The sequence below is a fragment of the Sinohyriopsis cumingii genome, chromosome 4 (genome assembly GCF_028554795.1).
Source record: "Sinohyriopsis cumingii isolate HCF-2022 chromosome 4, ASM2855479v2, whole genome shotgun sequence".
NCBI classification, from domain to species: Eukaryota; Metazoa; Mollusca; class Bivalvia; order Unionida; family Unionidae; genus Sinohyriopsis; species Sinohyriopsis cumingii.
The window spans coordinates 108,456,104-108,558,232 of record NC_142964.1 but is presented as its reverse complement, the minus strand read 5'-3'; the positions used below and the strand labels follow the sequence as shown (position 1 = coordinate 108,558,232).

The 102,129-nt window shown below is 36.7% G+C and overlaps 1 protein-coding gene and 1 long non-coding RNA gene across 2 annotated transcripts; both read left to right on the top strand.

Annotated features, from left to right (window-relative positions):
* Positions 1–13,119: 13,119 nt before the first annotated feature.
* LOC149801853 (dual oxidase 1-like) lies at positions 13,120–98,544 on the top strand. The gene is made up of 20 exons (XM_089956225.1): positions 13,120–13,532; positions 14,046–14,167; positions 24,879–24,993; positions 48,127–48,295; positions 50,695–50,915; positions 54,052–54,237; positions 54,566–54,788; positions 56,992–57,085; positions 78,334–78,515; positions 79,203–79,287; positions 79,817–80,070; positions 80,529–80,759; positions 81,273–81,366; positions 82,136–82,185; positions 84,539–84,820; positions 88,233–88,462; positions 93,631–93,789; positions 94,366–94,518; positions 95,251–95,379; positions 96,177–98,544. The coding sequence occupies exons 5-20, from the start codon at positions 50,844–50,846 to the stop codon at positions 96,297–96,299; spliced, it is 2,547 nt and encodes an 848-aa protein (XP_089812351.1). The 5' UTR covers positions 13,120–13,532; positions 14,046–14,167; positions 24,879–24,993; positions 48,127–48,295; positions 50,695–50,843; the 3' UTR covers positions 96,300–98,544.
* On the top strand, positions 32,707–37,914 carry LOC149801854 (uncharacterized). The gene is made up of 5 exons (XR_016420727.1): positions 32,707–35,340; positions 36,193–36,389; positions 36,890–37,047; positions 37,243–37,349; positions 37,802–37,914. It is a non-coding gene; the product is annotated as an uncharacterized LOC149801854 (long non-coding RNA).
* Positions 98,545–102,129: the final 3,585 nt, after the last annotated feature.

Sequence of the window (102,129 nt, the reverse complement as noted above, 5' to 3'; positions counted from 1 at the left end):
CAAACAAATCTTTTGAGATGAGCATAAAATACAATTATTTCTTTTCCTCCATACATTTACGATGCTCTCAAAGGACCCACATATTTAGGTAAAAGTATGACCGTTACCAGGCGTTACCGAGTTGAAAATATGCCGAGTAAACTTACGAATTACGCCACGTACAATGTATAAACAACACTTGGCAACTTTTAATGATAAAAGATGGTGTTTTTATTTATTTACTTATTTATTTAGTTATCAGAACTCTTTCAGAATAACAATGTAACTGCCGATTATACAGCTCGCCTCTAAGAAGATTTTCGTAGTTTCCAACTGCCATGCATAAAATAAGTTTATGCCAAAGTGATCGTGACCTACAAAATGTTGGCCATTGTCACAGGGCATAAAATTCATAAAACAATAAAGAACATTCCTTTTTGTTCTACCAAAGCAGCGGAACCATAATGAGTTGATAAAACACAAGGATATTTGTTGTTATTTTGCAAACCATTGCTAATAAAATCAGCTTCAGAAACTATTATTATTGTCCGCCCTAGAGGAAAGATTTTACAAGGTGGAAATCACTGACTGTCAGTATCCCTGGAATGACAACCAGTATGACAACTATAACTAGTTTGTGCATCAGTAAATAATCTTGAGTAGCCACTGCACCTGAAATGCGTGCAGTCCATTCATCGAATACCTCCTATTAATTCATTGTATAATACACATTTTACTTACTAAGAATACCCTATCACAGTATAAATGTTTAGTCATAAATCGGGAAAGTTTACAACTGTATATGCATATTTATTTCTATTTTAACCGTACTGTCATAAAGGTACTTCTGTGGAGGCTAGTGTGTATATGTCATGATGAAAGCTTATGTCATTAATAGTTTTCTTTCTTTGCTCTTTACAAAAGATCAAAATAATAAGACTTTCGTTCATCTTTTGTTAGATTTCATATTTTCTTGAGAATTTTTAAAAAAATGTATCTGGAAAGTAAACATAAAAAATACGATAATTTAAAAATTGAAATTTGGGTCTCCATCTAAAGAATTTATATATTCTTAGTTACTACTCAGTAATTTTTAATTATTCATACATGATTGTAAGATAAATTAGTTTTACAATGTAAAAGTGCGAGTTTGCTCCATTTACAGAAGGGTTTACTTGCTATTCTCTTTGTATAATTCTCCAAGCTTTAAACTACAGATACAGAACATTACATAAGACAGCGAATTTCAGTCTTAACCTAAAGCTCGAGGCTGGAGAAGAGGTCACTAAATTACCGTTTCCATAGTTACACACTGGTCAGATAGAGCAGTCTCCCGCAGGTATCATTCCCTATAGATGAATTAGAGGCCAAGTAAACTGCCTTCATTTCATGAGCTATACTAGTGTAGTATAGATGAAATAAGTTTTAAATTGCAAAAGTTGTCTCTTTTGTAACCAAAGTGCAAATCAATAAAGAAATATAATGACATGTAAAATTACATGAACAGCAATGAAGGATCTTTTCACGAGAGTCGCAAAAGATTGAAACTATTTAACGAATTTCATAAATTTCATTTTAAATAATCTTAAATGTAAGATTATGTTATGTGTATCACATGACAGAAATGATATTCAATAAAAAGCATAAAAATAGGTTACATAATTGACTTTAAATTACATTCGTCGTTACACCTTCAATTCATATGTCGTCATGCCGGCATTTGCTGAGTTATTGGGTGTTATTAAACGTATCATATAGTTACGTATGATACTGGAAAATATCATATGGGTATATTAATCTTAAGAGGAGCAACATTGGCTCAGTGGTTAGCGTCTCAGACCTGCGACCGAAAGGATGCAGGTTCAACCCCTGCCATCGGATCAAATCCTCGACCTTATTGGAAAATAATGAGATAACAAGTACATTCTACAAAGACATGGAACCTATTACCTCCACTGAAACGTACGAAATGATCATCTAAATTTGCAACAAGTGATCAGGAGAAGTGCGACCTGTTGAACTCGGAAGTTTGATATGTTACACGTTTAAAAAATTATGATAAACAGTTACCGCATTTTGAAGTTAGAAATGAAACTTTTATTTCTGCCATCATTATATATAAACAAGAAATTATAGATGTAGTAACTAGTCTTGACCTAAACAAAACCGCTGGAACCAATCCAATAAGTAATAAACTTGTACAAGTATAGTTGAAGAAATGTATGTTCCATTGAAAATACATTTAAATAAATCACTCCCAGCCAGCGTGTTCCTAACACAGTGCAAGCTAGCGTATGACATACCGATGTATAAGAAAGGAGATAAAACACTACCGTCTAAATGCAGACTAATTGTTGACTTCAGCTAAATTATATACACTATTCATAAGTCCAACCTTAGAATATACTTCTGGAGTCTGGGATAATTGTTCTATTGAAGATTCGGAAAGATCAGAATAAAGGGGGGAAAATCAGATGGAAGATGCACGGATCGTTCCAGATCTATACCCATTAATTCTTCTAGATAGTCTCTTTATGCGGAAACTGCTTGGTTTGCACAACGAAGGAAAAGGAAGAGATTATGCATTATGTATTCGATTATAAATACTCAAGTACCTAACTATTTAAACGAACTTCTTCCACAAAGGAGATATGAGGCATCTAATTATCGTCTACGTTACTCTCAAAGTATCACACCAATCTCAACCAAACTTTATATTTTCACACGACCTTTTACCATATACGATTCGTCTTTAGAACTCTCTGCCTGATGATATCCGAAATCCTCCAAATCTTTCTATTTTTAAGAAACGTTTCTCTAATTTAACTAACGGGTCATCACACAAGCAGAAAGACATCTTATTGTAGGTGAGTAGTCACGTCACTTTTCAATGATAAATCTAGACTTAACCAAGAAGTGTATTGAAAGGTAGAGCGAAAGAGCTGGGATCTTTGGCATTAGGTAAGGGGCAATAGACAAAGTGTTCAACTTCTTCATTATCGTAAGCACATGCACACGTGAAAGAGTTAACTAAATTCACCATGTAAAGGTCGGATTTCAGGAGACTACCTGCTTGTCTAAGTTTAGTATGTAGGATATTAAGGTGACATTTGTCAGTAGCGTAATTTTAGCGTGATGACCCGTTCGTTGAATTAGAAAAACGTTTCTTAAAAACAGAAAGATTTGGAGGATGAGAAACCTATAAACTGATATCAAATGTGTTAACATCGGTGGTTCTTTACAATTGGCATGACTTATTTGGTTATATACAAACCATCAAAAAACGGCAAGGGTAGAAGCGGGTAGCAAAGATATGAAGATCGGTAAGTCGCAAGCAATACCGAGACAAAAAGGCAACTTTCAAGGTAGCATTTTCATACATTTATATTGACACGGGTCGTTTTAGACTAATGAGAAACCAATAACTGGATATCAAATAGGTCCAAATCTTTGTAGCTTTTTTTACGATTAACATGACATATTTAGCCTTATAGAAAACGATCATGTTGCAAGGATATAGGCGCACGGACAGAGAAATGAAGATGTACTTAATAAGATACATACACATAATTTTTACTGTTTTATTGCTTAAGTATATGCTTCATATCACTAGTATCAGCATCGAGGTATGTGATACCATCGCAAAACAGCAATACTAGAGGCACGTAACAAGGATATGAAGATTGGTAATGGTAAAGTCGCAAAGGATACTGGGTAAAATATATAAACTTTTCTAGGTTGCATTTTCACACATTTCTGTAGGCATAGATCAATTTAGACTGATGAGAAACCTACCAAATAATACCAGATTTGTCAAAATCTGTGTGTGCTTACGATTGGTATGACTTATTCGACTCTAAGATAAACGTTCGTGTTGTAAAGATCTAGGAGCACTAACATTCAAATGATTATCATCGAATTATATGGTACCATCTCAAAGCGGCAAGGGTAGAGGCACGTAGGTAGAATATAGAACATGATGATCCGTTGATGATCCGTAATATCGCAAGCGACACCAAGTAAAAAATATCAACTTTTTTACTTGCATTTTCACACATTTATATATTTCACAGATCAATTTAGACTGATGAGAAACCTATCAATTGATATCAAATTCGTCTAAATCGCGTTTTTAAAAAATTACTAATGTTATAACTTATTTGCCTATATGGAAAACGCTCATTGAGGAAGACATTGAGCGGACATACAGACACACAAAGATGTACTTTATAAGATGCATACACATATTATATATTGTTGTATAGCTTTCCTTATATGTTTGAGATCTATAATATTAAAATTGAAATATGTGGTACCGTGGCAAACTGCAATGGTAGAGGCACGTATCAAGGATATGAAGATCGTTAAAGTCGCAACCGATATCGAGTCAAAAATACAAACTATTTTATTTTCATTTTCACACATTTCTGTTGGCACAGATCGATTTAGACTGACGAGAAACCTAACAATTGATATCAAATTTTGCTAAATCGGTGTTTATTACTATTGTAATGACTTATTCACCTGTTTGTTAAACGATCGTATAGAAGACATTAGGAGAAAAGACAGACAAATGAAGACGTACTTAATAAGATACACACACATATTATTTACTGTTGTACAGCTTTAATTATATTCTTCAAATTTATAGTATTAGCATCGAAATATGTGGTACAATCGCAAAACGGCAATGGTAGTTTCACGTACCAAGGATATGAAGATCGGTAATGTCGCACCCGATATTCAGTAAAAAGAACAATCTTTTTTATTTTGCATTTTCACACATGTCTATTGGCAGAGATCGACTTAGAATCATGAGAAACGTATCAATTGATATCAAACTTGTCAACATCGTTGGTTGTTTGCGATTGGTATGACTTATTCGCCTATATGGAAAATATTCGGTTAGGAAGGCACTAAACGCAAGGACGTACAAATGAAGACGTACTTCATAAGACGCATACACATTATTTACCGTTGAACAGCTTTTATTATATGTGTCAGGTTTATAGAATTAGCATCGAAAAAATGTGATACGATCGCAAAACGGGAATGGCAGATGGACGTAGCAAGGATACGATGATCGGTAACGTTGCAAGCGATACTGAGTGAAAAATACCAACTTTTCTATTTTGCATTTTCACCCATTTATATTGGCACAGATCTATTTAGACTGATAAAAATTTATCAACTGATATCAAACGTGTCAAAATCGTTCTTTGCGATTGGTATGACTTATTCGCCCATATGGAAAACTTTCGTATAGGTCAGATGTAGGCACACGGAAAGACAGATAAAGACGTGCTTAATAAGATACATACACATATTTTATAATTATGTACAGCTTTAATTATATGCTTCAGATCTATAGTATTAGCGTGGAAGTATGTGCTACCATCGCAGAACGGGAACGGTATATGAACGTAGCAAGGATATGAAGATCAGTAAAGTCGAACCCAATATTCAGTAAAAAGTACACTTTTTTGTATTCTGCATGTTCACACATGTCTGTTGGCACAGATCGAGTTAGACAGATGAGAAACCTATATATTAATATGAAATTTGTCAAAATCGGTGTTTATTTACTATTGGTATGACTTATTCGTGTATATCGAAACCGTTCGTAGAGGAAGGCATTGGGCGCACGAACATACATTATGAAGACGTACTTAATAAGAAGATACATAAACATATTATTTACTGTTGTACAGCTTTAATTATATGCTTCAAATCTATAGTATTAGCATCCAAGTAGGTGCTACCATCCCTAAACGGGAAGAATGGAAGCATCAAGGATACGAAGATCGGTAAAGTCGCAAGCGACAATGAGTCACAAATAGCAACTTTTTTATTATTCATTTTCACACATTTTTTTAATTATTTTTTTTTTTGTTTTTTGTTGCACAGATCGATTTAAACTGATGAGAAACCTATAAATTGATATCATATATGTCGAAATCGGTGGTTGTTTACGATTGGTACAACTTATTTACCTATATGGAACATGTTCGTGTAGGAAGGCATTTTGGCGCACGGAAAGACAAATGAAGACGTATTTAATAAGATATATAAACATGTTATGCTGTTGTTTAGTTTTAATTTTATGCTTCAAATCAGTAGTCAGCATCGAAGTATGTTGTAAACTCCCCCTCCCCTTAGTATGCACCTGCAAGCACACTTTGTCAAATGCTAAAAGGCACTAACTTTCTTGAAAATTATAATAATCAAAAAAAATTCCGGATTCGTATATTATAACGTTATAATGCGCTTTCATTTTCCGTCAGGTGGGTCTCCAGGTCGAGTTGTTATGAACAACAGGAAACAGTATCGTACATTCTTTGCTAAGCGATCGCTCAGGTGGTGCAGTGTCTGTACAGAGCGTCCGCCTTGGATGCGAGAGGTCGCGGATTCAAACCCCTGCCGAATCACACTAAAGACATAAAAATGGTACTAGCAGCTGCCTCTTTTGGCGCCCATCATTAAGATATTGGTGTGAGGATAATGTGATTGGGTGGGACAAAATGCTGTATGTTTGTGGCATGATGCCACATTGCTAGACATCATTATAAACTGTCACAATGCAGACATGGTAGCGATATGATTGCATTTTTTTTTAAAGCTACGTTAAAAATTACACACACACACACACACACACACACACTTTGCTTAGTTATTTGCTATTTGAAGAGATGGAATATTGTTCATATTTCAACCGCTTTTTATTAATGATCATCGATGTGACCAACATATACGATAATAATGCTCCCGATGATGATGATGATGGTTGTTGTTCTGATTTCTGTATTACTACTGCTCCATGGGTATATTATATATCGAACTTGAAAACAGAAGCACTACCAGCAATAAAGCAGCTTTGAAAACAAATCGCACTTAATCGATATCAATATATATTGACATCAAAATGAACGTCAAATGCTCTGTTCAACTGTATCGAAATGAACTATTACATGCTGGTTTTTTTTTCTTTTTTTTTTTGGGGACAGTTTTAGACCGAAAAAAGTAGTACTTCAAGGCTCTGTCTATGGTATAAATATGTTCATGTACACTTTTCCATTGTAACTTTAAGTGTATAGACTGCAAATACGATGAAGCACAAATCGAGGACGTCGAGTGTTAGCATTGGAACAATGTTACTACTTCGGTCGAGAAGGATAACGACCTATATATGTATTCCTGCCCACTACCATGTAGGATGTATCAAACTGTATATTACTCAAGCGCTCTTTGTCGAGCGTGCTGGTGTGTGTGTACAAAAAAAAAATGGAATATAATAACTTTAACTGAAATATATACAATTAAATTCTATATAAAAGTGATGCGGCACCTGGGAGTAAAGCAAAAATGGAAGAAACAAATTTCCGGATCGCTACTATCAACAGCAATGGGATAGACAAAGCGAAAGCAGACAAAGTAGCCAAAGAAACAAACTTTGATGTAATAATGATACAAGAAACACACTATAGAATTAAGCCAGAGTTCAAAATTTTAGTAGAAGACAAACTTAACGCAATAAAGATATGGAACAATTTTGCAAATAATGATATTAGAGTTGGTTGCAACAATAATATTTTTAAAAAGCTGGGAAAGGTTTGAGGAGGGGGGAATTTTTTAAGGGACGGTTGCTACGTGTTAAAATGTTTAATTGGCATATTATAAATGTGTACATGCCAGCTAATAGAAATAAGAAACTAATTTTAAAGAAAACTTATACACCTACCTACAACAATATTCGATGGAAAATCTAATCATAGGGGGAGATTTCAACTGGGTAACTATAAATTAAACCAGTCTAGCAGGATTGATAAATTTTACGGAAATTTTTATGATCCATTAATATATATTAATACTGCAATAACCAACCAAAAGCTATCAGACCATTTCATGCTCACTATTGACCTAAAAATGAAAAAAATAGAAAAATGTGGGTCAGGACTATGGAAACTAAATAATAAGATTTTAAATGACAATGAATATGTCGAAATAATAATTAAAAAAAGAAATTGAAACCGTCAAAAATGAAGAAAATATTAATATAATAATTGATTGGGATGTTTTAAAAAACAAAATAAAAGGAATAAATATTCAGTACTCAAATAGAGGGCGGAAAAACCCCAGAAAAAAAAGACAAACACGAACTCAAATTAGAACTAAGCAAAACAACAAACGACGATGGAGAAAGAAGAAAAAAAACGATTGACAGACAAAATTAAAATCGTTGAAGAAGACGAAAATCAGGGGAGAATAATAAGGGCGGGAAAATTTACAGAGATCTACAACGAGGCAAAAAACATATATAAGCGAGAAGAATTTAGAAAAGGGGGTGATACAATTTTAAACAATATCAAAATAAACAATGTAACCCATACTGTAAAAGAAGATATCCTAAATAATATTTCCAAATATTATAAAGAACTATACACCACACACCACACAGAACATATACTTCAGCACAATCGACAGCTACTTAAAAAATGTCGACTGTGAGATGACATCAGCAGTACATAGAGACCAATGTGATGATGTCATCTCAGATGAAGAAATCACAAAAAGTATATCAACACTCACAAGAGTCACCAGGGAAAGATGGACTCATCGTGGAATTCTACCAAAAGTTCCACGGTGAACTGACGCCGATCTTAAACGCTTTGTATAATAATATAGTTTTAAGTAAAAATAAAATGACTAAATCTATGAGGGAGGGAGTTATCACAATTATATACAAAGGGAAAGGGAATAGAGACGAGATTAAAAACTGGAGGCCTATATCACTTTTAAACACGGACTATAAGATTTTAAGTAGGATTTTAACAAATACAGTAAAGGGTAGGATAAACAAGATAATTAATGTAAATCAAACTTGTGGGGGAGGGATATACAAAACAATATTTTAAACATTAAAACTATAATTAACTACATAAATGAAACTGGTATGATGAGTGCTATGGTACTCTTCGACCAGGAGAAAGCTTTCGACTGATTTGAACAAAACTGTATAAAGAATGTTTTTAAAAAATTTGGTTTCGGACCCAATTTCCAAAATGGACCAAAATCCTACACACTGGGATAATTAAACGGGAAATGCACGAAAGAATTTGAAATACAACGATCAGTGATACAAGGATGTCCACTATCAATGCTAGAATACGTAATGGCAATATAAATCCTACGTCACACGATAAGAAACAACCCAGATATGCAAGCAGGGGCGTATTAACCATTAAGCAGACTAAGCACGTGCATAGGACACCAGGGCCAAAGGGGGCACCACAAAGTTGAGAAAAGGGTGAAAAGAAAGAAAGAAAAAAGAATGAAGATTTGTAAAAAAAAAACTGATACAACTAGTGCAAATTGATCATGATGTTCTGTTTCTTGATCATGGTACACCCTAGGGTTATCTTCTCAGGTGTACGTGGAAAAGAGGGGGGCACCAAGATTTGTCAGTGCTTAGGGCACCAGTGAGCCTTAATCCGCCCCTGATTATACAAGGCATACAAATACCAAACCTAAAAAAGAATTAAAAAATGCTCTAACATGCATATGATTGCAACATCTTTATAAGAGAGGGGAAATGCTATAAGCGTCGGGTTCCAAAATAAACCACAACAAGCACGAAATCTTAAAAATAGTTAACTGGAGGGGCAACCACCCTGGATTATCGCCCCCCCCCCCCACACGCACACTTACTGAGAGACACTGTAAAGGCTCTAGGGGTTTACTTTGGTAATAAAAAAAAGAAGCTGTAGAAAATTATGAACATATTATCAATAAAATAAGAGAAAATGTGAAAATCTGGCCATGGCGCCATTACCTATCATGGAGCGGGCCCAAGTGGCCAAGACTTATTTATACTCAAATATTAACTACATAATTAAATCCATAGATATGGATAATACAATTTTAAACAAAACAGACAACGAAATAATAGATTATATATGGAATCATAAAATGCATCATGTAAAAAAAGAGACATTATATAGGGCCAAAAGTAGAGGGGGCTTGGGGTTGCCGAGCCCTCTACTACTATAATTAACTAACATAATCAATATATTAAAAAAAAAATGCACTCAGACCCGGCTACAGCGTGAGAAGCACCGTACATCTACTGGTTCGGCTTCACCTTGAGAAACCGACCAGAGATATACAAAAATAACAAATTAATATAAAAAAATCGAAGTGCCACGCAAACATATGAGAACTAATTTTAAAATATAGAGACAAAACAGATTTATGCAAAATTTAATAAGTAAAAGTCACGCTTGGATTAGGGAGGAGGTAACCAAAAATATAAAATGTAGAGTAGAGCAGGACAACTGAGGGGGTAAATTGGACAAAAAATTGAAAAAATTGGGGAAAATAAGATCTGTCAAAACACAAAGTATAATTTTTAAATACCTGCACAACACCTGGCTAACAGGCGAAGAAACAATCAAACATCGTATGCTGAGGATAATGCCGAAATGCCCTTTATGTAAAACAGCGAACTTCACCAAACTACATACGATTGTCCAATGTGATAAAACTAAACATAATAGGATAAAGTTAATAATGAAAATTTGCAAAAAATATAAGATAACAAAAATAACATTTTATTCATAGATTTAGACTACGAAAACAAAATCGTTCTAAAATGTATAGACTATATAGTAACTACGATGATATCCTGTGGACAGGTGATAAAGATTTTTAAATAAGATACGTGGTAAAAATAAGAATATTAACCACAACAAGAACTCAATACGTCTTACGACGAATAGATACTTACCGTCAGGTTGATATAACGCAATTGATGTTGGAATTGGGGGAGAGAGGGGGAGGGAGGAATAGGTATTACAGACCGAAGGGTCGCGTAGCGCAATTGCGAGCTGATGCCATACCCATACCCCCTCCTCGCACCCCACAACAGCCATATTTCAAAGAAAATTTCAAATTCTATTTCAAATATTTCAAAGAAACCCATATAACTTTTTTTTTAAAAAGAGAAAAGGGAAGAAAGGAAGAAAGAAAAAAATAAAAGAATTTTGTAATTTAATTTTTTTTCTTCTTTCTCTGAAAGAAAATTCTAAAGACATATATAGGAATGGATACAGGGAAAATATAAGGGGGAAGTAAATGGCGATGACATCATGGGGCTAAGTCACAGGGCTCAGTGAAGTGCATAGGCCCATCATGAGTCTTTGAAAACACCCAATGTAGAACATAAACAGACAAAATAAAGACACAAATACATACTGTATAACACTTAGTTTAAAACCCTACTAACTTCTCCCGCACTGCATGGTTGACCACTATAGAATAATGTGGTCTCATAAATACGTTTGGATCTTTCAATAAAGCATAATCAGATAAACTAAATAAAGGAGGCCTAACGCGACCCAGGAAAAACACATAGAGAATAAAGAAGCGTGAACCTTGGATCGAGCGTAACCTACCTATCAACATCTTTAAAGACTATTATGAGGAACGAAACATATTATCACTCGAATAATAAAACAGGAAATTATTTTTTTTAAACAAAATCTAAATAGTACACCATTCCATCGTCAAAATTAGAAAACCATAAAACAAATTAAAAGATACAATATAACATCATAATGGAAGAAATACAACTGGGAAAGATATTTGATCTATACTTGCTGTCTCAAACATAAAGAAAATATAGCATACACACAATATAACACCATTACATATAGCAAACACTGAGACCTAGGCGACATATAGCAAAGGTTACAAAACATTTCAAGGGAATGAACTTCGAGCAAGGTGAGGGAAACCAGACTCGGACGAACAACCCTTTAGATAACACTATGGAAACATAAATACCCCATCAAAAATTCTAAAAACTAAATTTTTTATATAAAATTAATTTTGTTTTAATAAAACGTAGAACACATCTGAGGGGGAAATACACAAATATAAAATACTTTTTATTTTTTTTTGGAAATGGGGGCATCTGTCCGTTGCCCCCCCCCACTCCCAAAAAAGTGTGTGTGTGTGTGTGTGTGTGTTATTATACCCATTACATTACTTGCAAAATATATATGGTGCTGACATTTTCGGCAAGAGGGAGACCTACCGATATTCTGCATATAATTATTTTAATGTTTTTCAGAGCGAGAGTATTGGGGCCTGATCTGTTCAATATATTTCTCAACTGATACAGCAGGTATAATCAGAGGCGTAGCTGGGGGGGGGGGGAAGGGGAGCACATATGTCCCCGGGCGCCAAGGTACAGGGGCGCCAAAATGAGGCTTACAACGTTACATTATAATAAGTAAACAAGGGTAATATTCAAAAATGTGATTAAACGGGGAGGGGGCTGGGGCGCCAATTTTATAGTTCGTCCCCGGGCGCAAAATATCATAGCTACGCCTCTGGGTATAATAGAGACCCCCCCCCCCCCCCCCCCGAGTTTGCCACAGAGCGCTCGTGTAATATACGGTTTAATACAAAATACATGATTGTGGGCAGGAATATACAAATTTTGGTCGATATACATGATCGTTGGTATCTATTCAAACGAGGGCCATGAAATACATTAGCAAATTCCTACAGTATTTTAAGGCAGGCGATTACGAATTATTTAAACCACGTTTTTCATCTGTCACAGATTTTATAATCATTTTGAAGTGGCTGCTTTATCTCGAGGAAAACGAGCGGTAAGTGTTATACAAAACAAAATCTTAATAGCAATTTGATCACTTTTGCGTCATTTGACAGTAAGAATAGTAATAAATAGAGGATAATTTCTTTTCCTACGTTAGGCCTAATACCTGGTATGTTTTTTAGTGTGGTACACACACAAAAAACAACCCCAAAACAACACTAACAACATTTTAAAAAACCCACAAAAACGAGTGCCGTGCCGAAGCCACGGGCTAAAATGCTTTATTATTATTTTTTTTTATTTATAGCATCAATCACAAATTGAAATATATACAGTATTAGCGTTGGAAAAGAAAGTTTTCTTTTTGTTATATTTTTTTTTCTCACCCTAGCGAAACAATTTCTGCAAATGACCTTAATAAAGAAAAATAATAAATTAACCTAAACCACTTTGAATGTCGACCGTATCTTTTATTTACACGGCATCATGCGCGGAAGAAAATACCAACTGAACCGGGATTTGAGACAGCAGATGAATTGAAGTTGATTCATTGAACATCATTAGCAATTGTACAATCAAACAGATGCAACAATGAAAAGTGGAACTATGAAAATTCGAGAATGTTAGATTTGCGAAGGATTTATTCCGAATCATTGTCTGCTAATAGAGAATTCATGTCAGTTGCTGTGTCGGCGATGCCCACACAGCGCGCCGTCCAAATGTGAAGTTGCGTTTTGCTGACAGACATAACACTGTGCCATAATTTATCTGATGGCATGTAAAGAAGCTGCTTAAATTATAGTATTTAAAAGTTTCTTCATTTTGTAAGAGCTCAAGAAATTAATTCTGGTTTGAAAGACAAGATGACGGTAAAACTCAGAAGACGTAGCTGTACAGTACCGTTGGTGTTGGAGACATCATAATAAAGGTAACTGCGTTAACTTCGCTTTTTGTTTGGTAATTTGTTGGATATTATCTTTTGCTGATCTTCTTTGAGCTTGGAGTAAATTTTACATTCTGAACATTTTTATTTGCACTTATCTGCTTAATATGTATTGCTGGGATATCATATAGAATATGAAGTCAGTATAATGGTACTATATTTTACATATTTGAATGATAAAAGACTAGTAAATGATATAATGATAAACTACAAAATAAATAATTTGCCCATTATCCCAAATATGTTAATTAAAACAAACATTGAATGTAAATTCAGATATAATGAGCAGTTGTAAGAAGTAAGAAATAACATTTTATCCATTGAACCTGTTATGTGTTATCATCATCAGTTTTAAAATAAACACATGGAGACAAGTTTGCTTAAATTCTAAAATTAACACACACACACACACACACACACACACACATATGGTATTTTAATCTAATACAGAAATGGTGACATTGATATATGCAGACCAATAGTTTTTTTCTTCTACAGATATAAATTAAAAAGCCTAATTCTGAGAGTTTCACCTACAACATTCATGATGGGAAAGGGCCACTAATTAAGAGCTGACATATGTGGAAGAAAAATACCATCCATGTTGAAAAGGGCTAGAGGTAATGTGAGAAAACATAATTTATCAATCTTATTTAACATTATTGTTGATATTTTATCTCAACTGGTCAAAAGGCTAAGTGGGTTTATGTAATGGTCCAGAGTGTGTTATTTATTTCACATCCCCTTCTGTCTTTCAACAGTAAGAAATTAGCTACTTTGGAGTCCATAGTTCTGATCAATTTGTTTATATAAAACTTGGTTTTGGGCTTAAATCAACATCTTGGATAAATCTAATAATGAGCAAAATCCAAGTATATACATGTGATCATGTATAAGATTAGTTGAGTTTTTTAACCAGCCTAAAAGCCATACTTCCACAATATAGGCTAAAATCATTAAGTTGTCCTTGAAGTTTGATGAGTGTTAACCATTAATAATAATAAGGTGATCTTTCATCTGAGTATGTTACCACCGCATGCAATATTTATACATGTAGTGCAGTTTTTACTAAATTTAGAATACATGCTTATATAAATGAGATCTAGATTGAAGAAGTGAAGATGCATACAAATACATGAGGTTATAACCACTACTGCTGATTCAAGTTTGATCATGCTTGGCCATTGGGCTTATAGAGTCAAGTTTCACAATGATGCTTATTATGAGTGTGATAAAGGTATGGTAGTGAAGTGACCTTGCATCTGATTGGCAGAGTTTCTTATGATTTGCACAACAGTGTTTATGATCCAATTTAGATCTGACTTGTTTAATTATTTGCTTGTATGTCTGAGGCTATAAGCAAAATCGATGCATATAATGTGGTGGTTCTACATCTCACTAGCCATTCTTGCTACTGCTCTTAAAACTATTTCTCATTAATTTTATCAGACTTTGTGAATAGATTTATCTCATCAAGATATAGCAAAAGAGCAATTTTGTAAAAAAAATATTCATTCATATTAAACTCAAATTCTGCATCTGATTGGTTGACCTTGCAAATACTATAAGGGCTCTATTTCTGACAAAAAGATTATTTTGATCTAATGTAGCAGAAATGCTTATATGATCAAAACATTGAACATATTTGATGACAAATAAGAAATAGTTTTTCATGCAAATTTGATAAACATTGATAAATCGGTTCATATCATTAAAAGCTTGGAAGAGTTTGATTACATGCGAGACCATCACATATTAATCATTCTTTATTTAGAGAATTATTTTTGTCAGGATTTAGTAAAATATGTAAAATCAATATGGACTGGTTTTGTTATGTACAGCAACACTAGTTGTTTACTGAGTACTGAGGGAATTGGAGTAAGGCAAGGGTACATTGCAGTAGGTAACCTGGTTGACTTGATAACAGGATTTTAACACAAACATTTTTATCAGGAGTCTAGCATACTAACCATTGATTCACTGCAGATCCTGCCCCCATTAGTTACCTTTTAATACATAAAGCATTTGGGTTTTTTATGTCACAAATCCCATAGGGATTAAAATTAACATCATAGGTCTCACTGGATAGTTTCGTATTTTGACATCCCTCTAATTTTTAAGGTAGAAGGCATGAACCTAATTATCACAAGCCTAGCATTTATAAATTTACACATAAGCTAAATCTATAATGTGGTTCAGATTTACTTTGAGTTAGGCATGGAAATAGGTTGGCTTGTTGGTGACTGCCTGTCACAGTTAGATGAGCATTGGAGATCATATGCGTAACTTAGTCTGCAAATGAGCTGCCGACTTTTATTTGTGTCTGCTACAGAGGTAAATATAAAAAAATCTTGATGGTAGAGGGGTGATGAAAAGTATGCTAATTTGTTATAGTACTAGTGAACTTTATTCATGCATAAGGCACATACTGATTCTTTTAGTTGCCTTGTCACAGAAAAATATTGAAAATAGCTATTTCTAGTAAAAAATGAATGTAAAATGTACCTGCATCCTTTGACCCTACCAGAACCAAACTAAAAGCTCAAATTTGTGCAGCTGCTTTTGCTCATCACAAACATAATTGGGAGTATAACTGCTAACCCTACCCTCTAGCACACATTTCATTCATTCATTGGATTAAAGTCGCGTGCACCTTTCGGTATGTGCGACTGTTTAGTTTGTACACGTTTGTGTACTTTTTGAATTTAGCGATTAACTTATACAATGCCCCCAAGCAAGCAAGCCGAAGCCCAGGTGCCCCAAAAGGTCCCGCCCAGGCTCTCATCGCTGCAACCTTCTCCATCGTTGTACTCCGTTGGTGGTCTGTTTCTGCATCCTGCATCTCCTTCCTCTCTCATTTCAGGCAGTAACCGAAGCACACCAGCAGCAGTATTATTAAATTTTCGTTGCAATCAATGCCCAGTTCCCTATATTTATTGGGCTATTCCTGTACTATCTTGCCAAACATGTGATTGTCACATACGCTTCAGATATTCCTGAGTTGTGAATTTTCCTATCTTTTGTAAGGTCTATTAAATTTTGTGTACTTTGCATACTTGAATTTTCCAAAAATTTTTTCACATCTAGTAGGCTTTTAGTAGCCCTTTATTTTGTTTTAGAGATCTCAATTTGTTTAAGTATTTCGTACGTGTGGCTTTAAACCAATCAGTGTGTTTCAGGGCCAGTAAGTTGTTGGTCAAAAGAGGGCTTTCGTGGGTCAGAATGAAAGCCCTATGTGGTAAAATTTGTTTGTAAAAAAGATAAAAAAAAAAAAAAGAAAAGAAAAAAAAGGTGGGTAGGGAGTGTGTATGCTATATTTGTGTGATGGCTATAGACATTTTTGTTCGTTTTTCTGCTTTTCCCACATATCCCGACAACACACATTCACGCTCACTTTCTCATTCACACTTATAAGTAGATGTGGGGGGGGGGTGGCCTTATTTCTTTTGTTTGATTTCGGGAAGGCAATTCTTTTCATACTGGGGGGTGGGGGTGGTTTGATTATTTGAGGCATACTCTTTTCATTGTTTCTGCCTTCATTCCCCAAGGTCTGCAAGTGTCCTGTTCTTTCTTCTTTTACTGCCTTAGGACGTTTAACTTCATTCTGTGCCTTTTCCTGCTCTTCTTTATTTCAGCTCTTTCTGCCTTATCCCGTGTCCGTTTCTGTTTTGGTCTTCTCGTCCTTTTGATACTGCCATGTTCGCCGTGAGATGTTTTCTTCGAGGGAGGTGGTTTGATTGCCTTTGTTTCCCTTCGCTTTGACCACTTGGCTATTTACCTGTTATTTTTGTTTAGCTTAGCTATTTGTGATTTATTTTAATGTATATTTTTTTTATTTTTATTTTTTTATATTTTTTTAATTTTTTTTTGATCCTACGGGACCTAGCATGCCGTTATAATTCCGAAACAGTGATTTTGTAATATTTTGTCCTTATCTGGTTTTTATTGTTCGGGTTATGATCGGCTGTGCCAGTCTGTGAACCCACGATACCGAGCCGGCCGTCACAATTCCCAAACAGTGATTTGTAATATTTTGACTGGTCTTTGATTTACTTTTTAATATTTTTTTTTGTTTTTTTTTTCCTTTTTTTCTTTTTTTTTTTGTTTTTTTTTTGAACCTATGGGGCCTAGCATGCCGTTATAATTCCAAAACAGTGATTTTGTAATATTCGTCCTTATCTGGTTTTTATTGTTCGGGTTATGAGCGGCGGTGTCAGTCTGTGAACCCACTAGCCCGAGCCGGCCGTCACAATTCCCAAACAGTGATTTGTAATATTTTGATTGGTTTTTTTCTTTTTTGGTTCGATCTTTTAGGTTTATTGGTTTTAATTTCTTTACATGGTCTCTCTTTATACCCAACCCTTCATTCAGTTTAGATTTGTCCCCTTTTGCCTATTTTGTTAATGAATGTCATGATGTTATTATAGGTCATTCCTATGTTATTGTTTTTTGCCACAAGTAACTCCGGGTATGTCCACTGTTCTCCTATTTGTTCCTGTTGAGATTTTAGTTCGGCCCTTTCCTGGTTGTATTTGGGGCATATATTTATTAAGTGTGCGTTTGTTTCTGGAGTTGGGCAGTAGGGGCAGTTTTCGGTTGGTCCCCTTTTTATGTGTTTCCCTGCGCATCCTGCCAATAGTGTTTTACCTGTTCTTATTCTATTTATTATTGTTATATCGTATGGATTTTTGAAGGTCGGACTTTCGACTTTTCTACTTACTTTTTTCATCATCGTGTGTATTAGACTGTTTGCATCCGATATTTCCCATAGCTCTTGCCACATGTCATTGATCTTGTCCCGGATAATGTTATTGATTTCAGTGACGCTGTATGCTATATTTTGGGCTTTTGGTTCGTTTGTGGCGCTTTTTGCTTCTGCATCTGCTTTGTCATTGCCTGGGATTATGGATGTGAGAGGGTATCCATACGAATTCAACGTGTTTGTTGTTTTTTTCAATCTCTTTAAGTAGCGATCTTGCATGATTAATCATATTAGGTCTGCTCTTGGATTGGTCCGTTGCTAACGATTGTAGTACACTGTAAGAGTCGCTTAGAATGACTGCCTTAGTTGTGGGGTATGTTTTTACGTATGTTAATGCCATTAGTATTGCCATGAATTCTACCGTGTATATAGCGCATTGGTCTGGGAGTCTTTTTCCAACGGCGACATCTAATTTTGGGATCACTATCCCTGCTGCAGTTTTATTTGGATTTTTGGTTTTTGATCCATCTGTGAAGATTTGCGTGTATGTCTCGTATTTGTTGTCAATGTACGTTAGTATTGATGCTCTTAGTCCTATCGGGTCATTTTGTTTTTGTCCTAGTTTATGTAAGCTAAGATCTATTTGTGGTGTGGGACAGGTCCACGGGGGGTCTGGGTAGTACCTTATTTTTTCTGGGTTGATATTTGCGATTTGAAATTTCCTTTTTAATTCTATAATTATTTTCCCACTAGGTATTTTTTTATTTTTTCCTTTTGTATCGAATGGTTTGTCGCATGCTAAGAGGGCTTGTAGCGTGAGGTGGTTGGGTTGGTGTATTGATATTCGAGTCGAGTATCGCAGCATCAATTCCTTCCGCCTTAGGTCTAGCGGGGGTTCTCCTACTATTATTAAGATATCTTGTGTGGGGGTACCATTTAGGATGCCGGTGCATACCCTTAGCGCTTTTGATTGGACTGTGTCTAGTTTCTTTAGTAACGTGGCGTTCGCCGCTCCATATACCTGGCAACTGTAGTCCAATTTTGCTCTTATAAGTGCTCTATATAGGGTAACGAGTGTTTTTTGATCAACCCCCCAATTCACCCCTCTGAGGTTTCTGTGGAGGTTGATGTCTCGTTTGCACTTCGTTACGAGTTCTTGGATATGAGCTGCCCACATGAGTTCGTGGTCGAATACCATACCTAGGAGTGTCGCTTGTTTTTCGAATTTGATGGGTACCCCCTTTAGGGTTAAGTTTGGAGTGGGTGGGGGGTGGCCACCTCCCGGATTGAAAACTATGCCTACTGTTTTTAGAGGTGACAATTTAAATCCCCATTTATCTGTCCAATTTCCTATATCGTTTAGTCCTTTTTGTAAATGCTTGGTCGTTTCTCTGCTGGCCGGGTTGCCAGTTTTCCATACGGCGCTGTCATCGGCGAATTGGGATAAGTCAAGGTGGTTGGGTTTTACCGCTGTTTCCAGGTCGTTTATCATTATATTAAATAAAGTTGGGCTGATTACGCTTCATTGTGGCATGCCATTTTCCAGTTTGTATTGTTCGGAGTAGTCTTGTCCTAGTCTGACTTGTATCTTTCTATCGGTTAGGAAGTTAGCAATAAATTTGTATATATTGCCAGTTATTCCGTATGGTTTAAGTTTACTTATCAGTCCCTTAGTCCACATTAGATCATATGCTTTTTCCATGTCTAAGAAGATGGCTGTAACATATCTGGATTTTTAAAATTTTTCTCTAGATGCTAATTTGACAGTGGTTTCTAGTCTCATGAGTTGGTCTATTGTGCTTCGGTAGTTGCGAAACCCGCTCTGTGTATTAGCTAGTAGTCCTTTGCTTTCTAAATGGTATTTCAGCCTGTTGTTTACCATAGTTTCCATTATTTTACATATATTGTCTGTTAGTGATATGGGCCTGTATGATTTTATATCGCTTGAGGGTTTTCCAGGCTTAAGAATCGGGACCACTACTGCCTTTTTCCATCTTATAGGTATGGTACCGGTTTCCCATATTTTATTAATGAGGTTAAGTGCAATTGTGACAAGTTTTTTGGGTAGGTTCTTGTACATTTCATACCCCAAAGTATCCTCCCCGGGGGATATGGTCTTTTTGCCGGCGAGGGCCTTTCTCCATTCGGCTTCTGTAAACGGAAGGTTTAGTGGGCCGTCATTATTTCCTGCTTCCTTTATGTTGTCAGAGTTGCTTTCCTCAAATTGCCTTTTATGATTTTTAAACTTATCCTCTAAGTTGGTATTGCTGCACATGTTGGCGAAATAGTTTGCGAATAATTCTGCCTTATGTTTGTTGTTTTGTCCAGGTATGTTGGGGGTTATTGATTTAGTTTTGCCTCTCATTTTTTTAATTCTCTGCCACACCTCCTTCGATTTTGTGTTAATATCTAGTTTTGAGCAGAATTCTCTCCATGAGTTTTGTTTAGCTATCATAATAGTTTGTTTGGCAGTTTTTTCCTTTTCCTTGCAGTAGTTAAAGTCCCTATTATTTTTAGTTCTTTTGAATTTGTTTAGAGCTCTTTTTTTCTCTTTAATTGCTATTTTACATTCATTATTCCACCAGGGCACCGTGGGTTTGGGTGCTACTCCTTTAGTTTTAGGAATTGTTTCTTGGGCCATTGTGTTAATGGTTTCTATTAATTTGTCATTAAAGGTGTCAATGTCCCGGTGATATATGGTTTCTGGGTCGATTGAGTCACCTATCTGTTTGAACCTAATCCAGTTGGCCTGTTCGTATTTCCATCTTGGTGTGAAGGACGCTTTATTTTGAGGTATTCTAATTTGTATTTCTATATTTATAAGGTAATGGTCACTTCCCATAGGGTCGCTTTCATCAACTTGCCAATCAGAAATGCCTGCTAATCTTGGTGTGCATAGAGATAGGTCTATTGCTGATGTGTGGCCTGTTCTGTCATCTATCCGGGTGTGCATTCCGTTGTTTAGAAAAACTAAGTTGCATTTTTGTGCCCATTTTTCTACAATTTTTCCTTTAATGTCTGTCTTTTGACTCCCCCATAGTTCATTGTGCGCATTGAAGTCCCCGCATATTACCACCCATTCTCCACAGTCTTTAATCATTTTGATTGTTTTGTCTGCACTTAAATTGCGCTGCTCATTTGTTTCATAGATGTTAACGATTAGTACCTGCTTAGTTTGAGCGGTTATTTTGACTATCTGTATTTCGAAGTCATTGGGCGGTCTACTATCTGTTAATTTATGCATTTCTGATGTAATTCCATCTCTAACAAAGGTTGCTAACCCCCCTCCTCTTGCTGTGGGGGATCGATGCTTTAGGTATTTGGTGTTGTAGCCTATGATGTTTGGGATACGTGAGGTATCATTTAGGTGGGTTTCCTGTATGCATATAACATCTGGTTTTCTTTCCTGTTCAAGTATTTTGTTATTTAGTTGGTCAGCGTGGGCCCTAAGGCCGCGTGCATTCCATTGCCATATTTTGATTTCTGCTCTGGAATCCATCTCTAGTGCAAAAAGTCTTAATAGTTTGTTTAATTTACTGTTGTTTTCGTTTTATGCGTGTTTCCTACCAGTGAGGGTGCTACCTATTTATTTTGTTTTTGGTATCCTGATTTTTGTTTTGGCCTGCTTATAGTTTACCCCATGGGAGATCATATATTCGACTATTAGGGCTTCTCTAAGAGCCCTGGGGCATTCTGCGTGGTTTGGTTTGTGGTTACCACTACAGTTAGCACAGTGCTGATTGGTGGCGCTACATGTTTTCCGGTCTGGGTGGTGAAGACCACATTGATTGCGCCGGAATAGGTTTCCGCAACTCTTAGAGTAATGCCCCCAATTTTTGCAGTTGCCACAGAACCGTGGTTTGTTTTTGAAAGCAAAAATTTTTTAGCCTCGAGTTTTTCGGCTATTTTGATAGTTTCTGGGGTGGCGCCCTTAAAAAAGAGTACCACTGCAGTGCTATCCTTTCCCCTTCTTGTTTTTAGGCGGATTGCTTTCTCTACTTCCTGTCCTTTACTCCTTATGTAGTCTACTATTTCATTGGTTTTATTTTGAGTTGATACGTATATGACTCCTTTGTTGTGTGTTTTTGGGGGGTTTGGGTCTATGTGTTGTTTTGTTCTGTTGTGTCTAGTGACCTGAACATTTATTTGGCCTATTCTTTCAATTTCCATATATTTGGCAATCTGTTGTTCAGTGGTGCATTTGATTATCAGCAAGTCGTCTCTAGTGCTTTTAAGCGTGAATTCTCCTTGGTGATGTTTGTTCAATTGCCATGCTATGGTTTTAAAGGCTAACTTCGTTATTTTGGAATTTACTCCCTTGATGAAGAGAGTCAGTTCAGTGGGGTGTTTCTTGTTTTGGATATTTTGCAGACTGGTCTTTTTTCCCCTGGTGTTTGTCTCTTTAGCTGACTTTGTTTCCATAACCGGCTTGCTGGGTCTTGTATTCTGACAGTTAGTGTGTTCCTTATTCTTTCTAACTGGTATTTGGGATTTGGTTTTCCTATTATTCTTACCTTTTGTTGAGTCGTGTGTGACTGCTTTATTTGTGGTAGGGTGAGGGCGTTCTGTTTCATCTAGTAGGTTCTCAGTTTGAGTCCCCTGGCTGCTAGTGTTTTTAACCAGCGTGGTCTGGGTTGTTTTTGTGCTTGTTGAGTATTGTTCCTCAGTTTGGGTACTCATGTCGGATGTAGTTTTGCGGTTACTCGGTAGATTGTCCACATTCTCGTTTACGCTTGGTGACAGGTAGAGTCTACTCATCGAGTCAGTTGGGGTCGAGTTGAAAATTGGCGTTAAGAACTGTATCTGTCGTTTTTCTCTTAGGGGGGATGAGACTGCTTCGGAGTAAGTTTGCCTTAGTTTATCTACCTTTAGGTTGACCAGGCAGCTGAGATAACTATTTGATGATGTGACATTAATTTTGTTGTTATCCATCTTGAGTTTCTTTATTTGATGTAAGGTATATATGATGGGATATTTCTTTAGTTTTAATCCTGGGTTTGTTTTGATTTCTTGCAATTTATTTGAGTTTAATTCTAGCTTAAAGCTATCTATCTTAACTATACTTTATTCTACTTAGTACTATGAAAAAGCAACAGCTGTAAGGGGATATGCAAATAGCTTTTATTCTGATTTGTGTAATTAATTATTATATTACTATTATCCAATTTAAACTTATTGAAAATTATTTTCTAGCCAAATGGTCAAAGTAAAAGGTTTTACTTACCCCGATCCAATTTTCTTTTTAAGATCTTTAGAGTTTTTAAATACAGCCTTCTAATTATACAAGTTTCATTACATTGGTCAATAATTAATCACATGTGATGACACTTGTAACTAATCAAACCACAGCAACTGAGAGCAGACTAAGCACTGATATTTATATGGTACAGTGGCAATATACAGTCTGTCTGCCACAACACATGAAACAAACTGGACAAATCTGAAAGCCTTGAATTTGACTTTATTTATCTGTATGGTAGAACAGAACCTGAGTTGAAAAGCTTTTAAAGAAAGACCTTGATATCAAACCTAATAATAACTGCAGGAGTTATATTATGGATAATTAACCATTCTCTCAGTTTCAAACGGGCATTCCATCCCATGGGGTTCTAAATGTAAACCAAGTGTAACTGATATCCTAATGAACTGTAAAGACCATAGCAGCACAACAGCTGGGGGACCAGGTATGTCCAGATCCAGAAATCATAGACCAGTTTCAAACTGATGATGAACCACATAAAAATTACACATCTGCTAGAACTTATGTTATGAAGATAACTTAAATTGCATTATTATTAATCCTCCTCCTCACATTCATCATAATTGAGATGCATCATATATGTTTTATTGTAAAATAGTTTATGCAACATAATTCAGTGAAGACCTTTGCTGCCAATTTACCAGTGAACCATTTGTTTCAATGAACATATTTTATGTTGTAACAAGGAGCATCATTTAAACATTATGATACACTTATCATACCTGTATATGAAATCTTAATACTAACACTTATACTTGCAATACTACTACTAATAAAAACACCTGCATTGATAATTTGATTATGTTCAATTGGACTTGTATCAAAATGATCACCAGCTGTATGAAAAGACATATTTAATATATAGATATTGGATGGAATACTAGTTACCACAATTGAATAGTCATATGATAAATGATATATTATTTTAAACAATTTATATTTGCAGTGAAACATACTTTTACATTATTTTCACTTAAATTTCATTTATAGAGCAGTATACTCTGCATTCATTAAATTACTGAAATGGTTAATAATACAACAACAAATACTGCAACTTCCAGAATCACAAAAATCAAAAGATATAAACAAAAACTTCCCTACATGTATCAACAGTTGTCACTTAATAGACAGAACTCTGAAGATTTAGAATAGGATGTTAACAAATTAGGTATTCAAGTTAAAAAGAAAAAAATACCAAGTAAGCTTACTACCAAAAAATCAAACAATAACAGTGAATTTTAGTACATTCCCAGGAAACAGAATATATGATTTTTCTTAACTTGATCTGATACATCTTAAATCTATAGAAAATGATTCATATTGTATGACTAAAATATTATGTAAACAAAAATTCCATCACTTTTTTCAGATGCAACATGCATACCCCAACCCATCCTTCTTGATCATAAAGTATACCAGCATTCCACTATAAGATGGGGAGCTGTAGTGGCTCAGTGGTTAGCTTTCTGGACCTGTGAAATAAGGTAGGTTCAAATTCTACCATCAGACCAACCTGGGTTAGCTACCATGGTGTGTCCTTGGGCAAGGCACTATACTTAAAGTGCCTTGGCACTTTAAATAACTTACTTGTGTTGGTTTACCATAAAAGGCCAAACCAAACACAAAAAAACAACAACTTTAAAATATGAGTTTTGTCAATACTAAGTAATTGAAAATCATACTGAAGAAATGTTTTTGTTAATACAGATTAATGGATCTAAAAAATCTCTTTCTTCTGCAGGAGTTTAAAATGTTAAATTAAAAAGGTCATGGTACACATTGCTTTGTTCGTACACATCAGGCTCCGTAACCCATATCCAACTAAAAATTTTAGTAGAGTCTGAATAAAACATATTTTAATCTGGATGATAATATTCTTTCTCCATTCATATATTACACCACCAAGATTGATCCAAATAAGATTACATTTTACTATAACACTGAGGATGAGTATGCCTCTTAACAACTGACAAATGTGGAGAGAATGGAGTTAAACTGAACTTTGATTTCTTTTCAACCATAGCACAAGATGATCATTTATTATGAAAAAACCTGAATAAAGTTGGAGTTCATAACCATGACAGTCTTGATACAATATAAATTCAATATATTATTGTTGTCTTGAGGTATAGTTCTGTATATTACAATCTCACACAAGATCAGGGTATATTTTAGTACCATACAGTTAATTCGGGATTGTATTAATACCTATTCTGGTGAATGAACATTAAATAAGATTTACTATTTTGGAACCAGTTGCAATAAAGTTTACTAAACAAGAGAAAATATGACTTTACTATAATATCTAAAATGTAAAATCTGCAAACAGAATACTTGCTTGACTTTACACTTCAACTATATCATAATATTTATTTGAAATGAATTTATACAAATGGCATTAAATTGGGTTTCAGGCTGGTAATGACAATGGTAGTAGTGAATAGGGACGGTCTAGGGACTAGGGAACTTCCATGTTAAAAAGGGTATATCCACTCTGGGGACTATGTAATTTAACATGGGAGAAAAAAAAAAAATATCCATTCTAGGGACAAGGGGAATTTAACATGGGAGAAAGAAAAAATATTCACTCTAGGGACAAGGGAAATTGAACATGGGGAATAAATCGTGGGACTGTCTTGGGACTAGGGGAAATGGAACAGGGTCGGGACCCTATTTTAATAAGGTCCCGACCTGATGGGTTTATGAAAATGGAACAGGCGAAAATTGAAACAGGGAGGGGTCTCTATTTTTTTATTATTTTTTTAAACAAAAAAATAAAAAAAGGGGTAGGCAATTGAAAGTCAGGATCTTTTCGAGAGATAGGAATGGCCCTGAAAAGGGCATTTGGTTTTATGTTAATATACCCTTAACATAAAGGGCATCTGTGACATCTTCTTCTTGACCTTAGGCTGCGCCTGACTGCAGGACCATAGATTAAGACTCTTTTGAGGCATCCTTGATGCTCCACATAAGATTCTTCGCATCCACAGGCTGGTGTCTGTCCTGTGGATAACTGTCCAGTTGGATCGGACATACATTGATATGTCCGTCCGGAACATCATCGAAGACACAAGCGTTGAAGATTGTACATCGGTCCACATGTTGGGGTGCTGAGTAACAGGTGAAGGAATGCAGTGAACAGTACTTATTTATAGGGGGAGGAAGGATTGAAACGGATTGAGTTTGATGACCAATCCAAACACGCGTTACAAAATTCAGTCAGCCCACGTCCAATCCGAAGAGAGCAGTCTGTGACGTCACATAGTCTATATAGATTCGCTAGCGCCTGTGCGTAGTCAATCTAAGCGACAGTTTTTCAACATGACGGAAACTCAGAAAACGATCAGTTTGGGTGCACTGATGGTGGAGACTACCCAAGGGAACCCAGACTTACTTTCAGAAGAGGTGAATTGGGATTTTGTGGATTTTTTTACCTTGCAAGAATTTGTTCCTGAACCTTCGTCACCTTCTCCTTCATTACTGCACATGGAAAATTTTAGACAGAGACAGAAAGAAGAATTGGAGAAATTTATACAACAGCAAAAGGAAGCGGAACAAGCTTTTCTCCTACAGCAACAGCAGCAAGAAGAAGAGGTAAGAAAAAAACAACAAGAAGACGCAGCAGCAAAGAAACAAGGGTGTCAAAATCAAACGGTCACGGTACTGTTAGACATTTTAGTTAAGAAGTCTGAAACAAATGTATCAGACTTCTTTATTACGGCCGAAGAGAATACGACCTTCCCAAGCTAAACACTCCAACCCTGTGACTACGCCTACTGCACCATCCTTAGTGATTTCAACGAAATCATCATCAACAGTACGCAGTCCAGAAGTAGGCCTTGGCCATGGCAAAGGCTTAAGACAGTTAAAGTTGATTGTTTAAACTCACCCCTTACACCAAAAAAGGCCCTTTTCAGGGCCATCCACGTCTCTCGAAAAGAGATAGACTTTCAATTGCCAATAACTAAAAAAAAACATTTTACCCAATAGTACCTGTCTGTGTGTGAGTGTGCCTGAGTGTAGGTTCTTATTTTAAAATCAAAACCCAAAGACACTTACCTTTTATAATTAATTTATTCTTTTATAAATATTTACAATTCACAATTCACAACAGAGCACTTTAAAAAGTTCATAGACTTATTCTGTCTCATTGTTCACTCTCTGTTTTTTTAATTTCTTCACCATCATAGTCTTTTCCTCCTCTTCCTCCTCACTTTCTTCCCTTCTTTTCTTCTCCTGTTTCTTTTTCTTCACCTGTCTGTTTTCTTCCTCTTCTTCTTCCTCTTCCTCTGAAGAATCCCTCTCTTCTTCTGACTCCTCTTGTTTCTTTTTTGGGCAGTCTGGTGACCAATGTCCTTTTTCTTGACAATAATAACAGGTATCTTGACTTTTGTCTCTTCTAACCCCTTTTTTTTCTTTTTTGACGGTCTGGACACTCTGAAGACCAATGCCCTTTCTTCTGACAGATATAGCAAGTATCTTGACTTTTATCTTGAAAGGAAGGAGAGTAGTCCCTTGGCTGGTCTGAAGAGAATTTTCTAATGACCCCTCGCAAAGCTCTGATGAAACGTTCGATCTTGGTAGTCTCTTCCATCGTTGTGCTCAGTTTGAGAGTGAAATGAATAGTGAAAGGACAAGACACATACCCTTTATATACGCTGGTCTGCTATGACTATAAATTAATCCATGGTGTTTAAACTTTAGTCATTTGACTTTTTGCTATCGAGATGAAATGATCCAATTCATTTGAGAAGAAAGAAGAAGAAAGTAAGAGGCAGAAACGTGATCTATCGCCTCGTACTAGGGCTGAAGTCTTGGCACAGATTCATGCCAGTGATTTTGAAGAGGACATGAGTGAACCAGAATCCAAACCCTCTAAACAAAGTTTACCACCCTTAGTCAACCCTGAAAAGTACTATGACATTCGAGAGACGGAAAAGCGTCCCTCTAGAAAATTTAGAACTACGGCTTACAAATACACAGTGAAGTTTAAAGATTTCAAGTCTGAAGTACTGTTAGAGAAAGCAGAAGGGTTCATCACCGACATGTGGGATTCTTTGCTCACCACACTCAAGCGACAATGTCAACCCAAAGTAGATGATCGCTTGAGACTTTCCATACAACATGACGGCTTGAAATCCCCTGTTTGGATCGAGTTTAGCAGCCCTGCAGAATTGACCACTTCCAAAGTCATGGACAAGATTCAACACGTGCAACAATCTAATGACCAGTTTGACATCACCGATGGAAAAGCCACACTGGACATGACCCACGTCTCTCCTCCTCAAGGGACCGGACAATGCAGAAAGACCTTATTGGTCAACAACCTTCGCATTACCAAAACAAGTCTTGTTCAGATTAACAATTTTCAAGACCACATGTGTTTAGCCCGAGCCATCGTGGTGGGATGAACCTATGCCGACAAGAACGACACGGTAGAATGGAAAAGAGCCTGGGAGAACATTCGAAAATCGAACCGAGCCAAACAACGAAATGAAGCAGAACTTCTGTTACAACAAGCATGCCTGTCCAAAGACACATCCTGTGGCATTCCTGAGATGCAAAAATTGCAAGATGCCCTAGCTCCACACACCTTGAAAGTGCACCCTCAAGAAGTGCGCGGGTCTCTGTTGTTTCGAGGGAAAGACTTTAAGGATGGAAAATACATTCACCTCTATCATCACGATGACCATTTCGATACCATTACCACTATCACTGGATTCCTGGGATACAAATATTACTGTGAGAAATGTGACTTATGATGGTTATAATAATCGAGAGCAACACAAATATTGTGGATCGAAATGCTCAGGATGTTTGGCCTCTCAACCCTGTCTGAGCGAAGGGCAAGAACCAGTGCATTGTCCTGCTTGTCTGCGCACATTTGTCAGCCCTGCCTGTTACCAACAACATCTGAAGATGCAAGGTTCACAGAAGAAATGTGCTTGTCAACTCCTGAGATTGTGCCCAATGTGTGGACAAGGTCTATGTATCAACAGTACCAAGGCACACGTATGTTCAGGAAAGAAAAAATGTCACATTTGTCACTGCATCGTGGACTTGGAACACCAATGCTACATGCAAAAATACCAATCCCAACCAGAGAAAGAGGATGGTCACAAGAAGAAGAAAGGCAATTTCATCTTTTTCGATTTCGAATGCATGCAAGAGACCAGTATTCACATTCCTAATTTCTGCGTGGCTCATCAAGCGTGCGAGAAGTGATTCAAGAACCTATCTTGAGTTATTGCCCTCACTGCAGTAAGATTCCTGGAGGGCGTGAAAAAATCTTTCAAGGACCGAACACACTAGCCGATTTCACACAATGGGTCTTAGACCCCATCGACAAGACGTGGAGCCAAGAGGACATCGAACATTATTATGGAGATTGTCATCACCATGCCACGGTGATGGCTCACAATTTCTCCGGATACGATGGACAGTTTCTTTTGAGATGTTATACGGAACGTGGCATCGAGCGTCCTAAAATCACTTTGAACGGAGCCAAAATCATTTTCATGCAAGTGGGACAGGTGCAGTTTAAAGATTCGATGAGCTACTTAGCCATGCCTTTGAGTCGAATGCCTAAAATGTTTGGAATGACAGAAATGGCTAAAGGGTACTTTCCACACTTTTTCAATACAGAAGCCAATCAACACGCCGTTCTACCCCATTTGCCTCAGGCTCACTATTACGACCCTGACAACATGCGTACCGAACGAGAAACTTTACGCTTGGTACCAGGCTCACGCCTCCGACCCTTTCGACTTTCAGGAAGAAATGCTAAAGTATCGTCGTTCCGACATGGACATTTTACGGCGATGCTGTGGAAAATTTCGAGAACTGTTCATGGAACATGGAGGGGTTGATCATTTAAAAGAGGCTTGCACCATTGCCAAAGCGTGTTCCTTAGTCTACCGACAACGATTCATGCCTGAAAACACTGTGGCTGTCATCAGTCCTCAAACGACCAACTATGTCAAACGTCAATACTCGGTCAAAGCCCCATGCTGGTTGCATTACTTGTGCGACAAGGAAGACAAATGGATTCAGCATGCCCGCAACGGACAGGGCGAAAGATCATCGGAATGCATTCGGTCGATGGCTGGGACTTAGAAAACCCCAAGATCATGTACGAGTTTAACGGTTGCTTATTTCACGGATGTCCCGTCTGTTACCCTGACCGCGGCACTAAAAATCAGTTCTTACAACAAACCATGGAAGACTTGTACCAGGCCATTTGTCAGCCACGCCTAAAGTTAGAACAGGAAGGATACCAAGTGGTGGAAATGTGGGAACACAAATACAATCACCGTTTGAACACCGATCCCGAGTTTAAACGCCTCATGGAAAGTTACCAGTTCATGGACCCCCTGAACCCAAGTGATAGTTTGTACGGAGGAAGGACCAATGCCACCTGTTTGCTGTACCAAGCTGACGAAGAGAAAGGAGAAGAAATCAGATACTTGGACGTGTGTTCACTGTATCCCTACGTGTGCAAATATTGTTGCTTTCCTGCAGGGCACCCACAATTGTTCACCGAACACATCGACCTAAAAAACATTCGACAATACGAAGGCTTGATCAAGTGTAAAGTTTTGCCTCCCACGAACCTATACCATCCCGTCTTACCTCGCCATTGCCAAGGCAAACTTATGTTTCCTTTGTGCCGTACTTGTGCTGAAACGTGCAACCAAGATCAACCTTGTCATCACACCCAGGAAGAACGGGCCTTGACGGGGACATGGGTCAGCGTAGAATTGTTCAAAGATCTGAACATGGGATACCAACTGTTAGAAGTGTACGAAATTTGCCACTTTCCCAAGACACAATAATTCCACAAGGGTGACCCCACGCAGAAAGGCATTTTCGCAGACTACGTGGATGCCTTTTTGAAACTGAGCAAGAAGCCAGTGGCTATCTGTCCTGGTGTCACACTCCTGAAGACCAAAAGACATTCAGAGAGAAATTCTGGGCACAAGAAGGCATTACTTTAGATCACATTGAGAAAAACGAAGGCAGGCGATCGTTTGCCAAAGTGATGTTAAATTGCTTGTGGGGTAAAATGGCACAATGACCGTGTTTACCCAAGACGGAGTATTTGACCGAACCTTCCCGCTACTTTCAGATGATTCACGACAAAGCCAAATTCATGAAACACGTGGACGTCGTTCGTGAGGATTTGATCTTGGTGAATTACGAAGAAGATCTGAACTTTGTAGAAGATGACCCCTTTGGAAATGTCATCATTGCAGCTTACATGACAGCTCATGCTCGCTTAAAATTGTACGAAGCTTTAGAACTGTTAGGGGAACGTGTCTTTTACTTTGACATGGACAGTTGCATTTATATCGATCACCCGAGTCAACAGCACCCTGACGTCGAAGGAGACCGTTTAGGAGCCTGGACAGACAAGCACCCCAATGACAAGATTCTAAGTTTCGTCAGTGGCGGTCCCAAAAATTACGGCTACGAATACTGGGACAAACAAGGAGAAGTGCACACGAAGTGTAAAGTGAAAGGACTTACTCTGAATTATCGTACCAGTCGAGTGGTCAACTTTGGCATATTGAAAGAAGCCTTGCAGTCTAGAGAAAGTGACCACCTATCAACCCAACAAGATTGTACGTTTACCCACACACCACATCGTCAGTCGACCCTTGGAAAAAGTCTATCAAATCGTGTAGCAGAAGCGAGTGCGGCTTCCCACCCACTTTACTTTGCCGTATGGACATGTCGGTATAAAACATTGGTTGTAAGAGGATAGCCACCCACCAGAAGGATGACTTCGCTACAGCAAGAATCGAGTGAGAAATCCAGTGAGAACTCCAAGTTCAAACCCTACCATTTTCCAGTCTTCTTACCTGACTATTGTGATTGTGCCCGTCGATTGGACACGTTTCAAAAATGGCCTACAGGTAGGGAAGGATTACCTTCTTCGTATGTTTTAGCTAGAACAGGATTTGTCTACTTCGGACCTGAGTCAGGATTGGGATACGAAGTACAGTGTTTCGCTTGCGGACTGAAGTTACGAATGGATCTATGTATCTACAAAGATTCAGCTATTCTGGAACATACTCGATGGTCTCCGCACTGCCCTTACCTTTCAATGGCCTTTCCACCCATTAAACTACGGTACAATTATGACGGTACCTTAGAGACGGTACCTTCCAAAACTAGACGTAAACACATTGTTGTTTCTTTTCCACATAATAGCTTATTTTTTATAAAATGTTAAACTTTACTAATCTTTTTTCAAGATCACTTTAGTTTGCAAAAATATATCTTGTCATTTATTGGCATTCTACATTGAATTTTGTAAACTAGCTATAAACCTGACCTAATTACTCAACTTAACTGCTGACAGAAACAGTCTACAGTAAATGTATTTCATTTCTATAGCTCGATGGATAAAATTACATCTTTTAAAGCTGTGCACAGAATAGGCCGACATATCACGAGTCAGGAAAACATGGGGGTGGTATCCCCTGTGTCCAAAATTAATATCATTTTGAATAGAATATTCTAGTGACAATTGCCTCTTTTCAAATGGTAAGCATTGCTTTTTTTTATTTTCGTCAATCTGTCAAATTCGGTATGCATTTTGCTTTAATATTTGAGATGGAAACCTTAGGTGCATAGAAATGTCAGACAGCATTGTACATCATGGATGGTGTCCAACATACTTTTATGATCATAAAACAAAATCCCATTTTTTAGTTATGGCCACTGATTTAAAAAATATTCATCCAAGCTAAATATAATAATAATAATAATGAGGACTTTGTATAGCGCCTAATCTTTAGAAGCTCTAAGCGCTTTGCAACATTAGACAACATAAAAACATACACAATGATATGATTACAAAAACAAACACCATGAAATTAGAAAACATAAAAAACATGCTGAGAATATTTAAGGTAGGTAACATTATTAAGTCATTAAGTTTGTTTTTGTAGTCAGAATAAGTAGTTTTGAGAGCACTCTTGAATGGGATCACTGCATCTTTGTGTCTAAGTTCAGTGGGCAATTCATTCCATGTTGCTGGGCCCTGGTATGCAAAAGAATGCTGTCCATGTGACTTTGTTTTCATAGTGAGAATAATGAGTATATGATTGTCGGAAGAGGAGTGTAAGTATCTTGCTTGTGTGTACACATAGGTGAGGTCGGATAGGTATGTTGGACTAGAGTCTGTCAGTGAAACGTAGCACAGAGAACTAATGTTGTGTTTGATTCTGGATCGAATGGATAGCCAGTGTTGGGTACAGAGCAGCGGGGAGGTGTGCTCTGATTGTGGTACTCTAAGTATGATCCAAGCAGCTATGTTTTGAACTTTTTGAAGTCTCTGCAGTAGATATTAAGATGAACCAGACAGAATTGAGTTACCATAGTCCAGTCTTGAAAGCAGTAATGAACACACAAGTGTTTTAGTGGCATCAACTGAAAGATATCTGAGAATGGAGCTGATGCGTCTCAGCTCAAGATATGCAGCCTTGCATATGTTCATGACATGTTGGTGCAATGTGAGAGTACTGTCCAGAGTAACACCTAGGTTTTGTACTGATTGTGTGAATTTAATGTTGGTGTTGCTGATATTTATTGTGTGAGGTAAAGGATGTGAATGAGAAAGTCTTTGTGTTGTAATCAGAATGGCCTCAGTTTTATCATCATTCATCTGCAGCTTGTTACAAGTCATCCATGATTTCACATCAGAAATGCACATCTCTACACCTTGGATGGTAGCATCAACTTCAGTTGGGTGGCTAGATTTGTATATTTGGGTGTCATCAGTGTACAATTGGTGAGACACTGGACGATGATCTATGACACTTGAGAGCAGCTGAGTGTATAGAGTGTAGAGAACAGGTCCAAGAACAGACCCCTGTGCAACACCACAACATAGATCAACTGGGCTGGAGTGTAATCTATTTGCAGACACAATTTGTGTCCTGTGGCAAGGGCGATATGCAGATTGTACATTGCTAAAAAGACTGTTTGAATTCAGACAAGATGCAAGCTGGGGTTGAACAACCTTTTGTAAGATTTTTTATATGAATTGGAGATTAGAAACCGGGCAGTAGTTCTTTAAATCCTTATGGTGTAGTGTTAGTTTCTTCAGCAGAGGTTTTACAATGGGAGTTTTGAAAAATGATGGAAATTATGCTGATGAGAGAGAGGTATTAATAACATCAGTTAGTGAAGGCAATACTGGATCTAAGCACTCAAGCAGCAGTAATGTTGGAATTGGATCAAGTTCACATGACTTTGGTGCACTCTAGGATGATTATTTAAAGATGAAAATCTCAAGTGGAAACCTTTCTGGTCAGCCATCTCATCCAAAACCTCCTGAAATGGAGAGTATTTTGCAGACTCCAAGATTTCCTCTTATCCTGCTGGTATGTTCTATTTAGTTTATCTGGTCTCTTTTTATTTTTTATCAATTGCTTTTATACCATGCCACAATTGGAAATTCTTTATCAAAAGTATGTATAAATTTCATCATTTTTCTGTCTGTTTAATAAGATGTGTTTAAGAGTACTTACTTACTCATGATGCTGTATATATGAGATTAGATGTTTTGTTAAAAAAGAATGCATTTTGTGATATATTGTATCACTGCTTTATATACAGTGGTCATTGCAACCAGTATGCATTTTGTTTACATGCCAAAAAATCCAGTCTGATTTCTTTGTTTCTTTTTTACTGCAATTAAGGAGTAGTGATAATCTTTATACTCTTAGCTGCATCCAGAAGGACAACACCATCACCATCCCCATCCACTCTGGAGTGGAGAATATAAAGATTTCTCTCTGCCAGTTCCTATGCAAGTAGTAAGTATTGAGGATGGAAAAAAAATGTACATTATAGAATAATGAAACAAATACTACAGGTGTTGACTTTTATATAATCTCTTATTTCATTTACAGCTCTCTAAATACGAGTAGGTCAATTATACACTGTATTTATGAATTTAATTCTCATCTAAGGTAGTAGAACTGTTTTATGTTTGACAAAATGTTGGGTAATTTGTGGCCATACACTAAAAACACATTTTGTAGCATTTAAAAATGCTTATGTTCAATGCACGTAAAACTCATTGGTTTGTTGTCACTTCAGTTGATAATAGTCTTGTCATCTTGTAGACATTTTGAATGTTAGTGTTCAATGCTAAGGTCATATACATTGATTCAACATCAAAATTTGTTTGCAAAATGGAAGATTATGACATGAAAGCACAAGCTCTTGTAGCTTAGATACTGTTATTTCAGAACATTGTGAGATGTTAATTAATTAAATTATAAGTCATAAAACATACTGTTCAAGACTTATTTGTGCAAATAAACAATGAATTGTTTTTCATTGATGTGTCGACTGTTCATCATTCCATTGGTTTTTTAATTTTTCTTTCTGATGTATACCATTGTCTTGTGTAAGTCAGACGCCTAAACCATCTACATTGAATGCAGACTTTACAGACACCAGCAGTGAAACAACATATCCAGGGAATAAAAAAATAAAGGATTATAGGGAAAAGTTTTCATATAAACTGTACAAAAACCATGTATTTCATTTCATAAATATATTTCATTGTTAAACCCATGTTCACTGTACAGATCTTTTTAAGGAGTTTATAATAATGATCTTGATCTTTCAAAACTAATTTCATCACAAATCTGTTACAGATTTCCAGTTCAATGTACTTATGAAACTGGACACAAATATTGAGAATTTGTTGGAGCAGCTGGCCCTCCAAGTTCATACACAAGGCCCAGACACAGAATATAGAGAAGAAATTCTTGGAATGCCATGTGATTCAGTGGAGGAACTAGAGGGCCTTTGCCAGAGGTTGGAGGAGAATCCCAAACTCTCCAAGAAGATGGTAAATTGGGGCTTTATTTTCTATTTAAAAAAACTGTTATAACCTTTATTTGCTGTTGTGAACCTCAATATGCATTATGCAAGTTCTGCAGTGCCTGTATAATTATTTTTGGGGGTGGGGTGAACATGTAGTGGTCGGCTGTTTTGTCTTACGGATGTAGGCCAAAACATGTTTAGAGATGAACATGTAACAGGTATTTTACTACATATACACTATTACATATTATGTGGCTACTTTAATTCAATCCTTGAGTGAATGTCATTTATGAAGTTAATAGATTCACGGTGGTTAATTTGGTTTATAATTGCTATTAGTACATTGTGTTGCATAGTTAATGTTATCAAATTTTTTTCAAGTTAGAGAAATTAAATTTGCTTGCAAAACCATGGCAAAAAATAACTATATACAAGCATATTTTGTCACATCAATCATGAAATACTACTACTAATAATAATATCAAAATCAAAAAATAGTAATATTATTATTATTATTATTTTCAGATATGCTACTTGAGCTCCCTTGGCAGGTTTACAATTGGGGATAGTGTCTGCAGGATGATGAAAAAGCTTAAAACAAAAAGACTGGCCAGAGTATAGTCAAAAGGGACGTAAAGGGAAAAAAGCATTTCAAGAGCTTGTGATATGTCAGGTTTTGATAAGTAAGTATGGCTTGATTTAAATTGTGTTTTTCATGTGACTTGCCAGAGATTTTTAAATGAATTGATAAAGTAACTTGAGACACATTTCAAAGTACATGTTTTAAAAATATTCCATTGATTATTGCTGGCATTTAGAAAAATGCAATGCATCCTTTGTTGTGAAACTTATTTTAAAACATTGTATTACTCATGCAGAAGCCTGCTTGAAAACTAATGGCAAAGCAAAGGCAAATGGAATGGAAGAGACCATATCAGAGACCCTCAAATATGCACCCAACCAACGCAGAATGATAAAAAACAAGGTAATCCAAATGACTCTTATTTCATCAATATTGGATTCAGTTTCGTCTTTTAAAGCATAGTATTTGCAAAGCGGATGCATTTCTAAACTGATAACAAAATCAGCTTATCCTATTGCCCAGGACTATCAGAGCTAGAGTCCAGCTAACTACAATATGCATATATCTTGTCTGATCGGACAAGTGCCTCCATTTGGAATTTTTATTCACATGAAATATTTGGATGAAATAAATTCATCTTTGTGCAAATTGATTGCACCATCCACTTGCCAGAAATGACAAGTAAGTGCAAAGTTATCTTGTATCATGGCTTAACGATAGTAAGGGAAGCACAAGTGCAGTGAAGAAAATTTCATACATTTTTATAATGCTGATTAACATGACTTCTGCATATGTAACTAGTGCTGAGATGATATGACTTTATTTAAGCATTACAATTTTGTTTTAATTTGCAGGTGCCTGAGCAGAAGAAGTAATAGATAAACTTTACAGTGGAGTTGGAGACTGATTCTGATTCATAATCTTAATTAAATCTAGAAAATAAACATTAAAGTCATATTAAAATATCTGTTGTATTGTTTCCTTCTTTCATTTTTCTCTTAAAAACAAATGTCTGAACCTTTAGTCTGTAAATTCAGTGGATTCCTTATCAGCCCATCTACTTTTACTTTACACCATGCTACTTTAAAAAAAAAATGAATTATCCCCATTGGGGTAGGTCCCCCCAACCCCCCACCCTACTTTGTCAACTTACCTGCCACATTTAAATCTAATGGAAGGCCCTGCTGTAAAGCCTGTTAGTAAAACTACCCAACAAGAGGATTTCATACATTTGCAACTCCTAGATGGATGGTAATGTTTTCATTTTTGTAATGTAGATTTGGACATTCTTGCCACCAGTATGGAATATGTGTTTCAGAAACACAAGCAGCTTTCATCAGATTTGCATATAGGTTTTATATGTTGTGAGTATGTTGTAGGAAGTTTTTTTAAATAACATCATATGAGATGATGCCAGTGGAAATGGCAGAAAAGTGTCTGTATTGTTCACCAACTAAACCTTGTTCTTACAAAATGTGGCTGTTACACATTCCCATGATGATGTCACTGACAGCCATCAGTGAGGAATGCCCCAACAAGCATAATACAAATTGCTTCCATTGTAATTGTTACAATTCCATTCTGACCACTCCGGTGTCCTAGTGGTTAGAGCGTCCGCCTCAGAAGCGGGAGGTCATGGGTTCAAACCCCAGCCAAGTCATACCAAAGACTTACAAAAATGGTATTAACAGCTACCTCGCTAGGCGCTCAGCATTAAGAGGTTAGTGTTAGGACTGATCAGCCTGGTGTCAGGATAATGTGACTGGGTGCAACATCATACTACATGTTTGCAGCATGATGCCCCAGTGCTATACATCACTATAAACTGCCACACTGCAGACATCGTAGCAATATGACTGAAAAATTATTCAAGCTACGTTAAAAATCCAATCACACACACACAATTCCATTCTACGATCCAGAACCAACACTAATTCCGTACTACAGTTCTTGCATTTCAATCCAATTTTGCTTTTGAAATGTAGTGCCACTCAATTCATAATGAACCCATTCATTTCAAACACTCGCAAATACTTATTATTCCTGTCTACAACTGAAAAATATCTATATAAAAAAACGTGTAACTGTGTTTTATGCAAGGGCATGGAGATGCACAAAAACTTGCACCTGAAGCTTGAATAAAACCCCGACTGTGGATAAGTCTTTACCCATCGATTACCCCAGCTTGGGGATAAATTCCGACTGTGGCGATTTATTATATATCCTATGACTGCTCCAGCTTGAGGGCAAAATCCAAGCACATCCCTAAAAAGATAACAAGTATAGCGGCTCTTTACCTTCTGTAAATGCCACTTGAGCTTCCTGATGCTGTTGTATCTGCCATTTGACAGAATCACGAATGTGGATATATTTCTTAATTGCCTCTAGTTGTTGAGCTAGTTTAGCTGTATGAAATTCCTTTGTGCAGACTCACTCATTATTAATATTACAACAGTGATTTAATTACACATCACCTGTCAGCACACCGATGATAAGTCAGTTATTTTATAACACACCAACAAGCTTGCCCCTTGCACCCCCCCTTTTTTTTTTATTTGGGCACCTGTGGACATGAATCTGCAAGACTCAAATTGTCATTTTTAATATAAGATCTCAACATTTTTAAGGCCTTAATTTTAAAGACATCCTTAAAACCCCCAAAAGGTTATCAACTGGATCACCAGCCTTCGTTTAGAGTAACAGCAAGTATATATATATATTTAGGTCTAAGGAAACACAATAAAAATGTTTGATTTAACAATGACATATTTGCCTCAGGTCTGTGATCCTGAAGTGAATATTAACTGTCCATTTATTTTCTTGGCTTTTCTTTACTAGGAAATTGATTATAGAGATTTCTGCGATGGTGAAGGCAATGTAAAAATTGGTTACTATAACATACTTTTTACGCCATGTTTGAAAAAATAAATCCAATGGAAAGGTTATAGTCTGAAAATCTTCATTAAATTAAGTTAATATAGGGGAAAAAACTTTAAGAGTTCATAAATATTTTTCAGTGCTGAATAAAGATATAACATAACACTTTCTGCTGTGATTTTAATAGTTTCTGAGAGCATGAAAAATTTCTAGAACTATAATGTATAAATGTTTTCAAAAGATTATATTAATATGAGGGAAAAATCTGTTATGAAATAAACCGACAAGATCTTGTATGAATTCATGTTATCTTTAAATATGATATTTGTGTGAAAATATCTGGAAGAAAAAACAAGATGGTGCCACTCACACATACAATGTGGTTGCCACAGTAGCCATATTAAGAAACTTTTTATCACTACTTCTGAATGGATAATTGTGTCAGCGTGTCAACATGTGTACAAAATACTTATGTTGATGTCTAGCAGGTCCTGAATGAGAATTATGGTGCTGTACAGACATCCTATAAGGCCACCAATGTGGCCATCCTGAAAATCTTGGTATAACTACTTCTCCTGAATGAATCGTCATATCAGTGAAAGACTTCTTATGTCTAGTTGGATGTAAATGAAAATAGTGCCAATCTAACCTCCAATATGGCTGTTTTAATGGGCATCTGGAAAACCCCTTCCTTGCTACTTCTCCTAGATGGCTGGTCATTTTGACATTGTGCTTTCACTAGATGACCTATTTGATGTCTGGTTGGCCGTAAATGGAACTATGCATATGGTTTTGATGTCTAGTTGGTCCTAAATGTGGTTTTTGCTGCTCATAAACTTCTAATGGTATTATAGTTGGTTCCTTAATGAAACTGCTGTACAAAATTAGAAGGCCTTCTCACTTTCTATCAAGTTGGATACAATTATCTTTACCAGCTAGGATTTCTTGATCCTCTTTTTTATACATCAACCCTTCGCATATGTAGTTAGCTAAAACAGTATTTTGAACAATTAATTGCCCTCATGCAAATACAATCCCAATTGCATGCTTTTACCAGTGTGAGAGCTCCTTATATAAGTAGCTAAGTATTCAGTAACTGAATTTCCACATCCACATGCATCAACTCAGAATTAAAAGTTGCAAAACATATACAAATTTGGAAATCTTGAGACATGTGTCACTTTGCATGGTGGGTGTTATGATTTAAATGCAACAAGGAAATTGAATTAGGGTTAATTTCTTTAAGCTGTATTCAATCATGGGGCCCTGGATTATAGAATGGTCTAGGCATACACATCACTAATCAACTCTCTCTAGTCCAACCAATGTGTGTATATGAGAAAGCTTGCCAGTAGCGTTATGTGTGTTGATTTCTTCCAATAAATATGTTGGCTGCCATGTAAAGTCTATGATGTCCTGAAAAATGGTGTTAAGCTCCATACAAGCAAGCTAAACAATGATATAATGGAACAGTAGACACCATTTTAGCTAAATATGCCAAGAATTGATTTAGAGACTTGGTTAGTGATGATGACTTAAAATTGGCAAGGGATTAAAAAGATAAAAGAAATGACCTTTCATGGCACTGTAATATATGGCACTGTAATATAACAAATGAGGAAAAACAAAAGTTTATTGCATTTGAACCTTTTGTTTTTTTCACAGTTTCAATTTAAGTCATAAGGCCCCTTATTTTGCCTTACCAAACATATAGCAAGTTATTACCTCAAGCCCTAGCACTAATAATGCCTCACAAGTAAGCAGTCTTTTATGAAGTCTCAGGTCTGAGTATATGTCTAGCAATACTTATGTCCAGTTTGTTTATAAAATTCTTTCTCACATGGTACAGTTTTCAGAGAGAGACGATAAATTCAACAAGTGTGGTAATGAAGGGACAGGCATTCTTTATTTATGCACACATCCCAAAGGGACATTGCTATGTTTGAATCAACACTGAACTGAAGAATGGAGCATCAGCTGCATCAATTAAAATATTGTGGCCCACACAAAATACTGCAAGGACTATAATCAATTTATGAGTGCAATGGGCATGAATTACTGTAGCAGACTGGAGGAAGTAATCCGAATTTATTAATATCTTGAAGCTAAATATAGTAAAGTTTTCATCTATAATCTGTGGAATCATTTTTGCACACAGTTTGCAGGATTTGTCTTTGGGTCATCGTTTTTCTTTTTCTTCATCTTTCTAGCTTATGGTATCTTGATAAGTCTAATGGTGCCGTGCAACTGCACTTGATGATTACCACAGCCAGTGACATTGTATCAAATCTTCTGGGATCAGATGATTCAATGCAAATTCCACATAACCTATCACCATCCTCATGTTTGCCATCTGACTTACTAAGTTATTTTGCCTAAATAATAATAAAAACAATCTGGTCTGATGTATTGATAGTTTTCTGAATGACCATAATATATTCTCTGTATCTACCCTAGAAAATCCTGAGTGGATTGCTGTTTGGTTTTAATAAACCAAAGTAATCCAATGAAAGGCATTTTACAGAAACAAGTGTCTGTTTCCTGTATGCAGTGATTAAATGATAGTATTATGTCTTTATTTTTTTAAAACTGATGATACATATGATCACCTTCAATGTGCAATATTAGTTATGTTAATTAACGAGTGGGCAATATTTGAATTTCAAAGATAAAAGTGTATGCCATGATCACTTTAGTAGGATGATTTGTCAAGTGAGGTTATCTTTTCTGTTTGAATAAATATTGTTAACTAAACTATTTTCGCAAGTTATGACATAAGAATGATTCAAAGAAAGAAAATTCATTAAATTGAACATATAAAATGTAATACTGCAACAGAGTCTAGATGAACTATTTCTTCAGAGACACAATCCAGACTCTGTGGCAGCAAAATTATCAAATAGGACACAACTAAGAGACAATCACATTTTCAGTCACAATGGTTTGACAATTATCAATGGCTTGAATTCATTGACTGTGAAGGCAAAGTGATTTGCAGTTACTGCAAAAAAAGTTCCCAAACTGTCACAGATTTTAAATTCTACCAGTGGACTTGTAAGTGTAACTGACAAATTCAGGATTTAATCAAGCAAGTCTCATGATAGTATTATACCTAATAAAGCAAAATGTAGCACAGTATATTCATGACACTTAGGCCAGCATGTACAAAATATTCCTCAAGTTACAGTTGCTAGCACTCCACTAAGAAATGTCATTTTATAATAAATAAAAATGTAATGGAAAAAAAATCGATAAAGTGATTGCACTCTTTAACATAGCCTACTACCTAACTCAATAATGAAAATGATTTGGTTCATTATATCTTTGTGTTTTATGGAATAAATGCATACATCTGATTGAATTTTAGGCAAGAGACTGAACTTTTGGGTTAAGTTAAAATGTATGTGGAACAAATGCATTTTCTAAAACTACTTGTATCAGTGTGCATTGTGACTTTTCTTTAAGATAACTCTAAATGGTACTGGGTATATATCATTTTCTTCAACTGCACACTGTTGTCTTCCATTTGATTTGATGACTTACAGCTATAGTGTCTACACAGTAGGCCTCAACGTCAGGAAAAATTCTGTATACTTCAGTTACAGCTGAAATAAGTTTTGCATTAGTACCTGAATCAGACAAAAAAGGTTGTGTTCTGGTGTGTGAATAGAAATGGCTAAAAGTAATATAGACAAAAGCCATAAGAGTACACAAGTTACATATGAAAACCACCAATTCACTTGCATGTGTGGCATACAAGTTCAAAGATTTGCTTCATGTTTATTTGTGTACACACATTGTTCAACTCATAAGATATTTTAAGAGCTATTTCTCTATTGTATGCATAATTCATTTACAAATGTGATTAGTGGGCCACACCGAAGGCCATACTATTAGTTCACTTGGCAATATGGTAACGTCAGCTGAAAAGCATAATCGTCCATTAAAAGAGCATTATGATATGAACATTAGGTATTTAGGACATATAGATTTTTCTTTTCCAAATGGAGTCCAAGTAATTATTGCCCAATCCAGGTATAATTTTGTACACAAGTAAAGAACAAAATAAGATAAATCTTCATTTATTTGCAATTGACAATACACTTCTTAATGAATATACACTTTTGCATTTATTTTGTATCACTTGAATAAACAATATTTCTTTCAGTTCATTTTAAACTTTTATTTTATATCACTTGAGTAAACAATATCTCTTTCGTTTCATTTAACACTTAGAAACAGGTTCTTCCAGTTACAATAATCAACTCTGGAAACAATAAACAAACTGGAACTTTTGACCTAATTATATTACATTTACTAGGGTTAAAACAATAAATTCCTTAACATAATAAATTAACAGTTCCAGTTAATCAAACACAAAATCATCTTTTATACAGGGTGTGAACTGTTAATATTTACAGGATAAAGCTTATAGTTTCCAAATTGATTGAAGCTTACATGTTGCAGTTGCTGGCACATATCTATTTCCAGCATGGTTTGCATACATTCCACCTTTAATAATTTTGTTACTTCCCTACCCCACCCCATTCAGTAACAAGTATCAAAAATCAGGCTCATTCTAAGGCAAAGTCTGTAACTTGTGTACCACAGTCATCAGAGAGACAAAGATGCAAAACTTTATGATGCCTGTCAAAGGAAGAAAACAGTTTGTTGTTTACCCAAGTTTTGAACCAGTTAACTTGAATTCTCAGACCATCAATTGCTACAGCCCCACTAATTACAATTGTTAGGGAATAATGAGAACTCACCTTCAGTTATCTGTGTATATATATAATTTTAATAACCAAGAATACCGGATGTCTGGGAACATTATAGCATTCAATGGTAACGTCAGAACTGAGATGAGAGAATTAAACAAGCATAGTACATGACATAATATATCCATAAACTATTGACTGGGAAAAATACTACAGAACACCATTTCTGCTGGCAGTAAGATGTTGAACCTATATGTCATAAATATCAGGTTGGACATCTAGGACCAGTAATATTCATAATGGGCAGTACCCACCCCCCACCCCCCAAGTGAGAAGGGCCTGATTTGTAATCTAAGCCACCCAACCTATCACAGCCTTTATAGTACTTGAAACAAATATTGAGTAATAGTAAAACAAACTCTGAAAGTTATTAAAACCAATTTGTTATATTTCCATAACTCTGCATAGTTAACTGTGCAAGCAGACTTAAACATATCAGTGTATGACAGTTAAATTGAGCTATAGCATCGATTAACAGAAGCTACGAATTCATCAACAAGCAGTGAACAATCATCTTCACAATAAATGTCAAACATTAGCATCCATAAGCTGTCAAGACAAGTTGTTACACTGGATATATAATCATCCATTTATTTCAAACAAGCTGTGAAAAACGAACCTCACGTCCGCTATATGTACGCTGGCCATTGCAAAGGATGCTTTAATAGATTAATGTTTATCGTCGTGTCTTGACAACCATTTTGCGTGCGCACACCGGAAAGTCATGCTATATATTTGTTACTTGTGAACGTATTCGTGGGCAGTACGCTATATATTGTTCCCGTGGCCGTATTCACGGGCAGAATGCTATATGTTTGTTCTTCGTGAACGTATTTTTGGGCAGTTACTTTGTCATCTTCAACCTAAAGGTCAAAACTGCCCATGAAATTTATATATCTGCCCACGAACCGAAAACATGAATAGGACTATAACATAAGTGTATATACTTATTTTCAACATATACATAATTACTATGTAAGAAATACAACCTATGTATATGTATTTTGATTTGAAATGTAAACTATATCATGTCCTTCCCGTAAACCCACTTTCGGGATGACTGCCCACAACGCACCTAAAACGTGTATATATATATATATATATATATATATATATATATATATATATATATATATATATATATATATTAATTCAATTGTTTGTTTTTCAGTTTTAAATTTGTATTTTTCTTACATGCTTATGTAATGTAAATTTATTCACTAGAGATGATATTTTTTCAGAACAGTGTTTGACCTTGACTGTTAGTTTCTAAACAACAGGTGTTGATCTAAATTCTGAACTGGATTCAGAATTAGTAAACAAAGTTCTATTTTATTTTAAAATGATTGGTTGTTGTCAAGGTCATGATGGGACTACGTGGGTTAAGAAGTAAACACTTTTTTTAAATTTTAATTCTGGGAATAAAATCATTGGTCTAATCAAGGCCATATTCTGTGTATGTGATATAAACATGATCATGTGACCCCCTCTGATTTCGCAACTTGGGGGAATTTCGAAACTGCGTCTTATGATACAATATAATCTTTGGTTTGAGAGATATTTCTGTTTTGGGCTTTTCATACTGATGTGAAGTTAATGTGTTGTAGCCAGATTTGAGCTATAATAATTCTTCAGATCAGATGGATTTCAAATGGATTAATTCTTTATTCTCTGAAGTATTTCGAGGAGTGCTCACACAAAAATGTTGGAAAGACATTGCTTACAAATTTAATTTGGATTTCCAACACTGGAGTGCCATTATTTGTATTTCTACAAGGAACTGTAGATAAGCACAGTACTGACTACAGCATACGTCATCATCATCCATCTTGGATTTTCCATCAGAATTCGAACTTGAAATTATTAGTAAATTTATTACTAGGACCTTTGCAATTTAATTCGTGGATTATTCTTAGATTATTTTTGGATTTGATTCTGAAACCCTAAGTTCTTCTTCTTTTTTTCATTTTTACAGAATTTTCCAGGAAAATAAATTATTTGTTAAATTTTGAAAAGTTTGTTGTTTTCACACTTTCTGTGTTACTGTTTATTCGAGCCTAAACACGTAACAAGAAACAGACTACTGAGAATCATTTCGAATGGCAAGTTGACAAGTTGTCTCTTTTAAGGTATGATAAACAGGGTCCTATGTCAGAATGGGGCCATGGCGGTAATCTGAGATAATTATGTCACTCTGTATAATTTTGTTCCTTTTGCTTGCTGCTTTTTTCAACATCAACCTCGCTTTGAGTACCTGTGGTTGACCATTAGAATTCACATTTTCACATGCATTTAGAATATAAATATGAAATATTTGTGTACACTTTATGAACATCACTTTCATTATTTAAAGGACATTCATTCTTTTTTGCACAAATTGAATTGTCGACCAAAAACAACACATGATCCATTGTTTACAGAAATGACGTATCGTTGCGCAGAATTACACGACACGCAGAATAAGCCGACATGGTGTGTGTGTGTGTGTGTGTGTCTATATATATATATATATATATATATATATTAGAAAATTGTATTGAAATCTGGATAGACTGATGATGATTGCATTGTCATTGCTCCAAGACGAGGCTGTGAGTAAATGCTGACCATATGTCATATGGATATTTAGCACATATTGGTATGTGCATGTTCATTTGTTATTGTTTGTACTGTGTGCGGGGTATTGTGCTTTTGATATATAACAATTTGCTGCATGTATGCAATTGTTAAAAGACTTTAAACCGTTGAAAAAATACAAGCAATAAAAAATATTGTTGCTGTTGATGATGTGAACCTGTGGTGGTGATGATGATTATAATTTCTTGATATTTTTTGTTTGTTTTCCCTCTAGTTTATTCTGAGGGGTATAGAAATGAGATGATAAATGACGAGAGAAAACGAAAGACTTGGTATAGTTTTATCACTTAAAAGTCCCTATTGCTTTTGCATCATTGCCTTAAAAGAAACTTGAATATATGTCAGTTGTTAAGAATCTATGACCTCTGAACTTCACCACATTTTAATAAATGTGTGACAGACCACATTTTGGAATTATATATGTCACATGTATGAAAGATGGTCCTCTCCAGTTGTGTCCCAGCTGTTATGCATTGTTGACATAAACATGTGTGATAAAGATTCTTAAAATATATCCTTTTTTATAGTTTTGGAAGATATATAACATTTTTTAAAGTCTTTGCTTGAAGTAAGACTATTTATTTATTCTGCAAAAAATAATTTGTTCTTAAATGACCCTTTAGGCAAAATAAGAATTTGGACATGTGGGCAATTTTTCTTAATGCATGGCAGCAAAGTCTTTACGATTTATTACATTCATAAAATAAATGTTTCAATGTATTTTAAGAATTATGATGATGATGTTTCATCCAAGCATTAATCCTAAATATTCACTGAAAAATCGTACTTATTCCATATCAAATTACAAAAATATAATTTTTGTCTTACAAATAATATGTATAGACTGTTAAAGATGGGTATACAACAGAGTTCTAATAATATTGCAGGATGAGTTGGATGAAGTTGTGAAGGTGTGGAACATGCATCTCATTAGGCCAACAAGAAACTCACTTATGCCAAGTGGACGCCCCGCAGTTATGTACCAAATTCCTACACTATATGGAACTCAAAATTATCAGTCAGGTGTCCCAATCGAAGACATTGACACTTGCAGAGGTGAGTGTCTTTTTAGAGAAACGTATCCTTGTGACAAGGAAATATTTGACTTATGCACATTCATCTTGGAAGAAGAGAGACTAGCATTCCCTACTGACCCATATGAAGGCCTAGATTTGTACCTTTTTCTAAGGAACAATATCAGGCAGGATCTTGAAAATCTACAGTGAAATCTTAATTAGTTGCTTACTAATCAAGAGCGTAACAAAGGCTGTATATCTGCGATGTTTGTTCTTGATTAGGAATTATATTTTATCAGCTCTCTCAAACAATAGTTAAAGAAATGTAAATAGTCTTTAAGTTCCATAAATGTGTCGTTTATTGTAAAGTTTTATATAATATGTTCAATGGCATCAAAAATTAGGGTAATATCTAATAATATGTCTTATTTTTCCTCAACCAAAAGGTCCGCATACAGTTTTAACTTTAAAAAAAATAAAAATCAGTGCATATTTCAACAACTTCAATATCCTGAAGTAATAAAATTGTACATTTTAATATATAATGCCTATCTTATGACAATTATCATATTCTATTTATTCATGGATGCATGAATAAATCAATAAATAGATGGATCTGGTAGAAAAAGTGGTGTCATAAAGAAAGTCATACATATGGCAAGTTTGGATAAATTATGGACACTGATGACTTTGATGTGTCAAATTGCTTAGGTTTTACTTGACTGCCAGTAAGTTTACACAACTGCATAGTTTTGATTGTCTCAGTAATATCTCGTAGAGTCAGCTATAATCCTCATGATATATCGTACAAGAAAAGCCAATGCATGGATGTATGGATAAACTGGAAATACTGATTCAAGAAAACTCCATTACAGAAAAGGCACATTGTGGATCGAACTTTTTACACCACAGATGACCAAATGAAATGCATAACATAGAAAAGAGCTAGTAATGATTGTGAATGCCAGTCAATGTCCCTTTATAACATTTACAGGCTTTTGGAAACTTTCAGTTGTCACAGTGCTTTACACATGTGCAAATACTGACCTAGTTAGGTACATGTAGACAGAAAGACTAAAATACAAGTTTTTGAACAAATCAAGTTTATTTGAAAGTTTACCAAAACAATAAAACACAAAAGATTATGAATGCACAAAGAGGTATTAATGTATCTTTTACAAAATGCATTTCCTTATGCTGTGAAGGAAAACAATTTTAAAAAAAATAAAAATAATCGCAAAATTGTGTTTTAAAAATTGAAGGTTCAGTAAGATGTGTTGAAAATGTTCACTGTTACATTTCTATGCCTGATTTTTCATATAGTAACATATCAAATCATTTCTTGCAAACATGTATCCCTATGTTTCGCTTAAAACAGTTTTAGCATTGCTTCATGCTATCCATGGTTTAAAAGTAAAAGTCCCTTGAGGGACAGGTACTCAGAAACTATTTACTAAATATATATTTATTGCTCTGTATTGTTTACAACATAACAGATGTTTTCAAGTACCAAAATATTGTTGTGACCTTGGTAAATGCCACATATAATGGTCCCATGCTATAGTGGATTTTGATATAAGTAAAATGTTCATTGGAGTGAGGTTTTCATTATGACAAAGCATTTATCAACAAATTTGTATATATTTGATCTAATTATGTTTGGTGAATTGTAAAAATGAGGTTTAGTATTCTGAAGTTTCAACCTTGTGGAGATCATACTATGTTCTATCACACTATACTTCTTTCAGCAAGTGTTTGCAAGAAAATACTAATAAATGAATAAAAAAATATGCAATCAACAAGTATGTTCAAATTTCCTCAAAAGGTTATTAGTGCTACCATGTGGCCCAAGTGGACCTGATATTGCTAACCTTGTATTGGCCTTGATACATACCCCATTAAAAGTATAAGAATGAAGTTTGACCAAGATCTCAGTTTGATCCAAAATATTAAACGTCATCAATATTTTGCATCTGTTATAAAGTCTCTGCGATGGTAGCAAGTACAACTAATCTAAGCCAACAGTAAGTAATTTATTGGTATTTGTTTTGTAAGAAGCAAATTCTAACAAGATTGTATTCACGGTATGTGCAGGAGGCTAAATATGTTACTAATATACACAAACGTATCTCTTACTAAAGATGAAATCATATTCAGGTTCAAATAATTTCTCTTTCTGATATACATGTTTGATTCCTACAAAAAGAAAAGTACTTGTGGTCGTACTATCACTTATCAATTTCTTATAGTGATCAAAAGTGTTCGAATACAGAAAAATAGTTTTTTTTCTTAGTCTCTTTCATATGAAAGTATGTTTACCCATCATTTTATGTGCTTTCACAATATATGCTATGTGTACATTTGTTCAATTTTATAGAAAATATACACACATACTTCATGTTGATTTTATTCCATTAATTCAATTTCGTGAACATTCAGTGAATGAGTGGATTGGCCCGAACGAGATGGATCGAATCGTCACCACTAACCTCGAGGAGAAGGAACACCGTATCAGTGTCTTGGACCACACAGGCGTGGCTGTGAGGTTTATTGACCTGCGCGGAATGATGCGATGAGGTATCGACAGAATGGAGGTGTATTTCTCCAGCGACAATATGGAGGAACTTTTGTCTCTTAAGATTCCAGATGAACATGATCTTGTAAGTAATAACGTTATAAAGACACGGACTGGATAATGTGTATCCAATGAAGAAAAGTTACATTCATTTATTAAACGCGCTTGAAATTCACCCAACATATCACGACAGTAATCACGTTCTGCGTATAATTCAATTAAGAAAGATATTGAATGCGTTTTTGAAGAACTCATTCGTTTACCTATCCATTTATTTTGTCTTCAACTTTTAAACCGACAAAACGTAAAAGCGAACCACTGCATATTTGAATGGGGTTTGAAGAATGGCCGATGTAAAGTCACATGGGCCCTGTGAGTTCGCTTTGAATAATATGATTACATTTTGTGACAGACCGGCAAATAATTGAGTATTGGTATGCATAAAACCATCACTGGTATGTTATCAATTGGCATTAGTAGCGCTTTAGATATTCTGGATGTTGGAAAGAGATTGTATGCGAGCATAGAAGTTACAGTTTCATTTTGCTTTATATTAAACGTGTATTTAATATAATATTGACTACATTTCACTCGGTCTGCTCTACCTGTTTTGTTTGTATCTTTTGCTTGGGATTCCAAATGGTAGGTTACAACTTCATCCTTCGTCGGACTAAGTTAACGTATACACGCCAACTTGGATGGACAATGTTTACACGTGTTTAAGGAACCCAAATACATCAGTAGTCTTGTTGTACAGTTAGTGTACATGAAGATTGTACTTCAGATAGATTGCACCTTTGAACGTAGCTCAGTTACAACTAGCTGTATGATGCTATTTGTATTACACGAAGAAACTCCATGCTGCATGGAAATTGTTGTTTTTATGTTTGAGGTCTAAATTGCATGATGACAGGTTTCTTGATGTTCAATTCGATCTGATAGGTAATATCTATTTACCGGTGTGCCAGGACTTGTCAGAACACGTGTTCTTGAAACTCTCCTGTGTTTGTTATTCAGAAAATTAAGATCTGTACCCTCCAATCCGGTCCTTAGTTCATTTGATCTCGCAGCAAATGATTTGGTATATACAGTGGATTCCGGTTAATTGGAAAAAATCATGACTCGAACACTTTGACCCAATTAAACGACTGCTCCACTTATGCGGAGGAGTTAAAAAGGTATACATGTATTCTTTCAGTTAAAATTTGTTCCAAATAAACGGCTGCCTAGATTAAAAGATGTTCCATTAAAGCGGATTTTACTGTATATAGTCTTGGCACTCTTTGGTCTTTACGTGAATCCATGTTGTCTATAAATCAAGGTTAAGGTCTTTACAATCTTTGTTATTGGTCTTCTTGACGTGAATCCATGCTATCTCGCAGTAGGCGTAATTTAATTCCACACCGCTCCGGTGGCCTATTGGTTAGATCGTCCTCCTCTGATGCGGAAGGCAGTGGGTTCGATCCCCGGCCGAGTCATACCAAAGAACTTTTAAAATGATATTATCAGCTGTCTCGCTTGGTGCTAAGCATTCATAGGTTAGTGCTAAGACTGGTCGGCCTGTTGTCCGGATAATGTGACTGGGTGGGACATCATGCTACATGCCTGCGGCATGATGCCACAGTGCTAGACATCATTATAAACTGCCACACTGCAGACATTGTTGCAATACGACTGAATTTCTTAAAAATCTACGTTAAAAATCCTAATAACACACACACACACATCTGTACTCCTATTTATCGATTAAAAGGATATCGGCTAACTATGTTCCGGTCCTTATTCAAAGAGTTGAGTTTGAGCTGTGAGTAAACTTTTTGCGTGTGAATACTGTTTCCTACATGGGCATGTATCACTTAAAGATGTTCATAAAAGTCGATTATCATGGTTTGGTACGAGATGAACGGAAGGGAAGTAACTAATATTGAAGCTTTTGACTCAGTTAGCTCTTTGAAAGATATGATCAATGAACATCGCTTGTTTACATTGTGGATATTCTGTATCTTGGCGAAAAATACATGTTGACAAATTTTCTGCGATACCAGATGTGATAATAGCAACATTGTATGTTTTTGCCTTCGAGTAGGCCTATACGTTCTTACCATAAAGGCTATATTAAGTATTTTTCAAGTTCCGGATTGACTTTGATGTAGACTCCTTGCAATATCGTTATATGCTCAAGTGACTTATTGTTGATGTTACCAGACATCTAAGCATATATTACTTCATGTATGATCACAAAAACATGTTGCGAAACACAAGACAAACACGTGCAGATTGATTTTGAAAAAGATTTACTATTAAATGACGTTTCATGTTGTTCTACGTTTTTTTTTAAATGAATGCACATAGCCACAAATTGGTCTGAAAATTAACAACTTCCAATTATTTCCATGTTTTCATCTGAGCATTGAAGTTGGCTACGACCTGAACACGAAAAATGTGGGAGAAGCAATTTTAGTAGGATAGTAATGAGGTCATATATGTGAGGTTCGGAATCTGAAGACAAGGCTTTTTGGCAATAAAGTTAATTGTATTGAATAGTAATAGTTTACTAAAACAAAATTCAATAAACATTAGACAAGAAATAATTCCATGAAAGACAAGATGCTGTCAAGAGCACTAGCAAACAACACACTCACACTCAGAGACCTGAACATCTACATTAAATACCACCACTAGTTGATATGTTTTTAATTAACGTAATTTAAACCTGGAAAATAGTGTACGTCTATCATATTACCTATTTTTGGGCGTGAAGTTTGTCGATTGAAATAACTATCTGGAACGATATTAGATTTTAATTCAGTTGAGAAAAAGGAAGTTTTGCACACACACACACACTTTCTAGCTCTATCACTAGTTTGGATATTGAAATATATTCCTCGTTGGCATACATGAATTATTATTAACTAACAAACTACACTAATGTTTTTCTAATTTCATGGTTTTTGTTTTTTTGTAATAATATTATTATATGTTTTTTTTTATCTTATAGGTATTGTCTAATGTTGCAAAGCGCTTAGAGCTTCTAAAAATTAGGCGCTATACAAAGTCCTCATTATTATTACTTGCATTGTTGTTTCAGACTTCGAGAAATAGCTTGAAATTATCCGCATCCAGATGCTAGAATAAAATTTGATCATCTGTACACACATTTCTCATTTTCTAAATTCTGATTATTTCGTATCAATCAAACCTTCTAGTATATCTTTTACTAGGTAATTCGATTCCGAAACAAGGCAGAGAGAACCCAGTTCGCAGTTATCCTAGAGCGCATGCTCCAGGCTCAGGGCATAACTCTCAAGGGGAGATCACTGGTGGAGGCTTACATTATACGAAACAGCACAACCAAAAAGGACCGGCAAGCAGAGCTTAACAAGTATTTCAAAAGCGTCTGCCTCAAGGTGACTTAATTCATTTCACCGAATTCATACAATTTAGCTAGTAATTATATTGCATTAACAGAATAGAAATATTAAACAGATTGTGTACAACGAAAACATATTATGGACAAAATGCACTGAAACAAAAACATTGAGTAAAGTTGAAAAACAGCATAAAAAATTGCATATGCGTAACATTTATTGGTGCTATTGCCAGTAGATTTACCAGAAATGATACATGATACTATGCAAACGTACCTCTGAAAAACACGCGTTCAGCTGATGACTTTAACAGAAGTCATTTCATTGACAAATGTAAAAATCATTATCCATTGTTTATGTTGTCTAGTCATTCTGGAAAGACTCATCGGATTACATGGATGATTTTAAGAGTGAGTCTGTGTCAGAGAAGATAATTCAAGCGCAGCTGACCCAGACCGAGTTTGCAGAGGCGTTCGGACTCAAGCCCAGCTCCATTTTCATCAAGCATATGTTCCTGCTGGTGGACACCGAGAGAAATGGTCACGTGTCCTTCCGTGACTTCATGAAGATCTTCCTTCTGTTTGCTTCAAGTAATCATTTATATATAAGTACTTGTTAGGTTTGATAGTGCAATGCTATTAGGTGTTCTCTTTCCTACTATTCGTCCTCCAGTCAGATATCTAAAGAAAGCTTATGTAGGCCCACCTGGTGACCCATTAATTGTCTGTAGATTCGTCCAGTATTTTACATTTACTCGGTACGGGGAATCTACAGAAATGTTATGGCGTCCTGCTGGATACTTTGATGGTCTATGAGACTTTAACCTTAGGTTTGAAATGGTATATGAGCTTATGGGACTTTAATATGACAGATGACGCCATTGGTGTCTATAAATCGTATGGTGGCTGATATAAATTTATAAGTATAGGTCACTTCAGGGGTCTGTAGGAGTTTCAGTATTACTTGTGAGACAGTATGGGAGCCTGTGGGAATTAAACATTATCATTTAACTGTACTGGTCATTGGAACTTAAACATTATTTGTCACTATTTCTTTGCATGAATGTAACATTATTAATTACTACAGCCCTCTCTGCAATTTAAAATGACTTAAACGGCTATAAGGTCTGATGGAGAAACAGTCTCGAAACAAATGATAGAAAACATTTACTTGTAGAAACAAAAACCATCTGTACAATCCAACATTCCACCCTTGCCAACTAATATGTCTAGCAGTATCATTTGTTTTGCATGCTAACAAACATCTGCTCTAAGAAAACCAAAAGCAAACATTTACATCCCAACATTGGTTTTTGCAAATACATGCATAGGGGTATAATATGCTATAAACAGACGACAAACACTATTTCTTACAAACTAACACCCAAACACACTCAGTTGCCACATATTATTAATAAAAAAATGAACTAGATGCTTTATAGTACCATACTCATAACTGTAGAATTGTAACCGGGAGAATGAGAGAAAGAGACACTTATTCAAACAAGGTCACACCTTATCGATTCAGCTTGGTGTTTCCTGCACTTTCATTTCGTAGGAAAGTTACACTTTTTAAAACATAATCATGTTTTTGTAATAATGTTTAATCGCTCAGAGAAAAATAATATGTATGATTGCATGAATGAACGAAATAATAAATTAAGGAAAAAATGAATTCATATTATGTCATCAAAACTAATTGAGGGGAGAAAATGTATATGGTTAGAGAAATATCACATACTTTAAAAGAAATAAGATTAATGCAAAAACAGGTATACTGCAATGCATGAAATATCACACTCTGTCAAACAAACACAAGTCATTGGGAAATAATCCTGTCAACCGGTTACAGGGTATACTATCATAAAATACGTTCTTACAAAGCCAAACCTATATTTACAATCCAAAACCCATCCTTACGAACTAATGTCTGTGTGCATTCTCAGCACTTATTTCTTGATAGTTCAATATCTGCAACTGCGAAATAAATGTTCATAGTGTTTCGCACAGTAAGTATTCTTCCATTTTCTGCTTTTGATGTACAACCGCGACAGCTGCAGATAGGAATGACTTGTCAAAAAAGACTGTACAGATGCTCAACAATTTTCTTTTCAAATTTGTTATTGTTGCTGAGAAGGAAGATACAAACAGTGCTGTCATAAAGTTCAGTCAAACTCGTCTCGTCATCTTCTATAACATGTTATGTAAAGATCTGGAATATCATTGAATTATCAGTTCCAATACGCATTAGTTAGTGCTGTTCAAAAGTACCAGAGTCAAATCTCTAATGGAAGTGCTGGAGAGACAATTATGATCGTCATGGCTATATTGTGCATATGACAATGCCAAGCGTTTGCCACATGCATATTTACTGTTCGATTTGAAATCCAGTGCAGTTGATTACATGCGATGTTATACTGACGTGCTTCACGACTGGAGTCAGGATGATGCTCCAATAATGTACCCGAAATATTCGCCATTTGAATCTGTTTAAGAGCTTCAAATGGGCCTTAGATGTACTAGTTTTCTACTGTGCTCGCCTTTAAAGATCATTGACATCTCATTTAATGATTTAGAGTATTTGGGATACGGCCAATATAAAACAAATAAAAGTAAATCTTTTTTTGTGAAACTAAACCTTTGTATATTGTTACAATATATATTTGTATGTTTTGTTTATCCATTCCTGCTAAAACAAATTAGAGAGAAAGATTAAAGAATTTTCTTTGCCTGTAATTTCAATAGTTCAAGCCTATATCGGAGTATTTATATTTCTATAATTTTCTATTGCTAGATGATTTAGACCAGAAAGTTCGTCTTTTGTTCAACATGTACGACGCCAGTCAAAAACGTGTGCTTTCCAAAGATGATATACATGAGATGATACGGTAAATGCATGTATCCTCATTCAACTGCGACTCTTTTTTCATCCTTACTTTGAGGTTAATACTTTTGTGCAAAGCATTGCAAATACTCAAGCATATGGAATGGTTGATATAAACGTTTTTTCTTGCACTAAATCTCAAACAACGAGCTAAGCTGACTGTTATGTAGATTATCAACCATTTGGTTTTGCAGCAAATACTAAATGCGTTTAAGATAATGATACAGACAAATATAATCGGTAATTAGTTAAAAAGGCATAACAAAATCCTTTACCTATGTTGGTTTTGTCTATGTTTATGGAAGGTGTTCTGATGGTTTGAGTATAAACGAAATCGCCAAATTTACTCTCAAAATTAAGTATGGGATAAACTACTAGATTTCTAATTATAGCAATGCTAAAGGGATTGAGCGTTTGATTCAACTTATCCTCCTCACCTCTACCTCCTTCTTTTGTCTGTACTGAAGATTATACTTGTTTTTGTTAAGTTATGATTTGCAAATAGTTACATTCAAATGACTGATTTTAATATTACACATCAGTATGATAAAATAATTAATGATGTATGATTTCAGTGGTTAATTCATTGGCAAATTTGAGGCACAAAATGTCAATTTTTATGGATATGTCCAAGATAATGTACTTAACAAGTATAACTGAACTTGCACATTTCAAAAGCCATATCTTTTGTGTGAGGAACAGCTTTTGGACGTTTTACACCGCTATAAGGGAAGGGGCATATACACAGACCTGTTCCAGCTGTGCTTCCAGTCATTATTCCACTTTTGAGCACTCTTACAGCTTCATTAATTTTAGATTTAAACAAAATATTTTGCGAAGCTTTATTTCAACAACAACTCGAATAATTGAGATGTTGATCACATGGTGCACATGATTTTATTAGCTGTGGCCCGTGGTCGGCTTAAAATTGACATCGCAAATATTTAAATTTGTAAACACTAGGTTCCACATTCGTGATTATATTTCAAACAAATGTTATGCGAAACTTTGTGTGTACAGGAATTAGGAAGAGTTAAGAATGATGAGCAGATTTGGGTTGTGTATCTGAAAGTCGTTCCCTTTTATCAACTTACAATAGGCATCTCAATGGCTTGTATATATATTATAATTTTCACGTACTCAATCAAACGCACAATTAAAACTCTTATGAACAAGGGGTTGCATAAATAAAATAAAGCACTAATTTAAACGATTTTGTACACATTTTTGACCCTTTATCAAATTAGAATAGATATTTCACAAGTTTGTAAACACTCGTGGATTCACGTTTTCAAATGATTTAAATCAGGCTGGTTGAGAAATTTCACCTCAGCGGAGTAATAAATGAGATCGATAAGAGTTGTGGCCCTTAATAAACTGAGCATGGGTGTTTATAGCACATATGAACTCTTTATCATTTACACTTTTGGCTGATTTCAATCAAATTTGCAATAAATCTTTAACGTAGCCGATTCGTAGAAAGTTTTAATATGACTATATTTTGACCTTATTTTGCATACTTTTGGCATTGAACGATCCTGAACAGACATTCCACCCAGATGCGAACACTATTATTTAAATTTTCTGCTTGAGTCGAACTGAATATTAGCCTTGTGGATTTTTCTTTTAACAATATCTCATATGACGTTTACGATGATGCAAATTATAACCTTATTTTAAAGAATCACGGTTTTTGAGTGACTTAATCATCACTCTGGCTTCAGAACACAGGCGTTCAATTTGCTTTGTTTGATGTTAAGCACGTTTGCAAATAAAATTCCCCTCAACATATTATCTAGTCACCAGGAAGTGACTCAATTTTACGGAATAATGGCCCATGACTGATTTAGAATCGACATGCACCTAGTTTATTTTGAAGTCATTGCTATCCATCTTGTTTCAGTTATATAACAAAAGTTCACGAAAAACTTTATTTCGACAAGATATCAAAGGAGTTTGATTTCGGCATATTTAGACCACTCTTTCAAAATAAAGTTCTGGCCTTAACTGGCTTTGAATAGTTGGATGACTTGCGAATACTAGTATTCATGTTCCGGGTTTTATCTTCAAGTATCTTACCTATGAAGCGTACTATATTTTTGACAATTTTCCAGGAAGACTTAGACCATATTTAATTTGGTTATTACTTATGACTGACTCGATACTAAACATAGGTCTCAGTCTGCAGACGTTAGTGTGAGGCTGTGGATGAAAAATGGCCATGTTAATGGTTGTTTTTCATATATTCCAGCAAAATATGTGCATGATAAACTGTGCCCTTTATAAGCTCTATTCCTACGTTTGATAGTCTTTTACTATAGCCATTTTGAGTCCTTTAAAATAATTGAGGGAAATGAATAGAAACATCGACCTCTAACACATTAAAGATAGTGGATGGGAAATGGTACTGATGGTACATTCTCTTATGGGATGGGAAATGGTAATGATGATACATTAGTAGTTAGGCTGGATACCCTAGGGACTAGGGGATTTTCATTATAAATAGGTGGTTTGTACCCTGGGGACTATGTAAATTTAACATGGAGAGCACACAGTTTGTACCCTAAGAACAATGGGAATTTAGCATGGGGGGATGGGACTGTCTAGGGACAATGGGAATTTAACATGGGGAATTTTAACATGGATGGGATTATAGAGGGACAATGGAAATGGACCATGGGAGATGGATATAGAACACAGACAATAGACATTTGTTTTGAAAAAAGAAATGGAGGCATGAAAGGGAATCTCTTTCCGAGGCATTGGAGTGGCCCTGAAAAGGGCCTTTGGTTTTTTTTTCTTCTTCTAATTTCTTCTATTCCTCCTCCAGCTTCTTATTTTCTCTCCTACACTTTTTCTCTTCTTTTCTTTTCTTTCTTCATCCTTTTTCTTTTCTTTCTCATCTTTCTGCTTCTCCTCCTCCTCTTTCTTCCTCTTCTCATTTTCTTCTTCCTTTTCAATTTTTTCATTCCAAGCTCTCATCCTTATCCTTTCCTTTTCATCCTCCTTCTCCTCCTTTATTTCTTTCAGCAGATCACTGATTATTTCCTTTAGCTTTTTTATGTTGTTGATCTCCATCTTTATTCTATGTGGACTATAAGAATAGCGATCCTCGTCCAGTTTTACTAACATTTACTCAATCATGCCCAAATTGTCCAAAACGTCTTGTAACTTCTTCATTTTATCAAGGTGGTTTGAAGCCATCTTCTTTATTATTCTTTGTAGAATGGCTCAACGACAAACCTATGGTTTCTTATATAAAAAGCGCGGACGTGAAGGAAAACATCCCCTTCTTTTGTCATCTCATATTATATGCTATCCACACACGACACGCAGCAAAATCAAACCCAAATATACTATCCACACTCGTAATGCAGCAAAATCAAACCCAAAATATACTATTCACACACGACAAGCAGCAAAATCAAACCCAAATATGCTGTCCACACATACTTACGCCATCGCTTACAATCACACACACACATACACACACACACACACACACACACACACACACACATAAACACATACAATCACAGCAGGAAAATGAGTGAGTTATTATAATTGCACTACTCCACATTCGCACATTGGCAAATTGATTACTATATCTTTTCTATAGTTTTGGTTAGCTCTGAAAAGGGCTGTTTTTCGCGAACTCCAGAGGCATCTGTTAGTGGTGACACCTCCCTGGCTTGGTACCGCACACGCATCTCCGACTCCAGTCTCCTTGCCAATTCACCCTTGTGACTGGAATAGCAGAAGGGGGATGATTGGCTTCCGAATCCAAATCATCACTCTCTGCGGCCCTGAAGACTTCCCTCTGTCTGTGCTGAATTCGTGGATGGTGTTGTGGCTGTGGCTGTGGTGGAAGAGGTTGTGCCTGTGGCTGTGGTATAGCTTCTGGCTGGGGTGATGTCCTCACCAAGGGTTTCACCTCACTTTGTGCCTCATTATTATGTGAGGCAGGATTCCTTTCTTCTTTTCCTCCTCTTCCCTCTGTCTTCTCTCCTCCTCTTCCTTCTTTATCCTTCCCTCTTTGACTATGGCCTCCGCGGCCAGTTCATTCAGTATGCGCCTGGCATATTCCAATCGATTGTTATTTCTTTTCTAGAGCATGGGGTAGCCCTGAAAAGGGCTGTTTTATTTGTGTGTGAACTTGAAGCTATGACAGTCTTTTAGGTTCTAAGATTGCGACCTCCTCTGACGATAGGCTTTCTCCCAGGATAAGGTCTGCTTCTTCGGAAAGAGAAGAAGAACTCTTTGGTATCGATACGACAGTCGACACAGCCTCTGTCAGGTTCAGGTTGCTGCTGCTGCTGCTGTTGTTGCTGTCACTGCTCTCTCTGCTGTTTCTGAAGTCTGTACTTCTCTGTCCATTCTTCTTTCTCCCTGTTAATTTCTTCTCTGAAGAGCTCTTCTATCAGGTCTTCAGTGACTTTTAACATTCTAACGTTCTCTGTCTCTTCAGGCTTCTGTATCAGACTGTGTCTGACGCTATGCAAATTCACGTAGGCTTCGTTTGGCTTAGCTAGTCTGGAGCACATCTTCGTAGGAGGATGAGTCGACAATGGATGGTCAGACTGGAGGCTGCCCCGTTTTTATAGTCAAAGCGCGGACGTGAAGGAAAACATCCCTACACGGTTTTCGAGTCGGAACGTTCAATGAGTGTCATGGGAGGGATAGTAAGAAGTCAAAGAGCATGAATCAGGATACCTATAGCCAAACAAACCACAAAGACATTTTTTTCTTCAAAACACAACATTTTTATTCAAAATCACTTAACACTAACAAGGAACTATAACATTTTAACAATAACTATTCAATTTAACATTGAACATGTTTTTCAAATAACAAACATTTTTTCTCAAATCACTAACGCTATTTTGGACAGGGCTGACAACGTTGTGAATGAAATTGTGATTTCCACTGTTGGAAGTCATTAGGCCATTGATGGACACTTATGTTTCCTAGCTTGAGACAAAAGATAAGTATAATGGTCACAAAACCATCGACCTAATTTCACATAGTTTCTAGAAGAAGAACTAGGTTCAAAATGAGTCACTAAATGTTCTAAAGAATAGTCCAGACTGCGATGATGCAGAAAATACACACAGTACTGTCCACACACCAAGGAATCTGTGCTTTGTAATTTCACATTATTGAATCGTGTGGTCTGAGCATTTCTTCTCATAGAGTCAATGATATCGTCTTCCAAAGGAGGCAATCCATACGAATCGAAATATTCCACACATCCTTCTTGAGGAAAGGAGACGGCTACCCAGTGGGTTCCTGGGAGATGACTGTCGTCCGTGTTGATCACATAAGCTTGATGGTCTTGAGGTTTGCGATGAGGGAGTTCATCTTTAGCACATACGACAGGATTCCAAGAAGCAGTGTACGAACTGTGGTTCAAAAGATAATAAAGTTCCCAGGTATCCATTTATTTGTGTGTTTTTTTCTTCACAAGTAATGATAAGTGATCAATTCGATCCTGACTTTCTCTTGGAAAATGTCTGACAAGTAAAAGGCGTTTAGCTCCGACTTCGGACCCTGGTTCACGAGAGTTTCTATGCGACGGATCTCCAGAAGCGTTAATGGAGGACAAGAATGTTCACGCAAGCCTTTATACCACTGATGCAACACGACTTCTTTCGAGATGAGACCCCAAGCTTCGTCCAGATACTCGTCCAATTTTTCTTCTTGACTCAACATCAGACATTTATCGTGTTGAATTTGACTGGGATGATCATTGTGACATCCATAGCAATCTTCCTTGATCAATTCCTTAATTTTTTCTGCTAGGACTGTAGCAAAACAGGAGACTAAATGTGCTTCTTGTTCTGGCTATCTCGACTTCATCATAACTTCGTCGTCTTTGTCTTGAGATTCTTCTTTCATGGTCTCCTCACATTCCATGTCCAAAGTTTCTCCACTAGGTAAAGAGGAATAACAGTCTTCCATGACTTCTAATAATCTAGAATGACTTCTCTCAAACTGTTGATTTTTATCGTATTATCAAATTCTGCATACAGGATGACGTTCACTGTTACATCAGGGTCTCGGTTTGAAACTGAAGTTCTACACGAATCTGACCAGATTTTATAGGGTGGAAATGTCCCTCGTCGCTGCCTTGGTCTGGAGTGAAATCAAAAGCCCACAAAGCTTAACCTCCTGCATAATCGTCGTACGAAATACCGTGACTGGTGTTGGTTCCTAACTGTCCGGTGGCTTCGTACAGAGACCAGCATGATCTCAAATAATTCTTCTGGGTAAAGTTGGGCTCAAAGGGTCGGGTACACAAGGTCTTGCCGTCGCGACTGACGTCAATCTTGGACACGCCAAAGTGTCGAAACTGGTAAATGGATTTTCATTGTAGGCTCCGTTGAAAGCTGCATTGCTTACGATACCAACGATCAAACGTTTGGGTAACTGTCCTTGGAACAGATGATCTTCGATTATAGATCGCTGTCCAGCGGGAATGGTGAACATTTTTACTTCTACGCGTCGTATTGGATACTTGGCGGTCGTTCTGCTTAACGTGTGACTGATATCGTTTCCCACTTTAGGTAACACTTCCACACGACGCACGTAGAGTCTGGCTTCTTGAAGGATAGTTTTGTAAGTGGTTTCAGCAGCAGCCATCAAATGTAAAGAGGCACTGCTACGATTCAGTCTCAGGCGGACATCCACACCGTTCAGCAAATACTTTTCTTGCAACCACATGACCAAATGCAAACGATCCATCAATTCTAAACTACGTCCTTGCAGAATTTTCTTACGACGGTCGTTAAACACCACATTGTGAGGATCGTCATCTGCTGTTAGGACTGTGTCGTTAAACGTGGTTGCACCTGCCGTGTCAGGTTTCCATAGCACGCAAGCATCCAGATGAGTGGTCTTGGCTTCTTTTCCGTACGTCAAGAGATTTTCCAGGTACGCTCGGTAAGGGTAAGTATCCATGCTGCTGCTGACCAGTTTGTTATTCAAGTACAAATCCACTTCACTGAATAAGGAATGCATGAAATTGTTGACGGGAGGCTACTCTAGCATTGGCTCCTGAATTGGTGTTGAGCGGTTCGATCGCTTTCACTTTCAAATACAAGTAACTACTATTCAGATCGATGTAATCTTCAGGTTGTCCTTTGATTTCAAACTCGATAGGCGCTGAATCCGTCAAAGAGGAGACGGGATGAAATTCGACCCATTGGGATTCTTGTATGGTCATCATGGTGGGTGGCATGGCAAACAGATCTAGTTCCGACTTGGAACAAGACAAGACTCTCGGTGCATCATTTTTTTTGTTTCTCAATAATTTAATTATCGAAAACGTCTAAGTCTCGAACAGTTTTTCTCTTCTTTGTCTTTCTAGCTTTAAAAGTGTGAAGTCTGGTGAAAGGGTATTTTCTTTGTCGTCTCTTTCTGCCTTGTGCTTGTTGAGGCGGCAGGGATGTAGTAATGCCTGACTCACTAGAGCTCAGGGCATTTATAGGCGTTTCTCGTAAGCCCAAAATGTCTTTGCCCGTTTGCAACAAGACATTTTTGCCTGCCCTCAAGAAGGCTTCTTTAGGGTTTTGTTTGTCGATGATGACATTTTGGAGAAATTCTTTGCCTTGTGTCAGTGCGGCATCTTTCAAGGCGTGCAATCCGCGTGTCACCATCGGTTTGAACACGGGAGCCACCGAACGAAAAGCCGATTTTAGCATATCTCGAGCAACGCCTCGGTACACTGGATACATGACTTACAAGTCGTTAGAGAACCGTTTTCGAAAATGGAGTTTCACCGTGACTTTTCCTTTGGTGAATGAAATATTTTGTCCCAGATCTCCTTTTATAGCAATGTTGACCGTGTCCAAATAAGACGTGCCGACAGGCAAATAGTGAGGATATACAAATTCGCGGTGAACGTGATAAGTGTTTCCACCTTCCTCGTCAGCGTTCGTGGCAGAATCCACTTTGAAAGGAATGACACGCAGTAACGGTACGGAGGTGTGTCCCACCACGTTATACTCCACCACATCGGAGTACACAAACATCAAATTCAGTCCTTGGTTCAGTTCTACCGTGGAACGAAATAACTTGGTAAAAGAATCGTTGTCGGAAATGACTGGTAATTCCTTTTTTCTTGATCATGGCCATTTTCATCTCCATGTCTCCGCCCAACATGTCAAACAATTCAGGACAAAATAAAACGGACATGATTTTACCCCCCTCAGGAAATTTCATTCGGAAACGACGAGCTACTATATGGTACTCCAGGGTGACACTTTTTCTGACACTCTCCAAAGCTTTAAGAAACACGACATTAAACCTGGAGGTTATGGTGCTCACCAAATGTTGAACACTAAAATAATAGCCTGGAGGAATCAACAAGTGATAGGTGGTCGACTTTTGATTTTTTGTGCTAGGTGCTTTCTTATCATATTTGACGTTGGTATCCAAGTACTGTTATAATTGTTCGTCATGAACTTCCACTGAAAAAAAATTGATTGGGAAGGACATTGAGGACATGGGTTGGGTGAATCATTTCTACCAAAGCCACTTCCCAATGGGCTTCGTGATCAAATTGGATGGCCTGAGGTAATTTATCCGTGTAACAGCACAACGTGTTCTTGGGAAACACCTCTATGGAACTGTCACTGGGTACGTTTAAGTAAAATTGGTTAGTGTGACTCATAATTCCAGAGTTCTGTGGCTGTCCGAGGGGTTACTGGAAGTCAGAGGAGTGTCTCCACCCGAAATGGGGTTGTTATTGTTGTTGGAGTGGTGACTGGCACTGGCACTGGACACAAGGTTGCCGTCGTTCCCGTTCGAGGTGAATTTCAGGGAGGGATTGGGAAGCAGGTAACCGATGCAACTGCTCAATAAAATGGTCCACAATTGTTTGTCTCCTTGTTGCAAGCTCAAATTGGCAATGGCTGCACCGATGACACAATACACCACAAAGATTTGGCAGAAAAAGACGATTTGCATTTTAGGCACACGTTCTCCACACCACACACACAAGGGTTGTTTCTGTAGATCTTGCAGAGAAGAACTAGGTGAAGGAGTGGTCGCAGTAGCGGAGTCTGTGTGAAAGGGCATGATGGTCACTTCTTTTTATAGTCGATGACTTACGAAGCGTCGATCCAAGAATCAAAACTGGGTGGATATCATTTCCAATGTACTTTAACTTCTTTGACACGTCGTTTGCCCACTTTACGGGTTCTGCATTCGAGAAAGCTTTCGATGTGGTATACGTCATCTTCTTTTTGGTGATACGTTGTAACTCGGGCAAATAATACGTTCCTTTTAACACTTCTCCATTCATGTCTTCCAATTTATGGACGGCAGGATCACAACCATGCACTCGTCCAGTGACACGAAACAATTCGGTCGTCCAGTTAGTTAAGTAACCTTTGTCGAAAGTGCGTTTGGTTTTGCCACTGCGTACCCAATCTCCTACGGCCAACACTCCACTTTTCTTGGGGACAGCCCTCGTCGGGGACGTATCAAACAGGCGATCAGAAACCAGCACTTCGTTGTCGGGAGTCACCTTTTGCGGGGCACGTCCAATGCTTCGATGGTAAGATTGGTTGTACGCTTGCACCAGGTGCGGTAAGATGTCGATGCACTTCAGAGTGTGGTGATGCGTAAAATATTTCCACATGCGGTCTTTCAAAGTGCGTTCAAAACGTTCCACGATGATTGCCTTGGTTTCAGGATTCTCGGTGGTAAAAAAATGAATTTCACGTTTCTTTAATTCTTTTTGGAAAGCTTGGTTCAGAAATTCGGTACCTTTGTCCGTTTGCCATCGAAGAGGGTGACGACCGCTTTCTTTCAACACTCGTTGCAGGGCTCGCACTAACTCGCTGCTCGATTTGGAAGTCAAGGGTACGACCCAAGCAAATTTGTAAAAGACGTCGATGACACAAAACAAATATTTGTAGCCATGATTGTAGCTGGCCAAATGAGAGACATCGGCTAAATCGGCTTGCCATTGATGATCGATGCCTTCCACTCGGGTGCGACTTCTGGCAAACTTGCGTCGAATGGGTTTGTGTAAAGTGTAGGTAGCTTGTTCTTGTAACCATCGTTGCACTTGAGGTAAACGGAGACTTTTCAGTCGCGTTTTGGCAGCACGATACAATTTTTGAACTCCTGCGTAACCTGCAGGATGGGAGGGATCGTAGTAAATGCTGGCTAAGACTTTTGCCATTTTTTTGTGTTGGCTGGTGTGTTAATAAGGCACCCACTCTTGGAGGATGCTACTCTTTTTCTCTTGGGGTATTTTCTTGGATTGCAATGCTTTGCGTGTGCGACCGGCAATAGGTGTTGAAGAGGAGGAGGATGTTTGAGCGGGGGATATCGGTTCTTGTTTCACTTCTGTCTTCACTTTCTTTTTCTCTTGTGATGAAGAAGGGGTGGCCATCATCTTTTTAATCCATCCAATTCTGGAGGTAGGTGGTGTTGTTAACTTGCGTACTTTTTCTGGTGGAGTTTGAAACCCTTCTTCTTCTTTTCCTTTTTCTGTCTTGGTCACTGGTACTGGTGGTACTGGTACTGGTACTGGTACTGGTGATGGTGCTGAACTTTTCATCAAGGTCTTAAAATCTTTCAGAGTGGGTAGAGCTGTTTCGTCTAAAGCTTTCTGGTGAAAGAGTTTCAGTCGTTGCAAGAGTTGACTGTGCTTTTGCGATTTTTCTGTTTCGGACAAATCTTGGCGATCCATCAAGGACTGCAATTCGTGTTGTAACTGGGACATCTCGCTGAAATTGGGATTGGGAGGTAAATGCGGGGTCTGTTGTTCTTGCTAACGATGGTATTCCATCCATCGTTTGTAAGGCACTAAAGCTAGTTTTCGTCCTTCCATTGGATGTCAAGGGTCAATTCTGAGATCTTGTTGCTTCAGAGGTCCTTTTTATCTTGCTCCCACCAGTCCTCACAACATGGTTCCCAAGACTCCTTTCAGCAATGGGTCTAACAAGAGGGGTAAAATTCCTCCACGTTGGACCAACATTTTCTTCTTTTGACGAATGGGGATTTTCTTTTGAACCGTTTGGCGAAGAACGTGACGATGTTTGCCTAAGCATTGTTTCTGGTGTTTGGACAAAGCGATCATGCCTTTCAAAATGTTCAAACAACATTCGCACACGGCATGGATGACCTCTTTGGAGGCTGTTTGAATGAGTTTTTCTCGTAGGGGCGGAGAAGCTTTGGACAGGACAGATAACATGTCCCCATGTTTGACTAAACGAGGAGGCAGTCCTTTCCTTTTCTTTCCTTGGGGCTTATAAGAGGGATGTTTTCTGGAGGGTGACATCTTTGAGTCTTCAGGAGCACCAAAACACTGATACCCTACTTTGTAACACAACTTTTTTATACTGGAACGTGTCGCCACTGATTGTCTTTAAGTCGTATAAACTTGAGCACAGGCATGACACGTCGTGCAGGGGTATGTAACGGACTAAATCGAGCCAGTTCTTGCTAGGACAAATCCAGTAAACTTTGTAACATGCCCGATCTCTCTTGGTCTTTGATTTTGGGAGAAGGTACTTTGTGAGCAGCGGCCACTGCCGCTAAAGAGGAGGGTCCTGCAACTGGAGAAGTTCTTGGTGTCATCAACGGAGAAGTTTTTGGTGTTATCAAGGTCTCCAAGTACTTCTCAGTTCTTGGTGTCATCAACGGAGAAGTGAATGAACCTGAGGCTACCGGAGACGCGGTCACCGTCCTTGTTGGTCGTGGTTTGCGAGTGTAAGGTTGTGTCCTGGCCGAAGTGCCTCTCTTGCGACTAGTTTTCTGTGGGCTTTTCTTTTTCTGGGGACTTTTTCTCTGTTTCTTTTTCTGTGGGCTTTTCTTTTTCCGGGGTGGTGATCGGAAAAAGGAGGGTCCCGCCGCTGGAGAAGTTCTTGGAGACACGGGTCTCCTTGGGGCCCTGGTCTTGACACGGTGGCTTTTTTCTTGGGGAGAACTTTGGGAACATTAGGATCCCATCTTAAGAGAGAGCGAATGATGACACCTTCTAGAGTACCACTCCCTCCAGGTTTCAAAATGATTTGTTTTTTGGTTTGAGTGTCGATGCGAGAATCGGCCAGTTGGGTCAAAGCGACTTTGTTTCGATCAAAAAAGCGTTTGGTTTGATGAGGAATCTGAATGATCCCTTGTAGTAATTGACGTGCTGTCACCGTGAACCATCGTAAGACTTCTCTGAGACTGGCTTCTAAGACACGAGCCCGTATTTGTGGATTTTTTTCTCGACTGATGCCATACAAGGCACGAATCAATTTGACGGGAAGATGGGACTGAAGGGACGTCATGTTGAAAATGTGTGTGAGACAGACGAAAAGTGTCTAAGGTTTTTATAGATTTTTTGTGGGGTTAAGTCGAGGACGGAGACGTGTATAGGACAGGCCCTCCGTCTTGGCACCAGTGGTGAAACAATTGGGTACAAAATCGCAAATCATCAGGGGTAGTAGGTTTCAAATCGACGAGTAAATAGGCGTGTGGATTATGAGTGGCATCGTCGTACGCCTGAGTGAGCCAAGGCGTTCCTGACTGTTTGGCTAAGACTTGCATTTGCGATTTATCTTGAGGGCTTTTAAACAAGACCACGCAATGAGCATTGAGACTGATGGTGCGATGGGCTTTACTTTGTTGAAACAAATTTTGAGTGATGTAAACGACATTGGCATTACGACGATGCCCTTTGCGTGTAAACCAAAGTTTAATTTCTTCTTCGTCAAATGGGTTTGACTGGAGTCAGACACGATTCCATCGTCTTCTTTAGGAATGCCTTCCACAAACACGATGGAATCGCCTTGACTTTCTCGCAAGAGGCTGTACGCCGATTGCCAATCTTTGTAACACCACACGTTGCGTTGAGGTGGACGATCAATCAAATGATGTTTATGTTCGATCAAACGTTTGACAAATTCGGTTTTGCCTGAACCGCTAAGTCCAGCAATGAGCATGTTAAAGGGATGACGAAGATACAAAGCCTCCGAACTGGCACGATCTAAGTGTTCGTCGATGACTTTGACAGTGGAGAAAGAGGGAGCAGAGACAGCAGAGGTAGCCATAGTGTTCGGAATGACACTTGTGACACGAAAACAGACAAGACAAGAGTTTTTATACTTTTTCAGGACACGTTTATTGAATGTTTTAAAAATGAACACGAAAGACTAAAATACATAAAAGCCAAAGGCTTAAGTACAACGATAAAAGACACATGAAAACGATCAACGTGGAATAGAAACAAGTTTCTGTACAACATGTTTTAGGTAATGTTCTGACCAGTTCAACAGGGGCTAATGTTACACAAGTGTCCTCCCGAAAGGGTCTTTCAGGAATGTCTACGACTGTCCTGTCCTGGGTGACGAGTTCTTCTTCTGGTGCTGTCAATAAAACAGATTGAAAAGTGACTTTTTCTTTGGACGTTGAAAAAAAGGATCACAACTCTCGAGCATACTAAGCCACTTCTTGGGTCCAAGCCTCAAAACCCCCTTTTTTTCCAGGCACGTACATCTGTCCAATTGGGGTGTAAGTCACAAGCTACACACACATCGTCATACACGTCTTCGGTACCTAAAAGTTGACGAATCTTTTTCTTTCCCGTAGAGGTAGAGAAGTATCCAGATGAAAACGCAAGGCTTTGAGCAAAATGAGTCTTTCGTGAACATTTAAGGCCATTTGGGTGGTAAGTACTGTTCGTAAAGAGTCCACAAGGAATCGGCTGGTAAACGAAATCCCAGAAAACAAGTCACTAAGACACACACCACTTGTCGACCCAAATTGAACGGAAACAGTTCTTGTAATAATTGATGGTAATGATCCACGGTTTGAATATGGTCATTGAGTTCCTTCCACGGAATCTGTTCAATCACATGTGATATAGGCCTTGGCATGGCAGCCTGTTTTTTTATAATCTCTTTTTTTCGGAAGGAATACACGTACTTTCTACCCAGAGATCTTCGTTCTCCAGTTGGGAATTTAAATGCACCAAACTGTAACCTACACTTCAGAGTTAGATTAGAAGTTTCCTCTTCCACTAAGTAGATTCCACGTAAAATATGTTGGTAATCCTTTAACTCTTCTTCCTCGATTCGTTGCTCTAGGTGAATCTCGAAGTAACCAAAATTATGAACATGTCGATCATTGGCGACCTGGAAGTATTGAACAAGATCTGACCACTGGAACAATTTCTGACGAATCAGTTCTCTTATAGCATTCAGGTACCAGTGGTTTAAACACCGGTGACGTAACGGATGCAATTGTCCTTATCGTTTGACTTATATTTTGACCCGTTCTCGGTAAATGTGTTCTCTCAATTCCACAGGCAAAGCAAGAATGTTCTCTTGTAAAGTATCCATAAACAGGTCATACTAAAAAACTTTTTTTTCTCGTAGACAATAAGTGTACTGTCTGGTCAGAGATGGTTTCACTCCAGTAGCAAATCTAAATGGTTTAGTCACTAACTTGCACTTTACAGTTCGTTCAGAAGTTTCCTCTTTCACTAAGGTGACATTCTGTAAAAAATGTTGGCATTCCTTTAACTCTTCTTCCTCTGAAATTTGATGCAGTAAGTCTACCTGGTACCAAATAGAATCATCAAGAATAAACCATTTCTTTGAACCAAAAGGTTGTTGATCAAGGTCTGGCCAATGAAACACTTTCAAACGAATCAATCCTTTTATAGCATTCAGGTACCAGTGATTTAAAAATCGGTGACGTAACGGATGCAACTGTTCTTTACGTTTGACTTGTATTTTGACCAGTTCTCGGTAAATGCGTTTTCTCAACTCCACAGGCAAACCACGAATGTTCTCTTGTAAAGTATCCATGAATAGGTCAGTCTGTACAATTTAATTTACAATCTTCTCCTAGAGCAAAAGTAATCCACATAGCAAGTAATTTCTGACCACTGCCTCTCAGGGTAACGTCCAAGAATGTCACTGAAATCTTTTGATGTAAACGGTCTAAAGCGGTATAATAGCATGAACGCACCCTTGATCCAGAGAAATCTAACACATTGGTTGACTTTTTCACTTTCCTCTTGTGATTTTCTCGGCACAAACGTTCTACAGTTACCCATTGAGATTTCACTCTGGCAAGTCCCTGCCAAACTTCCTTGTAAATCTTCTCTTGCAGTTCTTTAGGTAATGATTCAATATCATTTTTTAAATGAAGTTTAAATACTGGTCTCGGTGATGTCCAACATTTGACTCCTAGCCAATATGGTTTCTTCAACGACATGGTAAGTTACTTCAATGTCTCGGTCCCACTAAGGGTAAGTAATGACGATTCGGTGACCATCGAGCATGTACCAGGTAGGCCGAATCTTGTGGTTCCCAGTGGTGAAGTGACACACCGCAACTGAAGCACTTGACTTTATCCCCTTCGCCCAAGTAGAAAAATCCGTCTCTGGCTTATTCTTCAGGGGTTGGTCCTCTCAGATACTTCGGCCATTTTCCTTTGAACGATTGAAGACGATTTTCAAAGACGCATTATTCAGGCAAACGCACAGGAAACGAATATTCGTCTTTCACAGGATCTCAATGAGGGTAGAGAGACATCAATAGGAGTTTGCTCAGGGCTGGATGACAACCGTAGGGTGGTAGACGTGAAGGTTGACATCCACATTTAAAATGAAACCCAGTAAAGTGTCCAAGAGGACGAGTGGCATCGCTTTCTCATCCATCAGGTTTGACACGCACAGGATGACTTTCCGTGATAGGGGTAGTGAGAACAATGTTCGCATGATGCTTTACGGCATCACTAAGGTCACAACGTACAGCATCGCTCCCATCGCAAGACTCACAATCGCACTTGTCTGCAAATTCCGTTACGCAATAACAATGGTAACCGCATGGACACTTGCGGTTTCCTCCGGACATTTTCCGTCGCAATGCATGGGTCTTATCCATCCAATATTAGTCACACTAGGGAAAAGTAAAACTATTTTACAATCCCCAAACTGGAACGATGTCTCTTTCAAAGGATTCATCTTGTTCGCTTGGTCTTGGTAGTCACAATGAACTGTCGATCTTGGACATTGTCCCTTTTTATATACAGACCAATACCAACATGTCCATACGGCAACGTAAAGTGATTGGGAAGTCGCACTCGCTTCTGGTACACGATTTGATAGACTTTTTCCAAGAGTCGACTGACGATGTGGTGAGTGGGTAAACAGCGAACACACGTCCAAGTATTTGATTTCTTCTCCTTTCTCTTCGTCGGCTTGGTACAGCAAACAGTTGGCATTGGTTCTTCCTCCGTACAAACTATCCCTCGGATTCAGGGGGTCCATGAACTGGTAACTTTCCACGATGCGTTTAAACTCGGGATCGATTTTCAAACGGTGATCATACTCGTGTTCCCACATTTCCACCACTTGGTATCCTTGCTGTTCTAACTTTAGGCATCGCTGACAAGTGTCCTGGTACAAGTCTTCTATGGTTCGTTGTAAAAACTGATTTTTAGTGTCACCATCAGGGTAACAGACGGGAAACCCGTGAAATAAGCAACCGTTAAATTCGTACACGATCTTGGGGTTTTCTAAGTCCCAGCCATCGGCCGAATACTTTCCGATGGTCTTTTCGCCCCCTCCGTTGCGGACATGCTGAATCCATTTGTCTTCCTTTTCGCACAAGTAATGTAACCTGCGTAGTGCTTTGACCGACTATTGACGTTTGACATAGTTGGTCGTTTGAGGACTGATGGCAGCCACGGTATTTTCAGGCATGAATCGTTGTCGGTACACTAAGGAACATACTTTGGCAATGGTGCAAGCTTCTTTCAAAGGATCGACCCCTTCGTGTTCCATGAACAGTTCTCGAAATTTTCCACAGCAACTCCGTAAAATGTCCACGTCGGAACGACAATACTTTAGCATTTCTTCCTGAAAGCCAAAAGGGTCCGAGGCGTGAGCCTGGTACCAAGCGTAGAAAGCTTCTCGTTGTTCGGTACGCATGTTGTCGGGGTCGTAGTAGTGAGCCTCAGGCAAATGGGGTAGAACGGCATGTTCATTATCTTCGGTATTGAAAAAGCGTGGAATGTACCCTTTAGCCATTTCTGTCATTCCAAACGTTTTAGGCATTCGACTCAAAGGCATGGCCAAGTAACTCATCGAATCTTTAAACTGTATTTGTCCCACTTGCATGAAAATGATTTTGTCTCCGTTGAAAGTGACTTTAGGACGCTCGTTACTATGTTCCGTATAGTATCTGAGAAGAAACTGTCCATCGTATCGGGAGAAATTGTGAGTCATCACTGTGGCATGACGATGACAATCATTGTAACGTTCGATGTCCTCTTGGCTCCACGTCTTGTCGATGGGTCTAGGACCCATCGGGCAAAATTGGCTAACGTGTTAGGTGCCCGAAATTTTTTTCACGTCCTCCAGAAATCTTGCTGCAGTGAGAGAAATGACTGAAGATAGGTTCTTGAATGAACTTCTCACACGCTTGATAAGCCACGCAGAAATTAGGAATGTGAATGTCGGTCTCTTGCATGCATTCGAAATCGAAAAAGATAAAATTCCCTTTCTTCTTGTGACCATCCTCTTTTTCTTGTTGGTGCTGGTATTTTTGCATGTAGCATTGATGTTCCAAGTCCACGATTCGGTGACAAATGTGACATCTTTTCTTTCCTCGACATATGTGTGTCTTGGCATTATTGGTAAGTATGCCTTTTCCACACGTGGGGCACAATCTCAGCAGTTGACAAGCACATTTCTTCTGTGAACCTTGCGTCTTCAAATGTTGTTGGTAACAGGTAGGACTGACAAACGTGCGCAGAGAAGCAGGGCAATGTACTCGTTCTTGTCCTTCGTCCAGACAGGGTTGAGAGGCCAAACATCCCGAGCATTTCGATCCACAATGTTTGTGTTGCTCTCGATTGTTATACCCATAGTCACATTTCTCACAGTAATAACTGTATCCCAGGAATGCAGTGATACTGGTAATGGTATCGAAATGTTAATCGTGATGATAGACATGAATGTATTTTCCATCTTTAAAATCTCGGCCTCGAAACAACAGAGACCCTCGCACTTCTTGAGGGTACACTTTCAAGGTGTATCGTGGAGCTAGGACATCTTGCAATTTTTGCATCTCTGGAATGCCGCAGGGTGTGTCTTTGGACAGATCGGCTTGTTGTAACAGGAGTTCTGCTTCATTTCGTTGTGTGGCTCGGTTCGATTTTCTAATGTTCTCCCAAGCTCTTTTCCATTCTGCCGTGTCGTTCTTGTCGGTATACGTTCGTCCTACCGCGATAGCCCTGGCTAAACACATCTGGTCTTGAGAATTGTTAATTTGGACGAGGCTTGTTTTGGTAATGCGAAGACCGTTCACCAATAAGACCTTTTTTCGTCCACTCCCTTGAGGAGGAGAGACGTGGGTCATGTCCAGTATGGCTTTTCCATCGGTGATGTCAAACTGGTCATTGGATTGTTGCACGTGTTGAATCTTGTCCATGACTTTGGAAGCGGTCAATTCTGCAGGGCTGCTAAATTCGATCCCAAACAAGGGATTTCAAGCCGTCATGTTGTACGGAAAGTCTCAAGCGATCGTTTTCTTTGGCTTGACATTGGTGTTTGAGTGTGGTGAGCAAAGAATCCCACATCTCGGTGATGAAGCCCTCTGCTTTCTCTAACGGTACGTCGGACTTGAAATCTTTAAACTTCACTATGTAAATGTAAGCCGTATTTCTAAATTTTCTAAAGGAGCGCTTTTCTGTGTCTCGAATGGAATAGTACTTTTCAGGGTTGACTGGTGAACATGGGCTAGGTGCAGACTCTCTGGGTTTGGATTCTGGTTCACTCATGTCCTCTTCAAAATCACTGGCATGAATTTGTGCCAAGACTTCAGCAATGGTACGAGGCGATAGATCACGTTTCTGCCTCTTACTTTCTTCTTTCTTCTCGATTGGATTGGATCGTTTCATCTTGACTGCAAAAAGTCAAATGACTAAAGTTTAAATACCATGGGCCACTTTATAGCCATGACAGACCAGCGTATATAAAGGGTGTGTGTCTTGTCCTTCCACTATTTATTTCAAACCGAGCAGAACGATGGACGAGACTACACAGATCGAACTTTTCATCAGAGCTTTGCAAGGGGTCATCAGAAAATTTTCTTCAGACCAGCCGAGGGACTACTCAATCTCCTTTCGAGATAAAAGTCAAGATACTTGCTATATCTGTCAAAAGAAAGGGCATTGGTCTTCAGAGTGTCCAGACCGTTCAAAAAACAAAACAGGGGCTAAAAGAGACAAAAGTCAAGATACGTGTTATCATTGTCAAGAAAAAGGACATTGGTCGCCAGATTGCCCTAAGAAACAACAGGAACCAGAAGAAGAAGAGGGGAGTTATGGAGAGGAAGATGATGAAGAAAGAAGACAGGTGAAAAAACAGAAACAGGAGAGAAAAGAAGGGAAGGAAGTGAGGATGAAGAGGAGGAAAAAGCTGTGAAAGTGAAGACATTTAAAAAAAAGAGAGTGTAAAGAAAGACAAAAGAAGAAACCTATGAACTTTTTAAAATGTTATGTTGTGATTTGGATTGTAAAATTTGTACAAGAATAAACAGTCTATAAAACGTAAGTGTCTCTTGGTTTTGATTTTCAGAATAAGAATCTACACTCACGCACTCATACATTCACACGTACTATAAGGGTAAAAAATGGGTTTTTGAGTTTTAATTGATGTTGGCCATTGAAATATTATTTCTTTTCGAGAGACATGGGTGGCCCTGAAAAGGGCCTTTGGGTCTTGGTGGGTTTTAAACAACAAAACGTAGGAAGCAATCAACTTTAACTGCCTTAAGCCTTTGCCACGGCCAAGGCCTACTTCTGGACTGCGTACTGTCGATGTTGATGATTTGGTAGAAATCACTAAGGGTGGTATGGTAGGTGTTGTCACAGAGTTGGGTTGTTTAGCTCGGGAAGGCCTTTTTCTCTTCGGTCGTAATAAAGAAGTCTGATACATTTGTTTCAGACTTCTTAACTCCGCTAAAATGTCTAACAGTATCGCAACCGTTTAACTTTCACCCTGTTGTTTCTTGGCTGCTTCTTCTTGTTGTTTCTTTCTTACCTCTTCTTCTTGCTGCTGTAGGAGAAAAGCTTGTTCCGCTTCCTTTTGCTGTTGTATAAATTTCTCCTATTCTTCTTTCTGTCTCTGTTTAAAATTCTCCACGTGTGGTAAAGAAGGAGAAGGTGGCGAAGGTATTGGTTCAGGAACAAATTCTTGCGAAAGAAAATCCACAAAGTCCCAATTCACCTCTTCTGGAAGTAAGTCCGGGTTCCCTTGAGTAGTCTCCACGGTCGGTGCACCCCAATTCATTGTCTTCTCAATTTGCGCCATGTTTATGCTCACTGTGTCGCATGAATTTACTGCACACAAACGCTAGTGCCTCTATATAGGGAATGTGGCGTAACGGACTGCTCTTTTCCAATTGGACAAATGGTGACTGAATTTTGTAATGCGTGTTTGGATTAGTCAGTCAACTCAATCCGTTTCGATCCTCCCTCTCCCTATAAATAATCGCAGTTCGCTGCATTCCTTCACCTGTTCTCATCACCAAGATGTGGACCGATGTAGAATCTTCAACTCGCGTCTCGTCAATGCTGTTTAGAACGGACTTACCCATGTACGTCCGATCTTCGTGAGTCATTATCAAGAGGACGGATACCTGTGTGTGGAAAAGAAGAATCTACGTAGAAAGACAAGGTTGTTTAAAGAGAGTGATGATCTACGGTTCAGAAGTAAGACAGAGTTTAAGGACAAGAAGCAGACCTCAACGATGTCCTCTATGTTAACAGTATGGTATGTTAACATAAAACCAAAGGCCCTTTTCAGGGCCATTCCAGTGCCTCGAAAAGAGATTCCCTTTCATGCCTCCATTTCTTTTTTTTAAAAAAAATGTTTATTGTCTGTGTTCTATATCCATCTCCCATGTTCCATTTCCACTGTCCCTCTACAGTCCCATCCATGTTAAAATTCCCCATGTTAAATTCCCATTGTCCCTAGGGTACAAACTCTGTGCTCTCCATGTTAAATTTACATAGTCCCCAGGGTACAAACCACCGATTTACAATGAAAATCCCCTAGTCCCTAGGGCATCCCGCCTAACTACTTACATTGTATTATGGGATGTAGTCGAATGCATCATTACGTTTTGGGTAGATTTATTATTGTGCACAAGACAAATAAATTAAGTATCATCTATTATAATCCATAGTATCCTAGCTGTTATAAACATGCATATTTTATTGTTTTAGGTCTTTAGTGGACCTGTCAGATTCTGGTGTTGAGACAGGCACTATTGAGGAGTTTGTCTCATCCATTTATTCATCACTAGGCCTCCGGCAAGATAGCGACATGACGTTCTCTGACTTCAAGAAAGTCTTCTCCCGGCGAGAGTATATGTCCACTCTGCAGCGGGCACATTTACAGCTGGAGGGTAGTTTGACTTTTGTACATCTTTTCTTCGGCATTCGTACATACATACATACATACATATATATATATATATATATATATATATATATATATAAACATTAATATGATCTCTTGCACTAGAACTAAAGAGTTTAAAGTGAATTTATGTGCGCGAGCTTTACGTTATGCATATTGCGGTAACGTATGCGATTTCATTCAGTTTAATTTATTATCGAAATTACATAACGTGTATACAGTCAACTCCGCGTATATACATAGCCTCGGGACCGGACCCAAGCAATGTATATAAACGGAGTATGCATTTAAGCGGAATTAATGTATATTTACAATATAAAATGGGACCATACTTTCGCTATGCACTTAAGCGATCTATGCAATTAACCGATATTCATGTAGTGGAGCCGACTGTACATTGCTTCGATCAGTGTGCAAATGATAAGATGAAATGTATTCTCCATTTGAAATATATCATTAAGGTGATAATAGTAGTCACATATATATAATTATTGGGATATTATAGCTAATCATATTTTGCCTTATATATTGGTCCCTGGCATTATACTATATGTAATTTTATGTGTATTGATATATTTGATTTTGATTGGGAATATCTTAACAAGTATATAGGGCCTAAAGTTACTGAAATCACGGCTAGCTTGTTGTTTAATTGTCGTTTTTATACATCCAGGTTCACGTTCATCGTCTAATCAAAGCGACGAACCTCAGTATACAAAAAATTACCAAAGACGAATGACTCTTATCCGGGAGTATAGGTACGATGTGTACAGTTTGAAATGGCCGTGCCATGTATACAATTAGTTGTTAGGATCTTATTCCAAGGACAATTTATCATAACTTTGTTTCAATAGAGCTTAGTAGGTCCGTGATACTAAACCATACGGATACATTTAGCAAATCGTATATTCTTTGGGGATTGTTTTAAGTATCACTGGGTTTTAATTCCAATTATCTTTTATAGTGACTTACCATGCCTCGTGCTTTAACCATCTATTTTCTGGTAGATTTAGTGACTTGAGGGAGTCGAATTCGTCCACTACTTTTGTGATGTATATTATTAATCATTGGCAGAACAGGAATAACTAAAACCCAGATAAAATACCATATTGCAAATTAATCTTATCTATGTGTTTTGCTTTGCCCCCCCCCCCCCCCCCCCCCGAAAGTAATGTATAGGTAGTTTCCAGCACTGAAACTGAACTTGTGGTGCAATCATTTTTCCACTTCCAAATCAATACAGATGCTGTCGATGTTTCTCCAAGAAGTCCTAATCGTTTCTTTCAGCACGAATACGACGAACCTGAACCTCAATCCATTTTCCCCACGGATTACTTCCATTAGCAGTGATACTGCTGACAACTCATTTCTCAACACCAAAAAGAGAATGGGTCTCTTATCCGAGCTGTACCACCCCAATACTAAACTGATGGAGCGGTGGGACGATGTAAAGGCTTTTCTTGAAACTTTCAGGCTGGAAGTATTCTGGATGACCGTGTATATACTAATACTATTCGGGCTTTTCTTAGAACGTGCACACGGTAAGTATGATTGACTAAATTCAGCAATGATATGGTAGGGAAATGTTAGGCCTGTATGTGAACACACACTTTCAGATATTTCCTTTTTATCAAGACGCACATAAAGATTGTCGCTTCCTTCGGCTTTTAACATTGAAAGAGAAAGCGATTGATTCCACGCAGTCTTGCAATAAAGGAGACTGTATTAGAATCACAGAATAATACTTCTGCTCATGTGATTAATGAAGGATCCAAGGAGGCTATTAATTTACAGATAACCTTTTCAAGAAATTGCCCTGTGTGAAAAGTCATGTATAGATTATGAAAAGCAAGATGAGATGTATCCAGTTTCCGTTATATTCATAAAGATTGTTTTTTCTTTGTCCTAAGGCCGTGCAACATTTTAACGGAAAGAGTTTACACTGACACCATTAAGAATAGTTCATTCTGTTAATAAAGTTTATTATCATATTTTGCAGAATACTATGTTTTACGGGAACATGTCGGCCTGCGAAGAATCGCTGGTTACGGAGTGTCATTCACTCGGGGTGCCGCCAGCGCCATGTCTTTTACGTACGCCACTCTGCTACTTACTATGTGCCGGAACTGCATAACATTGCTCAGAGAAACATTCCTTCACCGATTCTTTCCGTTTGACTCCTTACACTCCGCCCACAAGATCGTGGCCTATATGGCCCTTGTCCTGACAGGTACAACTCTTTAAACTACAATGTAATAGATTCATCAGTATCAAAACATTATATGTAGAATGTTAATTTATGTTTGTCATAACATAAGACAAAATGATGGAAGAAAGGCAATGCCTGATGTTTAAATATTTTCTAATAGAAAACCACCCAGTCTTTCAAGTCGGAATCGTTAACATTGTTAAATCGGAATTTCCGATTTTTTACATGAGAAACATTGTGATTTGATATATTGCTAAAAATGAATGAATTCGAATAAGAACATAAAAAGTGATGATTTCGGGCTTCACCCAAAACGTATTATTTATATATTAATTGACTATAATATAAATATCTAAAGTGTTAGATATGGTTTTCAATATTTCAATGAAAGTTCCTGTCACATAGCATATCCTAAAAAGAGTCAAAGTTGAATACATCGTCTTATTCCTGCTTCTTCTAAAAACTTGATAGAGACATGCGAATTATGTAAGATGTAAAATCGTTATGCTAACATTTTTATAATTCTCTTCACAGTGATCCATGTTATCGGCCATGGTTTCAACTTTTACCACATCACTACGCATGCGTCAATGGATCTGAACTGCTATTTCCGGGAGTATTTTAGAGCGTAAGAAAATCATTTTAAAGTCAGACAATTCATATTTTACCGTTATAAATTATTAAAAATTGAGTCAGACACAAGTCAGTCTCTTTTGTCCAAAAGGAAGTATTTCTTTTCTTTACGTGTTTAAAAAAAGGAGGCAAGTTACTTTAGTTTTTACATCACATACTTTTTAGGTCATATGTTTGGTCCTCATTGGTGATGTTTCACGATAACCATGCCATTGCAATTAACGAAGTCTGTCATGACAAACTCTTGACTGGCATAATATACCAACATGTTTATTGATTGTCCTACATAGTTTTATCTTGGAATATAGTGTTCTGTTAAACTATATGTGGCATTGGCTTTAGCCGGAAAAAAAAAATGGCTCAGTGCGCATAAAGTGTATTTTAGTATAAATCGTTCTTTAACCAATAATATCACCCAATTATCGAGATCTTCCAAATTATCGAGATCTTTCCAAATATCGAGATCTTTCCAAATATTGAGGGACACTGGCTTGATCCTTTTCAAGCAGACTCGGAAAACTGTATTATGTCCACTTTTTAAAATCAACGATAGCTAGAGGAACATAAATAAATGTCAAAATCGATATACGTACAGAGGAACATATTCATTTATAATAGAGCAATATAAATTAAGTTACACTGACTTTGTAACACACAATCAAAGTATGGTTAAGACAACATTTACTTTTAACAACACATTACTTATATCCAAGCGTTTATTTCTTTGATTGATTATGCAACTTCTGAGATATTTTTTATTTCAGAACCCACGAGCTAGCGTCATTTCAATACTGGACATTTCAAACCATTACAGGTTAGTGTCTAGCTACAATTGCAGATTAGGGTCTTGTTACAGTTACGGGTTAGTGTCTAACTACTGTTACACGTTTCTTGCTACTATTACAGTTTAGTTTCTAGCTACTGTTTCAGGTGAGTTTTTCTATCGATTATTAAAGGTCAATGCGTAACTACTGCTACAGATTTGTGTCTAGCTACTGTTACAAGTCAGTGTCTAGCTACCGTTATAGGTTAGTGTCTAGCTATAGTTAGAAGACAATGTCTAGTTATTGTTACATGTAGTGTCTAGCTACTATTACATAGTCAGTATGTAGTTGTTGTTACATGTTAGTGTGTAGCTGCTATTACAGGTCCGTGTTTAGTTACTGTCACAAGTTAGTGTCTAACTAATATTAAATATTAATATCTAGCTACCATTGGGCTAATAAATAATGCATATCCTATTATTTTAATCCTTTATTTTCCAATGCATCAAATTCACCATTAACAAAAAATGTCTAAACTTTAAATTGTTCTAAACACAAACTTTAAACAAAATACTTTAACAGGCATACTTTCCGCTTTAAAAGATTGCTTCTCTTCATGGTGTAATTTTAAGGTAATTTTTGTCTTAAGATATGTCTCCTCTTCTTTACTCGCCGCCCACTATGGCAACCACATCGGTTGTTCTGGTGTTGAAAATATTGGTTTATACTATAACAAGAAAACATACACTGCTAATACAATATTAAAACTGATGTTCAATACATGAAACATTTGGCAACAAGAAAATCAAACGCGAATACGTGTTCTCAAGAAGGCGCAGAAAAAGAGGAGGAGGAGGAAGAAGACAACATGATATGATTAATAGGACCTTTAGGTCCGAAGTGGTACGTTTTCTGACCTTATTGGAAGATATGGAAGATAATCTAGTGTTATCGGTTCGTTTGCGTTTGACTATTAATACTATGTACTGACTTATAGCCTCACGTGACAAGGAGAAAGCAAAATAGCTCAATCCGGTTCCACACTCGTCGTCGGTACCGAAATGTTGCCTGACGTGATAGGAAAAAGCCAAATAGCTCAATCCTGTTCCCTACTCGTATGCAGCATAGCTAGATCATACAAGATGTCGCGACTGTATTTTAAAATACCCACATCGGTTTAAGAAAAACATGAGCCGAGCATGAAACAAGGTTCTTCCTACAACGCAAAATTAACTTGTTTGTAATGTGAACAAATGGAACTTTCAATTCGATTTTATTTTCTTCATAAACAGATAATAACAAATTTCCTACCACGTTTAAAGGCCAACGTTCATTAGAAAGAATTATGATGTCAGAACAGAAAACATGTTTCTATGTAAGAGCAATATGACCAGTGAAGAATTTTTAAGATTTGGTGAATGTTTCATATATTGGATTCTAATGTAACGGAACAGAAAGCTAAACCCTCGACTAATACATCTACATCGGTACCTTTTATCTTATGAGATGGCGGTAATTGACATCGACCATCAGATGAAATATTTCACTACAGAGACAGATATATGTGCCTATCTATTAGAATGCCTGTAGGTATATGTATTCAGCCGACACTTAAGTCGATTTCATCTGCATTGAACAATAATCAAGGCTATGTATTCAGTGGTAAAATACTAAATTACAAGTCTAAACGATTGTATGGTTATCTCGAAATTAACCTGTAGTCAACAGAAGTAGACTGCGTAAACGTGGACAAGCACAATTTTATAATACAGAAACGGTTTGATAGCAGTAATAGTATATATGTTATTATCATCTGATGGAAATTTGCAATGAAGAAATTGGAGACTTCCTCATTATTAAGTCCATAGATAAACATTTCTTTGTGAAAACACTCCTTTGTATTCAAAGTTATGTTGCTCTCCTTCATTCAACAGACTAAGCATTGTTTGTTGATCATCTATTTTGACATAATAGCAGTTTTAGAATGAGGTTATTTTCGAAACGTTACTTCAAGTTTCAACAAGATACTTTTGTACAAGGTTTACCTTATAACTGTATCATAATTAAAGCCATGTTAGGATTTTTGTCTGATTTGACTTATTCTCTTTTTTTTTGTATTATAAGATTGTAAAATGATATTAGATCTGTAAACAGTATGTTATATTGCTCCTCTACATGCATGCATAAGCACTCGCACGCATATAATCTTTGCCAAAATAATAAATGTGCAAGCTTTAGTCGTAATCTAATCATTCAAGGAAAACCAAATGACACTTTCCTCCACCATTAGTGTAATTTTGTCAGAAATCGCAGTCGGTAATGTCTTGCGTCATCTTGTTTACAACCTGTATCCAAACGTCAGTTGTTACAAGTTTTGTATCAATCTGATATTTCTTTTTTAAGGATTCACCGGGATTCTCCTGTGTGTGCTGGTAATCATTATGTGCGTCTTTGCATCGGCATACGCACGACGTTACCTGTTCAAAGCTTTCTGGTGGACACACAAATTGTTCATTCCGGTATATCTTCTGACATTTTTCCATGGCAGCATGCAGATGATACAAAGTCGCGACTTCCCATGGTTTGTTATTGGCCCGGCAGTTTTGTACGTAATAGATGACATAATTAGTCTCAACAGAAGCAAGGTGCAGATACGGATCCTGAAGGCGGAGTTACTACCCTCGGGTAATTTATGACTTTCTTCATCACATATTCTGGCCTTCTTTCTCTTCTTCAACTATTGTAAGCTTTATGTAGCAAAATCGAGTATATTTTGGGAGAAAGCGAAAAATCAGTGTTTAGTTCCATGGTTTCTGCTTGAATGGGTTTCTGCTCCGTTACTGCGTACACACGTGATTACGATGGAACAAGTTCTCCTTACACTTTTCAAGACTGAGGCTTAATATTTAGAAAATGACTGCGGGCGATACATATAAATACATATTGCAGCGGTGATCGAATAATTTGTTTTTATATAGTGAATAAGAACGTAGGGAAAACATATAACTGGAAACGCAACAACGTTTACACTTGGTTTAAGAAACACTATCCTCATTGTACGATATCCAAAAAGCGAATCTTGTGATTAAATATAGATTCTTTGAAGGAACAAAATTTTCATGCACCACCAATGAGGCTGGGACTAGGATATTGGTCTTTGCGGTCGTAATTTTATGCAAAAATGACACCATACCCTATAAATATGAAAAGGCGAAAAGAGGCGAAGAAGTTGGATCATATAACTGAATTATTAAACACGTAATCAGGGCATCCAAAACAGTATGACAGAAAATATATAAGTAGTTTTTTAATAACAATATCATCAATACTACTACTACTACTACTACTAGCAATAAAAATAAATAACATAAGTAAGTAAACAAATAAATAAAAGAACAAGACGACGATGGGGAAGACAAAGAGGAAGAAGAAAAAGTCGCATATGAATGTTAGGTATATTTAATTTATATTGCTTGCTTGCTTGAAAGTTTAAGATGACAATGCTTTGGTTTTGATTACTAAAACATATATATGGATTGGAAAGGAACTTAAAGGAATTGTAATTTAAAAAACTAGATGGAAATATAACTAAGAGAGAGAGAGAGAGAGAGAGAGAGAGGGAGAGGGATAATGGAGAGGCAGAGAGTTAAAGAGGAAAGGGAAATAGAGATAAAGAGAGAGACAAAAAAAAAAAAAGAAAAGCATATACATATGCACATAGAGAGAAAGAGAGAAAGAAATACAAATGCAAATGCAGAGAGAAAACTATAAATTCAAATTAATACCCCTTTTCCAAAAGAAAGAAGTCAATCCATTTTTCCTCGTTCTGAAACAATTACTGAAAACTTGAAATGGCCAAATGATCATTGGATTTTATTAATACAAAGTGTACGTACTGGCAAATCTCGTGAAGACTACACTTCACTCTCGGTAAAACAAGGTACTGATTATGATGTGGTTAAGAAATGTATCTTGGAAGGTTTTGAACTGATACCTGGGGCATATCGAGAAAGGTTTAAGTTATGAAGACCAGACACTTGAAAAGAAGCATGCCGAATTTGTAAAGTAAAAGAGAAGCTATTATATCGGTAGCTAAGCAGGCTGATCTAGATAATATGAGACAGCTCATATTAATTGTGGAATTAAATACTTGCGTTTAGAGTGATCTGAAGCCTTACCTTGAACAGGAAAAAGACGAAACCTTGGAAAATGCTGCTCGCTTAGTTTATGATTATTCCTTGACTCAGTAAGTTTCCCTTGTCAATAAGTCTTCCTCGCCGCAGTCTTTTTTAGCAAAGGAAAAACCCATTTGAGTCTCAAATTTCTGATCTCAAATAAGCAACATAATCAGGACAGAGCTATTAAAATGTTCGTTTTTCTAAGAGATCTTGGTTGTTTTGGCTTTGTATTGAAAACTATACATTGGTTGGGTGAAAGAAAAAAACAAAAACAAAAAAAAAAACAACGTCAGTGTGATTCTAGTTTGGGGAATTCGAAGCATTCATGTCGAAACCTTCTATATCACGTATTGGTGATTCTGTCAAATCCCATACCTCTTAAAATTGTAAGGAACACAGGAGCTTCACATTGTCTGAGAAGTCGTCTGCTGGTAAAAGTGCTAATATTTCTCTCCACTGTGTCAATTTTGCGTCATACTAAGCTTCAGGACCCGTGAAAATAATCTGAACAGTTACGTCTTTACCCATCGTAGGTATTCATTTATTACTAAGCTATGACCTAGCTGGAGATAAGGTCGTGGTTAATTCACTCGGAACTAGCAAGCCTTGTTTGGATCACAAAGTTTATTGTATTGAAAAGAAGTCCTTAATTGTATACCCAGCCCGTGGAATTACCAGAGCTGTGGTAACAATTACTCTCAAGTATGATGTTGATCAGAACATTATTTCTTTACTTGACTTATTTATTGGTCAGTCTTTTGTTGAGGTCGTATGTACACCTGGTATTGATGAAACAATACAGCTTGTTTACAGCGATCCTCATTTTACTACTCATTCTCTATATTCTAATCAGGGTGACAAAAACAATCAATCATTGTCAAACATAAATAGGATCCTGAGATCTCCTCTCTGTTTCAGAGGGTTTCTAGCGAAAATTAAGCCACACGAGTATCAGTTTGTTAGTTTGTGAGAACTGGGGTACTTACGAGGAAATGGAGATCATCTGAGGTACCTGCTGTGCTTAGTAGCTACTGAGCTTTCGGATATTTATTCTTCAGTAATATAGACACGACATTCTTTATCTAGCCGATGAAGGTCCCTTGGTTTGTCATACAGGAATCAATTTGACGTATCACTAAATCTTGAATCCTTGTTTTGGCCAAAACTAAAACTGTGACATTCCTCATGTCACGCTTCTCAAATAGTAGGAAAGCCAAATCAAAAGATATATAAGGCTCATCTACAACCTATTGTTGCATTCAAATAACCACTGAGCAGACTAATGGTATACTATGTTGGTGCCATACCCAAGAGTAAGTCAGGCAACCAATGATTGTTGACCATAACGTGTGCACATATAGGATTGATAAAGGCAATTGTTTTGAGAAACAGTAAGGTAGCTTTGACACAAGATTTCATCAAAGTTTGGAAAATATAATAATGATGTATTGCACTGGTACAGGAACAAATTCGGACGAGGGTGTTTATTTGCTATTAATTGCTGTTGGGGACTCGTTTAAAGATTGATTCAATCTTTATGAACCAGGTTTTGGACATACTGTTTTGGACCATTGAAGTTATTAAAAGAGAAAGTTCTTTCAAAAGTCAATTCCAATATTTATCTTCTATGTTTCTGATTTAAAATATAAATTATCGAAGGCTTGTGAAATGGCGAGATCTAATCTTCACTCGACTCGATCAAAAATTAAATAAAAAATGAAATTTTGATATGAAAGAAATACAGAGGAAAAAAGTGTTCAGCTTGGAGACAGAGTTCTATCTCTCTTCAACACACCTAAGAATCTTCTTCGGCAAAAACTTTCTATTTGATGTATATATGAATGACAGTTGTAAATGCCAAGCTTAGCAACTAATTTATTTGCCACAATGCCTGTACAGTTTACATTTCCCTCGCACAGATGTGACGGTGCTGATAGTAAAGAAACCGCCTGGGTTTGAATACAAGTCAGGCCAGTGGGTGCGGGTCGCATGCTCGTCCCTGGGGCACGGAGAGTTTCATCCCTTCACCTTAACCTCAGCACCTCATCAGATGCACCTTTCCTTCCACATCCGAACCGTAGGTCCATGGACCAGGAACCTGAGACGCCTGTTTGACCCTAGCAATCTGCGAGGCCGGGATATGCCGTGCGTAAGTTTGCGTTTTGTCTATAGGCTAATGCGATCAAAAGCAAAACTGAGCAAGAAGTCTAAATGGATCTGAGGTCGCTCAGATGGCTGACAACTGAAACGAAAGGGCTGTTGTCAAATCAATCTTAATAGAATGCTTCTTTTTCAAATTTGTTCCAACGCTGTTGTTTGCCCATGTTATGAAAACAGGCGATGCGCTGTTTCTCTAGGTATCGGTATCTTTATACATATTTGCTTGTACATCAGGATAATTTATGCAATACCGAATCGCAGAACGCTTTATTTCAAAGGTTTATAATTCGAATTAGCAGATCTTTGCTTTATATAAAATTGTGTAATTCACTTATTATGATAGATATCACATACATATTTGATGTCTGACCATCATTTGTATAATTAATAAAACCATTCCAGGTGTCAATTTGATCAAATTCTTTTAAGCTTTGAAGAGTGTATGACAGGCTTCTTGTTGATAGCGATGAAGCCAAACCGGATAACAGATTGTCATCATTAATATATATAAATATATATATTCATACACTCTTCGAGGTAGAAAACGTTCTATAAAATCTTGTCAAATTCTCTTAAGTCGTTGTTGGGAGATGTAAATTAAAGAGTATTTCATTTTCAGTAACATTGCAAATGTTTGACATCAAATCAATCCCCTATGTAAACATTTCAAAGCCCGTACTACGAAAACAGGACAAGCTAGGAAGGCCCACAGATGTTGTAGTTTGTTTAAAACAGATTATACTACTTAAAAGAGAATATTTAAAAATAAATTTAATTTTGAAAAATTAAACCTGTATTTTTCTATATTTCACGGAATTTGTTCAGTTATAGAGAAGTTAGATTTTGGAGTCCCATTGTCTTCATTTGGCACCACACCCACACAGCTCTAAAACCGCTAAAAACGTGTAACCTCTCTATGCCAGAATGTTTTCTTTGACATATGGTGACATTCTGATGGCTTTTTGTTAAGATTACATGTGAAGATTTCATTTTTCAAGAACCGGCCGCCATATCTAATGGCGGGTGGGTATCTTTCGTTTAAATTTCAAAGGCATGCCAAGGTGGGATGTGTTCGTTAGGTTTTGTAATTTTCTATGCAGTAGTTTTGGAGAATATATATATTTGAAACATTAATTATATTTAGCCGCGCCTGTCATATTTGATGATGAATCGGCATCATTTACATCAGTTTAAAAGGTCTTATTGCCATACTGCTTTCTGTCAACTCCGGTCAATTGCTATAAATTGAATCGCTTCAAGAATTTAGTTAAATAATTTTCGGTTATATTTTGTAAAAGCGGCCGTATTTAATGATGGATGGGCTTCACTTTTACAAGCCCTATAGCCTAAAAAATCCAGACATTTTCTGATATGTTTGATGAAATTGTTTTTTTGAAAGAAATCGGCCAGGTACTTCTATTGTTATTAGATAAGGCTACTTTTGCTTCCTGTTCGGTATTATTTGCACGAATATTAAAGATCTCTGTGTCAAATTAATTTATATAGAGCTTGTTTGAACTCTGTTCAGCGTTTTCTGCGAAGACGTTGTATCAAGCTTTACTATTTTTAGCAACGGGGGCGGCATTTCAAAGATTTCAAAGCTCTTCATTCCAGATTAATTTGTGCCAGATTTGCTTACGTTTGTTCAAGACATTGATTTGAATGTTTTGTTGTGGTTTCTAGTACATAAATGGCTACTTCCAAATGTTCTTAGGTGCTATCAATTTAATAACTTTACACAGATTATTTAAAACAAAGACAAAAAATAACGTTTATGTGCGCTGTGATACATTATACATGCTATTATTTATTAGTCCTGCTCTATACGTTCTTCATGCTATTATGTATTATTCCTGCTGTATACGTTCTTCATGCTATTATTTATTAGTCCAGCTGTATACGTTATTCATGCTGTTATTTATTATTCTTGCTTTATACGTTCTTCATGCTATTATTTATTATTCTTGCTGTATACGTTCTTCATGCTATTATTTATTATTCCTACTGTACACGTTCTTCATGTTATTATTTATTGTTCCTGCTGTATAGGGGGTTTCACGGTTGCACGGAGTTACTGATCGTAGCGCCTAAAATTACGTCCCTTAGCTCCAATGCGCATGCCCACAAAAAATTTCCAGTTCCGGATAGTTCACCGTTCTACACTTGGTTAGCGAAACATAAAGTTAACAAAGGAAGGTATCTTAGCTGTACTACAGATCATTATGGTTAAGCCAATGAATCAGTTATATATGTCAAACATCTTTTGTTCATACATAAGAATAGTTATAGACATTAAATCAGATAATTAGATTCAGTGTCCATACTTACATTACATCAGATAATTAAATAATATTTACTGTCCATACTTAAATGATATCAAATAATTAAATTAAATAGACTGTTCATACCTGATAATATAAATTCATTATCCATAATTTCAGACACATCTGTATGAACATTTTCCTCTGCTCTCTGATTTTAAACATTTATTGCAGAGTTTTGGTTATATAACCTTATCGAAAACAATCTCAACAATTTGCATTTTTCATGTGTTGATAAATCCTTCTTTCTCAGTTATTTTCGCAAGGCTAATAGTTCGTTGATAACACGTTAAGAAAGTTCGATACTTCAGCTGATTTGTAATGCTGAATATTTTAAACCAGAACAGTTTTTTTTTTTTAATGGAACATAGCATTTAATGTATTCAGAGGAATTTAACAACGCAATTATTGCATTAACTATTATAAAGATAAATGAGTGTAATTAATGCAGACGGAATATTTATGCATATTAGGTTGTAAATGTTCAGATTAAATAACATGCCCAATTAAGTATTTTTTTTGTTGTTTCATTTTCTTTTTGACTTTTGAAACATCAAATATCGGACGGTACATGCAATAACTTTCAGCATGATTTTTCTTTGCTTATGCTGGCACGTAATAACTCTCAAATTTGCTGTGGTCTTTAGACAACATTTCTGATTGCCACCAGCAAATTCATCTAGAACAGCCTTCTTAAAATTAGTTTAATTCTGTTTGACTTTCCTTGCATCAAATATGTAAGTTTTAAAGATTCAATTACTTCACAGATTCCGTCATAATACTTTGGTTCGCCTTTTAAATCAATATTGATCCACGTGACCGGATGTAAAATTGCAAACAGTATGATTTGAAAAAGAGACTGCTTGTAAGAACATACTGTACAAGTTAATAATAAATTTATACTCATAAATATTCATATTTGTTGTCTTTATCTATCAGTCATTCTTTCTAACTTAGCATCATTTTATACTCGTTTTTAACCAGAAGTATGTTTATGTAATATACATATGCGAACACCCATTCATTCGAGGATATACATACCCATTCACCAGAAGAAAGACGACATACATTCAGACAGACAGATTGGTGAGAGACACAAATGCTGTATGCACGTATAGTGTGTCTAATATCGATATTTCTCCAAAGTGTATACTCTAAAATTTCCAACCGTTCAAGGAAATAAAATTAAAATAATCATCAATGAGACTCGTACGTGCGCCTGTCTGTTCAAGCATGGTTGACATTTGTGCATTTAAAAACAAAAACTCAAGTTGATTCATGAAAAATATAATGAACATTAATAGAAAAGCAAGTCTAAATCAATAATTAAAAAAACCTTAAGAAGTTAGAATTTTGTTCTCGTTGTCGTTCAACCTCCATTAGCTGCTATTATTGAAGCTGTACAAAATAAACATATTTTCATTATTCTTCAAGCGAGATCAATTGCAAGAACTTTTTACGCAGGATACACTTTAGCACAATCAATAATACAAACTAGAGCATAAGGTAGTAAAGGAAAGATAATGAAGTTCTGAAATGGGCAGATAATATTTATTTGAAAGCTGGGAGCAGCGCAAGTTAGTGAAAAAAAAAAATAAAAGATGTAAAATTAATTGATAAATATTGATAGAATTTCTTTTTAAGATAGTGATCCTGCTTGTATAATGTGAGCGGTCTGTCACATTTTCTTGATTTACATCTGCCATCTTAACTGATTGAACTATCCGGAAGTGAGTTACACCGATATGCCCTCTGGTGTTTTCAAGGGGAGATACTATGCGTGAAAACCCCTATACGTTCTTCATGCTATTATTTATTGTTCTTGCTGTATACGTTCTTCATGCTGTTATTTATTATTTCTGCTGGATATGTTCTTCATGCTGTTCTTTATTATTCCTGCTGTATACGTTCATGCTGTTCTTTATTATTCCTACTGTACACGTTCTGCATGCTATTATTTATTATTTCTGCTGTATACGTTCTTCATGCTATTATTTATTATTCCTACTGTACACGTTCTTCATGCTGTTATTTATTATTCCTGCTGTACACGTTCTTCATGCTATTATTTATTATTCCTACTGTACACGTTCTTCATGCTATTATTTATTATGCCTGATGTATACGTTCTTCTTGCTATTATATATTATTCCTGCTGTATACGTTCTTCATGCTGTTATTTATTATTCCTGCTGTACACGTTCGTCATGCTGTTCTTTATTATACCTGCTGTACACGTTCTTCATGCTGTTCTTTATTATTCCTGCTGTACACGTTCTTCATGCTATTATTTATTATTCCTGCAGTACACATTCTTCACGCTATTATTTATTATGCCTGCTGGACACGTTCTTCGTGCTATTATTTATTATTCCTGCTGTATACGTTCTTTATGCTGTTATTTATTATTCCTGCTTTATACGTTCTTGATGCTGTTATTTATTATTCCTGCTGTACACGTCCTTCATGCTGTTCTTTATTATTCCTGCTGTACACGTTGTTCATGCAGTTCTGTATTATTCCTGCTGTACACGTTCTTCATGCTGTTCTTTATTATTCCTGCTGTACACGTTCTTCATGCTATTATTTATTATTCCTGCTGTATACGTGTTTCATGATATTATTTATTATTCCAGCTGTATACGTTCTTCATGCTGTTATTCATTATTCTTGCTGTATACGTTCTTCATGCTGTTACACCCTTTTAGCTATATGTCTACTGCCAATACTTCGTTCACTTTTGCTATTTTTACATGCTCAAAGGCTTACTAAATCCAAGTTAGCGTATTTTTACCAGTTAAGCAAAACTAGAGCATTATATGTTTGTATGTTCCAGCTTTTGATGGATGGTCCGTTTGGGGAGGGACATCAGGATTGGTACCGGTATGAGGTTGCGGTACTGATCGGAGGTGGGATTGGCGTCACACCCTATGCATCAATTTTGCAGGATATCGTCCAAAAAACGTCCCTGGGAAGTTCTGTCTTCTGCAAAAAGGTGACCACTTTCTCTATTTTTTATATATAAAAATTAAACGTTGATCGTAATGAAAGTTTAAATAATTTGATGAGTGTTGTAAATAGCTTTTGTACAGTAAATCGTACTCGATTGACGTCATTACACTTGATCAATGGTCGACAAAACTTAGTATATTATCCAACATAAGACTATGTGCTACTAAATATTTTATCTTTATTCTTTTTCTGCTTGTGTTACACCAAAATGTTGTTCAAAATATTATATTTTTTAATTATTTGTGGCTGATCAAGAAGAAACATTATGAGGTAGTTAATAGAAAAAGTATCACATTTAGCGCTTATTTGCTTTAAATGTCAATTATAAAGCCACTTCGTTTTATGTTTGTACGCTTTGTAAAAAATTCTAACTATAATACTTTTCACCTCTATTCCTGTCGACATATCAAGTAGTAGTTAAATAATGTCTTATTATCACGTCTGTGATTGAACATGCAACTAAAGATAAATAACCTCGAGAAGTATATATAAATTCAGCAACGTTTTCCTGATTCCGGCATTCAGTGATTTTGGGTAACGTTTCCACCTTTCTACCAAGGTGTACTTCATGTGGGTGACGAGAACACAGAAACAGTTCGAATGGTTAACAGATATTATTCGCGAGGTGGAGAGCGACTGCAATGACTTAGTAGATGTGCACATTTTCGTTACCGAGTTCAGAAGGAGATTTGATCTGCGTACAACCATGCTGGTAGATCACCGATTTTCTTTTTTTCTTTAAAACTTGTTTTAATTGATAGCCCATGAGCACAAGTTTGATAGAATTTTGACCGTTAAGCAACAATCAACTAAATTTTGCAAAGAAAGCTGGATGATACATCTCGGCACGAAATGCAAAAAAAACAAGAAAATATTTCAATTTCATCTGCTGATTTGATCTGAACATGAAATGTATCGATTTAAGACTGCCATGAAAGGACATTGGTCACGTACACTGATCTATTGCTACCGTGATGTTTCCAAGATAAGGTAATCTTTTCCATTTTCTAAGTATAATTCCGAAAAGATGATAACGTTCTGCTCAGCCACGTACAACAGCTAAGCTAAATATTACCTCAAAAATCAATTTGTATACTCTGTAAGTTAAAGCTATGGGCAAGTAACTTTGCAAATATTCAATCCTGCTTTATATGTTTCATTTACAATACACAGCAGTTGGGAGTATTGTACATGTACACTGTAAACAAAATATATGACAAAAACGAGGACATTGAATGCAAGAAGAAGAAGAAGAGGGGAAAGGAGAAGTAGAAGCAGCAGGAGGATGATGATGATGAGAAGAGAAAATATTTTAATAACATTGACAAAACAATAACAAAAATGAATAGCAAACGTCAGATTATTTACTGTTGATACTGCTATTACTATAGACTACTACTACTCTTAATACTACTACTAACAATACTAATCATTTTTCTTTAAGTATATATGTGAGTGGCACTTTCAAAGGGTAGCTGGAAAGAGTCTGTTCACCGGCTTGAAAGCCACAACTCATTTTGGAAGACCACGATTCTATGACTTTTTGGAAGCTCTCCGCTACAGTCACAAGAAGGTAGTTGGCATGCTTTGATCCTCCAGGCAGTTTTGGATTTAATATGAAACAAAATTAACTTCATGTGTGTCTACATACTTCAGCGTCACCACTCTGACAGCGCGAGAATGCAATATTTTTACGACATATGACTGTTCATCTGTTGAACATTGAAACAGTAGAACCCTATGAAATGAGAAGGGGGTTCCGATAGTTTAAACTCAGTGTCACATTTGACATATATAACGTTATATTCAACTGAATGCGTTTTAAAATTTTGGAGAGGCTTTATATTTTGGTAGAGGAAACATACAGGCGAAAACTTCTTTATAATTGGGAAAACTTCCTTATATTCGTGAGGTAGAGATTGAGTGATTCTCAGAAATTTATCTGAAGTTTATTTCCTTTCCAACGACATAAATCAGATAAGACAAGTTTAAAGGAAGGTCTTCTTAATTTTTCCACGAGACACTGACTACTTATGAACTAACTTCAATAGTAATACGTTATTACATTGCCTTTTCTTCCCTTTAAAATCAATTGCGATTGTTGTATGTCATTATAATGTTACCCAGCTCGGAATTTCTGATAGTTGTCTGTTACTCATAAAACTTACAACGCAATCGTAATGCAGTTGATGGCAGTCTGTTTCAAGTTAATTTAAAATGCATATATAAAGCATTTAATCGCATTTGTTATGGCGTTTAAATGTTTACCTTCATTATTGTGTCAGTGAAAAAGTCACTGCCGGTTACGTCCGTTTCCCATCAGTATTATTTAAAATGTACTTAAACATTTAATTCTTTTAATTTCAACAGGTGGAGAAGATCGGTGTGTTTAGCTGTGGGCCTGTACCAATGACACACAGCGTAAACAAGGCATGCAAGGAGCTCAACAAGTTTAGCAGACCTACCTACATTCATCACTTTGAAAACTTTTAGATCTCATTTACAGTTTTCATTGCCAATGTATTCATTCAACCATTTAAAAAATTGATGGCAAGGAAGAAACATGTAAATTAATCATTATATTTGGTGGAGGTTGGCTATATATTTGAATAACTAGATGATCGTCTCCAGAAAAGACCTTTAAAACAATGATTTTTCGCAACAAACAAAGTATTGGCAAATGCAATTGACATTGATCTACGCAAAATAAAACAATTGCAAATGTGTGTGTGCCTGTAAGAGAGAGAGAGAGAGAGAGAGAGAGAGAACAAAAAACGACAGTGCTTCGACAGCCAGGGAAAATCTGTTCCCATAAAATCTGTTCCCATATTATTCGATTATTAATGTTCATGATGCATATAAACTTCGTGTTAGATTGATATTTTAAGCCATGCTATCTTTTCCGTTTAAGATGTAACATTCTGTTAATATAAGGTACATGTTTCAGAGTTATAGAGAAAACAAAAGCATATCAACTTGTTTATTACATTTGGTGTTAAGGATTTCAGTGGTCAGCAAATCTGCATTATTTTATTCTCAATGTAAATAATAGTTGCAATCATAAAATACCTATTTATTACAAGTGTTCTTTTAATGTTGTCGTACAAATGTGTTATATTTGCCCTGAATAGACCTATATGTCTACCTTGATTAATTGCCAACAAGCAGATCTCGGGAGCTGATGATCCCACCTTTCCCTGTAAACAGGGAGTGTAGTTGTGTTCAGAAAATGGCTACTTGACAGTGGTGATATAGTACATTACTCAAGGTACATTTGTACAGAAGCCACTAGTCATTAAGCAGAACATTCAAACACTTAATGTATGATCTCAGCAGTAACACTGACCTAAACAGATGCAGATAAAATTATGCTGAAGTACACAACAGTATAATGCTGCATATGAGAATTTTCTTTAATCCAATATTATTAAGGTAATAATTGTCTGCAACCAAATTGAAAGTATCAGATAATCAGAGATCACAAGCCTACTACATGATTACTCAGCAGTGAAATTTTGGACTTAGCCAAGGTTTCGGTTTCGTCAGTATAAAGTTGAGTGGCAAACTGGAGTAATTGCGCAGAAAGGAAATGAGGTGGGTCAGGCAACCACGGATCATTATTTTGCCAAAATAATACGGCGCATTCTGAACAGATACCAAAGCTAAATAATAAATCTTACTTACGGTATCCTAAATAATAATATGCATACTAAATTTGTTAGTAGGCTAACAACGGAGTCCTTAGTGGGCACGCCAATCAGGGTCCAATGTTCTGCTGAAAAAATCAACCGATATCATCAATATAATGCAACACATCCAACCGCACTGAGCTTCATTTTAAATCCAACGAGTTACTGTACATAATGCAAACGAATCGTCGCACAATAATGAGCTATAATTGCACTAAACATAACATAGACTGATGATAATTACCCTCATCAAAGGTCAACTAAAACTGAGTCGTTTCGCTGAAAGACATTTTAAAACAAAAATGTGTTTGTGAGGAAACAAAGGTAGGTGGATTTATGGATCATGCTCTATAAGCCATAAGAAAGGATGATCAAGCTATCCAAAAAATCAATTTTTGAAATTTATTAATAATTAATGGTGTTACTTACTCTAGGGTAAACACTGATGGTTCATAAATTAAAGGCTATAACTCCACTAAACCATGTCGGAGCAAGTTTGCAATTAAGATGTGTCAAAGTGTCATAAAAGTAGAGATGCATATCAAATATGTAGGTTAAAGAAAACAAAAACTATTGAATGTATTGTGCTGTAAGATGACAGCTAAACTCGGGCAAAGACCAAGGCCTCATCAACATTAAACCGCGTGCTAAATTTGAATTAAGCCCATGTAAAATCAACTATGCAGAAGGGAAGGTGGGACAGACGGAAGGAAAGAAGGACATCTAAGTCCAGTTTAGTCTTCCCATGTTTGATTCAGCATTTGTTAAGAGAAAGGTAGTACTGTTGAATCGTTTAAAAGATGGGAAGGAAGACAAATTAGAAAAGGATCAATCGATAATATTAGCATTTTGCTACACTCTAACACGCACTTAATCTGCTTACGAAACAAAATGTGATTTGTTCAGACATATTAATGATGATGTAAATTGTATATCTCATGTTGATAATGGTTATTGATTTCATTGGCATTGATCCTTATATAATTGATATGGTTTTGAAATGTTGCTGAATATATTTGCTGGCAAATATATTATTGCTTGCTCTCTTATTTTTGAAAGTGTTCATCATTCTTATATTATTATCTTCATCTTCATCATCATCCTCTTCTTCTTCTTGTCTAGGTTTACATTACGGTTACACTATGAAAGCTGATACAATATAACTTTTGTTATGTAAATATGGTATCATTATCAGCTGTTTTAAAGACTCACACTTTGAAAATCATAGGATTGATTGTGAAGTAATTGTATGTCATGGATTCATGTATATTCCTTACGTGATGTATTATGGAAATAATACTATTAATATAAAATGTGGCGTGAAAAAGTTTTGCGGACAACATGATAATTCACAAAACGCAGCAGATGATTCGACAAAACATAGCATACCAGTTTATCTGCCAACACATAATGCATCGGAAGACCTAACGTTAACCAGACCTACAACACCAGCATATCTGACAATAGATAACACAGATACAGATCTCTGACACATTTCGTATCAGTAGATTTACCGACAGACAACGAGCATATCTACCAAGGCATAATGCACCAGAAGCTATGGGTCTACATTGTTAACTTCTCAGAAAACTTTCCAAAGGGAAGTAATTTGTTTATATCAGATATTAGATGCAATATTTACTCTACTGATGTTAGCTTGTCAGACACGAATACTGAAAAAATATATGATAACATAGATAAACACGAGAAGGACATGATAAAATAATAAGATTAATAATAATACGTTTCACAGAGAAATATTATTGAACTATAAACCTGTTTGGTACGCAGAATGCATAGAATACCATAGCAAATTACATATAAGTGAAGTATTGTTGTAGACATCAACATCCATATCAAAACGATATCATAGATATTTTGTCATGTTTTAGGACCCATGAATATAAAGGTAGACTGGTTAATGTTTCTCTTAGTTAAAGGAGGTAATAAATGTTTGTTAAAAAATTGGCCATTGTGCAGCATTCTTTTCTTAAACGAAGGTTTTGTTGCTATTTGAAGAAACTGCAGGTAAAAATATAGTAAAACTTATGTTATCTCCATTATATACCGATACACTTTTTCCTCTTTAAGGGTATATGTTAATCTTTCTTTTTTACATCAGGCCGGTCACTCTGTCATGAAATATGATATATTCAAAAATGATGTCATTTAAAGCAAGTGTGGGACGTGTTTTAATTTGGGAACCTTTTGACTTGAGTATGTTTTGACTTGGATATGTTTCGTTCTGGGTACGTTTTTACTTGGGTACGTTCCGGTTTGGGTACGTTTCGACTTGGGTACGTTTCGGTTTGGGTACGTTCTGAGTGTAAACTGCTGAATTGGCTGGGGAAATCGTAGGAGTGTGCTAAGAGAATTTAGTCTTGTGGGTGGAATGAGGGAGGTCAGATTATGTTATGTCATGAGAAACAAAAATGCTTTCAGTAATTGCAGTACTCAAATTTTAATATATTAGTACTTGATATAAAAAGTAGTTTTGTTACTGTATTTGTGACCATGAAACATGTATAAAAGAGCAAGTTACCCTGTATTTTCATGTTACGTTTTCTTTAATGGGCGCAATGATAAGTATATTGTATTGTAGGTTAGCAGTCAGTTGGTCATCATGTGCTACGTATTAAATTAAATTTACATTGCAGACAATTCAAATCATAACAAAATCAGTATCAGAATTTTTCAATTATATATATATATATATATATATATATATATATATATGCATGATTAGTCTTCCTAGGTAAAGAAAATATCCTAGTCATTAAATTACAATTCTACATTTATTTATGACAGCAGTAAATATTAATTAATTTCATTGAGTTGAAAGTTATTAAGTGTTAAAATGGAAGTATAGATATGGGCGAAAACTAGTTCCAGAAAACCAATTTAATGTATAATGTGTTTACCCTTTGTTTTGAACAATATTTGTGCAACTGCAGATAATTTCATTGCAAAGAAATTGTGAGTTTAAAAGTCTATACCTGGTTACGTTGGAAGTTTGAATTCCAAATGTTCAATTTCCTTGCTATAATCTATTTTAGAAATAAATGTACTGTGTGTATTTATGTTTAGCAGCATAAAGTGTGGATATTATATGTTGGAAGTAGTATAGGGAAAATGTTATGTTGTTGTGCAAAAGTATTTTAATTAAAACTTTTTCAAAAATGTCAAATTGAGTCATTGTAATATATATCCGTTATATAATGCTAGTAATAGTACTTGCATTTAATTTCAGCTGAAAGACATGTTATATGGTTCGTTACACCATTAATAAAATTCACTCACAATTTCTAGAGAAATGTTTCATATGTATACAAAATAATATTCTATTTCAAAATTAAATATATTCGGTAATCACCAGGCCAATGAATTTGATATAATTAAATGATGCATCCAATGCATCCGTTTGCAAGTTCGAATTATGTACACTTGCTTTACTAAAAAAACTCATACACTGTGAAAGCTAGACTCGTAAATCATAGGTCTGTGATAGTTTAAAAATCCAGAGTGTGCATTAACTTGAAGATTTTATGATGCCAATATGGATTGGGCTCTGGTGATTGTATAGAAATTTCAATTAACCTATTAAGTACATGTCCCACATTAGTGATCAATTAACCAAGTGTCAACAAATGTCGCTGACTCGGGTGTACAATCTGTCATTTCCAAATTCGTCATTAGCTGAATAGATTGCATCATCTTTTTTTCAAATCGCAGTACCTATGCAAAGTAACACATAAAACAGTATATTCCTATTCATATCCATCCATATCTAACTCTTTAGGGCACTCTATTAAGCAGATTATTTTACATTTTGTATCCATTTACTGTAGTGTAACATGATATAAAGCCGTGCCTACTTTTTGTATTGAGAGAGAGAGAGAGAGAGAGAGAATGAATTCGCCGTTCAAAGTCAAATTGTTTCCACAATTCTGAAGACTACGAGTTTGACAGTCTACCATTCTCACCATATACTTGCCCACCTGAACAGACCATTATCCTTGGTCTTCAAAACTGCTGAGATCCCTACCATTAACCACATGTCAACCTTTTCGGGGAAAGACAAGTTATGCAACTCCATAGACGTACCGTCTAAAACAGGATCAGTCAAATGCAGACTTTATTATCACTAGGTAAAAATTGCATATGTCGTTTTCTGCAAATTTGAAAGTGCAAATCATATTATATATTTTGTGCAATAGCTACTCACAAAAAAGTTGTAATAATGTCAGACATCAAACAAGTACATTTATAGCAATCAGAGACTCAGCAAACATGGATATTGCAGTTAGCCAAGCACATTCAGTCAAGTGTCTGAATGTATGTCACTTCTGATGGTTTAAATGAGTATATATTGCTGTATACTGACCAATTTAAGACCACTTCCATGTAGTATGTTTTCTTGAGTATTTTTCAAATCAATCTATATGCAGTGCATGTCATTTTTCCATTTACATGGTATACATCTGCCTGCTTTTGTTGCTAACGGAAGAAATTCGTAGGTGCTTTTGTTAACTTGTATATATTAACTCGTTGATCACCTAATTGATTCAAACCATTATTTTGGACAATCTACTGTTTCCATACATGACTAATGTCATCTACTCCACATCTAGGTA

Excerpts from the sequence above, each read along its gene's own strand:
- LOC149801853 (XM_089956225.1), top strand. The coding sequence starts at position 50,844 with ATGGAGGTGTATTTCTCCAGCGACAATATGGAGGAACTTTTGTCTCTT. Across the intron at positions 78,516-79,202 it reads GGCACATTTACAGCTGGAGG|GTTCACGTTCATCGTCTAAT; the intron begins GTAGTTTGACTT and ends TTATACATCCAG. Across the intron at positions 93,790-94,365 it reads GTTCTGTCTTCTGCAAAAAG|GTGTACTTCATGTGGGTGAC; the intron begins GTGACCACTTTC and ends CTTTCTACCAAG.